The sequence below is a fragment of the Fistularia commersonii genome, chromosome 7 (genome assembly GCF_037954325.1).
Source record: "Fistularia commersonii isolate RoL2024-O1a breed Wild chromosome 7, RoL_Fcom_v1.0, whole genome shotgun sequence".
In the NCBI taxonomy this organism is placed as follows: Eukaryota; Metazoa; Chordata; class Actinopteri; order Syngnathiformes; family Fistulariidae; genus Fistularia; species Fistularia commersonii.
In genome coordinates, this window is record NC_141290.1 from 18,066,007 (window position 1) to 18,210,185 (window position 144,179).

A 144,179-nucleotide genomic window follows, 5' to 3' on the forward strand; every position below is an offset into this window, starting at 1 on the left:
AGAATGTAGTTGGGTGTTGAAACTCTTTCTGACAGGAAACTCTTTCAGACGTTCCCAACAGACCCTCAGGATACATTTGGGTCTGCCAGGTCTGGCCGACATCCTCCCCCACCATCAGAGACAGCTAACCACCAAGTGATGATCTGGTGACAACACACATACATACTCAAACGTCCTCTCTTGGCAAATCTTGTATTTTGCATCTTTTAATTTTAAACTTGTCTTTAAACATCATCGGGAAAATAACAGTTGAAGGTATAAGGCCCCATTCCTGTTTAAGAATTTGCTTCTCCCTTAAGTACTGCACAAAGAGGATTTGAGGTGTGTTTCTAAGGAGAAAAGAATAGGTGACTTAGAGCATTTAATGAATGAATAGCAGAGCAGGAACTCAGTTGAGCGGATAATGTCCTGTTAAGGAGACGCTGATTGGCCTGCCTGAACCCCCTCCACACACACCACTGCCCCCTACCACCATGCTGTTGATAATGCATGTTGCAGAGTAACAGTTGAAGAACAGCAGAAGGAGGAACAGAGCAGTTATATGATATTATCATCAAACATGTGATCTGATAGTAGACAGTTTTTGTTGAGGGGCACTTTGTACGATAAAAAGGCAGCCCAACACATCGTGTGACATCACATTTTTGCAGATAATTTTTATTCATGACATTTGTCCCCATGTAGCAACATCATATCATTTTGTACAGTTCAGTGCAGTGCAGTCACTTTCCTTGGGTTGCCAAGCCAAAACATTTTGCCCAGGATGACCCATATTTTTGTCACTGTAAGGATATAGATGTAGAAGCCACCAAGCTAATAGGTTATATTCTTTGATTACGCTGCTTGTGTTGAGAGCCTGGTCATATTCCCAACAGCTGCATGGCAAAAAAGACCAAAAAAAATGAGGCTTTTTGTTGTTGTTGTTTGGATCCACCTATAGAGAAGTATAATTCCTTGTGTTACATGTGTTATATGAGTTTTACCTGGACACATCACCTGTCAGTTAAGAGGAAACACATAGGGACAATCAACCTCCTGACTCTTTTTGGACTGTGGGAGGAAGATGTAGTATGAAGGTGTCAGGTGTGCATGCCACACCTGACAATAATCAGACCCTGACCAAGATACCTGGTTGCGGTTCTCCCATTATTACAGAAATTGTTCGAAAAGTGGCGTGAGATGAAACTCGAGATCAGCAGATCTGGTATTGTCTGGCTGCCAAGTTAACAGATTACTCAATTTATCCCATTCAGTTTAATGTCTGTCTGATTATCCATCTCTTTAAAAATGCTTTGTTGGCTTATATATCTTGCAGGCAATAGGATTGTTACTAACCCCTCAGTGCACACCAAGAAAATGAGAAGTGTTTCATGTGTGGACAAACTTGCGCTCTCAGAAGGACAAAGTCTCCCTCCCAAAATGCTCTGTGAAACATAGCCCTCTGCCATGGTAACACACTGACTTTCTGTCTCACCATCTGCAGCAGTGATTATTTCCATGGCAACGTTATGGAAAAGTTGCACAGTAACAATGGTAAGCAGGGGAGCCTGAAGTAAGCAGTAATACCTTTCCCTCCCTCTTATCATTTTTATTCAGTGAAAAGAGATTCTCACTGTTTGCATTGTGTTATTAAACCAAGATAAGTCACCTGTTAGTATCGATCCTTAATATAGTCACAAAACAAACAGTTGCAAATGAGGCGGAACAGAAAAGTGTTCATGAACATGACTTTTCTAGAGCTTTACCATCTTAAACGTGTCTCATTTGAGACACGCTGTAATCTACAATTGTGCAAGAATTTCAATTTTCTTATTCATAGATATCACAAGTATTTGAAAGGAACCTCCCCTAGAGTCTGTTCTGCAGTTTGAGCCAAACCACTGAGTGAAACTGATTGTTTACTCAGTTCATTTCTCCGAAATACCTGGCGTTTTGTCCCGTTTAGGAACCACTAAGTGCTTTATTTCTATGTAATTGAAAAAGAGACTGTGTGTTTTTGGAGATCTCAAATCAGTTGGGTAGTTGATGACATGAATAGTACAAAAAGAGATCCACCTCTGGAGGCTGTATGCTATTTTTCTCTTGACTTTTCTTTAGACTTGTTTCATTTTTTTAGATTCTATCTTTTTTTTTTTTTTTTTTATGGTGGTCTTCAGTTTGTACTTGCCAGTCATTTATTTACCTGGTTGAAAATCCAAAATAATAGTCATTGCGGGGTGCTTTTAATGAAGGCTGACGTAACCGCCTAGAGGAAACTGCTGTCTGACGGTTCAGTGCTGCATGAAAAGATGCATGAATGGAGAAACAGGCCAACTAATGAGCTCCTGTACCGAGTCGCAAGGAGAGGGCCTGGCTTTAAGCTCTGTGGGATCAGAACTACAGCCCTTTAACAATGTCAGGGGATTTTACAGCCACTGCGTCAATGTTACAGTCATCTGCATATGTGAAAATAAGAAACTTTTTTTTTTTTTTTTATCTGAGAGTCGAACCCGACCCCCATTGCCTATAATGCTGGTGTTTACAAGGAAGCGGTGCATTTATTTCAGTTTAATCCCCCTCCCTGGCCGGCTGTGGCAGTCAGATGACAGGCGCTAATCTGTTAGCCCGCCTGCCCGCCTCAGTGACTGCCCGCCCACTAATATGAGCTTAAAGCCGAAGCAGGCCTCTATCACGTAGCGGCCCCTCGACCCCGCCGGTGGGGTAGGTGGAGACGAGGCTACAGATAAACAGGAGACGGACACGAAAAAACGGAATCATGCCTTTTCTCTTTTTAAGCTATCTGGTTCCTCTTCCCTATTCTTGAGTTTGTTGACAAACTACCGTTTGTCTTTTTCAACTTTCTTTGCACATAACAATCTATAACACTGTGTTGTGACAGTTTTTGGAAGGCAGCCTTCAGAGAACTTTTTAACATGTTTTATGAAATAGCATATTTTAAATTGTTTTTGACTCGTTGAGTAAAAAAAAATTCTTTTTTTTTTTTTATAATTTTTCAATCTTTCTTTCTTTGAGGTTTGACAACATTACTGAACAGATAAAAGAGATAAAACTCAACATCTGCACCTGACTTTTACAGACGTGCAGGAAACTGCAACGTGTGGACCTGTAACACATGAGCTCACGAGGTGTTAGAGGGAGTCAAACCCTCCCACTGTCAGTTTTAAGCCCAACGGTATTTTGAAAGGAAATAGCTGTGGTTAAGAAAAACTGTTGAGGGGTAGTTGAAGATGAGTGCTACACTGAAGGTTCAAGTCCCCCTACTTCTTTTCTCTGTCTCTCTCTGCTGCTCAAGTCCCCTGTCACCTCTGTTCAAAACATGAATTTTCCTCTCAGTTCCACTGGAGCTTTTTTCAGCCTTATAAATTTATACAACAACGTCATTCACCAAGAAGAAAATAGATATCCTATACATTCAGTAGTTTCTCTGGAAATCACAGTGGCTATTGTTTTTGTTTATCACCGTTACGTGGTATGACCTGGAAAGAAAAAAAACAGTCTTCAAGATGGGCTGAATCTTGTGACTTTTTCATTCATACACCAAATGTATAAACTGCAGTGGAAAAAAACTGCACCTTATCTCAGCTTGAAAAGTTGTTTTTTGTTTCGTTTTTCTTTTTTACTATAGCTTATGTGGAAAGGTCAGTGAAATCAGCCTTATCTTCACTACGCACACTTCAGGTTCTTGATTGCACCACACGGTGGTTTCTGAGTTAACTTTGGTGACATGAGGACACTTGCTGGGAGTAGATAAAGCTCCCTTGTGGGCGGTATAGCACGGTTAAGTTGCTATAAACAATGGCGGCAAATACAAAACAAGAATATAAACCAGCACCTGTAGAGAAAAAATTAAATAATAACAACAGGATTAAGTAAGTAAGTCAAAATAAGCTTAATATCTCAAATTTAAAAACATGAGAAGAGTAATTAAACAAAACGTGTGCTGCAGACATTCATCGCATGGTGCTCAGTGACTACATTTTGAGGAAGTAAGAATGAACCATAAATAGTCTTTTTGTTTATTTTTTCGATTTCTCTTTAAATGCAAGACATCCTGGGAAAGAAAAGTTTCATTCCAAAAGTGCGTTTTTCGCCTTTTATTGATGAAAGCTACCAGCAGATAGGAAGGGGTGATAGGATAGAAAGGAATTTATTGCAGGAGGAAAATATCAGAAACGAAAGGCATCTGGTGTGTCTCCCACAGACTCCCGAAATGATAAAGAGATGAGTCAAAGTCATTTTGCAACTGTAGATCTCTCAATGACACACGTCATGTCATCACCCACTCTTAGGTTATTGAACCATTGCAATTCAGGTTAGTTTAATCACTGGTTCCATCAGTGGTATCTAACATCAACATCATCTGAAGGTTGCTTTTGGAGTCGCCCAATCGGGTTCACCAAAACTGCTGAATTTCTTACACTTCATGTCCTTTGAGTGGATGGACAATTCTGCACATTGACATTTATATTGCGATGCTTTATAGCTTGTCCCCTGTGGGAGGAAGAGCGTGGAGGGCCCAGTGATCTAAGAGCCCACTCATTACAATTTCACGCCAATGTGTCAACACCAGGCCATGCTTTTCATGTGAACAGCTTCTGTGTAATTAGCATTTTGAAACAGACTTAAATAAGTCAGTGAGCTGTCCTCAGCATGCCGAACATTACAATCGCAATCAAAACGAAACCACTCGGTCAGGTGGGGAAACTCTGAGCACATCATTGACGGCGTTGAAACATCCTGCGAGCCCATCTCTGCGGTGACGTATGTCACCGCTTTTCGGACTCAGTCAGAATAATGACTGAGTCCGAAAAGTAAATTTGATAACATGGACGGTCATGTCAGATTTAAATGGTGCAAATAAGCGAGAGGGGGATGTTCGGAAAAACATAGATTAACATCCATCTTCTATCTTCCCTGCCAGAACTGTTTTTTGTGTGTGTGTGTGTGTGTTTTATGTTCAGTTGCTAGTTTAGCTGCTGATTCTTTTCACCTGGCTTATCACACCAGCTTGTCATCCATTGTGTGCGTGTTGCGGGGGAGAGTCTGTAATGAAGATTAACGCCGCTGAGACTTAGCACATGTCTGCAGTTTCACATGCGATAACATAGTAAAAGACAAGACAAAAAAATTGGTGTTATATGACTTTTTGTGGGGAAAGACAATTTCGTTCGCGTGAAGTGTGAGGAAACGGGCGAGGAAGGAAGGATGGGAGGAATGGAAGAAGGAATAAAGGAAAAAAGAATAGCCCTGCCTGCCTCGTGCTGTGTTAATATGAGCTCATGTTTAAGAATCAAGGGGCATGTTGGGTGGGAGGGGGGATAGCGGCGGTAGTTTTCCATTATTGGTTCATGAACTCATGAATTTGTCACACTTTCATGTTAATTTTATAACTCATTATTATAACAATTCATGAATTCATTATCTACCCCGGTTTTTCTGCAGGGGACTTGTTAGCTGTAAATCACAGGTCTGCATGTAGAGACATCCTACCTTAGTCGGTCGTTTATATTGACAATTTCGAGATTTTGTTGAACCTAGTGACTGTTTATGAACTGTGGGAGAAAGATGGGGAACCTGGAGAACGTAGACACAGAAAGAACCCAGAAAGCTAATTGGAAAACTGTGGACTGTGTGTCTCCATAAATAAGATACTGAAGCCTCTTACAGTTAGGTGGAAAAATACTTTGTGCATGTGCAGTGTGGTTGTGTGTGTGTGTGTGTGTGTGTGTGTGTGAGAATGAGGGATGTTATTTACACACCAACCGACGACAGTTGTGAGCTATGTTGCAGTTACAAGTTACAGGGCCGCAGAAAGAATGGCCTGAAATACACAAAGCAATACATTAGTGAAATATTTAACGAGAAAAGCAAAAAGACAATCATTATTATCTCCCATCACTATTTTATGCAAAGAAAAATGAAAACATCATCAGCATCATTTAACATCTTTAGTTTGGATGCCGCTCCACGTGCTCGTGGGCATGCGTACAGGTAGAGGTGCAGGGTAGCGTGTGTCTACGTGTGTGTTCGTGCGTGTGCGTGAAGGGGGTGACGCGCCTGATCATCGAGACGGTGAAATGGTTGGATGAGAGCGGTGGAGGAGCTGAGGGAGGGGGAGTGGCAGTCGGCGAGCATGGGACTGCCACTTTAATGCTCCTTAATGATGCGTTCAAATGTAGTTGGTGACTATCACAATCTATGGTATCGATGGAAATTACGTTTAAAGAGTTATTGATAAGACAGAGCAGGGTTGTCAAGGTGGAATGTAGTCTTTTTTTTATGTTGTCATTATTATGTGTAAAAAAATTATTCATCCATTTTGTTTTATTTCTCACACCCAGCCCTGAAATGCAATGCTGAAAAATAGAAATAACTTTAAACAAAATATAAACAATAAGAAAACCACCCTGTCTCATTTATGTGATGACCATTTTAAAAAGGTATTTTATATGAAACCTTTAAGTCACTACAATATTAATCAAGTTGAATTTACCGTCTAATTAAATTAATACAACATTATTGATAGTGTAGCAAGTGACGAATGTTGGAGTTTATGTGAATGCTTATTTTCTTTGTGATTTTGGGGTTGCTGGTAATTTTGTTGGTGTGGTTTGGGGTGCAATGAATTCTGTTGCTTTTGTTTGTTTGTTTTTTTTTTTACTTGGAATTGAGCGGGATCAGTTAGTTGTTTGGCAGGCCTGTGTGACGTGGCTGCGGCCAACAACAGTTATTGCTCATTAAACAGACGTTTTACCGTCTCACGGGTGTTTCCCTGACTAAAACGCTAAAATAGTAGTAATCATGCAAATAGTACTAAAACTTTATTGGAACATGGGTAAAAAGGGTAAAATGTCCAGATAATGGCCAGATAAAAATACAGTTTTAGATTAATAGTTTAATGAAAGCTCGGTTATAAAACAAAACAAAACAAAACATAAAACGTTGAAAGTGAAATAAAATATCAAATATTTAAATATTAACCACATTTTCAATAAATCCGAATTCTGTATGTCCTGGGGAATTATTAGTACATGTACAGTGGGATATTAAATTTATTTCTACATGTAATTCTTGTAGCTGTTAAAATAGCTGTGGTCTATCTCGATTTTGTATTGTTTTTAACACATTCTAACATTACTGTATTTATTGTTCCACATCAGATCAGATGGGTATTTTATTGATCCCCAAGAGGAAAATTGCTTTTTGTTGAAAGCATATCTGTGCAATTACATCATATATTTTAAAGTAAATGAGAATTTCACCGATGCATTATTTAAAACACGTGTTCCAACTTTTTATTTCTTTCTTTTTCGATATAGACCGTGCACAAACAAAAAAGGAAACGTTGCTCCATCACACCACCGTTCGAGCGATTAATGCACAACGTTTAGATAAAACCGAGTTTTCCACAGGACCCTGAAGGCGCCAAGCTCACTGCTCTCCTGTTGCTTTGCGAGGAGGCAGGCCGGTGATTTTCCACTGCCGCCGATTTCTCCCGGTCCCCGTTTTAAGAGACAAAGGTCAGAAAGAGAGGCTTATAAATAGGGTAAAATATAGGCGAGCGCCGTGTGCAACCCTCATTCTCTCCCACGGACACGCCGCGACGCGGACAAGACGACACGGACAGGGGACCACGCGCAAAGGACATTAAAAGGACAAAATTAAATAGAGAATAAAGAGTCAACACGGCAGGTAAAGATGAGACGTGCACACCTTGGCAAAGCGCACCCGGATGGATGAATGCGATGCTTTTGCGTTGATATTTACTCGCATCGTTCTGAAATGTTGTTTTTTTTGAATGAATTTGTGGAAAAAAAAACAAAGATTGATTCTTTTTTTTTTTTTCTCTTTTTGGTAAAAACATCCCCTTTTGCCCGGTCGCTAGTTTATATGGTTTCATTTTATTTATTTATATATTGTATGAAAACGTGTGCGCGCTTATGTGCGTTTGTGTGTTTGGCGGCCCTGCTGATGGAGTTGGTCGGAGTCGTGCGCTCAGGAAGGATCACCGCCGGATTTTTCAGGCTGTTGAAATGCAACGAGAGCGTGGGTAGTGTGCGTGGATTCGGGCGTGCACGGGGGTTTGTTGGTGATGTTTTTTTTTTTTTTTGTGTGTGTGTGTGTGTGTGTGTGTGTGTGTAGGGGGGGGGGTGTTGTTAATGGTGGTGGAAATACAAATATCCATGGGTGCGCGCGTCAGGTGCAGCTCAGCGAATTTCTAATTTTCGTTGAATGCAGTTTGTTTGAAGGCCACGGAGCGTTTCAGAGTCCCCGGGTTGGGGAAAAGGAGAAGTGGGGCGCACAAAGGCGGAGATGCGCATCAGACGCACGTTGCCTGCCGAGCGGCGCTTCCTCCCTCCCGCTCCCCCCCCCCCCCCCCCCCCCCCCCGCCTCCTCCTCCCTCCTCACATCCGCTCTTCTCCTTTTCTCCTCTCCTGCACCCTCCATTCTCTTATACTTCCCCTTCTCTCATTTCTTTCCCTTATCCCCACTCTCCTCCTGCTCCCTCCTTTCTCCTCACTCGTCTTATTCCCTTCTCGCTCCACCTCTCCTCTCCTTCTTTTCTCCTGGCCCTCTCCTCCACGTCTCACTCCCTCTTTCTCTTTCTCCCCTCTTCTTCTCCCTCCCTTATTTCTTTATCATATCCTCTCCCTCTGTTATCAATCATGGGGTTTCTTTTCCCCCCCGGTTATACTTAGTGTTTGGTGTGAAGGCAAAGCGTTTTCATGCTGATTTTAATTCCATACACGTACAATAAGATGATGAGGATGTCACAAGCATAGGTGAACACGTCCTCTCTGTGTTTAATGCCATTTTATTACTACTAATATTTATGGTTTAAACACATCGTTTGATGTGTGCTACATTCAGTTCAGTTGAATGGCTCAAAGAAAAGGCAAAGAAATAAATCATGTTGGCCAGTATTTTCCTCTTGGCATGTGTTTCATTGCTACATCTGTAAAGATAGATAACTGGACTAGTCGTGCACCTTAAAACACAAGTTCTTATGTCTGCACTTTTTCGTTGTCAACATTTGTACAGAAAATGTTACACATAGATCCGAGTCTGATGTTTTACTTCCTTGAATCTCAACTTTAAAATGGATTAAAGCACATCAGCTAAAATGTTAAATTTGCGAGCTCCGTGGCTTCAGCTCCTAAGTTTAGCAGAGGCAGAATCAGAGCTGATTGCTGACAAACATTGGATCAACATTCATGTTTTTGAGATATTTTTTTCCACATCTCACTGCTAAATTTTGATCCAAAAAGTGGAGGGTGTCAAGAAATTAGCTGATATGGTCTGTGCTGATGAGAGTGATTATTCTGAGACCTCTTTTTTCCAAAGGGAAGTCTCTTGTTTCGCAGCCTCTTGTTTGTGAGACGCTAAAATAGTTTAAAGTATGAAATGCCACCGTCTCCTGACCCTGAGCTTAATCTAATCTCACCGCCGTCCAATGTAGATTGTGGAGCTGGTGTGTGACACTTTGTTGGTGCTGCGTGTTCGGCTGCGACTTGAACAAAAAGAGTATGTGGGTGTGTGTGTTTTTGTGCTTGACATGTCTGAACTTGGTAGGCTAAGGAAAGTGTCGTTCATCACCAAGCGACATGTCCATTATCTCAAATCACCATGCTGCACTTTAATATCAGCAACCCTCATCACGCCCTCATGACTACAGCACATGATGTTTTTTCCCTCAGATGTTAGTCCTTTTTTTTTTGCCTGCTATGTTTAAGATTTATCTAAATAAGTTTCAGCTACCACTTGTCGCCATCCAGCCTCTCTGGTATTAACAGATCCATTGTCAGCAAAACTCTACCCAAGCCAGACAAAATTCATGGATGTTGTACATTAATTTATAATTAAAAAATCAAACTCTTGCAGCTTTTTGCCCTTCAAAATCTAGAAATTGATACCTGTAAGATGGCAGCAGGTGTTTGGATTGATCACGGTTCACTGGGTGTGCTGTTACAGCTCACGGTTGATGCCTTGGTAGGGAATTTAACTTGTGAGCAGCTGCTGCTTCAAGTGCCAAGTCAAGTTAGTCTGTGAGAATCCTTACCAGAGATGACACACACTGCCTCAAATATCATCAAAACCACTCTGGAGGTGTGTTCACAGATAGATATATTTCCGACAAACAAACCAAACCAGGTGCGACATTTGTTAAAAGGACAAGTGGGATTCGCACACTTATATATATCATGTGTATACATATATATATAAAGTCCTACAGTGATAAACTGTATGTAATGACACCAGTCGTTTATGGCGCAAGCACTTCCGCCAAAACTTTTATAGAGGAGTCGACTTCAGTCCCCCATAGGATCTCGGGTGCTTACCTACACATTAACCAGCTTGGACGACTGACCTGGAAAAAATAGAAATAAAAATGACTAGATTTCACTGTCCTATAACCCGTTTATCTCCGAAGGTCTCCTTTAAAAGGGGTCAATGTCTTTCATTGAGGATGAAAGCAGCAAAGATGACGATCAGTTGCCAGTTCTCATGAAAGTTGCGGGTTTAATCCTATTAAAAGGAGTATGCAGCTTCATGCATTGTCAACTTGGTGGAGGTTAATCTTTCAGATGGGAGGACTAATAGCTTACCTGGCCGACGGGTAGCCTTGGACAGTCTGTTGAGCTTTGGTGGTGTGTCATAAATGTTTGGTTTTAATCAGTAATCCTTGGCAGATTCTTGGGACAATAGTGTGTGCAGAATTGGGAGTCTGACATCACCGATGAGAAAATCAGTCTTTGTTTGATCTGTTCTGTTTCATCTTGTCAGTCCCTGAGCGTACTGGACTAGGGTTTGTTCGAAATACTCTTAGGCAGACGCGGCAATATCACAAGTACATTCTGCTGCCACCTGCTGGTATAGGTGCGTTGATATTCTCCCCAGTGTATTTTTTTGGAGCTGACTGATAGCTGAAGTCCACACAAACGTGTTGAAGTACAACTTTTACAGCTGGGATGATCTGCCTTGGTTCATGCATTTATCCTTGCCTGGTCAGCCACTGGTCTTTACATAGACTGACAGCTACTGCTTTTCTGTTTTTAAATATCAGATAGATTATCAGTGAAGTAAAAACAGAGTTATACAGAAAGTTGAAAATCAAAAAAAAAAAAAACAGTTTTCTCCATGAAGCTTATGGTGCAATAAAGGTATGGCTACCTGAGACCCTCAGTTCGTGCTTGGAAAATCCACCTCGGAAAATTGTGTCACTTAATAGTCACCAATTTGACAGAGTTCCAGATTAGAAGCTCGGTTTTGTCCTTGTGCAGTTTAATGCCAACACTTGACGCTCCATTCGGGTTCGCAACACCTCTGGATTTCCTAGCTTTAGAGGTCAAAGTTCCTCCTGAAGCCAAGAGAAACCAAAGTATGTCAACTTGAGTATGGAAAGGAGAAGAAGACCTTCGGAGCAGAGGAACGATAAAGCCAGAAGTCACCAAGAAGGAACCCTAAGCATTACTGAATATAAGGAACCGCATAGTTTCATCACCTCACCATGTATGATGGCGTTACTCCACTACAGTTGGTTTCAGCAGTGAACTATAACGGTCAGACTTTCACAGAAGATGTTTGACTTTGTTACTGAGATATAGATCCAGTCAAGAGTTCCCAAAGATGGCTTTGCAGCCCTGTCAACAAGTGTAAAGCATTCTTAGTTTCAAAGACAACAAGACTCGAGAAATTACTCTGAAAAGAATGAGGATGATGGCGAATGGGGTTTCAGGATGACATAGAATGGGCAACGGAGAATGAGGAGGAGGGAAAAATGATAAACATCTTTGACTGAGTGACCTCACGATCACATTGTGATATGAAGATTGACATCTGGATCTGAAGAAAAAGGGTTGTAACACACCCCACTGGATGCCAAACATTGTAAACCCACTCCAAGAACAGAGAGATAAGGAAAAGCTGACCACTTGTGTTATAAGTCAATGGAATGTTAAAAACAAACTGAATAATCAAAACAAATGAGAAGCGACGCCAGAGAACCGTATGCTTGACAATGAAGAAGATTTTGAAGGGAAGCCCCCAGATGGATAGAGACACTGTTCTACCCTTGAGCATCCCAAAAGGGGGTGTGTCGTGAGTAAAACGCCCAAATTATCGTAACAGCATTGTTTCAAAATGGTTGAGTAAATAAAAAAATAAAATAAAAATCCTCTGTGTTCATTAATTGTTGCAGATCATTTGGCTACACTGATACATTCTTTGTCTCTGTGCCAAGGTTAACTCGCAAAAAAATGTTGGCAAATACGGCGGCTGATACTGAGTGGTCTTGAGCCGGAAAGTCCTGAACTAGGTGCATGAACAACACTAATCTACTAAGATCATTTCTTGTATTTCATAATAGATTTTATTGTGAAAAAAATACAAAAATATACATCATAATCGTTTCCACCAACACTAATCACTGCTTCATAAATACACTGATTTTGTTGTGCTAGCCGTCTGTGCTAACATTACGGTGTGATGCAGCATAGCTAAGGACAAGGTGAGGATTATATTAAGCGTTGAACTAATAAGGGATCTTCAATAGTGTCGTTTATGTTTTCAAAATTGCCAGTAAATTACCAAAAAACCCTTTGCTTCACTGAAACTGCACCGAATTAGCTGGTAGGCAATTAAAAGGAATATATCTACATATATATATATATATATATATATATATATATATATACATACATACATACATATGAATAATTTATTTACTAAAATAACCTATCAAGTGCTATTGACATTAACTGAGTATTTGGATTAAAAAAAAGGCATTCTGCAGTTTGCTGATGCTTCCTGTTGAGATATTGTAGCATCCAGGATGTGTTACTGTAAAATGCTAATTTCATTTTACAAGTAACAGATTGTGCAGTTTTTTTTCTCAGTTTTTGCTTGTGTTTGTCCCATACATTTGAAAATTATTGTCATTTCTGTCCCAGTATATGTTCTGTTTGCTCCTTGATTTTTTTTTTTTTTTTTTGTCAGCCTTGCCTCCAGGCTTCACTTACATTAGTTTCCGGTGGGTGTAACTGCTAATGTAGCACCCACCGGATCTTCGAACGGTAATACTTAATTGAATTATTCAAGATTGTCTCAACCCTGATATAAAAACAGACAGTAGAAAAGGTTAGATTAGATTCAACTTTATTGTCATTACACATGTAAGGATACAGAGTAACAAAATGCAGTTAGCATCTAATCAGAAGTGCAAAAAACTGAAGTGCATATGCACAAAATGTACAGTATAAAAACATTGTTTTTACAGCTAGTGCTAGTAGAAGTGGATAAGATATGAGCAGAATATGTACAGCTGGTGCAATTGTGATGGATAATTGTTATGTGGAGATTATGGACAAATATGTAGTCATTAGTGTGATTAACAGATGGCAGTATACGGATGGAGCTATAAATATACAGATGTCTTATGCAGTAACTCTACAGAAGGGATAATATAGAGATGTTATATGAACAATTATACAGATTATACAGAATTTACTTGATACTAATAGTGCACATGTACTGGGACTAAATGAAAGATGATAGAAAATGATTTTTATGGAATCATCAAGCTTCTAGAAAATGGCATCTAATGATAGTTGCGCTGATTAAAATCATTTCTGTCCTCGGACCATTCAACATCCGTCTAAGAAGAAAAAGAAACCGTTTCACTTATCTTGCACAATAGGAAACATTCTAGATTATGTAACACTTTCAAAATATTTTCCCCCACAAATGTAGATTTTTTTTGGCAGGAGTTGTTACATTATGATTAATAATGAAATCGAGGCTGCTGCGTTATCGGTTTATCATTCGTATCATATGATGTCGTCTTGCTGTGATTTATTTCTTGGTTGACTTGAAGCCTGGTGGGACTTCAGAAAATGACAGTCATAAAGACTCTCTCCTTGTGAAAGAAAAATTCTCAAAATCACCTGGATTATTACACAAGAAACCCCCCCTCAAAGTCATGGTCATGACCTCCTTCGGCCAGGTGGATTCTTTAGAACACATCAACCCTAATTTGCATGTATGCCTGTTTTTTTTTTTCTTTCTCTAGTTAGTAGCTTGAATTTGTTTGCGCTTGCAGAGATTAATCTAAAATGCAGGGACATGTGATTATGCATCTCGCTGTCATTTCAAGAAGTAAAAAAAAAAAGTTCTCATGCTGCCTTGGGAGATGTGGAGGAGAGTGTGCTGTCGCAGCCAAAATATTTACATATCTCACTTTCGCATCCTCCCCACATCTTTCAAAATTTGATAACAGGAAGTAGAAAGGGAGTGTGATGAGGAGTGAAAGTTAAGTGGAGCAGGGGAGAAGGAGGGGGGCTGGCAGAGGAGGGGAGGGGAGTTAATAGACAATGAGCCCAGTGGAAATGTACATGCTCTTAAAATAGTAAAGTGAGTTATGCAAGTGGTTAGGGAGTGAAGTAAATGTGTTGTTCGGCACTGCCTCTCTTCTGAAGTCACTGAAAGTCCAGTCTAAGCCTGCAGATTATTCTTCTATCCACACACACACACACACACACACACATATACAAACCTATCTCTTGACAATGAGTCCATGTGTCTTACAACGAGCTTTACATCATCCCGTGGTTAATTACAGTTCCCACCAACGTTCTGGCCCTCCAGAGATCGATTGGCCGGCAGCTGTGCAGTAACAACATTTCCTGCCAATACTCAACATTCTCTTCTATTGTCTTGATGATTTATAGCCCCTGACTCCTCCTGGGGACACATGAGACCTCGAAAAAGTTAACTGAAAAATTGAATGATTGGACGTCGCTTCATGGGACCTTGTGATTTACAGGCAACCGGTCCAGGCTAAACTCCACCTGTTAGAGCAATGTCAGCAGGGATTGGTGTCATCCCCTGCAACCCTGAATGGAGGATAAGCAATAGAGACAAAGAATGCATGAAGAAATTGCGCACCAACTTGCAGGGACGACATAAACCAAGATTTTTGAGTGTCACTGCCCAAATGAACAAAACAACAACAACAATAATCCTCTTCTTCTTTTATCTTCTTTCGGCTTTTCCCTTCAGGGGTCGCCACAGCTAATCAACTTTCTCCATCTAACCCTATTCTCTGTACCCTCCTCTCTCACGCCAACTACCTTCATATCCTCTCTCACTACGGCCATAAATCTTCTCCTTGGTCTTCCTCGAGACCTCTTGCCTGGTAGCTCCATTTCCATCATCCGTCTACCCATATATTCTCTATCTCTCCTCTGTACACGACCGAACCATCTCAGTCTGGCTCCTCTGACCTTCTCTCTGAAACGTCTGACATGTGCTGCTCCTCTGATAGACTCATTCCTGATACTATCCATCCTGGTCACTCTCAGAGAACCTCAACATCTTCATCTGTGAACAACAATTACAACAATCATAATAACAATTATAGTAATGATAATGATCATGATCATAATAAGACACTTATTTAAAGAATTAAGACCTTGGCGCCACACCAGTTGCAGTCAGGTAAGAGCTGGATATATAACAATAAAATCCATTGTAGGAGCAGGAAACCCGTGTATGCATGTGCAAACACAAAAGGGGAGAGTTTTCAGTTTCCTCATAATGTTATAAATTAACAGGGTGTGTGTTTGTGTGTGTCTGTGGGATTATTAACTCATCTGAGGGAACTATAGACAAATTGAGAGGTGGATGGTTGACACATATGCCTGGAGAGGCATGCAGATAAGTGTGTGTTTTAGAATAGATAGGTGCCAGTATAATATATTTTTTGCATATAATTGCATGTCTTCCCCCTTTTTTTATGTTCCACGATTCTTATGTTGTTTCCTGGTTTGGGTAGATATGTTAAAGAAAAAAGGGAAGAGTCGCATCCTTCCAATTACACACATTCCCTTTGGTTATGACGATAGATTCTAGTTCTGTGGTGTTTTTTTTACAGCACAGTTCTCATTTGGACGACAATGAATTGGTGAAAAAAAAGCTTTTCGGAGATTCATCTAATTTTTAGCTGCATGTTGGGCGCTTCGGTGAATTGATGGTAGAGGCAGAGGGAGAGAGGTGAAGGATGAAGCAGCCCAACAGATTGAAAAAACAAAACCAAACAAAGTTTTCCACAGTGACAGTTGCCTGCTGACTATGACTGTCCTTCTGAATGCTTTTATTCCAGGCGGGTGGAAATTCACAGCCTGGGTCCATGACATTAGATGCCAGGTCTATCAAAGCGTCACAGGAAAGAAAGAAAAGGGGGGGAAAAGTTGACAGGTTGACGATAGAATTCTTTATTTAATCTTCTTTTTCAATTTTAATCTGGGCTTGAAAGCCAAGCAGCCTACATCTTTTTCCCCCTTGTTTATATTTAAAAAAGGGGCATTTTTAATCAATGTGTCATGTGCTAAATGAAGCATTTACTTTCTGGGTTTTCTGTCAGATTGGATTTTTTTGTTTTGTTTATTTCCAAAATTTTCCGCACTTAACTGACACTTTTTGCCGCTGATCATCTTTATTCTACTAATGTTTGCAGCTATTTCATTCATTTATCTGGTCAGGCCTCCGTCATTAAGGTTTTCAGTCTGTAAAAAAAGTACATATTCCTGCAATTAACCAATTTTTAATGAGGGTATAAAGAAGGGGCTGTATTAAATATTCTCATAAAAGGATTTTCATGTAATTTTAATTCTGTGTTCAAGAGGAAGAACCTGTTACCTCCTCAGAATCATCATTTGGCATTACTTGGTTACACTTGCTGCATCACTTGCACCAGATGGTTACAGGCCAGGTTCAAACCACTAGGAGGTATTTCGTTCAGGACCTTGAACAAAAACAAAATGTTTGAATAGCTTGATTATATCCCTGGGTCAAGTTTAGCATCCTGATCCTCTGATATCACCTTAGGCAGTGACTGGGTACTTTCCATGTAATCGAAGACCAGATTGGGTGTCACTTGCGAACATGCCCGTTTGATTTGTGGCGAGGCTCTGACGTGATACTCTGGAGGCGATGAACCCAAACTCTACATGTGATTAACAGGAGGCTCGTTCCTGTCCCAATACTGTCCAACTTTGATGCTCAGACTGATGAAGATGCCAGATTCAATCTTGGAAGTAGTTCATGTAATGACGTAATGCTCAGCTTAAGGGATACTTTGGAGTTTTTTGTAAGTTAGTCCCATGTGTCCGAGTTTTAACATTTTATCTGAAAATGCTTGTCTTTACGGTATTTCGGCAGTACTTTGTTTATTTTAAGTCATTGTTGCATAAGACAAATCAACTATTTATTTTCACTTAGTTGGATGTTAAATAGCAAGCCACTATAATTGCAAAGTTGACATCAGTTCTGTTACTTAAATACTATTGCTACAGTTCAAGCTTACATTGTCTATTTTGTCAGATGTAGGAGATGGGGTAAAATTTGACATTATTTGATTTTTACAAATGGTCTCACCTTGTAGTTCTTATCAGCAGACGTGGTGGTGGGATTCACCATCCCAGTGCTGAAATTCTGAATCTTCAATCTGTGATTTGGCTGGTGGGTTTTATTAGCTTAGCAGAGCTCCAGGCTGGCTTTGCATACCTGTTCCAAGCCATCGTTCAAAGTAGGTTCGCATCCCCCTCGCCTCACAGAAACGAGAGCAGCATCAACTCTCCACAGTCAACTGCTGCCAGCAGAACAAATAAGGGAGATTTTTTCTTTTTCTGCTTCCAGCTTCTTCATCTAGTAGTATCCCAAATCTAAGGAAGCGTCCACTCTGAGTCTACAGCCTTTATATTCTCGTCCAAATTCAGGCTTACGGCTGCGTGAACTGGAAGCCTTTCAAGTTTTTGTATCAAAGTAGTTGTTAGGTTTTGTTTTTTCTTTGAAAGAACAATTTAATAGTTTGGCATCCCCTTTGTGTTTATGTGTTGAATAAACACATTGAATAATATCCAAAGGGATTCCGCTCGTCGGTTGCCGAACGCTCGTAAATCTCAGTTTTCCGTGTCCTCTCGGTCGGTCCACTAGCTCCTCTGGCGGCTGGCCAGTCCTCATCTCCTGATTCTATTCCCATCTGAAAACGGCAATTAATTATATCAAGGGGTTTGTGTGCCGCTGTACAAACTAAATGTCTTTGTTTTTTTTTTTGTTTCAGAATGGCTCAAAAAGAGAAACTTCAGTGCCTGAAGGACTTCCACAAGGACACGCTGAAGCCGTCTCCTGGTAAGAGTCCCGGCACCCGGCCTGAAGACGAGGCGGAGGGCAAACACCCCCAGCGGGAGAAGTGGGCCAGCAAGCTGGACTTTGTTCTGTCCGTGGCCGGCGGTTTTGTTGGTTTAGGGAACGTCTGGCGTTTCCCGTACCTCTGCTACAAGAACGGTGGAGGTAAGGCAAATATTTAACGATTTTTTTTTTTCATCCACTTACCAACCGTTCTTAAAACGTCACCCCTCTTTCTTAGGTGCATTTCTCATCCCCTACTTCATTTTCCTGTTTGGCGGGGGTCTGCCGGTCTTCTTCCTGGAGGTCGCCCTTGGCCAGTTCACCTCTGAGGGTGGCATCACCTGCTGGGGGAAATTGTGCCCCATATTTACTGGTACGAATCCACTTGCAGCAACGGGAGTACATACACTTAATAGAATTTGATAACAATAAAGTAGAAAAATGATAAAGTAGACAAGGTTTTACAAAATAGGACATGGAAACCGCTACAGTCAGCATGTCTCAGGCAGAGAAGATCCTCTTACAAGTATTAAGCTTGACTTATTCTAGTCCTTTTAAGCCAGGTAGAGACACATTATAATAACAAATAAAAAAAATCGTACATTCAGTTCCAAAGGTTTCCCTTTAAAGCCCCAAAAAAACATACGTATATACATTCAATAAAAACTTCTCTCCGTGAGCAGGTACATCGTGTGCTTCTGGTGGTTCCTTCCTTCCTTGTGAGTTTTGTTGTTGGTCATTTCAATTTCATTCGTATTTTTAACCGGGAACTCAAAACCAGACCATAATTCAAGGGTTAACTTTGTACAGGCTCTCCCTTTGCCCCCTCAAAGCGACAAGCTCAGTCCTCAACGCTCCTTCCTGCCCCCCCCCCCAAAAAAAAAGCCTCTGCTGTTTCTTCACAGAGGAACGGCTGTGCAACACGCAGGCTGAGTCACAGCAGATTCGACTCTCCTCCAATTGCACCGCCCGAGACTTCACCCTGCAACTGTTACCAGGCAACCCAGCATGCTCTGCTACACGAACACACTGAGGCCTCTATTCGCCTTCAAATCTCCTCACAGATGAGACGGCCTTCCCTTAAGAGGAGCGCATTTTGGAAAAATACTCCCGATTTCATAGTTACATCCTCACACCCATTTTTATTCCAGACTCACTTATTTTTCCTCACTTCTCTTAACCCCTCCTCCTCATCTCACCTCCCCCTTCTCCACTCCCTCGCCACTAGCTGAATAAGGTTAATGTATTCATAGTCTACGTCTCCCCTGACTTGGTATTTTTCCATCTCTTTTTTTTTTTCCCTCCCTCCCTGTTATATATTTCACTCGCAGTTAAACCCTTTAGAAAACATTGTTCACCCTGACGTCGTTTCTAATGATGGCAACTGTTGTTTTCGTCAGCACGATTTAATTATTTACCTTAGCTCCCTTTTTTTTTTTTTTTTTTTTACACACACACACTCGAACGAGACGATGCACAGAGTGCCCCGAATCACACGTTGTCATGGCAACAAGGCGGCAACACAGCACAGAGAGAAAGAGGGAGGGGGGGGAGGAAGTCAGAAAGAGGAAGAAAAGGAGCAGGGATCTGATAAATGAAGAGATGGGCTGATAAAGATGTGATGACGGGGGGTGGGGGGGGGAATTGAGACGGAGGAGAAGGTGTTGTGGCGTCGGGGGTGTTATAGGAGAGCGAAGGGAGGGGAAGTGACGAGGAAGGGAAGGAGAGTGAGAAGGAAAAGGACTGAGAATCTTAAAAAGGGCAGGGCATTGAAGTTTTAATGAAAGAAAGGGAAGAATCTGGATTTCAGAGGCTGCTACATAAAAATGAAGTGTGTTGTTTGTATGTTTAATGAAATTTAAGGGTCAATTATTTAATGTGACTTCATATTACATCGATATCACAATTGTAATTGAAATTATGATTTAATGTATAAGATTTTCTGGCCGTGGCCAGAGGAAGGGAAATTCTTAACCACCTACTTTGACAACCGGGAGAAAACGATCTACATCCTATGTTTTGTCTAGGAAATAGTGGCTGGATTGAAGTTCTTATTTCTTCCGTATCTCCAAACATCCCCTGCCTCAAGCACAAGAAAACTAAAACAACATGAGCATGATGTACCGAGAAGGGAAAACAAGACAGAAATGAGATCTGATGTCTGGCTTCAAGCCATCCAAGTTCTTTAAAAACAACTCTTGTCATTAAAAACAAATCCACATCCTTATAACTTGATGATTAACGCATGGCCCCTTTTTTATGTTGATTCATACAAAGTATGACACATAATGCCTCATTTATGTTAAATATTAATGTGACTTCCATGGTTTTAGTAGAATGCTTAACTAGTGGTTCCGCTCTGCATATAGATTACTTACTTTACACAGATAGTGTGTGAAATTTTTATTATGATTTTTTATGTTCTTCCCTGAAAAGATACTATAACAGGACAGTTTGACCCAAACATCTGCCAAGAGTTGAAAACTCACCTTAGATAACTTTGCGTTAAGTATAACGAGGCTTCTCAGCGGTCATGTGACAGGTCATTCAATTGATTATATAACAACGTTATTTTTTTTAAATTTCAGAGGTTGTCAACACTTCCGGCCCTCTTTGCATTTCATAAGGAATTTATTTCCTTTGACATCCACCTCTGACTAAGATTGTCCCATGTGAAGTTATTTAGAAAAAAAAACATATTTTTAATTTTCTCTTTTACTTTCAAGCCATTTGATGGGATCAATGGTAAACATACAGAAAATGTAAACAGGGCAAGGTCATCCAAGTTCAGCACTAGCGGTGACATCATGGAGGACGACGTGGCTGTTTGTTTGACCAGTACTGTCCCCATCTGATCAGAGAGAGAGAGTGAGAGAGAAAAAGAGAGAAAGAGAGAGAGAGAGAGAGAGAGTTTATGACCAAGGTTTAAATAAATAAGACTGATCAGCAGTTGCTAATTAGTGGCTTAACATAGAAGGATATGAAGTTGAAGTACAAAAACACGTTGGTGTATGGACACACACATAAATAAGGGCGTGAACAAATCTTGAATGCATAAGTGTGCTTTAAGAACACAAGCACACACATACACCTCATACACCTACACACACACACACACACACACACAGATGGCAAATGACGTTGAAGGGCATTAATTTGGATGAGTGGCCTCAGTGTGTGCTCACTGATAACACACATTTCTAGTCAATGTCTATACTTAATAGGACCTTCACTGGACTCAAGGATTACATAACCGCTAACCTTCAAATCTAATCTCTACCCAAATTCCAACTGACTACACTTGTTCTCATTTTGGCGGATTTTCTTTTTGAGTCTCGTTTTGGGCAAATACAAAAGACACAAATGCATACACACACCCCCATAATCTAGTGTTTACCTCCAGCTCTGGAACGAGACCAACACACATTTAGCCCGTTGCTCTCCTAAACACATCAAAGAGCAGGGAAGTGCAAGCAAAGGTTGAAAAAGTGAATATAATCTTGATGGACCCTGTTCCCTCTTGTAGCTCACTTATATTAACTATAATTTAACATATTTATTTATGAAGTTTAATGAAACGCTATGACATCCTTCAAGAAATTTATGACAATATGATGTAAAAATACCAAAAAACCATATAAATCAAAGTTGAATAAATTTACATTAAAGTGGTCTTGATACAGGGAAGGGTTGGTTTTAATATTTGGATTCCATGCATCCCAAGAAAAAGAAAAGTAAAGAAAAGTAATCATCTTGATCCCAGACCAAACAGGAACAGGTTACCAAAAAGTCATAGGGTGTTTCCTCTAAAAGAGAAGATTGCTGTCACTAAACTTTGCCTGAATATATAAAGATTAAACGAAGAAAAAGAGTCCCTTCAAGTGAACAAGCCTTCTAGTCAGAGCATCAGAGCATTTAAAAGTGTTTCCAATCCACCACCTCTGGTATTATGGCGCTGTGTCTTGTGCACTGCCATTAGAATACGAAAATGAACTATTATAAGTTCAATATTTACTCTCAAGGGATTTCTTTTTAAATAATTCTACGGCTGTTCCTATATACTGTATCCTACAGTGACCATGCATAAATTAACTCCATTTGCGTCTTAAGATTTTCTTTTTGAGCATAGTCTTCCATCTGTCTTCCCAGGTATTGGTTACGCTTCGATTGTGATCGTGTCCCTGCTGAATATCTACTACATTGTCATCCTGGCCTGGGGTCTCTACTATCTGTTCCAGGTGGGTTCAGAGAACAATAACAAAATATGCAATTTTCTGTTAGGTTTCCTACATTTTTGGGGGTCTAAATCATGGATTGCATTGATTTCGGATTCAATATTTAAAGTCGTAGGTCCTTGGCCACAGGATCCGAGGTGGAAACATTTATGACAGATGGCTTTAGCAGTTAAAACACCGACTTGAAAGGCATAATGACCACAAATAGAAGAAAAAATAGATATAGATTTAGAGTATCTAGTTTTTTGGAGTCTGAAAGAATCAGTATGTTAGGAAAAAAAATAGATGAGTAAGTTTATTTCCACCTTTTCATTTTTACATTATGGGTGCTGTTTGAATATTGTCAGACAAAATAGATATTTATAGAGCTGCGCATTGTGATACTCTGTACTGTAAAAATGTATTCTTTTTTTATGAAACACCTACTGGGAAGGACTTTTTTTTGTACAAATCAATTTGCTATTTAATGAAAATGCATCAACATACCTTTACATTATTTTTTTTTCCCTTTTGATCGATTTTAATGGTCAGATTTTAAGAATCATATCAATTTCTATCAATTCCTACATATGTGCTGTTTCATATGAAAATACTTGCACCAAGGAAAACAATTTTAAATTGATATAATTAGATTGCATAATATTCTACTTGCTTTGCATCAAGCAGCATCAAACACACATTCAGTTTATACATCTCTCTCTTACACATCCCGCTTGAACAATTTTGTCATCTGTTGCTGTGAAGACATGAGACATGTCACAATGCTTTGCTTATTCCAGACAAGTTTATCATGTTTTCTGTAAGGGAACCTGTGCAAATACACCCCTGCGTGGGTTTTATGGGCTTGGCTTCCTGGGCTGTATAAATCCATGTACTATGCATACCAGACAGTTATTTTTATTGGCTGGTGTCTGCTTTGTTGGACATTTTCAAAAAAATAATAGAAAATAAAAAAAACTAAAGCAAAACATTTAAAAGGGAATGTTCTAACAAAAATCCCTGTGAACTTAAATAAAGGTCATTCATGCAAACAAAGCTAAACAAAAAATAAATGAAGAAATGAAATAAAATATTGTATGAATAAAACATTAAAAAGCACGTTAGGAGACTTTAACTGTACAGTATATTTAAAGGTAATTATATTTATGATTATATATAACTATAATTATATTTCATTGTTCAAAAATTTCAGTCGGAACTGAGATCAAAATCAACCATTAATGTTTTCATATCTAAGTGCTGTCAGGTGGTTGCTCTGTGTTGCTCCTATTTGAGAAGAGTTCAAGTGGAACCCATTCAGTTTCTCTCAGGCTCCCCTAGAATAAGTGACTTTGGAGCCTCGCTAGTTGGAAATTAACATTTAAACTTCAGCCACCAAAGAAAATGAAGGAATTAAATCCACTTAAAGCTCCCAGAGTTCAATGATATCCTAATCCTGGTTTTAGGAAGAGACCAAGGAAGAAAATGCATTCTAATTGTGCATTAGAAATCAAATCGACTTGTTGCCTTGCAGTGTTTTCAGCCGGAGCTGCCTTGGGCAAAGTGCAATCAGCCCTGGAACACGAATCGTTGCATCGAGGACACCTACCGCAAGAACAAATCCCTTTGGCTCGCTGCCAACGCCTCCAACTTCACCTCCCCCGTCACTGAGTTCTGGGAGTGAGTTCACACACACACACACACACACACACACACGCACACACACGCACATTTTCAAAAATCAAACAATCCTGACACACACACAAACAATGCTGTGTCAGGAGGGTTTGATTTTTGAAAATGTCACTTTGGGTGGTGTGTCTGTATTTTTGCCCTGTGGATATTCTGAATATAAAAGATAATCTTGTTGTATTTTAGTATTTTGGAAGCGTTTCAAACCAGTAAATGCTCTAGACCACAACATTTTTAGGGATAATTTAGTTTGTTTTGGTTCAGGAGGCTTGAAGATCAGAAGGAAAAAAAAAATCACCAAAATGGAGAAATGTTTTTAATAATATAAATATGACCTTTTTAGACATAATTAAAAAAATACAACTATAATAGCTAGAAAGTATCTAAAAACACCAATATTCAACAAGGTTCAGAAATTTCAAAGATAGCATTTTCAAATATATTCTACCTGAAAATAAGTACAAAATTACTTTTCAAATTTTAAGAAATAAGATGATTTTTTTTTTAATTAAATAAAAAAAAAACACTTTTATACATTATTATTGAAGGCGACCTTTTATCCACAAAATTAAAATGAAACTTGAAAGTTTAGATTGCATTTTGCCTCATGCCTGTAGCCACTCCACCTATTATAACCTGAACCTTCAAATATTGAAATTTGACGCTGCTGGAAATTTGCCAGAGAAAAATTAAAAGTGCTTCCCTTCTTATCCTCGCAGACGCAACGTGCTGGGAATAACCGGCGGCATTGAGGACATGGGGCCCGTCAAATGGGACCTGGCCCTGTGTTTGCTGCTGGTCTGGGTCATCTGCTTCTTCTGCATCTGGAAGGGAGTCAAGTCCACTGGCAAGGTAAACGCACACACTTACAGATGCAGAACATGTCAAATGAGATTTTATTAAAATAGTGCATGATAAACACAATGGTTTCGTGACCCTTTACGCATAGAGCAGGGCTAGAGTGCATTCTTTAAAATGGTTTCTACAGGACAGAGATAGAAAACAAAGGTGCAAAAAAAATTGAGAAAGTCTTGACTTTTCAGTGCAGTGTTATGTTGCAAACATCCAGCCAAGAGATTCCTGGAAAGATAGTGTTCAAGGAATGAGTCCTCTCCAGATGTGCCTAAAACAACCAGAATTCCTCGTTTTTTTTTAATTTTTTTTTATGACAGTTATATTGATTCTGGCTTTTTTAGACTGTTGATACAATCTGTGGATTAACTCAACAAATTTTAACTGTCCAGGATCACGCTGCTTGTAGACTGGAGGAGCACCATGAAAGAGGCTCATATGATATGTTTCTGAATATATTTTTAATTTCTTTGTCTGAAAGGCTTCAGTATAATAAAGTAGCAGCACCTTTACTTTTTATTTGATCGAGATAAACGCCCTGGAACAAACATCAAATGACACCTGAACCATCCTGGTTCCGTTTTAAGAGCTGCTTTATGTTTCGGTGCCATGGAGTTCATAAAGCATCCCCAGGAAGATGAAAATGGAGTCGAGATAAAATATCAATCAATATCCGGCACTTTGGAGAAACAATTTGTTGTATAAATATGTTAATCTCATGAATAAACAAAGAGTATAATGCAGTGAGGCTGAAGTAATTCTTGTTTCATAGTTTGAATGCAGTTAGGAAACATGGGAAAAGAAAAAAATAAGGGGGAGGACAAATTCAACATTTAATCAAAATCACATTCTTTGTGTTCTTTTTTAATACTTAAATACTCCTTAAAATACATTTTCCATCGAAATATTTGGCTTCCGGACATAATATGTGACATTTTTGTTTTCAATTGAATATATTCGGTGTTAGTGATAGTAATAGTAAGTAAGTAATAGATAATGAAAAACAATTTTTAAGTCACAAAACACACTTGTTTCTGACATTGTACCTTGAGTTTAATTTCTGCTTGCATTTATTTCTATAGATATCAGCATGTATGTCATTCAATTGCAGCTACAAGGAGAAAAAAAACACTGAAAACATACTTATATGTAATTGTTTAACCCCTTTTAAGACAATTGAACAGCAACATGGGATCTTGTAGGAATATTTATCAGCCAAAGTCTAATTTGAGTCATTGATTTATTTTAATTCCCAACCAGAACTCAAGCAGCCAACAGATCTAATTAGACCCATTTTACAGTTTTTCCTGTCCGTGCTCTTCCTCAGGTTGTCTACATCACTGCCACATTCCCCTTTGTCATGCTCATCATCCTGTTGATTCGCGGCGTAACACTGCCGGGTGCGTCCGCGGGCATCAAGTTTTACCTGTACCCTGACCTGGCTCGCCTGAAGGATCCAGAGGTGGGTACTGCGGAAAACCGCAGAGATAACATCTATTACAAAAACTATGTTTTGGGAGATCAGTTTGGGCCGCTTCTATTTCCTGTTCTTGCATGTGTTCATGCAGTTTATAGTCAGGGAATGGTGTAAACGAATTTGGGCAAAAAGCAATTTGTACAAATCTTATTGAAATGCCTGAAAACTGAGCAGATGGATTGAGTGTGACATTACTTTTAACCGGCCAGGCAAAGTCATAGCCAGTCACTGAGGTGAATCGTTCTATTGGTGTCTCCTTCATTTGATTCCGGGTTTCATTTGCTTTTGGCGAGTTAGTCGCCATCATTTCTTGACACTTCCCCGGAAGTAAGTGGAGGTGCAGGCAATGCTACATGTATTGTTGGGATTTAAAAAAAAACCTGATGGTTTTGAAATCACTAGAATAACGATTCAAGGAATTAAAAGTAGTGGAATTTAAGTTTCCAAAACTCAAACAATCATCCACCACTTAGAGCTTCACTTAACATATCCCGGTATGTCGCACTCACCGGCAGGCCTCAGCTTTTCTGTCCCTCATTCTTGACTCACCAGGTTTGGATAGACGCCGGCACCCAGATCTTCTTTTCCTACGCCATCTGTTTGGGCGCCATGACTTCCTTGGGAAGCTACAACAAGTACAAATACAACTGCTACAGGTGAGCTTACAGTTAAGCGGGGAGCGGGTTGGACGGGTGGAGCGGGGAGGGTGGCGGTTTTGGGGAAAAAAGGGTGAAAGGGGGGATCCTTGTTTGTTCATTAACAAATCCTCCTCATGACATATGTGTGATATAGGGACTGTTTGCTGCTGGGAGCCCTCAACAGTGGTACCAGTTTTGTGTCTGGCTTCGCAATATTTTCCGTCCTGGGCTTCATGGCACAAGAGCAAGGGGTGGACATTGCTGATGTGGCAGAGTCAGGTACGAGGGTTCTAAAAAAACAAAGGTGGCAGTGATGGTGGGCGCTGCTTCCTGGTTAATAACAATAAAAGAATAAAAAAATTAAACAGCAGTAAATTTAACGAATTAAAAAAAAAAACAGCAATGAGACCATTTTTTTTTTTTTTATAATGTTTGAAATCGATTCACCTTTTTTCTTTAAATCTAAAAATGACGGCATCAGAATTTGGAAGTTTCCGCAATCAAACACTCCTTGACGAAAGCAGAAAGTGAATTCTGGGACTTTTCGTTTTGGTTTTTTTTTGGCGGTTTTGAAGCTTCAGGGTTTGAGGATGCTGAAAAGCTGATTTTGGGAGTCAGAGTTTGCTTGTGCCAGCGTGCTGGCTCCAACATGCCAACAGCGTTGGCTCTGAGCTGTTCTTTACTGACTGGTGTTGCTCTTTGTCGTGGTTCCTGACCATTGGGGTGATTCAATCGTCACAGCTGACCTTGATCGCAGTGCATGAACGATGTTTTCATGGTAACCACTCTGTGACCTGCAAGTTCACCATTTGTTCATTGTCAAGCAATGTTAGCTTGGTTTAATGTGATCCCACTGAGTGCTTCTCTCATATAACTGAGCACGGAGTGCTGGTTGTGTTTCATTTGGCAGAGAAGTTAAAATCTGGCTTTTTGAAAATGTCTTACCATATGAAGAAAAGAAAAAAAAAAGAGTCCTTTACACAGAGCTTTGAGGGATATTTGCTGGAATGGGATTTCAAATTTGTTTCCCAATTCGAAAATAAACTTCCCTGTGTTTGTGAAATGCCACCAATCATGTGATACAAAATGAGAACAGCAACTTGAATGTTATCATCTTTGCTGATGATACCTGGAAATCCCTAAGCCCAATTTATTTTTTCTTCAACGTGGCAACAAAGTACAGCGCAGGTGTTGTAACTGTTTCCTGAGTGTGAAACTTATCATATTTCACGTTTTTGTTTGAAACGTTAAGCATAATCTCCCAAATGCAATGTCTTTCCTTAAGTGGTGTCGATTTTGGGGAATTTTAACCATGCCTTTCGAATGGCACAATATTCAAAGAGTATCCTGCACTGACACCAGTTGGTGTGCAATTCGACACACATGCACACACAAGCACATAAATACATGCCTACATACACAGGGACCCACAGCAGCTAAAATAAACAAAATAATCAGTCAAGACATTCATGTGTTAAATACTGGCTTTACTGGCTTCAGTGGATTCCTCCAGCTTTTTTTTCTTTTTTCTTTTTTAGGTCTTCTTGAAGGCATAGCTTTGATTATTATCCAAATAACAATCACAACCCATCATGTCTGAAGCCTTTCTGTCATTTTTCGTTTTCCTTTATTTCTTAGTGAAAATGGTTTTACTGTTTTAACGGAGAAGCTGCTGTCAGTGATAAGTAATTGCCAGGCGTGCAGTGACAGCATAGTATTCAGACGCATGGAAGTGAAGCCATGCAGCACAGCTTAGAAAAAATGAAAAAAAAAAAACAAAAAAAACAAAACTGCATTGAACTCAAGCAGGAAAAGAAATGAGTTTTAGGTGTCAGAAGTATTTTGACACACTGGCAAGAAACAACAGAATCTTTGGGGCAGGGCATTAACGTCCCTTGGCTTGCCGCCCAGCTCATTCTTCTTCCACGTTTTTCAAAGGCACCTGCGCTGTGCATTTTCAATGCTAGGTAATTTATTGCTAGCTGAAAATATTCAAACCATGCTAATATCACTCAAAATGTATTTCAAGAACTCGGTGTCCCAGGCCACAAGTCAACCATGCCACAGCCCACGGATTGTTAGCAAAAGCTAACTCTGACCTGGCATGTTTGTTGGACAGTGCGTCCCCCGCCCGCTTCCTTTTTTTTTTTTTGTGCCTGTAAAAGCGTTTTGGCACACGTGGAGAGGTCCGTGCACGACAAATTGAGTGTTTAGAACCTCTTCCAGATACAACTTGTCATTGCACCCTGCTTAATGAAGAAATTAACCATAGAGTTTTAGCAGACATCCTGTGCATCTGGTTTCTGTCAGTGCTGATAATGTGCTGAATTCAACTATTTGAAAGGTTTGTACAGAAGAAAGAAAAAAAATAAAACACGGCACTGTGGATTAGAGTTAGATAACCGTTTTTTCTCCAATGCCCCTTGAAGAAATGGACCTATGTGCTGTTTCATTGAGTCAACGCTGTGTTTGGTTGGATGCCTCGTCATAATTTGCAACAACTGAGCGTATTTTCGTACCTCACCATCAACCGCAATGCTGGTTTGCTGTTTAAAGCTGCTTCCTTGTTTCTTTACCTCTGCAATTTTTAACCCTTCCAGAGAGGAAAAAAAGGCTGTTCCATATGCGTTTTTATACACTTCACTTGGCATCTGCTGCTGTTTTTTTACAACATTGGTGACCGATGTTTGCATCTCTGATTGACTCGTTCTGTCAGCGATGCAAAACCATTTGAGTGAATTTGATGTTTACTATTATTTTAATATCTTTTTTTTTGTTAACTTCAACTTCTGAGACTATTTTGTATCGCTCGTTCTCAGCCGATATGATATTTAACCTGAACACACCTTTACCAGTTCAACATTCCGTTTTGTGTGTTTTTATTGAAGTATTTGTTGCAGTGCTTGGATTTTTTGGCTAATCTATTGCTATAAAACTCAGTTGTGAGTGCATCACGATGCAGGATTTTCCTCACAGCGTCACGACTTCACCATAGCTGCAGTTTTATACGCACACTGTTTATTATATGTCTTCATCACCTGTAAATTTCTTGTTTATTTCATATTGTTGTTTATAAGAAAATTAGGTTTTCTTGTCGTGCCTCATTGAAGTATAGTGTCATGTATTAACTTTATACCCATTAACCAATACTTCGACTAAAGTTACAGGTAAGTAAAACATATATGTTAAATATTTTTACTTTAAAGTTTTAAGTTAAAAAATCCTCTTCAACTACATAGTAGGTACTGAAAGTAATTTGGCTTCTTATAACCAAGAGTAGCTTAACTTGGTGGTTTAAGACAGTTTGATGTTGAGGTCGGCATCTCAGATACCTATCTTTTCGTGGGGATGCAGTTCAAATTAGCTCACCGTGAGATACTAATGTTTTTCACCCCCTCCCCCGCCTCTCTGTTTGCTCTCGTCCCCATCCCCTCCCCTCCTGCTCTATCCCCTTGCCTACAGGTCCCGGCCTGGCCTTCATCGCCTACCCCAAAGCTGTAACCATGATGCCTTTCCCTACACTCTGGGCGATTCTCTTCTTCATTATGCTGCTGCTGCTTGGCCTCGACAGTCAGGTGAGCACTACGTCCAGGAAGCGATATGAAATGGTCTGAGGCCGTTGTGAAGAAAAAAAAAAACCAAAACGTCAGGTTTGTCGGGTAAAAAAATAAAAGCATCGGGATCAGAATTTGCCAGAATTACACCATTTGCACTTGAGTTTCATCTCCAAAAATTGAACGGTCAAGATCTACGATTACTTTTTTGTTGCCGTATTGTGAAAATGGGTGGCGTGTGAGAGTCAGAGCCCCCTGGAAATGCAGGTATAACAAAATAGTTTTTCATCCTTCGTCAAGTGTAAGGGTAATATGACCTGAAGTGCCTTGTTTGTTAAAGCAGCATCGGCTGACCCTTTCCGCAATCACAGCACGAAATCTCAAAAAAACATTTTCCAGCTCGAGGCTTCCCAGGGATTCAAATTAGACACACTGTGAAATGAAATCACATGTTTCCTGGAAGAAAGAGGGTTTTCTCCAAATAACTGCGAGAAAATAGCCGCATCCTGTCGCTTCTGGCCCTGTTTGGTTTCACTCTGTAAAACCCTGGGTGCGACGGGACCCAAAATCATGAGCTAATCTGTTTGTTACTTTGAATAACGTCCCTGTGTTTTTTGTGTGTCCGTCCCCAGTTTGTGGAGGTGGAAGGGCAGATCACATCACTGGTGGATCTGTATCCGTCCTTCCTAAGGAAGGGTTACCGCAGAGAGGTCTTCATCGCTATCATCTGCTGCATCAGCTACTTGCTTGGACTCACCATGGTTACCAAGGTAACCAGCTTAACATTTTTTTAAATGTTGATGTTGAATTATTGTATATTTGCTTTAGCTGCTGGCCCATTGACAGGCTGCGGTTAACATGGCAGGACTCCATTTAAAAAAAAAAAAAAAAAAAGTTCAGTTCGTAGCATGGCTCCCCAGAGAGACAAAGGGAGCCTATTTATACCGTTGAGTCATGAGAACTCGCCTCATCTTATTAATAGACGTTCTTTGTTTTTTCAAAATCTAAATTCCCCTTTATATCCTATTTTTAACTGATTCTGATGCATCCATTTCCCGTCTCTTCAGACTCTGTTCCTTAAATTTTTTTTCCCACTGTGGAGCCTAAGTTCATCTCTGGAAACATGAATTTAATGGTCAAATATCCACCCAGACACGTGACTATCCTTTCTCTGCGCAGAAAATAAGAAAACTGCTTCATTAAACTGCTTTGAGTCTACAATCTTGAACATGGATCTCAGAAGTCACTTTCTCATTTTTTGGTTTACCCCCGCCCCCTTTTTTTATTTTTGTTTTTTTTTTTTACCCCAGAGTTTTATAGCCCTCCCTCGTAAACTTTACCTCTGGCTGATTTTAGTTCAAAACATTGAGGAAAAACAATTTTCAAGTGTGAAATGCAGTTTATTTCATGTCAGTCTGGGGAAAACAGCCTTTATCCACCAGAACGCTATGTCAGATTGCCTTATAAATACATGTTTTGTCAGAGTCGGACTAATGGCATCACATTTTACGCCAGTTTCACACTCTGTCCTCTGAAGAGTCCAAGATAGAATGAGATAAAGCCCTTTTTAATCTCGGGGAGAAGTCAAGCTTCAACAGTAGCAGCAGTTGTTTACAGGATAGGACAAATTAAAGAAAAAAGAGGCTATGCTACTCAGAAAAGACCAGGAGTTATAGAGTAAAGGTCAATAGAAAGAAAACAGTTGATGTCACTGATGACTGAATAAGAGATAACTGCAGTTTAAATCAATTTTTTGGGGTTAAAATCACAAATGTGTTGAAGTAATTCTTGAAGATTTTAAGCATTGAAAACACCCCGTAATGTAATTGTTTGAATTTTGAAACCATGAAACCAGTGTAAATAGCATTTTCATTTATTTATTAGATTTTGTTTTAAAGCAGCAAAAGTGCGATAAATGTCATGCCGCTACATGTCATGAAACAGTTTCTCATGAAAGTCTTACTTCCCGTGTTAACATCAAACTGTCAAATGTCCGTTGAGCAAACAAATACAGTCATTTCGGAGCTTCAGTGCGTGACAGCTCTATCTTCTATGATTCAAAATAAAGTGTTATCAGTTCGCAAAGATCCTTGTGATGGTGCGCAAATTAGGACATGGTGACCTTCTGAGCGGTTTAAAGTCTTATGCTTCCACAACCTTTAAAAATGCTGGTGTTTCTATTTGGTTATTTTAAGTCTAAAAGAAGCATTGCTTTCATTCCCTCACTATCTTGTTACCATGTTATTATTATTTATCTCCCTCCGCCCCAACAGTCCCAGTCCGTTTCTGTTATTCCCCCACCACCACCTTCATTCTGCCGTTCCCATGACGACATCTTTTTATGTCTTTCAATGTCCTTGTACAAGTTTAGGATTCCCATGATGATAAGGGTTTTTTTTTTGTTTGTTTGTTTTTCCCGTCATAGATTGAACACATGATTGCACGGAGTCATGGACACACACACGCACTCACATAAAAAAACGCACACATACGCAAACACACACGTACTGACGTGTTATCTGCTCAAGTTTAATTCAATAGTATTGTCTCTTTTTTTTGGTGTAATTCATTACAGGGTGTGGTATCGAGAAACACACACACACACACACGCATCCATGCGCGTACACACTACTAGAGGCACTCGATTCCTTTATAACGTTCATGGAGGTCCGACAGTTGGTGCGCTGTGAAGGGAGCAGGTGTTGTGTGTTTGACTGATACACAAAGATGTGCCACGATAAGATATCAGGAGAAACCATCCCTGAGAGTGTAAAACAAAAAAACAACAAAAAAAAAGAAGGTGGACATTTAACATTTACTATGTGGAATACCACTCCAGTGGCAGTATTTCACACACACACACACACACACACCCATGGCTGCTCACACTTCAATAAAGTCTGGGTGGAGGGGTTCCCATATTTTGTATAGCAATGTGTATAACCGTCTGTGCCCAGCAGTGATTCTTACCGTCAATGTGTGTGTTTCTGTCTCTGCAGGGTGGCATGTATGTTTTCCAACTGTTTGATTACTATGCAGCAAGCGGTGTGTGCCTTCTGTGGGTGGCATTCTTTGAATGTATAGCTGTTGCCTGGGTTTATGGTGAGTTCCAGTCAAAAACACTTGTTAATTTAACAATGTCTAGAATTTTTTTTTTTCAATCCCAGGAAGGTTTTCAATATTATTTTACATCAATGAATTTCTCTATGACGTTCAAGATTCTTTGGATCGTTTCCTGGTGATTTTTGGGTCAGTCTCTGCTGAGTTTTCTGTAATTTTTTTATTGACGTGTCACCGTGCCTCGGCTGGTCGTGAAAAAAAAAATTGGAGAATACAAATATCCGCTCCTAAAACCAGGAAGCACGGTTTGACATTAATAGACGGAGCAGCACCCCTGTGTCTCATGGAGGCGACAAGGGGAGCCGAGGGAGTGACAGAAAAAGTTCAATCCTATAGAGACAATCTAGATTTGGATACATTTCTCTCAGGAGCCGAGGGACAGGTGGTAGTGAAGTGTTCAGCTGTAGGACAGAAATGTTATTAATTGCCCTTAGGTCAAATGTGACATGGAAATGTATTTTTTTTCCTGTTTTGGCAGGCGTTGATAATTTTTACGATGCAGTTGAGGACATGATTGGCTACAGACCAAATCCTTGGATGAAATGGAGCTGGACGATCATCACTCCTTTGCTGTGCATGGTAACAAACTGGTTACAGCTAACACGCCCCTTGATGTCAATTATCGAACATACACTCCATACAACATGCATCATTTTTTTTTCCACGCTGTTTTGCTGAGAATACTTCAACAAGCATGTCACAGCTTTAATATTGCGTCATAACTTTTTGCAAAAGTGGCCTCCTTTCAATTACAAAAATGTTTCTTTTCTTAATTATTTTTCATTTCTAATTCAATCTCCTTTTTCAATATTTATTTTATTTTCTCATATTTTTTTCTTCCAGTTTTTTTTCTGCTTACAGTGGTCTTACCAAACTTACATACTTTGCCTGTATGGTTACCACATAAATGATTAGTACATTTGGAATTGAATTTAGCAACATGTTTAGACGACCGGTGTAAATAGATTATAAAAATCTGTATTTCAAAATAACAGCTTATTCCTGTTTATCCTTCCAGGGCTGCTTTTTTTTCTCCCTGGTCAAATACAAGCCATTGACGTACAACAAGGTCTACGAGTATCCGGACTGGGCCATTGGCATTGGGTGGACTCTAGCTCTGGCTTCCATGATCTGCATCCCCATGGTGGTTGTCATCAAGATCATCCGCTCCGACGGGCCGCTTATTGAGGTGCGACCGCTGAGCATTAATCATTCACAAGCAGCTTCCAATAACCATTATATACATTTGTCAGAAATATGTATGATGTTTGCAATCAATTAGTTATCCCTTTTTTTATTATAATCAGGAATACTTTATTGATCCCGAGTGAGTGTTTTCACTTGATCTATAAAATCAAGAAATTGAAATAAATAAAACAAAAATAAAACAAGATAAACATAAAGAAAAGAAAAGAAAAATGTTTTTCATATAACCCATTGTAGATGACGCCGTAAGTGATTTAGTAAAATAAAAAAAGAAATACATTGATGAATAAATAACTGAACAAAAAAATTCTGATATGCAACACAAGAGCATAGGAAAGGAACACTTACCAATTATCATCTACTAATGATGCTAGAATAAAATGATATTTGGAATGTTAAAGTAATTTATTAAATTACAGATAAATACATTACATTACATTACATTTGGCTGACGCTTTTATCCAAAGCGACTTACAATAGAGGACATAGGGACTGCAAAAAACACTTGCAAATACAAGATGCACAGGAAATATACAGAACAGTAAGCTTGGGTTAGTGAGTTTTTTTTTTGTTTTTTTTTTTGACAAAGACATACACAAATGTACACACACACACATAAAAATAGGAAGTCATTTTTCGAACCGATTATTACTATTTCAAGTAGTTAACAAAGTCAAAATACAGAGGGTTAAAACAGTTATCATTTCGCAGAGGATCAAGGCAGTGGCAGCTCCGGTCCGTGGCGGCGCCAGCTCCCGTCCAGCCGACCATCGCGGCCCCAAGGATCTGGCCTACCCTCTGGACCCCAACGGGAACAAGGGCCTGCTGATGAAGGCGCCGACTCACACCATCGTAGAAACCATGATGTAACAGGAAGAGGCGGGACAACTCTCCATGAGATAGCTCTCCCCTCTCCTCCGCTCTTTCTCTCTTTACTCTTTAACATGCTAAAGCTAGCTAGCTTCCTGTCTGTCTGTCTAGTGGACTGATAAGGGTTTTAAGGAAGAAGAAAAAAAAAAACAAACTTCAAATCTTTCAGGAACTATGCAGGTTGAGTGGATCCCAAGAGGTTAGCGATCACATTATTTTGATCTTGACATCACAAGTCTTTTGGTTTGAATAATAATGGCGTCTGTTTGCTCCACTTGCTAATTTTCCAGACAAGCAGTCGTTGTTCTAAAAAAAGAAGGCTGCTCGATTGAGTCTCAGAATCAAACAGGCTTTTGTGGCCGATATGAAAAAAAGGATTCTATGATTTTTTTTTTTCTTTTCCGCCTGTTCTCGAGAAACCCAACAGGTCTTCGCCTGTTCTACGAAAAACAGGGGGCGGGTATGCGAAGGCATGTGTCGTCGGGTTCAGCGCCAGTTCATCCGTGTCGGGGGCGCCATGTTCAGATCAGGCGAAGCAATCAAAACTGTTAATTTTTATTTGATCTTATTCTTGTATTGTTACCCAAGTCCAGTATTAAGCTTTTCACCAAGTGAAAGCAAAAGATGGCTCAAAACAAAACCAACGTTTTTGTTGAACAATCCTGTAAATTTCGATTTCTTGAAACCAGATTACGGCACGGGATATGACAAAATTCAGTTTCCAGAATTCGATGACCTAAAATGAAATGTTAAAAATGTGTTTGAAACTTCCTTCCTTTGGACAGCTTTCCATTCAGGGGAAGCTGTGAATGCGATCAGATATCGACCAACAAAATCATTTTATTTCAGAATATAAAACTAAACACTATTCTAATCATCCCCGTGCAACTTTTTAATCAAAGAGAAGAAAATAAATATTGGAATGTGAAACTTGTGCCCATTTATTGAAACCAGTGTTCTGGTTCTTAATTGCACCTTAATAACCACCAAAAAATCAAAAATAAGAAACGGATGACCCCCCCCCCCCCCCCCTCATCTCCTAGGGTGAAACTGATTGACCTTGCATCGGTTCCCTGAAAGGATTTGAATGAGCGTATAAGGTACGAACCCTTGAGCGTGTTTTTATTTTTTTGTTGTGTGGCGTCGTGTTCAGTAGTAGCTAACAGTCAATATCTATCTTATCTGTCCTTGACCAGTTTACAGTACGTTAGTGGTCGCACTAGCTACTCTCTGCTTACACCTTTATTCTGGACTTTTCAGACTCATTTAATTTCCTGCAGAGGAGCTCATCATTACTATTATTATTATTACTATTATTATTATTAGTCTTTCCTCTGTCGATGTTTAGATTGTTTTTAATAAGACTAATGTTATTCACTGTTAATGATAATCGCTGTAGTTTTTATGTAGAGGGAGAACTTTCGTCCGGGCGTAAAAAAAAAAAAAAAAGCCGAGTATAAAATCACGTATTAACAGCCGCAGCCATTGTAGTTCCAGTCTTCAAGCTTCAGGCGATTTTTTTTTTTTTTTTTTTTTTTTTTTTTTTTTTTTTCATTTTTTTTTTTTTTTTTCATTTTAATATCGTGTCTCATGGGGAAGGGTTAGGGGGTGAATGTTGTTCACTAAAAAGTTTATTGTGTATAGTTAAAAAAAAAAAAAAAAATACAATGACTCAGATCTGTAAGTTCGTAGGTGTTTGTTGTTTTTCAGAGGGTTTTATAGCTTTTCCTTGTCTATATATACCAGGAGACAGTATTTCATTTGGCTAAAATCACCTGGATCGGGGACCAGCTGGTCCAATCCTTGAATTTCGCGCAAAAGTTTTGTCCATTTCATCCTGGCGTTGCCCTTTTTTCACCTTTTCATGAAGTCTCACGCTTTTTATTTTTGTATCCAAAAGTCAGCAAATAGGCTAGGTTTTCTGACAAAAACTGCAGCAAGGCCTTCAGAATAAAAGCATGAATTAGCAGCTTAGGTCACAAACAAATTAAGAAGGCGCAATTCGGAAATCGGGCATTTGGACTATTATACTTACAAAATGTCAAGAGTCAAAGCCTAATGACGTCACGCTCTGCCAATGCCTGACAACATTGCCTGACATTTGCGGGTGCTCGGGTTTTTACTCAGAAACATCATATCAGCCTTAGCAATCCAGACAGAAACCTTCATTTGACTAATTATCAATTATTTCTCAGCGGCTATTTACTTCCCTTGTGGCAGAACTTTGTGATATATACTTTTTCATCAATATTACAACCTATTTCTGTCAAATACTTAATATATTCACCTCCCAGTGATTTTACTGTTCCGAGTAAGGAGGAATCCAGCAGGAGAAAAATCTAGACCCCTGAGGGTTTGTTTCAGAACCATGGACAGCTCTTTCTCCACCATCAAAGGTTGTTTTTTTCTTCTTTTTGATCAGATTTTAACCTCATGGTATGCCACACGCCATGTGATTTTTATTTTTTATGATTAAAAATGCCTTAAAGGGTTTTGTGTGAGAACATCAGGATTTATTGCAACCATAAACAACAGTCAGTATTTTTCTTTCATTATTTATTCATTTTATTTATACTATTTGGAACACTAATATTGTTTTTGAGTTAATTTGGTCTTAAAAATCTTAAGGGAGATGAAAATGTGGGTATTTGACTGAAATAAATCTTGCTTTACAGCCCAAAATATTGCGCTCATAATAAATCAACACGGGTAAAAAAAAAAGAAATATTCAACATAATCGTTCAAATGACCAAAAATATAACTGTGGTGAAATAATGCAATTGGTTAACTCGACTGAGGTTTAATTTCACTGTATTTGCTTTTATATGGCAGAAGCCTTTGCTTTCAAGTTCATTATTCACAAATTCTTACTCATTTTAAAACAATAAAATTTACACGTACTTCTTTTTTTTCTTATATTTATAGTGGGAGATTTTATGTTTAATTGAAATCCAAATAAACTGAAACCGTAAAAAAAATGCATTATTTAGTCCACTATTGACAATTGTACCTGCTTTCAGCAGAAACCCATAAATAACTAAAAAATCTTGTGATTCTGACTTTTTTTAACAAAATAAAATTCAAAAAGCCAAGTAAAATCATAAAATGGCAGTCATTCCATCCAATAAATATGTATATATATTCTTTTTTATGTGACCCAAATGAAAGCAACAGATATTTCATTCTCATTTTTGGTGTAATTGAAAAGAAAAATTATGTCACCAGCGACTGTCCACTCAGGACCTGCTCTTTCAGTGGTGCTTTATAATTAGTAGTCCAAAAAAGGAAGGTCAGTAAAAACCCTACTTTTTAACCATCAAAATCATATATTTCATAACCAAAAATGTTGTCGGTATAAACTAACGCAGGTTTATCTCATGATGCACTTTATTTGTAGGATCTAGACTTCACTTAAAGAAAAATAATAAATGACTGAAAAAGTGAGGCGAATAAAACAAACACTGCCATTTATCAGTCCATAGTCTTTATTGAAATTTGTTAGAAACCTCTGAGTTAAAAAGAAAAAAATAGAGCCTTTGTTAATTGAATTGTAATAAACGCCACATCAGAAGAAGCAACCAGAGACCAGAGAGCCTGACTTTTATTTTTTCTTACTGTGTCAATTCAGGAGATCTTATCATGAAAAGGGATTTGCAGAAACCAAATCCACAGCGTTTTCCTACAGAACTTTTTTTTTTTTTAAATGTTCAAAATAAGCTTTTCGACATGCGTTTGACTTAAAATATATGAATCAGAGCTTCACACATAAGGAGTCACCTTTTTTTCATACGGATCATGGCCCCTCCCCTCTAGGGGGTCTTTGCAGCAGCATACGGATTCAGAAGTAACCCGTTCATCTTGTTTTGTCGCTTTTCAAGACAAAATGTCAAAATTATCTTCAAAACACAAATGGAGGAATATATTTTAAGATTGAAAACAACTCAGACACCAAAAATTGTCTTCAAATGATGCAATAGATTAATTTTTGCTGAATTTCTTAGACTGTTTTGAAGTTAGAAATGAAGGAATTATCATTATTGTTATGAATACTATTATTTTTATTGCCCAGTCTTGCTAAATGAGACCGGACGTTTATAATGAGAATTTTAGAAATGTTGTTGCTGCAAAGATTCCTTTCATTTCATGCGGGTGGATCCCGTATCCCCCCCACCATGTCCTGACACTCCCACCACTCATCAGCCGAGTCCTGTCAGAGATTGTGACATAGAAGGAGGACCGGAGCATTAATGATGCACAAGTTTTTATCGCCGAATGTTGAAATGTAGAAATGTGAAAGTCACCTGCACAGAGGTGCATGTGTGCGTATTTTTTTAAGACTGAATAAGATTTCCTTTTTTTTTTTTATTGTTCTCGTTTCATTTGTCATGGTTTGTCACGTTTGCCTTTTGTATTCCAAATTTAGTTTGTTGAAACCGGTTGACGATGGTATTATGAGTCCATCCGTCAATCAAAGACAAAAAAAAAATGCAAAAAAAGAAAGAAAAAAGCTGCGATTTGTTATGTGCAATACTTTGTAGAATATCTTTTACATGCTGTCTCTTTTTTTAAGTAATTTGTTCATAAGGTTAAAGCGGAGGATTTCAGCCAAAGTAAGCTCACAAATTTGCTCACTTGCTCACAAATGGTGGGCCTTATTTACTAATATCACGAATCTTCTCACGCGCCATTAGACTTCTTTGTTAAATGACTTTTTTTCCTCTGTATCATCACTTTATTCTCTTAATTGCAGGACTATATCTCCTAAAATCATGTCATTAATCTCACCATAGTATGATTTTATTTTTGTAATATTGCAATATTGACCTGATAGCATTGTGACTCTACTCTGGTAGTTTTATTTAATTAATTTATTTTTTTTTCTCCTTCTCTGGCCATTATTCTCTGTCGTGGTGCCGATATTTGAAGTCGTCTGTGAATTCTCAAAGAATATTTTGGATATTCAGGGTCCAGTTAAATTTAAAACAAAGAAAAGAGATCCTACCGCAAGCGTGTGCAAAGAGTAAACTAAACATGAACCACTAATCCATCAAATATCCCGTGGTTTAAACTGCACTGATGATATAAAATTACTACAAAACTTTTTTTAAATAAAACTAAATTTCTTTGTTTTTGTTTTCTTCAATGAGGTGGTGAAGGGGATGAAACACTAAGATTGTCTCAGTGCTGTTGTGCACAACTTCAACAACAACAAAATGGAATCCAAAAAAAATCCAAAATAGAAGCCATTACAACCAAAGTTATGAGATGTTTATTGAAAATTTGAGCAAAATAAGATTGAAGCTAACATTAGCTATTCTTTGATGGAACAACTTGTTTTTCGGGTTGAGGGATTGACTCCTGCAGCAAAAGCGGAGGCAAATCCACTGAATACCTGCGACGCCAAATCCAATGTGCAATTATATTATCTGCATCCTAAAATCCGACATGTTTAGAGCAAAAACCTGTGTTGCTCCAATCTTTTTCTGTTGTGCTTTAATTTTTGCGATGTAGCTACAATCTTAGATGATGCAGATGTGGGTTATAGATGACAAACACATGTTTAACTACTGAAGTCGCCGTTAAAACAGCTCGACATGTAGAAAAAGAGGATCTTTGGGTGTGGGTCACTTGACAGTGTGGTTTTATTTTGAAAAAAAAACAAAAAAATAGAAAAGGCTCTTGAACGAAAAACAACAAAGCATTGAGGCTTCTGGGATATAGTCTTCTTTCATTCCCTTTTTTTCCCATTTCTGTCTTCACACTCATTTTCATGGTTTTCATGACAACGCTTCTGTCTCTTCTGTATTAATCGATATACCATCCTCTCCTCTCCATCCTTTTACGTTCCTCCCATGTTTTATGCAATGTTCAAAGCAAAATGTTTTTCAATTCTTTGTGAAAAAAAAAACATTTTTAGAAAAATTTGAAAGGTTATATATTTTCTTTCTATGGTCAACCTGTACGCTCAAAAAAAAAAAAAACAAAATAAAAAAAAACAGAAAACGTGTTTGATCGGGTTTTACAGAGGTGTGAAACTTTTTTTTTATTTCCTAATAAAAGATGTGTCTTCAGTAATAGTATTTCTGAGTCTTTTTTTGTGTCAGTCATTTCATCTGTACATGAGAAAAAAAAAGGGCAAAAAATTAAACATCTAGAAAATATATACCATTGCATTGTTTATTCATACGAAGATGAGTATCCGGCATGGTCCCTTTATGTTTTTTCAAATTCTGGATATTTAATCCGATTATCACGACTATCATTATTATTATGCTTATTATATTGTATTATATTTTTAGCTTGCCGCCTTTACGTTGGGGTTCGACCCGGTGGATGAGAGGGTAGCGTCCCTCTGGCTTCAGATGGCAGGTCGGGTACTGACTGCTTGTTGTTATGCACCCAACAGCAGTTCAGGTTGCCCACCCTTCTTGGGGTCCCTAGAGCGGCTGCTAGAGCGCTCCTACCGGGGACTCTACTGGGAGACATCAACGCTCACATGGGCAACAACAGTGCGATATGGAAGGACATGATTTGGAAAAACGGGCCCCCCGATCTGAACCCGAGCAGTGTTTTGTTATTGGACTTTTGTGCTCATTATGGATTGTCCATAACAAACACCATGTTCAGGCATAAAGGTATCCATACGTGCACATGGTACCAACGCACCTTAGGCCACAGTTCTGCCATCTCATCACCACCTGGTGGTAAGTTGGCTCCGAAGGTGGCTGGGAACATCTGGCAGAGTCCCCTGTCAACTCTCACCTCTAGCAGAACTACAACCACGTGCCGAGGGAGGCGGGAGACACTGAGTCTGAATGGGACATGTTCTGTGCTTCCATTGCTGAAGCAGCAGACTGGAGCTGCGGCTGAAAGGTGATTGGTGCCTGTCGGGGCAAACTCTCAGTCCAATCGGGCCTATATGGCCTGTGGGGCTTCGGTGGTCGCCGAGGCAAGAACTTGGGTGCAGCACAGTTTGAGGAGACCATGGAGAACAACATCCAGCAGACGTTGAGGAGATTCTGGTTCACCATACGGTGGCTTGGTGCTCTGTCAACACTGTACAGTGAGAGTTGGGCACTGCTGACCTCAACTTGAGACGTTGTAGATCAGTGGCAGGAATACTTCCAAGACCTCCTCAATCCTGTCAAAATGCCTTCATTGAGGAAGCAGAACCAGGGGGCTGTGGAGCGGAAACACCTAAATCCGGGGCTGAAGTTTTTGAAGCAGTCAAAAAGCTCTTCAGTAGCAGGAACCCGGGGGTGGAAGAGGTCCGCCTTGGGTTCCTCAAGGCTCTGGATGTTGTAGTGCTGTCCTGGCTGACATGCCTCTGCAGCATTGTGTGGATGTTGGGGACAGTATCACTGCACTTGCAGACTGGGGTTGTGATCCAGGTGGGATCGGAGGGTGTGCTCCTACTACAGGGAGATCACACTCCTCAGCCACCCTGGTAATGTCTATTCAGTGGTGCTCTACCCTCGACAGGGTCCTCTAGCGGGCATGGTAGTTTGCCCATGCCCCCTCGAGGGGGCAACATGTGTTTTGTGGATGTGGAGAAGGCATTCGACAGTGTCCCACGGGCAATCCTGTGTGGGGATGCTCTGGGAATATGGGGTACCGAACCCTGTTATATGGGCTGTTCAGTCCCTGTATGATCATGCCAGAGCTGGGTCCGCATTGCAGAGTTGGGCTTTGTCAGGGCTTCCCTGGAAGTGTCGCCGATTCTGTTCACAACTTTTATGGACAGAATTTCTAGGCGCAGCCAGGGCGTCAATGGGATCCGGTTTTGTCGCCACAGGATTGAGGTCTCTTTATGCAGATGATCTGGTTCTGTTGGCTTCATCAGGCCATAATCTCCAGGTCTCACTGGAGAGGTTCACAGCCGAATGTGAAGCAGCCGGAATGAGGATCAGCATCTCCGAATCCAAGACAATGGAGCTCAACGGGAGACAGGTGGAGTGCCCACTCAGGGTTGGGGAAGAGGCCCTGCCCCAAGTGGAGGAGTTTAAGTATCTCTGGATCTTGTTCACAAGTGAGGGACGGATGGAGCAGGGGATCGACAGGCAGTTTGGTGCAGCATCCGCAGTGATGCTGACTCTGTACCGGTCTGTCATGGTGAAGATGGGGATGAGCCAGAAGGGTAAGGTCTCAATTTACCTGCCGGTCTACGTTCCCACCCTCGAATATGGTCAAGAACTGCGTGTAGTGACCAAAAGCATGTGATTGCAGATGCAAACGCCTGAAATGAGGAAGCTGCCTCCTGGACACCTCCCGGGGGAGATATTCTGGGCATGTCCATCTGGGAGAGGGCTGCTGGGAAGACCCAGGACACACTGAAGAAACCATGTCCCTGGGCTGGCCGGGGATGCCTTGTGGGGGAGTGGGAGGTCTGGGCCACACTGCGCCAGCTGCTGCCCCCACGACCCGACCATGGGTAAGCAGTGGAGGATGGCTTGATGTATGGTTTTTGTATCTGAAGGAGGATTTCATGGAGACCGGTGGTTATGTGTGAACGAGAAGGACCCAAGTGGAACAATGAGGCTACAAATAACAAGTGGAGGTAAACAAAGTGGAGGATTTTAAGCACCTGTGATTGACAGTCAACAGTTCCCATGAAGAAAAAGAAGCAGACTAAAGCACAAATACAAATTCAAAACTAAAATGTAAGTATTAAAGGGATTAAAGACAGAGACCTTCTTTAATCACCCTCTCTAAGCAACATCTTCTTTGAAAGCGTTTCCTTAAGGACTTTTTTAAATGATGCCCTTGCCAAAGGGTGCTTTCATGAATCAACATCCCCGTAAAGGTAAATTTCTGTCTGTGGTTCAGCAAAACTGAAGGGAAAAACTGCCCAATAAAACATTTATGGAGAAAAACTAAATGGAAAATCAGAGGGATCTGTATTTCAGCAGACACATTACATACCAAACATATATGACAAACATCTGAAATTAATTCTTTGTTCAAGATGGATCTGTGTTGAGCAACTGTAAACCCAAGGGCCCGAGTTACGAGACCTCCTTGTTACGATGGATACATAGCTTAGAGGCATTTAGGGAAACAAACAGGTTAAGTGTCTGAGATACAGTTTGCAGATGTAGAAAGAATTTTTATTTCATCATCAGTATTGATCTCATATTCCAGTCCAGGCATCTAAACCCTCGCCAGCAATGTAGTGTGGAGAAGTCATAACACAGAACACATCATTTGTCTTTGTGGAGGAGTAAAAAGGAGGGAGGCGGACTAAGCTAGGACCTAGAAGTTTTAATCAGATATAATGTTTGATGTTCATCTAAAAATCCTCCAGATAAGATATAACTACATTTATGCATTTTTGAAAAAGTTTCCTCATAAGAAAAAAGAAAATCTATTATCTCTTTCCATACCAAAACCAGAGTCTGGGTAAGTGCTTGGTGGCGAGGAGCTTGATCTCTTCAGCATGTTTTTTTGCAAATTGGGTGTGACATTTTTTACGTAATCAACCAATGGGGAATTCTCATTAATGGAGAAAATAAGCAAACATCTACTGCTCTACACATCCCCGCTCGCTCGCTGGCTGGAAAAAAAAAAAAAAAAAAAAAAAAAAAAAAAATCAAGCCAGTGACTGTGTGAAGCTGCTGAAAAACAGCCTCAGTTTATGGAATAATTTGACCCAAACAGATGTTTCATGACAGGAAAGTAAAGCTGCGGCCATGGAGGTGATTAATGCATGTCGGTTACTGGACGCCGCTTCGTTTCCCAGGCTGTGATTTACTCTCAGCACTTGTACCAACATGTTTTTCTCCCCCAAATTCAAATCGACTGATTCCCAGGGAAGTATTCATCCAAGAGCTTCTTAAGATACTCTGTTTGTATTCTCACATTACTCAGTGTGAAACACAGAGTTGCTTTCCCATGTCTGAATTTATCGTTTCTTTTATTTTTCCCATTAAACAGTGGTCAACAGGTACCGCAATTACTGTGACGGCCGGAAAAGTCGATGGCAAAGACCAGAACCTTCAGTTTTTCTGTTGCTGCCTGCTGATAGAGTGGCATTCTAACATTACCCTCTCTGCCTGCCGGCTGTTTAGGATCCATTTTTCTGAGAATTCCTTTTTTTCAAATCAATTTTGTTTAGACTGGCGTGTCACTTTTCTTCAACAGTCAAATATAGCAATAGGAAGGACAAAACCAGAGGACTGATGTCAGAGCGAAGTGATCACTTGTGATCTGCGGATGTTGCTGGTCCACAGGGACGCCGTTTGTCCCTGGTGACCTTTTTTCTTCATTTATTTTTCTAAAAATGGGTCTATTAGTGTAAACACAGTAGTTTCAGATCTAATATTATTCCATGGCCTCACATCGGCCTCATTTTTCTCTCAACAGCAAGTACCATCTGTGGGACATTTGTATTATGGCCTCAGCGCTAAAGCTTAGCATCTACGGTGATTAAACATCACAAAACAACCATTGAGTAAACTATAGCTAACTCGAAATTATTCAATCAAACAGAACAACCTACTAAAGATTTAACATTCCAATCAGTGTCTCTGAGCTGGTCCCAAGGTGTATTATGGTACTGACAGAAGAAATCAAGTAGGAGTTAAGTTATATTGGAGGAGATTGTTGGGAATGTTCTGGAGGTGAAAATTGTCAGACTTATGAATCTGACGCTGGAAATTGAAGATGGAAGTTCAATGTTGTTAGTGGTCATGCCCCGCAGAAGGGATGTGATTTGGAGCAGGAGAAGTTCTGGAATGAGTTCGATAAAGTGTTACAGAATATCCACTGAGATGAGTGGTAATTGGTGCAAAATTCAAAAAACATGTTGGTACAGGCAATAGGTGAAGTGATGGGCAGGCTTGGTATCCAGGATAGGAACGGACAGTGGTAGACTTGTGGTTCACAAAAAGGACGGAAATTGATGTAGTGAATACTACCTGAAAAGACGGGAACATAGGGTAACTTAGAGCATAGGAGCATGCAGGTAGACTGCATCTTGTGTAGACAAGGTAACCTGAAGGAGATCGGTGATTGCAAAGTTGTGGTAGGTGAGAGTGTAGCCAAACAGCATCGGCTGGTGGTTTGTAGGATGACTCTGGTGATAAGGAAGATCAAGAGGACAAAGGCAGAGCAGAGGACAAAGTGGTCAAAGCTGAAGGTGTTGTATGGTTTTCAGGGCAGAGTTGAGAAAGACTGGGTGGTCAGGGAGAGATTCCAGGTGACTGGACAACTACAGCAAATGTTATTGGGGAGACAGATGGGGAAGTAGATTTGACTTGGTGGTGGAATGAAGAAGTGCAGGTGTGTATACAGAAAGTGGTTAGAAAAGATGAGGGGACTGAAGAGAACAGAAAGGAGCACAGGGGAGCACAGAGCTTCAGGAAAGACAGAGGTAGCAAAGGCAAAACAAAGGGTGTACGATTACTTGTACGCTCAGTTGGATAGTAAGGAGGGAGAGAAGGAGTTATACAGGTTGGCAAAACAGATAAAGGATGTACAGGTGTCATGATTTTGGAGGGTGCGTCTGACCCAAGGCAAGGACACTCAAGAGGTGAGGTGTTTTAAGGGTTTTTAAGTGCTCTTAAGCTCAGCCTGACAATCTAAAGGTGTGCATTGCACCCCCGCTGAATTTATTCTCCTGCTCAATCAGGCTAACTGGTGAAGAACTGAGGTGAAAGGAGCTGCACACAGACACATAACCCTCGATCCCCACACCGGGTGATTAAGAATAGAGAGGGAAATGTATTGACAGATGCCAGATGAGTGATGGGAAGATGGAAAGAGTACTTTGAAGAGCTGATGCATGTGGAAAATGAAAGAGAGGCAAGAGTAGAAGACCACAAAGAAGCACAGATTAGTAAAAGTGAAGTCAGAAAAGTACTGAAGAGGATAAAGAGTGAAAAGGCAGTTGGTCTCGAAAGAAGAGGAATAAAGGTTGGTTGCAGTGAGACAGAATATATGTGTGTGAATGAGAGGAGCCCGGTCGGAAGTGGTGAAAGGGAGTGGAGATCAAGATGTTGTAGGATTTCAAGTACTCAGAATCAACAGTCCAAAGCAACGGAGAGTGCGGAAAAGAGGTAAGAATTCAAAACAGGCTGGAATCCGTGGTGAAAAGTTTAAGGGGTACTCTGCGATAGAAGACAATCAGCCAGAATGAATGGAAAGGTGTACAAGATAGTGGTGAAACCAGCAATGATGTATGGTCTAAAAGCAGTGACATTGACGAAAAGACAGGAGGCAGAGCTAGAGGTTGCAGAGATGAAGATGTTGAGGTTCTCTTTGGGAGTGACCAGGATGGATTGGATCAGGAATGAGTCTATCAGAAGAACAGCACATGTTAGATGTTTTGGAGAGAAGGTCAGAGAAGCCAGACTGAGATGGTTCGGTCGTGTACAGAGGAGAGATAGTGAATATATTGGTAGGGTGATGTAAGTGGAGCTGCCAGGCAGGAGGTCTCGAGGAAGACCAAAGCACTTTTATGGATGTAGTGAGATATGATATGAAGGTAGTTGGTGTGAGAGAGGAGAATACAGAGGATGGGGTTAGATGGAGAAGTATGATTCGCTGTGGCGATCCCTGAAGGGAAAGGCCGAAAGGAACAGAAGAATTTGCAAGTGATTTGCAATTTTGTCAGTTGATCTCCCATCAACTGACAACCAACTATAAAATGATGAAACAAAAATTGAAAATTTCAAAATTGCTGGGGTAAGAAAAATACAAGTTTGATATTTATCAGTAGTATTTCCATTTCTGTTATTGTTACAAGAGAACATATTCTTATGTTTTTTTGCAAAATGCAATCATTCCTATACAAATTGGTGTTGCCTCACTCTTACTTTGTATATGCAAGACAGATAAATAAAGAAAGAAAGACAATATAGACTTCTAGTAGAGGTATGGGTTTTTTCCATCCCGTTAGCAGAAGGTGGGTGGTAAATCTCATCCGAGCATGAAGTATTGATATCATTAATGCTTGAAATACAATGAAATGCATCAATGCAATAAAATACGGTAAGGTCATCGGGTTCGAACCCAGGGCTTATGTTAAGACTGAGTAAATAGCCAGGAGATGAATTGAAGTCAAAGTCATTTGAAAACACAGAAAAGAACAATGTGTGTGTGTGTGCATGTGAGTACTTGTTTGACTTAGTGCAAACATGTGCATATAGGATGACATTAAACTACTTTCCCACATGTTGCAGTTGCATGAACTAAAGGTGTGTCGTGTGTGCGCGCTGGTCCTGTTATGTAACACTGAAAGTCTTGGGATAATGAAGGCAGCAGAAGCAGAATGTACAGTAAATACACAAAATAGTGCACAGTGCACAGGGAGAGGTGCGCAAATACTTTCTTCATTCTAATCATTTCATGCATTAATATTATGTCAGAGGGAAATGCAGTATTTCCTGTGTAGATGAGAGTATTACATAACCTTCCCTGTCCAGTGAAAAAGCTTCTTGAGCTGCATTAACAAATGAACACCCCTGTAGCGAGAGATGTCAGTGAAGTGCATTCAAAGTGATGTACTAATACTTTTACCTCACTTACTGTACATTTGAAAGCTTTTTTTTCTCACTTACTGTACATTTGAAAGCTTTTTTCCACTTTCCTGGGTAGACCCATGGACGTTTTTTGAAAATAGAATCCACAAACAGAACAGTCTGAGTGTGTTCTCATTCAGGAAGTTATAAAATACTGGAATTCAATGAAACGCCTAATTATATTTCAGAAACAGCAACATGCTAAAAAGACTGTGTGAGTAGGAATAATGAAAATTCTGTTTTTCAAAGTACCATGATTTATGAGGCCCTGCAATGGTTGTCTGTTGTCTGATTTATTCCACATGTTTTGTTTCTTTTTCCTAGTGATATTACATTTTTCCACATATCAATTCTTATTCGATTCATGGGGCTTTGGACAAAAAAAGCATTTGTTATGCAAGTAATCCAAACAATAAATTCAATTTAGGTCATGGAAAGAAAAAGAAATTCCAAAGAATAGTCCAAAGAAATGAATTTAATAAATGCTTATTAAACTAATATTTTATATATGATGATCGGTACTGTAAAACAGGGGTCTGATTTGCTAAAAAACAGCACATTGGTTCCAAGACATTGCACAATTATGACAGAAAACCATCATAAAATTAGATGTTTTATTTTCTTTTCTTTCATGTCCTTCTCAAAAAGAGAAGTATAGCAGTACACCTTGTTTCATAGAAAACAAAGAAAACAAAACAACAACAACGACAAAGTTATACATTTGATTTAACCATTGTATAATTGTTTTGTGTTTTCCTCCCACATTTAGTAAGAGTAATATTGTCATAGAAAAATAGTATATTACATTGAATAGAACTTTACACAGTTTTGAGGGAGGGAAAAACAAACAAACAAACAAACAGAAAAAAAAGCACAATACCAACACAGTTTTAACAGCCCAATCCAGAATCCCAGGATGCTACAGAGCTACAAAATACTTCTAAAATTAAATAAGGGCTTTATTACATCTACATTAGCCACTGTAATGCCAATGAAATGAGGAACTTCATGTACACAATATAAACAAATGTGAAAAAGGACAAAAAAATACAACATGGTTAAAAAAAGAAAAAAAAATACTTTCTGGTATTTCATCATTCATTTCACCATTAAGACTGTGCTTAAATTACCTGGCGCTTTGCACAGAATACTGCAGTACTTGGGTAGTACTGTACCACAACTACTATTCTGTTTGTCCAATAACATTTGAAAGACATTTCTTGCAAATGCTTTCATACTTATTCATTGGGCAAATAAACCTGTCTGGTAAGATCAGCTTTCCATCAAAATATGGTTAGATGAAGCAAATGAACAAAAAGAAGCAGGATGAAAACTTTTTTTTTTGTTTGTTTCTTACGGGGCTACTGTTTCAAAACTGCATTGATCAGATAGGAAGTTATATTTTGTTAAAAAGATTTTGAAATACAGAGGAGGTAAAATTTATAACATTATCTTATATTCTTATTTTTTCCAGGAGAACTAGAAAAAAAGGGATTTTGTTAAGATTATTTCTGCCATTATTTTATTCCATTAATTTTAACAATACATTATAATACATAAGAGTACATTAATTTTAATGTATTCTATTTTGAAACTTGTTTAAGAATGATAGAACAATAAAAAAAAATAAAAACTAATGTTGATTGACATCTTAAAATCTCACTTTGTGTGTTTGGTTATATAGAGACATTATTTTTTGTGCATTATTGATTTTTTTATCTATGCAGAGGAGAAACACTTTAAACACAATAAAGTTATTAGGCATCTTTGAGTAAACTTTGATTATAATTTAAGTACCTCGGGCAGAGCCATGTGACCTATTTTTGGAAATAAAAAAATTGTAACTAATATTGTAACCAGGCTGAGTTAAGCTAATGGTTGGGTGCAGACTAACTACCACAACTTTTTGCGAGGCTAACTGCTAACAGTATAGAATAACAGACATAAATTTATGTGGAGATTTCCGGTTATAAATGGTCGAGTTAACAAAAATGTGAAATGGGGAAAAGTTTTGACTGTTTTAGCATGAAAATGAAGATATAATCCAACTTTGTAACAATGGGAAGGGGTTGGCGTTTGCTCATCTATAATCAGCGTAAACATTTCAATTCCTAATATGAGGTCAGATAATCTCAATATGTGTTTGAAGTTTCTTAACAGATTTATTACAAACCTTTGATAGTGCAAATGGCGTTAAATGTCTCCAGTGTTCAAAAAAACCTTTTAGCCAGTAACAGGTTTGTCTTAAAGACGAAGATGACACTCAACAGGTTTCAGATCATTTGGTGTGAAGGGCATGTAAAAGAATTGATTAAAGAAATGGTAAACTATTTTTATTGGCAATTTTAATTTTTAGGTAAACATGCCAAACCAAGGATCCAAGTGGAAATTTGTATAGATAAATGTTGACCAGTTCTAAAAAAAGAGACAAGAAAAACACCAGAAAATAGGCAAATAATGACAACATTTTATCTGCAATACTGCTGAGATATATTATTATATAATTAGGGATTCCAGATTGGGCTTGAAACTCCCATTTAACCCAGAAGTGCATAGGGATATTGGATGACAATACATACCTACATAAAAACCAACAGAACAACTGCTTTTATCAGTATCATTTTCTTTTTCCTTTGCATTGTTGCCTTTCTAAAAACATTAAAAAAAGGAACAAAAAGTGATTCTTTTTTGGGCCATTTCATACTATCCTGCATAAAAAACACCCAGACAACTTTTTTTTTTTTTTCCCACTGTACATGAAACATACTTACAGTGCATGGTGTTCAACAGTGTGCTTTTTTCAGTAAGTGCTTGTAGAGCAGAAGCAAAATATGCCTTTTTTTAATTCATGTAAACAGTTGTCATTCTCCAGCTCACTTCACCAAAGCTGAATATATAGTTTTCAGCCTCGTTAAGGTCTTAAATGGAGCGTAAAAAGGGCCCGAAGACATGAAAAATAATCAGCGCTGTACAATGAAATGTACACTTTCCAGCTCTCACATGAAACTGGAGGCTTTTGTGCTGATTTACACGTGAATAGATGTTTAAAGACTTTCTTTTCCTCACGCACACACACACACACACACTTTGTTATCCATACGTCTCAACAGACATGCAGTTTTTCTCAAATTGGTGCAGCTGGATTCGAACTGTTATGCAACAGAGGAGTGTGAAAAAGAGAGGAAACAGAGGTTGTGATTGTTCTTGTCAAAACCCTCCGAGGACAAAGGCTACTTTACTCACATATGCACGTGCGTGCACAGACACATGCACGCACGCACACGAGCAAGGTCAGACAATCGCACGCACTCCTTGATGTATTATGTCTGAACATGGTGTTTAATGTTTCTTCCATGCATTTTATAAAACCCAAACAATCTAGTATTTACTACATATGTACAAACCTACACGTTGTATATTATATACACAAGAGCAAGTGCACGCACACACAAACACACATACCCACACCTTTTAGATACAGACATGGACACACACACATATTCCTAGATGTATAAATCCCAAAAGTCTAGTTATTTCTACCTATTTACTGTACATCTGCAAACACACTACATCAAACACACACGTGCACATCCATACCTATTTTTTTAGTTCTTGCCTGCATGCACGGTTTTGCAAACAGTGTTTCTTTCTGTCGTTCTGTATGCCTACAAAACAAATATGTCACAAACATACACAAAAACATACACACACACACATACAGACAGACACACACACACACAGTTTGTGTGGTTTAGTCTGTGTTTTTCACAGGCTCACTTTTATGAAGCTCAAATATATTGTCTTTCTATTTTTCTGTCGGAACACGGACACACGTGCACACACACACACACACACACACACACAAGAGTGTGCAGACCATTTGCCAAGTGCAGTAGGAGGACGGAGACAGTCTAGTCTGTAATCCACAGATAATTGTGCAGAGTTTTGGCCCGAATAAGAGAAAGCTGAGGGGCAGTGGGAGGAGGAAACGTCTGCTGTCACGAGACAAAAGAAGGAGAGGTTCGATTTGAAAAGTCATTAAAAGCCACTTTCCATTTCACGTTTGTCTCAATTCTCAAATGTAATCATATTAAACACACCTCGAGGCTACAAAGTAGTAGGAGTTAAAGTCCTTCATTACGAAACCAATGAAAAAACTTGTTTTCCAGTAATTACACTCATTAACACCAACTCTGCATTGAGACGTCTAAGCAGTGGGCGCCTACCCTTTTTATTTAATGTTGTTTTGTGAAAAGAACATTTTCAGGAAAAAAAGAAAAAAAAATTTAAATACCCTTAATTCACTCCTGAGACATTTTAGAACACGCTACATATAAACTATCCAGTTTGTGAATTATCAAACATACCAGAGTGTCCAAGTGTCCTTAACATTAAACATATCAACTGATTCCTCCTTAACCTCCTTAATTCTTTTGTCTTTGACGGATTCGGAGTCAGAGAGGACATGTTGAGTAGCTAAACCTGACACATACTATTTCATGGTTCAGTTTCTACCTAGAATCAAAGGTGCCACCAATTCTCTGGTTGTGGCCGTTTGCATGAAATTTCCCATCATACTACAGTGTATCCATGCCATCATGTCCCCATAAACACAAGGTTTTGAAAGACCACTCATTTTGGTCCCCCCAAAAAAAAAAAAAAAAAACCCAAAAATGAAACGGACAGCGAACTTTATTACAAACCTTCAAATAAAAAAAAACAGTGTTAGGCTGAAAGTGACTCATGATTAAGGTGAAGACTTTGGGATAAAAATATTGGCGATAGTCTTTCCTTCCGAAAAGCAGTCACTTGATCTGAGGTATTTATTTTTATGTATTTAGCTGAAGGTCGGCGATCAGCTGAGGTGAGTAGAGCTGAGAGTTCAGACAACTGTGTGACATATCGGGTTGACAAAGGACTAGTGGGGTTTGACTGTCCTGGCATTTGGTTCAAAACAGCCAGGTGTGGAAGATTTCTTTAAAAAAATATTTATTTTGGGGAGCATGTTCACTCTCTTCTTTGACATGCCCTTGATGAGTTGTTTTTTTATTCATCATATATGTAATGATATGTATTAATCATTTCATGAATGTTACTTAAGTGCAGGTATACACAAGAAACCAGAATATCGGTATTATCGATAGCGATCACTCATTGTCCGGCCAACGTCATATGTCAAAGTTCTTCCCTGACAAAAATGTGTTTTGATTCCTCAGCCAGCCATCATGCACTACCTTAAAACATAAGCCTCAATACACTTACAAGAGAATATCTAAAAGAAAACAAACAAACAAACAAAAAAAAAAAAACAGCTCGTCGTATGTAGTCAACACTTTCTATAAGCAATAAAACATTCGCCATTAACTAGTAGCTTTTTAGCATCTGGATAGTAGCATGTCAGCAATTTATTATTCTAGATTATGATAAAGCAGAATAAGGCATCAATAAGTGCTTTATAACGACAAACAGAAAGGTAATATGTCGCTAATATTCAGGCATTCAAGCCACTAATTGATGGTGAATCAAGGTGTGCTAATAAAAAGTGTTAAGTTTTTTTTAGCCTTTTAGAATCTGCAAATTAAGCAAAGCAATTTCACCCTAGTTGCTTCTAATTTGATATCTAATAAATGGATTCAGGTAAGGTCCAGTGTGACCCTTGCCAAACATGTGCAAATATATGCATATTTTTTTCATACTCAATAACTTCCTGCAGTTTGGCAGGAAGTTAAGTTTCAAGTTGTTGTTACATAAAAAGCAAACTTGCAGGTAAATGACAAACAAGTCAGCTAGAAAGACCGGAAGAGGGCAAACATAAATCAGTTACAAATGCAATCAAGAATTATTAAAATTTGACCCAAAATTATCTGCTAATCAGCTGAACATACTCGGGAAAGAAAATACCTTGAATATAAGACAGAAATTATCAAAAAAAAAAAAAATATACATATATATATATATATATATATATATATATATATATATATATATGTACTATGTTACGAATAATGTTAAAATCAGTAAGAAAATGGCTCTAGAATAAGTCGGAAGCTTGGAAAAGATTTTAAAAAAGTAGCTAAGATCAATCAAAATGAACCGTCAATTATTCCAAAAGTATTTGTCCTTGTAACCCTTCCTTACATTATAGATACATTTACTCCTCAATCTTAAATTGAATGAAAACTGTACTCTACGAACAGTTGAAATGTCAAACGGTGGATGTTCTGTAATTTAAGAATTGTGGATGGTTAAACAAGTGGAAATGATTTTCTCAAATTGCAGATTTATGTATTCTTTTTTGTTGAGATGTTCTTGTTTCAGGCCCCGTTTTTGTTGATCTTCATGTTTTCGGCCCGATTAGAATGACTGGATAAAGAATCCATGAGGGAGCTGCAGAAAAGTCTGTGTGTTTCCTAATGCATCCAACTCAAGACATTTACTGTATGACAGCAGTGTCACTGATGCTAATGTGTGTGTTTGTGTGTGTGTATGTGTGTCTATGTGTGTGTGTGAGAGAGAGAGAGAGGGAGGGAGAGAGAGAGAGAGAGCGTTAGAGCATGCAAGTGTGTGTTTTTTTTTATTGCAATTGTAATGTGTGTTTGAGCAAGAGGTTTACAATTTATCAAAGTACTATTACTTTATGTGTGTGTGTGTGCTTTGAGCGTGTATGTGTGTGTGTGTGTGTGTGTGTTTGTTACAGGTCAAGCGCATGATCTAAAGTGTTGTTATTGTCCTCATTGTCTTCGATGGCTAGCGGGTTACGACTGATGACCAGCTCCAGCCGGTCTCCGGCCTCGGTGATAAGAGGGACGGCCAGGCAGCAGTCAAAGTCCCTTGTCCTCACATGGTTCACCTGCACACACAGGAACATCAACATTGGCAAACATCAATCACATCATTAAAAATTTGAGCAATTGAACAATAAAAATGTCTATATACAGTCATATATATATATAGAGAGAGAGAGAGTGGGGAGAACAAGTATTTGATACACTGCTGATTTTTCAGCTTTTCCCACTTGATCTGTAGGTCTGTACATTACACTACAGTCATTTAGCAGACGCTTTTATCGAAAGCGACTTACAAAAAAATTGCAATTTTTGTAAGTTGACCTCTAAGACCTCTTAGAAGGCCAGGAATATTGCAACAGGTCTCAGCGACCTGGGCGACAGTTTGTTTGTGCCGGTTCTATCAGGCAAGCGGTACAGGACAATCAAAACCCACACATCTCGGCTGAAAAACAGGTTCTATTCAAGAGCTGTAAAAGCAATCTGTCTCCCAAACCTTCCCAGAGAACTCACTCACACCTTACCTTACCTGCAGACACACACTAACACAATGCCCTCCTTCTGGCAACCAGTCTATCCTCCACCCCCACAGAGACAATCTCACAACCACCCCCCAACACCTCTTTGCACTAAGCTGCACTTTAAACTATAGTCATATTCGTATCACTCTTCACGCCATCCTGCTGCTATATGTATATACCATGACAATTTGTATATACTATTCATGCCGTACTGTATATGTCATATCTATGCACTATATATGTAACCTTTCTATTTATAATCCTATACATACGCTGAGCTGGGAGCTCTCACTGCAAAATTTCACAATGACAATTGAAAATCTTGAATCTTGAATCACTATATGTGTGTGTGCGTGTGTGTGTGTGTGTGTGTGTGGGGGGGGGTCTATGAGTGTTTGTCTGGATTTGGCAGAACTTTTACAATAAATTGATAATTCTATACTAATAAATAGATAAATAAATCTCACTATATAATTCAGGGTCATCCTCAAAATCCAATTTTTTCACATTTAAAGCCCACTCTGTAAAGCTATTTTTTGGAACATTGTTTTGATCTGCTTTTATTTGTAATATGTTATGATTTTAATGTTCAATGTTCTTGGATGGTCTAAAAGGAGCTTTCGATTAAATGTGTAATTGTCATTATCATAAACAATATTATTGGTTGGCTATGCATCACATCAGTGTATATAAGAACTAGTTAAAGCTATATATCAATCAAACTTGGGTCACCTGCAGGATCCTGTCGTAAGGTTTGAGTCCAGCCCGGTCAGCTGGTCCCTCTGGTCGGATCATGTTCACGTAAACGCCCTTTTCTAAGAAGCCATCTGACACGCTGAAGCCGAAGTCATCACTCTCTGGATCTTTTATCACCGTGACCTGCATCAGGAATTGAAATCAAATCTAGTTATTTAGAGCCAGGAGTCTGAATAAAAATGTGGGTGTATGTTTGTGTATAAATACATGTTGTAAAAATCAAATAAAACAATGAATATTCCAAAGTTATACATTATTGGAAAACATGATTGAGGTATTCATTACATTATAATTATACTTTGAATCAAGATAACAAACATATCAAAAGACTTTGATCAAAAATGTTTTGAAAATTGAGGATTTTTAAAGAAAATAAAAGTAAATAATGCTGAAGAATTTTCTTGGGAGACAAGATGAAAGTGAGGTGTTCTTTAAAACAAATGAATAAATTAACCACCATTGTCTAGTAATATTAATAGAGGCTGATCAGAAATGCATACCACAGCTTGTTAAGATCAAGTTCTAATAAATTAGTTATAATGACACTATTCTGGATGATTCTGCAGGCTCACCAGTGGAGAGCATTAATCTTTGTGCATTTCGTTTCAAGAAAAACTAAGGTATTTCTGGTTTTGGCAGCGTTGAGCTAAATGACGTCGTGTTTTCAGATCCACGTGAGACTTGAATGTATGTTCTCAACTGGATTACATAAGAACCATGACTAACTCCTCCCTGTAATCTAATGTTTGTGTAAATGCTAACAAGAGGGAATGGATTAGGGTGCTGGGATTATACTGTTGGTACTTATTTAAACAAACAGAATACTGTGACACACCATGTTTGCTTGAACCACTCTCTCTGTGGGCTGGTTGACGACTAGATATCTGACATGAAGCAGCAGGGCTCAATCCGGTTATACTTTCAGCCTTCAGATTTTCAAAGGCTATGTAGAGGAATGTCTGAGAAAGTAGGAACATTACTGGAGGGCAAAATAATATCTAAATACATAAATTGTTTCAAAAAAAATCTACCTCAGGTCCTTCCCCTACTAATGCTATTCATATAATTTGTCTTTATCCAAGGATGCCAGTATAAATATTTTCCCGGACCACTTCCTGTTAGATGTCACGTGATCTCACTTTGTGCAGCTCCAGGGGAGTCGGCGACAAGATGCCCTGCATCTCCTCCTTGATGCGCCGAGACTCCCACGTCCTCTCCGAAACGCGAAGAGACGCCTTGGCCTTGGGCTCGTGATGCAAAAGGGGGGACATGTTGTCCTGGTGGATGTGCATCCCCTGGTGCAGGTGGGGGTCCTGATTAAAATGGGCCTCCAGATGGGCGTCTATAGAAAACAGCATGTAATTTAACAAGCTTGTTCTATCAGTTTGTTTTTTTGCATTCAGATAACACGTCACCTTGGTGGAGTTGGGCCTCCTCGTGCAGGTGGATGTCCTCGTGCAGGTGGGCACCCTGGTGAAGGTGGGTCCCCTGGTGGAGCAGGTTCCCCTGATGGAGGATGGAGTTTCTCCTTAACGGACTCATCCTGCTGTGGCTCATTATGGGCTCAACTGTGGGCTTGTTGACTCCTTCCACACCTAGACTGATGGCCGTCCCCGTCATGATAGACGCCTTCACAAAGACAACACTAGCATTTGTGTGTCTGTAAAATGTAATGTAAAATGTAAAACTATCCCATTGAACCTGCTGATATGGAACTAGAGTGACACGCTAACTGACCTCAATTTCTCGGAGGAGTTCTGATTGGCCGCAGGTCTCCAGGTCTTCCAGCGCCTGGCACCAGAAACTGTCGTCGGGATCCAACAGAATCCCGTCAGGTTGTTGGCTGATGAATCTGTCACAGACATTAAGAACATCAACGGTTCAGCTGGGAATCTGTGTAAAGACATTTTCGGGAACTTATAAAGCTTGTTAAAGGTGCCTGAATGGAGAGGTTTTGATATTTTGAGATTTTTGGGGGTTTTGAGGGGCCAAAAGTTTGTAAAGTTTGTAAATTGATGTGCTTCAAATAATTCTTTCTTCCTGATTTTCAGGTACAATATGTCCAATTTTTGGCAAGTCATTATTATTTTTTGTTCCCATCTGTTTATTTCAAGTCTACTGTTGTTGTTTTTCTATTTTCCTGAAATTAGTTTTCCTTTTTCCCTTCATTTTCAGGTATGTTGTACAGGTATTTCAGACATTCAAACTAATCAACATTTTATTTTGAGACGGGTTATATTTCTTTCCCTGATTTTTTTGGTTTTCCAGTATATTTTGTGATTTTCTATTATTTTAGCCAACTGATCAGGCCACGGTACTTGTTTGCATTGGGTGCAGTCAATGTCTTTTGGAAAAGTGACAAATCCTTTAAAAGTCCAGTCCTGCGGTGGATGGTTTCTCTAAACTCGAACAAAAAGCCATATATGGAGAAATCAACTCAGTGCTTTGGGAGCAAGCTCCTAATCTATGACAGAAATTGCATCTTGCATATAAACCCCCCCCCACACACACACACACACACATGTCAGGGAAACAACTCATATGTGTGTAAAGATCAAACATTCTGAATTATTTCCCACTGTCTCAAGGTTTTTCTCTGTAAACAAGGAACATTCCTGTATCTTAAGCAGTTTCCTAGCCAAACAAAAATGGGCGCAATGAATAACTGATAGTGTGTGAGTGATCAAATGTGCCTGAACAAGACAGTCATTGTGCTGTTCGATAAGTCCTGGATCCACATGATAAAAAGCAGCCGGGTCATTTACGGGTCGCTTTCTGCTTCAATCCCAAATGACTAATCTCTTCACAGTAAATGCCCTGGAACGTCCAGATTAATTCACTTTCGCTGTGCAGCTGAATATTTTTTTCCCTCCTCTCTGTGTTTCCACCCCCAGTGTTATGTAATACCAGTGTTTCTACACTCTTGTCTCGTTGCAGACACACAACACACAGACGTGCCAGATATGCTGTCAGACTTCAGAAAGGTTCTGCTGCTCTGGGCTTGTGATTGAACATTAATCAAGTACTTTACTGTTTTGGCTGGATACAATTAAAGGGAAAATACTGTAATAGAAAGGCAGAATGTTGCCAGGACCTGGTCACAACATTTCCTGACATGTATTCAAGTTTAATTATCAAGCGCATTTAGCGTTTTCATTGGGAAGAACAATGTTATGGATAGTCAAATGCTGAGATTTCTTACTTTAAGCTGACACTTATTTTAACTTGCATGCAAATCTCAGACATAAGTTATGATGGGGTAGCCTGGCAACTAAATCTGCAGAGGTCAAATTTCATCTCATTTGCCAGATCTATCTGTCCTGCATAGAATCAATTCATCATTCTGTTTCCATTTGACAACTGCCATGTCAATCACTGCACAATGTATTCCGCTACACCTTTTCAGAGGGCACCTGTGATTGGTTGTTGTTTGACCTTTTACCTGACTATTATTGGTTATAGACTGAGCCATTTCGGTCCATAGCAGTGTAAACCCTATGAATAAAGGCTGCAGAGGGAGAGAAAAACATATATTTTTTTGAATGATGTCTGATGTCAAACTAATGTTTGAATCAGTTTTATAAATATTTAAACGTATGCATTTATGGGGATAACCCCTCTCACTTTTAAACAGAATATATGTGTGTGAATGAGAGGGACCAAGGTAGAACGGTGAGGCTACAAAGAGTGGAGATATCAAGAAGTTGGAGGATTTCAACTGCTTAGGGTCAGTGGTGAGGCCAGTGAGGCTGTAAGATTTGGAGAAAGTGAATATATTGGTAAATGGATGCTGGAATTGGAGCTGCCAGACAGGAGGTCTAGAGGGAGACCAAAGAGAAGATTTATGAATATAGTGAGAGGATATGTAGTTAGTTGGTGTGAGAAGGGAGGATACAGAGAATAGGGTTATATGGAAAAGGCTGATTCGCCGTGGCGACCCCTGAAGGGAAAAGCCAAAAGGATAAGAAAAAAAACCCTCTCGCTTTTAAGAGTAAAAGCCATTTATTGCTTTTTAATCTATTTGGGGAAATGGCAAAGTTATAGTAATTGTTCTCAGGTATGGTAATTGTCTTCAAGGCGAAGGCCGACCCTACAGTGATAAGTGAAGAACAAATATAGAGCAAATATTAGTAGCTTTTACTAGCTAACATTAGCTGTTTTTGCAGAAGTTTATTAATAAGCTACATCTGTCTTTGTAACAACCTAGCTATAAGCTAGGAGTTATCAATGATGATTTTTTTGCACAACCCATTGAGGCATCTGGATTGCAATGGAAGACATGGATGATTTCTGGGTTTCAATTTTGCTCATGTTGATAAGGGAAAACACAGTCACACACGCAACTAAACAACAGGAACTCAAGTTTACGTGAGTTTAACAGAAAATGTTAGGGTATGTACATTGGTATATAGGCTAAAGTCATAATGACCTTGAGGTATGAATAAAATGATAAAGTTCCAATTGTCAATCTTGTCATCCGGTGGGATGATTTTTGATAAATCAGTCATGCTTGCCGAATTAAGAGTTTACTTATAAGCAGGAAAACAAGGTACTCTTGGATGGACTTAGATGGAGTCTCACCCTGGTGGTTTGTCCCACTCGTCCTCACTGAAGCCCCCGTCGCTGAAGGGGTAGTTCTTTCTGCATCCAGGAGGTGGCGTTGCGCTTCGTTGCTGCTTGGTGCTCCGCCACTCGTGAGGGTGAAGGGCGATACCGGCGGCCTGGTGGCTGTATGTTCCTGCAGAAAGAATAAAAATGGAACTTATATATGGTTTGCTGCTATTTTCAAAACCGGGGGTTCCAAACAATGTAGAATCTCTATGAAAGAGATGTCATAACTTGGGACTTATTTCTAGCTAACCATTGTATCAATTGATACTTTATTAATACCTCAATCTCTGCAATGAACCCATCATGGATAAACCATGATCAGTGTCTTGCTCAAAAACACTTCGAGGAGCCGAGTATCAAACCAGGAATGATCTGTTCCAAAAATGATTGGTCTATCTCCTGCGCCATGCAGGAATCTATCTGTCTTGTTTACTGTTTACTTCAATAATGTCTGATGAAATCCAAATTTCATCATTATTTTTAGGGCAAATCTTTAGGGGCAATGTTATATAACTTAAAGCACTTTCACGAAACATCTGAGTTAGTTCCTTTGGGATTGTGTTTTACAAATTCAATGGAATATCTTTATTCTATATTCTTTAACTTTATGTTTTAGAAAATATACTTATGAATCTGACCTAACATCTTGGTCATTTTCATAGTGTTACTTGGTTACCTTTAAATGACCTCTTGCTGATTTTGAAAGGACTTTATTGATCTCATGATTATAATATGGTAAATGGCAGAAAAGTCACTTCACTTTCTGGTGAAATGTTCGGCAGCTATTTCCATTCTCTGGGAACCTGATGCAGTCATGATTTATACAACATTTGAATTAATATCATTAATTAGTTTTCATTTATTGACTTGAGATATTTCTCAGGCAGTTACCAATCATGTGTTGACATCTCTCACAAGATTTGCTTGTCTTGCTGTATTTCGCAGATGGTGACCTTTAACCCTCCACCCACTCTAATCCCAGGCTTACCCTGGCTACCATAACCAGCGTCTAGACCCGATCCGTCCCATGACTCCATGGCCGAGTCCACGCTGGGGATTGTTGTGGAGTAAAGCTCCGACAGCTTATTGGTCTGTTGGCTGTCGGTCAGGTCGTCCTCCTCGGGGTCACTGAGCTCGTTCTCTGTTGTATCCTCTGCTTCTGCCACTTTCCTCTCCTCAACATCTGACAGATGAGGAGGTGTAATAAGCTTATTTAGAATGAGACGAAGTTAAGAAGAGGCTCTTGGGAATAAATTGAGGTGATGGGTTAGTTTGAAGTTCTTCACGAACGTTTGCATCCCACCCTTTAAATTTGGGGTTAGATTCTGTAGGGTTACACTATAAGGTTAAGGCTGGGAAAAGACCCTCTACTACATAAAACTGATACCGTGACCACCAAGGGCACTTTCTTACTTGCCTCAGTTAGACCATTATCCCAGTTAAAGAAAACAAATCGAGAGTGAATAAAACAAACACACAAACAGACTTTTGGATCTATCTTGAAATATCAACAGATTTTTATACAGAGAATCAAAACTGATAAAGTTATGACTCTCCCTACTGGACACATTAAACATTGCAAATATCCCAGTTCAAAAACAGGGGTTGTTGAGGTTTTGCGCTTCATTTTCAGAATTCTGGTACTAACTGTCAAGCTGCTTCTTGATCTTCAGCGTGACCGTCTCTCCGGCCATCTGCAGTAGGTGGATGGCTTCACTTAGTGGCTTCCCCTTCAGGCTTACGCTGTTAATGGCCAGGATCCTGTCACCCACGTGAATGGCCCCTGTCCTGAATAAGCAGGGTGAAATGATTCTTTACACAGACACACAGTCTCTCTCTCTCTCTCTCTCACACACACACACACACACACACACACACACACACACACACACACACACAAATACACACACACACACCCCTTCCACACACAAACTGTAAGCTCATAGTTGGCCAAAGTTCACACAAGGATTTGAGTCTGTATTAAATTGTTATTTTTTTTTTTGTGTGACAAATTATCATTATTATTATTGTTGTTGTTTTAGGTTTTTACCTAGAAATAAAAAATTAAGCTCAGTTTGTTTAAGCCAATATCAAAAAAAGTACTACGATTTAAAACACATTTTTCATGTGATGAAATGTTCAGGATCTCAAATGATGAGGCTAAAAAGTGATTTCTATCTGACATTAAGGTGATTTTTTATTGCTATTTTTAGGCTAGAGAGATAATTTTATCACACTGCTGTATGCTAATAAAGGACTAATTATTAACGTACTGTTTGATCATCATGATCGAAAAAGGGGTTGTACTTCTGCCAACCAGAAAGATAGTCAATTTCCAAGATCTTGCAATCTCAGAACAACTATTAAACTTTGACCTATGAAACTTTGAACTATTAAACACAAACCGCATCGACCGAGGAGACGATGAAGCAGTTGATACTGAATTTGCCCCCCATTGTGAGCTGATACCGATTTATTTATAGAGCTTTTAAAGAGCGCCTCTCTGGCCTGAGCAATCTATTGGCAGCAACTGAGTGGAAACAGAACAATTATGCCACAAAATCCAGTTAAATGGGCTTTGGGTAGGAGGAGGAGGGATGCGCCGAGGATCATTAGGTTGATGACCTAATTAATCGGAGATCAGGCAGACCATGATGTCATCAAGCCCCCCCAACCTTCCCAGTTGATGTGTGCCATCATCGTCATTGCATCACAGAAAATGTCACTTGCTGCACCCTCTGGTTCCCACTCAATTTAAGCTGCTATCCTAATATAGATATTAAGAGACAGGTGATGCATTCACATGTCATGAGAGCAGGTGAGAGTGACTGACTGAGGTTCGGTCTCCTCAGCTGCACGGCCCGTGAGCCGGTGGCTGCTGCGAGGTGACACAAAGATGAAAACGTTGATGTGCAAGTTAAACCCTGGTTCTGGAGTGATATTGAGTATTCCAATCACCCAACACACACACACAGATGCCTTTTAAAAATCCAATTATTGACTGTTATAACATTCCAATATTATGCTACATCATCATCATTATCTTGATCCCCATGATCATCATCATCTCTTTTGCTGGTAGACTTTAGTTTTAACTTTGATTTTCACTGTGGGGAAACACTGCATGGAAATTCTCAACAAATATTTCAATCTGATAGAAAGTTAACCTATAAATTACTTTTAATGAAATTCTCCCCTTGTTCGTGATGACTCATATGTGCCATTTGAGTCACCACGAACAAGGGTGGGGATTTCAATCTTTATTTCTAATTTCATCTAATTTCTTTTTAATGCTGACTTTCTGTAAAACTCAGTTCTATCCACCTCTGCAAAGCCGGGTCTAATAAAGAATTTAATTAGAAGTCAGTGATCATAACAGGTCTTGTAATGAGCGTTATATACTCACATAAATATACCTTTTTTTCGCAATTAATTATTTCAAGGTTAATTAAAGGCTCACACAATTTATTTGACAGGAAATTCGCCAGTTTTCTAGATGAGAAGATAGAGGTCCTCCCTCTGCGATGTGTCATGTTGCTAAGAAGCCTCCCTCTGCTAGTTAGCTTAGCATGACGTATTGTGGTCTATGGTTCATTTCATTATTCATTTTGTTAACTGGAAATCACTGTGTGACCATTGTGACCATTTTGAGACTTCACTAAGCTGGAAAGCTTCCCCAGTGAGGTGATCTCACAAGGGCCTCTGAGAGACACTGACATGATCTCTTGAAAGATCTCGATTAAACGTCAAAATACGGCACGTATTCTTAGTGTCTGATTTGTTGCAACAGGGAGATTTTTCCTGAAGTAAATCAGCAAAATTTGCTCCTCCATGACAGAAACCTTCTGCCTGCACGACAATACAGCTTCACCTGCAAAGCAGCAGTGGAACAGCAAACAAATCCAAATTTAAAATTCAAAGCAATTCGCCCCACTCAGCTTGTCATCCTCCACCTGGAACAACCTAGAAACACGAGACAGCCAAAATCCACGTGCTGCATGGTCTGTGTGTGTGTGTGTGTGTGTGTGTGTGTGTGTGTGTCTGTCTGTCTGTTTTGCATTGTGTATTTGTTTGTCCTAAAAGTAGCAAACAAAACAAAACAAAATTAAAAAGCATAAAAATACAAAAAGTGTGTTTTGCCGACTGATACATTCATGAACAGGGTTGTGATATCTAAAATTGTTTGAAAAATAAATAAATACAAAGGTAAAAGTAGAAGCTATCAAAGTAAGGCAGGATTTTTTCACTCTTTGCTGTGTTTCATTGCAACAACAAGCAGAGGAGTGGTTGCCTACTGTCGTCATATAATTATTTGAGTTTATTCTAATAAGCACTGACGACATTAGGCAACTGCTGAAATTACACTGGTACTGTCAAAACATGCAAATGAACTGACAAAACACCTTTAGTAAGATTCAAAACAGCTTGAATTCAACAGCCAATCAAAACTGTCAGGCAATGACATCACTCCACTCTATAACCTTTTGTCTTCGGTCTTCATTGATTCAGTTTCTCTGTAAACTCTGTTATTAGAAATTAGTGAAACCATCCGGCAACTGAGGCTGGTATGTTACAATTTGATGACCCACATTTTGAAGTCAAATGTGTGAGTTTGTGCATCTGCGTAGATGTCGTTTCATGGTTTGGGCTTAAAATCAATTATATTGTCCTTCCCCACTCAGATAACGTGTTTCCTGCAATGTACATCACCACATGTAGGACAAAGTTTTAATGTCCTCATGTTTTATTTTTATGGAAGGTAGGATTGCTGACTCATGTCAGAAACATGTTGATTTATTATTAATTATCATTCATTTAAAATGTACAAAGACAGAATTAACACTGCACTTCATCATCAGATGGTAGATATTATGTTTCTTATGTATGTGCATGTCTTTGTGTACGTGTGTTCATGTACCTCTCTGCCAAGCCTCTCTTTGTAAGGCCTGATATAGTGATGGGGTCAAAGGGCTCTTCAGTGCCTGAGATGGTGATACCTAGAGGGCCTCCATATCGCTTCAGCTCCACCGTGTAAATGATGCTGCCTGAAGTCTCCTGTTCATCTGTTACACAATGCAAACACACACACACACACACGCTTATCTCTTTCTTCCAAGTAGGTTTGTTGACGTGCATTGGGCATCAAACACATTCACTTGAGGAGACAAATCATTAATTGTTAATTTCACAGGAAGGATCACACACACTAACACGGACATAGACGCTGGAAGTAGGTCATCAGTTTGTCTGAGACCTACGCAGATGAGAAAGGCAGTTTCCATGGTAACAAGAGAGAAGACTGTCTTGTCATCCTTCAGCATTAAACACACTCTTTCAACATATTGCTATTTTTGTGTGTACGTGGGTGGGTCGTTGTTTTTGTCTAATAACTAATTTGATGACTTTGTGTTACATTAAAGTACTTAGTCTATGCTTTCAGCATTGCTAATATAGCCATGATTACATGCATTAGTGTTTGAAAATTAATCATAATAATGAGTCAAATTTAAATAAAGATGTCATATTGCCATAAAAACCATATCATTATTATTATTATTATTATTATTATTATTATTATTATTATTGAGCCATCTATCCATCCATTGTCTGCAGCTTATCCTGCACTCAGGGTTGCAGGGGAAGTGGGAGCCTATCCTTTCTGTTATCAAGTGAGAGGAAGGGTGCACTCCGGACTGATCGACAATCAATCACAGGGCCACATACAAAGACAAACAACCTTCACTCACTCACTCACTCACTCACTCAATTTTTCCAATTAAGCTCCTGCATGTTTTTGGACTGCGGGAGGAAACAGGAGAACCCTGAGGAAACTCAAGGCAGACAAGGGGTGAACATGCAGACTCCACACAAAAAAAGGTCCCCTTGTCAGAATCAAACCAGAGTCCTTCTTGCTGTGAGGCTGCTAACCACTGTGTCACAGTGCCACTTTTCATTATTATTATTATTATTGTTATTATTGTTGTTGTTGTTGTTGTTATTGTTATTATTATTATTATTATTATTATTATTGTTATTACATCTATAATATAATATTAATAGGTGCAGTGGTAGCAGCGGTGGCAGTAGTAGTAGTAGTATCAGATTTGAAATAGAAATTTTATTTGGTGCTCAACAAGCCATTGACGGTTGTATTAATTGTGGTCAACACTGCCACCCAGCTGGCAGCTTACGTCACTACAAGTCTTCTAATGGACCTTCCCCTGATGTATGCTGATCAAATACAAACTGAATTTGACCAGTTTTGAAAATATATTTCCAATATCAAGGCTTTAATTATATGGGATAGGATATAGATTAAATTATTGGCATTTTCCATATCGTCGCCAAGCTCCATAAGTTTGAACATAATTACAATAGTGGGAACAATAATTCAGTGCCCATCACCTGTGTCAGTCACTTTCTCGAATACAATTACAAACCTGAATTGTCTTCATCTTTGCGTATCTTCAGTTTGACCAACTCCTCACATTGCTGCAGGATCTGCTCGGCGTCGTCACGGGAACAGTTCTCAAGGCGGATGTTGTCGATAGCAAGGAGCTTGTCTCCAGGCTCCAGAGTTCCTGTTCTGGGGAAGGGAGACAAAAGGTCAGAGTTCAGTCTGTTTCTCTCACGGCAAAAAGCAGGATCAGAATGTCAGAATGTCAGAGTATTTGGGATAAACTGTGGATTTTCATGATACATATTGCCATGGGAAGAATTTTCTCATGGTAGCAGGGCCAGTGTTCAGGATATAATCAAAACATGAATACAGAATTACTGAAAGCGTGCTGTTCGCTGTTGCATTGAAACTCTCAAAAAAACTAAAAAAGACATAAAAAACAAATCTGACATTTACTATGTTGCAATATATATAATTTTGTTCAATAATAAGTACAATAAAGTAAATGACAGGTACCTGTGAGCCATGCTGCCCTTCTTAATGTCGGAGATGATGAGAGGCTCTCCTGACTTTTTACTGGCTGTGGAGGGAATAACATCGATAGGCTTGAAATAGAATAACAATTTATGTAACAGAATGTATTAATTCATATGTTTATGTGAATTTAACAAGGTACACACATTCGAGTGACTGGCATGGAAATATAAAGACACAACAAATACATTTTAACTCTTATTTGACCTGCTCTGTATGAAATGGTCACGTATATAATACAAATAAAAGATTAATAACTAATGTAATGTAATGCAAATGTTGAAATGCATATTATCTTACAAAAGACAATGTAACACTAATACTTAAGTCATAAAAATTGTTATTAGAAGCATCTAATCTTACACATTTCTGATATCTCAGGATTCAAATGTAGCTTATTTTCATAATTTTTCATTTTTGTTACAATCTTATTCTATGATATGTAATAGTCTCTATTCTTCACCAACATCAACAGATGGCACCATTGCTCCCTCAACAAAACTCTAGGGGAAATAACCCTTTGGTGAGGTTATTACCTTTTTACTATTTTGTTGCAAAATGTTTATTCTGGAATTTAAAAGAGATGCAAATATAAGCAGTCATGGTTTTTTGTGCCTATACTGAGAAGGAGCCATAAAATCAGACAGATGTAAATCACAAGTAATGATAATTTATAAAATCAAGATTCAATTCAATAAAAAGATATGGATCCATTTATACATGACCTCAATCTTTAAAAATAAATGTGCATATATATGCATATATATGTATGGTATGTATATATAGGAAATATAGGAGGTGAAGTTCTATTTTGATTGTCAAGCACTAGCCATGGTTCTATAATCCGTTCATTGTCAGTCCACAGTAAGAGCCATTGGTATGGCATGGAAACAACAATGTAATTTTATTAGGATCTGTTTTTTTTTTTTTTTTTTGACTTGAAAAAATAGGATTTAAAATATTTGCCCAATTAACTCTATTCTTCTTCCCTTCCTTTTGGCTGTCCCCTTCAGGGGTCCCCTGAGCAAATCATCTGCCACCATCTAACCCTCTCCTCCTCATCCTCTTCACTCATGCCCTATTAACTGACATTGTGTGTTAAATTTAAAGTATTCCCCTTGTTATTAATCCTTAAATCAAAGACATTTAGCATATCTCAGTTTAAATTAAAAAAATATATAATTACAACAATTTATTGTTGATATTAAAATCATCAATTTATTAATTCCTTTGTATCATTTATAAATTTGTACCTCATGTTATTCATTTTAAACAGTAGAAATAATTGCCATCATTGTCCCCCCCCCCCGCTGTGTGTTGCTACCACTGATGGTGAGTCCCAGTTCCACGCCTCTTTTCTTCGGCAGTTTGACGTGGAATGTCCCGCTGCTTGGCACAACCGACTCTGCAATGCAAACAGGAAATATGCTTTAAAAAAAAAAAAAAACACTATTGTAGTAACAAGGTGAAATCAGCCTGTGCTTTCGCCTCTTCAGGACCAGCAGTAATAGATTTCAAAAACCTTAAATGTGACCCAACCAAAAACTACACAGTAAAATCCATCCTGCATATATGGATTACCTAAAAATCACAATTCACAACAGGAGTTCCCCTAGACTCATCGTCAGCAGTATAAATTCTACCACCTACGTCTCCAACACTTGGCTCCTTTAGGTATACAACACATCAAGAAGTGAAAGGATTTTGCCAGCAGTGTTAAACAAATCAAACTGGACCCTTATGACACCAGGGTGCCCTTTGAAATTATTCCTGATGTTTATTCCTTAAATCAGATGTAGTCACAGCAATAAAGAACCAACTGCTAAAGGACAAAACGCTGGCCAATATGACTAAACTTACAACAGCTCACAGCTGTGCCCTGCTGGACCTTTGCTTACAAACCACTTATTTCCATTACAACGGCTGTTTCTGCAGGCAGAAACATGAAAGTGTTATGTGCTCACTTGTATCTCCCACAGTAGTGAACCCATACACAAAGCAGTCGAGAGGAGGGAGCTTTCCATTTTCGGGGGCACAACATCAAACTTGGTTCAAGAATGTGGATAGCATTTGGGTTAAAATCAGGAAATAAGAGGTGGAAGTTTTTGTGGCACACCTCAACATGGTTGACAACCACTTTAAATTCACTGATGATGATGTCACTGATGACACTGATGACGTCTTGTACTGCTCAGAACATATTCAGGACAGAAGTCTGGAGATAACGATCTACCAAAAAACATCTCACACTGATCATTGCTGTAATACAAGCAATGTATGTTATTACAATATCCTATTTCTATATGTCTATCTTATGTCATGTTTTTTTTTTTGTGGTTTCTGTTTACCCAAATAAGGTAGCCTCATGATTTTATGATTTGTTTTACATGTTGAATCTCTGCCTTCTGTGGTTGCAGGGATTTTTTTCAACCATTGAGTTGAGAGCTCTTATGACCCCTGGTTTGTGTTCAAGTGGGTGGTGACAGTGGAATAACAAGTACAAGTATGTTTAAAAAAACAATTATAAGAGTTTTCAACAAGCATCAAATACCAGTACATTTCAAACCCTACAGCCCCCTAAGGCAAAGATTTGTAAACCCCAAGGACAGAACAACCAGACGCGAGGTCAAGACTGTGGAATACCTCTAAATAAGTGAGGCAAAATATCTGCAGAAGCTGATGGTGGAAAGGAGTGTTGCTGCATCAGGTCAGAAATACACAGTCTACTTACAATTTTTAAAAGGACAATGGCCACTCCTTTGAAGATGACAAATGGATGTAGAGGAGTTAGTTAATAATCTTTGCCAAACTGGAGAGACTTTCACTGAATAGATCTTCAACAGAACCTCTAACCCATACAGCACTTTGCTGACATCCATTCCAAGACAGATCAATACACACATCCAGACAGCGTACCCCGCCAACTCCTGCCAGAGCAACAGCCAAAGAAACTCATTAACTTTTTTTGAACAATTTATGCAATAGCCTCACAATTACCTATTCATTTTCCAACTAAGATGAGTCTCCTGAATTCCTGGCTTTGTCTCCCAAACAACATCCTATAACATGTACCATAACTGCACGCATGAAGCCCAATGAACAAATTGTAACACAAATTGCTACTCAACTCACTCATTCAGAATAATAAGCACATTCAATTTAGATCCCAGCGCAACCCAAATGTTAGTAGTTATATCCAGGAAAATAAGGGATACCGTCAGCATACAATCATTATGATGACAAACGTCTAACAGGGTAGTGGGTGGGGCTTAATATTGGCACAAACCTGCGACATCAAACTCAATCTCCAGGGAAACTTTATTGGTCAATGCTGCGTCTCGGAGTAGTTGATTGGCTTCCTCCAGAGTCCCGTCTTCTGTCGGAATCCCATTGATCGACAGAAGTCTGTCTCCAACCTGCAGCAGACCACACCTGCGGAAAAAGGTGTTTCCATAGGGATGTATGACACAATAGTTCAACCTGCTCATTAATCCATGATGTAAGTGGTGTGCAGGAAAAAAGAAATTCAAGAGAAAGGAAAAACAAAAGTAGCTGCAACTCTGATTCTATTTTCATGGATTCATATATTTGTATCCTGATTCTTGATGACATGTGATGTTATGCAATCTCAGTGACACTGTCTGACAGAACTTTGAATGCCAAAATTGTGAGACTTCACAGGAAAGGACATTTATTTGGATGTTGGCTATAAAAACTAAAGAACCAGAACAGGTGAAGTCCCCTTTTAACATCTTTTTTTTTGGAAATCACATTTTGTTTTGTCCTCATTCACAGAGATTATCTAGAATCATTTGCAGCCACCACAAAGAGCATCTGTCCACTGTGATTCTCTCAAGCCTGCGGTTAATGATTGTCTATTTTTCTACTCTGATTTTATTCTGTGCTGCGGCCGCTTCTCCACAAGCTCACATAATTGCTGTTCAACCTTTGTTTTGTCCGAAAACTGCAACAAAACAACTGGTAAGAAGCTCATTATCTCAGCATGACAACGGAATTCCACTGTGATCATGGCCAGGGCTTTAGTGCATCGAAACACCTTAGACTCCACCTTTGCCTCCTGAGAGACTAGGTTTGTTGTTTTCTGCATTTTTTGTTGTTGTTGATTTCCCCTCAGTAACTGTAATCAGAGGAACCTTAATATTTTTAAAAAGCAAGCACAATCCTTTAGGAATGTCCCCACATGAGGACAATTGAGATTTCAAGACAAATTTCCTCAGACTCGTACCTTTGTGTACATAGTCATTCATGTTTATAAGGAAGTTTTGAAGTCAAGGAGGAAAAAATAAAAGGTGTTGATGACTTAGAGTCCAATTTCCTTGTATGAACCTACCTTTTAGACCAGATCATGTGGAGGGACGGATCTGGAAAGTAAGTGGTCAGTAGTGTCGAACATTGCTTAGCATGATTCTGGGTGTCCTGGGGATTTAATTTCTACAGATCTGTCAGTTTCATCGCAGCTCAGCATGCAGCCTTACGCAGCTCATATGACAGACGCATTGAATCGGAAGCCATTGTTCATGCACGGTACATGGCGCATATTGTGATAATTTCTATTCTATTCATACTGGTTCCAATTAGTACAAGGCTGTATTCACACTAACCCACAACGGCGATTGCTTTAATGAAATATGTAGTTGGGTTTTGATACTGCCTTCCAAAACAGATTCAGGGTCGATATGACAGTGATCCATTAAAAGAGGATCGTTTGAATAATGTTTGAAGTTACTAACAGTTTGTGTTTCAAGTCTTTGGTTAAATTGTTCTCCACAGAGTTCTGTCCAGATTTGGCTGAGTGAACGGATGAATAAATCAGTCTACATTTCAAAGGTGAAAAAGAACTGCAAACACTATCCCTATTCAAATAGCCTTAGGGCTAAAGTGAATGTAACCAGGGGGAATGCTGATGGTCACACAATCTAGAAGACTGCATCACGTGAGCATGCATTATGTAAGCCCTGCCCCTGACTCAGTATTCAAATAATATTCTTTGTCGATGGTCACGGATCACATCTATTTATTTTCTGCACCTGGCCTACAGTTTAAGACTGAAACAAATAAAACAAAGAAACTCTGTCACCGAAAAAGTCTTCAGTCTCTGCAGGACTGTTCTGCTTGGACATGCTGGGATGTGATTCAGGCTGCGGCTACTGTTGAGGAAAACCACTGTGGAAGAAAGCTACCGTGGAATCCTCATCAGCATACAGGACTGTGCTGAGAATGTGACTGGGTGTATTAGCCCTTGTGTCAACAACATCATACAAGTCAGGAAGTTCCCCAACCGGGGATAAACAGTGAAGTATGCCACATACTGTGTGCTTGCTCACATGCTTTTAGGTCTGGCAATGAGACAGTGTACACATCCGAGAAGTACGGTGTGAGAAAAACCGTTGTAGCAGCCAAGAGCCAGCACAGAGAGTAGCTGGACGTGGCAAGACCTGTAGTGCATCACAGACTACAAGACCCTCACTTGCACGATCAGCTCCACTTGCCAGCCAGACTCAACAACTTCTATGCCTAGTTTAAGACCTCTAGCTGCATCACAGAGAGGAGGCACACACACAACCGGACCACCTTCCCTCCCTCCCATCCCTCAACATTCTCAGTAGGCCAGATACACAAAACGCTGATGAATATCAACCCCCCTCAAGGTAGCAGGACCAGAAAACAGAGCCTTTAGTGAATCTGTTGATCATCGGGCTGATGCTCTCGCCTCCATCTTTAACCTTTCCCTCAACCAGAGTGAGAGGGCACAGAGTCATCCCGGTCGAACACTTGCCTGACTGATTACAGACCCCGAGCACTCGCTTTTGAGAGTGGTTCTGGTCCACATTCCGAGCAGCATAATCTACACACCGGATTCCCTGCAGATTGCCTACCGACCCAACAGATTCACTTCAAACGCCATTTCTGTTGTCCTCCATTTTTCCCTCTCCCACTTGGACAAAGACAAAGACTTCTACCTCAAGATTATCTTTGTTGACTACAGCGCTACCCTCAGCATGGTCTTCCCCTACAAATTCATCCACAAAATGTCCACGCTTGGACTGCACTAGATTTTCTGGCACACCCGAGTCTGTTAGGATATTCCTCAGGACCTGTGTCACCTCCTGGAAAGACAAATCATCCAGAAGGTTGTTGACATCACCGCAGTGATAGGATACATGGCTGGCGGGGATGAAATGGCCTACAAAATAGAGGTGGCCAAGTTGGTGTCATGGTGAGACGTAAACAACTCTTAAAAAAAGACAAGACAAAGGATATGATAGTGGGCATGAGGAAGGACAGAAGACTTTGCCAACCACTGTTCATTGGAAGCGTCAGGAGGAGAGGCTGCATGGCTTTAAATATGTTGGTGTCAACATCAGTGAGGACCTTCCCCCTGTCACTCAACAACGCAGCTGGATAAGAAGGTGCCTCAGCAGTTGGGCTTTCTGAGGAGGCTCAGGAAATTTGGTACCGTCAGCAACATCTACAGCTGCATCAACAAGTGATATGGCAGCACCACTCCATTGGACCCTGAATACCTGCTGGGTTTGGGGAAGATTGCATAGAAGATCATCAGGACTATTCTAGACTCTCTGTAGGGCATCTCTGACTGAAGAAGTCAAATGAGAACTGCATGTGTTATTAAGGACCAAGACTTCTGTCCTCACCTTGGAGGTACAGAATGATTAAATGCAGAACTTCAACATTGAAGAACTCATTCTTTGCCACTGCCATCAGACTGCTAAACAGCTGACAGCAGTTTACAATCATGAACTACCCCTGAAAAATCAACTGTACTTGACTCTGCGTTTCATTTTGCACTGTTTCAATTTCTTATGCAACTTATATTGCACAACAAACAGTTCTATCTCTGCACTCTGCATACATTATTTACTATAGTATCTTTCTGCTGCCTTTTTTAATCGCTTATATTGTGTATTAACACAATAACAAACACATTAACACTTTAATTTTTAGGTAGCCTTGTGGTCATGTGACATGACATAACACCAGTAACTCACAGTACAGGTTTCCTCTTTGCTCTTTTAAACCGCATTCATGAGCCAAACGCCGATTACTTAGCGTAACCACTGCTTTTTTCCACCATTATTTTGAGGTAATAGCACTTAAAACCCTCAACCTAGCGATTTTTAGTATTTGTAAATTTGTAGGCCACCTCTCATGTGTGCTGTGGAGTATAGGAGTGTGGCTCCTGCTTACTGTGTTGTGAATAGCCTTTGTGAGTTGGGTCCTGTTGCTGTGCAGTGAATAACACTTGCTATCGTTATCAGGCTACATGCTGTGTGGAGTGAAAAAGGATGCTTAGTTATTGTTGGGGCACAGGTGTAACAGGTGTCCGTGTCAACGCCATTGTTTTTATCAGAAATCAACATATGAACTCAACAGTTTTACTTGAATTAAAGTGTAATAAAACTAACTTATTTTTACACATGAGTCCTCCCTTTCTTCATTCATTCGATTGAATAACTCAACCTGTGTAATCCTCCCAGTGGCCTTTAGGGGAGTTATATTAATATGTTTATACTTATACTGTTTAGCATTAACTGCAAAACAGCAAAAAAAAATGAATGTCATTGTACAGGAAAACATGTTCCTTAAAGTGCAAATAACAATAAAAATCTTAAATGTTGACAGCCATGTGGTAGCAAAACCTAAAACTGCCCCAAAATTAACACTGAACTCATTGTTCATCTGCAGATAAACTCAAGATTAAACACCAAATTGTTAGCCTCTGCAAGTGACTTTGACTACAGCCTTTGCAAGTGACTCTGCAAGCCAGTCTTTAAATAGAATTAAAAAAAAAGAGGGGAAAGTTTTTAATCAGTGAGCACAAATGAGTATCTGTAACTATTAAGACACAGTGAAAGGTGTTGTTAATGAAGCCACACACACACACACACATACAGGGTTGATGTATCCTCCATTAAGCTCTGAGTGGGTGACCAGGATTAATATACACTCAGGCATCTTCATCACAATCCACTGAGAATTCAATGGCTGCAAAAATCATTAAATCATTACAACCAAAAAAATCCCCACCCCTTTCTCCCCATTTCACTTCTCACCATATTTCTGACTTTCTCTACTCTTTGTGCAGTTTGAACATGAAGCACAGCTCTAATCTGTCTCTTATTCTCCCTGTTGATATACTAGCATTTTATTCATTTTACTTTCGGTCCACTGGCTCATTTGTTTATAATATAACAGCTTGATCAATGACTGTGTGTTACAATCTTAGTGTCGTGTGAAATTTTACATCTGAAGAGCAACAAATCTCACAAAATGCAGATTGGATTAGGCGATGCCTACTAGTGCCTCCATTACTGTATTATTTTCCATCAAAGTACTTGTACAATAAGTATATATATACATACACATATATATCCTATCTCCAAAGCTGAGGTTAATTCATAATTAACCCTCATATTATGTTAAGGGTCAATTTGACCCATTTCACCCATTGACCCAATGGGTCAAATTGACCCTTAATATAATATGAGGGTTAAAGAACGATAGTATAAGAATTCCAATGCATTACCCTTTGAAATATAATTTTAATACTTGTATGTAATGATTACATGCAAAAGTATTTTTGCCTATATGTTTTCCGAGCTATTTGCTATTTCCTTGGTGACAACAGGGAAATGTTCGTGGATTTTGTTGAATATATTTTACTTATGTATTTTATTTTATTTTTCAATTGCCAAACATTATTGATCCTTGCCTCATTGTTCACCGTGGCATTACACATCAACTAAAGAAAGCTATACCGATAAGCAAAAGTAGACACAAATCTAGAGATAAAATAGACAGCAGAGATAAGTGAATCTTTCAGTCGCTTAGAATTACAAGTTCTAGCAACTTCAACGGTCAATATGGCAGAAGACTTATGGTTTGACCAAACTGTGATTGCGAATCGGTCTAATTTATGGGGGAGGGCAGGGCTTATCTGGATCAAGCCTGTCAGAGGAACAGGAAGGAAATCATTGATTATTCCTGCTTGGAGCAGAGGGAGCCACTAATTAGCATCAAGAGCCAGGGTGCTAATGGAGAAGGGAGTGTGGCCTCAGGCTGTAAACACACAACCTGCTCTTAGAGAGAAGCTTTGTACCACATCAATCAATCATCATTTGAGCAATTTCCCCCTTTGGGTTCAATAAAGTGTTTTGGTTCTGAATCACATTGACACATACATACAAACCCACAAACCCACGCACACGTACACATAAACAGAACTTTAGATGAGTTAAATGAGTTTGACTATTTTCTTTATTGATTCCTTTTTGATTGATTTCAAAAGAAAACGGGTGTGTGACCTTTGGATGCAGACAAAAATACTTACATACATACATACAAAATATTTAATGACACACAAAAACCAACACATATACACACTCGCACAGACCCAAACTCATACACCAAGGCACACCATGATAAATCACCAACATCAGTTAGACCCATATGTGTGCAGCAGCTTGAGATGCATTAACCCCGAACTTCTTTTGAGAAATATGATTTACAAAAAGTCTAATAGAGTGAAACTTCAGTCATTATTAATAAGTCAGGCCTCCACCAATACCGAGCTAATTTAGATGTGTTAAATAACGACTCAATGCGTACTGGGAAGTTTTAGTTACCTTGAGATGATTGTCATATTGGTTTCGTAGAATTTTAACTAAGTTCTCGTTCAATTTTAGATAATGTCATGGAGATTAAAAGACATTGAGACACCTTTGTGTTACATGTGCAAGTGTGTTTTGGGTTCACCTCTCGGCAGAACTGTCTGGCTCTATGAAGCGGATGAGGGGAGGAGCAGACAGCGTTTCTGTGGCGAATATCCCTCCCTGTAGCTGAACCCCAAAGCCATTCAGAGGATCTCCAGTCAGGACGACCTCGCTGGTCTCTACATGGACCACCTGTCCTCCTGGACCCACAGAGCTGGATGCCAATGACACTGACAAATATACACACACACACACACACACACACACACACACACACACACACACACACACACACACACACACACACACAAATACACACATATATATTTTCCTGTCTTTTACAAAAAAAAAAATCCTCTATTTTCTCCCTTTACTATACAGGACTGTCTCAGAAAATTAGAATATTTTGATAAAGTTCTTTTATCTGATTAAAATTTATCTTTAATTAAAAAAACAAAAAATATTTTTTCATGCTATTCTTATATTTTGAGATAGGATTTTTGAGTTTTCTTAAGATGTGAGCCATAATCAGCAATATTAAAATAATAAAAGGCTTGCAATATTTCAGTTGATTTGTAATGAATCCAGAATATATGATATTTTTGTTTTTGTAATTGCATTACAGAAGATAAAGAACTTAATCACAATATTCTAATTTTCTGAGACTGTCCTGTAATATTACACACATTTTCTTTGTGTATTTATTTTTTCAATCACGTCAGAAGACTTCTATATTAGACACTTACAGGAGCTTTTGTGCTCTTTCTTCCTTTGCCGTCTCTTAAGTAGTGAGTTCCGAGGACTCATGGGAACTGTAGGCCTGGGCAGGGTGTTGGAGCTCTGGCTGCTGGGGCCTGACGTGGTGGTGGAGCCTGGAGAGAAGCTGGCTGACACCAGAGCTGAAGCATGAAAACAGGTTAAAAGCTTTTTGGTGCTGTTAATAATTAATAAAACCTAATAATACAACCAAAATGATGAAAATTTTTATTTTTGCTAAAAAATAATCATCTAATAACATGATGTCTAATTCATTTATTCTAAGGTAGAGTTTAGATTGGCTCAGGAGGATTACTGCACCTCCCAGTGTCTGAAAGTAGAAATACGTTTCTTGACTCCTGCACCACAATCAATTATGGACTATGGTAAATGAAAGTTAGAGTGTGTGTGTGTGTGCGTGCGAGGGTGTGCTCTCTCACACTTGCAGTAGTCAAGGCTATTGATGGTGTTGTTGTTGGAGGCCGTCCATGTCTTGTTGAGGGTGTTGGTTGTGCTGCAGAGGGTGGAGTTGGGAGGGGGGATGAAGTTTACACAGGGGTCCCAGGAGTGGGGATGGTCAGACTTCTGGACCTTCACTGCAACACACACAAGCACATTCAGGCACGCACGCATGCATACACACGCACAGACACACACAGACACACACAGACACACAAGTACTGAAACCTCTTACACTCGCATGTTACTATTTTCGGGAAAGAAAAATGTAAGCTCGAAACGTGACAAAGCTGAATAGTGAAACTTCTTTTTTCGAGATCTTCAATCTCAGTCGGCTGTGAATTTGGTTTAAATGTTGATATTTGGTTAGAAGCAAGTTGTAATTTAGATGTCAGCATGCTAAATATTCACAATTTAATTTTTGTATTGACAACATTGATGAGTTAACAAATTGATCATTCAGTTTTTTTAAACATAATTTGATACAGTTCTAATTTGAGGCCAAACTTTTATTTAAACTGATTTATGTAATTCAGTTATAACAATTATCTGAGAAATTATGAGAATTTGATTTTTTGAAGGGTGGCACTGTGGTGCAGTGGTTAGTGCTTCAGCTACACAGCACGAAGGGCTCTGGTTTGATCCTGACAAAGGAACCTTTCTGTGAGGAGTTAACATGTTCTCCCGGTTTCTACGCGTGCTTCCTCCCACAGTCCAAAAACTTGCAAGTTAATTGGGAAAAAAAATGGGAAAATTGCCTCAAATGAGTGAGTGAGTGGTTGTTTATCTGTATATGAGGCTCCGTGATTGACAGGCGATCAGTCCAGTCCGCCTCTCGCCCGATGAAAGCTGGGATGGGCTCCGCAACCCTGAGCGCAGGATAAGTGGCAGACGATATTCTTCATCTCATTTTGGCTTTTCCTTTCAGGGGTCACCACAGCGAATAAACTTTCTCCATCTGACCCTATTCTCTGTATTCTCCTCTCTCACACCAACTACCTTCATATCCTCTCTCACTACTCTCCGTTGCTCTGGACTGTTGACCCCAAGTACCTGAAATCCTCCAGCTTCTCCACTCCCTGTAGCCTCACCGTTCCACCCGAGTTCTTCTCATTCACACACATATATTCTGTCTTGCTGAAACTAACTTTCATTACTCTCCTTTCCAGAGCATACCTCCGCCTCTCTAGATTTTTCTCTACCTGTTTTTTGCTCTCACTACAGATCACAATGTCATCTGCAAACATCATGGTCCATAGGGATTTCTGTCTAACATGATCTGTCAGCCTGTCCATCACCATTACGAACAAGAAGGGGCTCAGAGCTGATCCCTGATGGAGTCCAACCTCCACCTTGAACTTCTCTGTTACCCCTACAGCACACCGTACCACTGTCTCACAGCTAGCATACATGTCCTGCACCAGTCTTACTTCTCTGCCATTCCAGATTTCCTCATGCAATACCAGAGCTTCTATCTCTGCACCCTGTCAAATGCTTTTTCTAAGTCTACAAAAACACAATGCAGCTCCCTTTGGCCTTCTCTGTACTTCTCTATTAGCATTCTCCAAGCAAATACTGCATCTGTAGTACTCTTTCTGGGCATGAAGCCATACTGCTGTTCACAAATGCTGACTTCTGCTCTCAGTCTAGTTTCCATTACTCTATCACATAACTTTAATGTATGGCTCGCCAACTTTATCCCTCTATAGTTGCCGAAATCTTCTCACTCTAAGATCCTGTTGAATAATCTAGTCAGAAAGTCTACCGCTGCCTCTCCTACACAGTTCCACACCTCCACAGGTACATCATCAGGACTAACTGCCTTTCCACTCTTCATCCTCTTCGATGCCTTCCTCACTTCACTTTTACTAATCTCTGCTACTTTGTGGTCTATAAAGTCACCCCTTCTACACTTGCCTTGTTTTCATTTTCTATATTCATCAGCTCTTCAAAGTACACTTTTTTCATCTTCCCATTACTCTTCTAGCATCTGTCAATACATTTCCCTCTCTATCCTTAATCACCTGGACCTGTTGTACATCCTAGTACAATGGATGTTGTACATCCATTGTTATTTCTCTGTTTCGCCAACCTGTATACATCGTTCTCTCCCTCCTTAGTGTCCAACCAAGCATACAAGTTGAGATACTGTCAGGATCTCCTCTCGGCAGCCGAGAGGACACACCTGATCCCAATCAAAAATCAGCGGCAGCGGCCAGCTGCCGCTCATCAAGATCTCTTTAAAGAGCAGTGGCACGCTCCGCCTGGCGCCGGAGAATTGCGATTCTCCACCCGACCTTGTGAGACCACCATGTTGACCATTGGACCCCGACCCTGTGAGAGCCCCCCCCCCCCCCCGGACCTTCGGACCCCGACCCTGCAAAACCCTGATTACCGATCAAAAATAAAGAGACTCTATCTAACTCCAGTTCTGGTGGTGTGGTTCCCTGTCCGAGTCCTTCGGAGCCGTGCTACATACACCCTTTGTTTTGCCTTTGCTACCTCTATCTTTACCTTAAGTTGTATCTCCCTGTACTTCTGTCTGTTTTAAGTCCTCTCACTGTCCCACTTCTTTGCTAACCACTTTCTCTGAATATACTCCTGCACTTCCTCATTCCACCACCAAGTCTCCTTATCTACTTTCCTTCCAGATGACACACCAAGTACTCTCCTACCTGTCTCCCTGATAACACTAGCTCTAGTTGTCCAATCATCTGGAAGCTCACACTGACCACCCAGAGCCTTTTTCAACTCCTTCCTGAAAACCATACAAAACTCCTCCCTTTTCAGCTTTCACCACTTTGTCTTCTGCTCTGCCTTTGTCCTCTTCATCTTCCTTGTCACCAGTCATCCTACAAACCACCATCCTATGCTGTCTGGCTACACTCTCACCCACAACTACTTTGCAGTCACTGATCTCTTTCAGGTTACCTCGTCTATACAAGATGTAGTCTACCTGTGTGCTCCTACCTCATTTTACCCTTATGTTCCTGTCTTTTCTAGAAAAAAGTGTTCATTACAGCTTTTCCATCCTTTTAGCAAAATCAACCACTATCTGTCCCTCTGCATCCCTATCCTGTATACCAAATCTGCCCATCACTTCTTCATCCCCTCTATTACCTTCACCAACATGCCCATTGAAGTCTGCCCCAATTACTACTCTCTCTGGGGATGTTCTGTATCACTTCATCTAACTCATTTCATAACTTCTTCTCTAACACACATCCCACCTGCGGGGCATAGCCACTAACAACATTGAGCATCACACCTTCAATTTCCAATTTCAGAGTCATAAGTCTATCTGATATTCTTTTCACCTACAGAAGATTCCAAACAAACTTGTCCTTCAAGATAACTCATTCTCCATTTCTCTTCTTGTCAGTACCATGATAGCACAACTTAAAGCCTTCTCCTAAGCTTCTAGCCTTACTACCTTTCCACCTGGTCTCCTGGACACACAGTTTATCCACTTTCCTTCTCTGTATCATTTTGACGACCTCTCTGCCGTTTCCTGTCATAGTTCCAATATTCAAAGCACCTACTCTCAGTCCCAGACTCTTGCCTTTCCTTTTTTCTCTTTGCTTTTGAACAACCTTTCACCTCTTTGACCTGGTGGCAGACAATGGATGGATGTTTTTTTTTTTTTTCAATTTTACTCACACGTATCAGTATCTGGTATTGGTTGGGCTCTAACTTTTATGCATCTCTAGTTTCTACTATTCCAAAAACACCAACACAATAACAGAGCGACTCCAGCAGATATGATGAGACATATCTCAGAAAATAACCAAAAAGCAAATGACTGACAGGTGGTAGCTCCTGATCAGAGCCCACAATCCCCCACATGTTCGGTTGGATCTTATCTGGGGAAAATCTGAGGGTATCAGCAGACATTCCAGCCCAACAGGCTGTAGCGATGTGTGAAATTTCCTTGCCGTGCACAAACTCATCTCAACTGGGACTGATGCTAAGCTGCTATATCCAACCAGGGGGGGCTTTTGTTTCCTCCACGACCCTCTAAATCACTGTTGGTGGGCGGCCTGTGGAGCAGGGGTGCTGGCGACTTCTCAGAAATGTTCTTACCCTCTAATCCCAGCCAGTGGAAATCATAGTCATTATGTTAAAGCGACACACAGCGGGACGAGAAGACCCAAAGCAGGCGACAAGAAGACGCACAAAAAAAATGGGATTCATCCAACAAAATAACACTCCATCTTGTCGGTGATTAGAGGAAGTCTAAATACATGAAAAGTTGAAACAGAGTACGCACACACACACACACACACACACACACACACATACACACACAAACACATGCCTGTGCCTTGCAAAACCTTGAATCAGAGCGTCTATTAATAAAGGAGTGACAGGGCTGCTGAGAGCTTTGCTGCAAGGCCATCAGTATCCTAATGAGCTGTTCACTGCCTCAAACACAAACACAAACACAAACACAGGCATGCGCATACGCACATACCACTCACACACACACACACACACACACACACACACACACACACACACACACACAAATACACACAAAATCCTCTCTTATATCCCCTTCATTTGTCACCATGATATAAAATTAATTCTTTCCTTCTTCTAATCACTCCTGGTTGACAGTCTCTAACACAACCTCTATTTCTCAAATATATTTACTTTTTATTTTCATATTTTAAACTTTTAAACCTCCTTTATGGTTTAATATCATTAAGGAGGTAGTAATGAAAAGGAGAGAGGTAAAAATGGAAATAAAAACAGACAAATTACAAGAAACAAGGTATCAAATGACAATGTCGGGGTTGTAATTATGTACTATGAGGGTTTTGACATAATTGTGCGCGCTGTGCAAACCGTTTTTGCATGACTAACTTATCGCCTCCACAGTGAGGGTTAGGAAAAGGTTATGGTTTGGCTTGTTGTTGTTTAAAACAATGCTTGAATGCTGTTTGTATAGAAAATGCCTTTTGGTCACTTTCTATTATCTCCTTCAGTGAGAATCTTGTCATCGCAAACTGTTCTCCACTGAGACTGAAGTCAAATATGACACCAGGCTTCTTCAACCTGTGCGACTTCAGGGTGGGTGGAGACGAAATTACTGACAGGATGGTTGAGCCTGTCATCCAGCTATTGAAAGAGTCCACACTCAGCGCTTCACGTGATGTGTTTTCAAAAACATTAATTTCAGTGCATGGTCTACACTAACTCTCTACTTAGGGACTCTGTATTTACAGTTTATGAATGGCATATATTCATTTGAAAACTGTGTTCTGTCTGGCCTTGTCTAGCCTTGTAAATCAAATCTACTGTTACTTGACTATTTAGTATCCGACTCATACATGTCTCATTTGCAACCCTAGATGGCATTAAGAAATTCTGTTTTTAATTTGTTGAATTCATTTATTTTATGCCTGTTACATGTTGTCTGTTTAGCACCGTTAACCAAAGCAAATTCCTTGTGGTTGTAAAATGACTTGGTGATTAAACCAAATCTCGTTCTGATTTTGATTCTGTTTTAATAAGAATTGCTTCTCTTGTATTACTTAACATTGTATGCTATTGAATTCCAGCTCATTGAATTAAATCACCTCAAAACCCATGGGTTCGGAAAGCTAACACTTACCATAGACTTCTATTCATAATTCTAAGACTGCTCCGCCATTATGTAGGACAAAAGAAAAAACTACAAAAAAATCAAGGAAGTTGATGTGCCCATCCAACAGTAATAATCACAGAGTCAAATTGGAAAAGAAGCTCAGTTAGTCCTTTCAGAAAACCCACTTAAAGTTAGCCAATAGCCATGAAAAAAAACACGAAAAGCAAAAACAAACCCATCAGGTTGCAGGTCAAGCAACAGGATTCACTTTTCACTATTTCAGCAGTTTCAAATCTCTGTATTTAAAAGCATGTTCATCATGTAAATTAATGCTGTAAAATATTGATAAACATTAAAAAAAAGATGATGTGAGTTTAGGAAAATAATTGTAATGAAATGGGAGACAGAACTTTACATGAAATGGCATCAAAAATGCTGACTTCATTTTGAAGTTTTTGTAGAAAAATTAGAGACATATTTCGCCGTAATTATTTAGAGCCGAGCTGGAAGAAAACAAGCAAACACAATCCTTGCAGCTTTGTGACAACATGACTGTCTGTGGATTTAGAATCCTGGAGTTTTTTAATGCCTGTTTGGTTATTAGTGTGTTCACTTGTCAAATTTAAACCCCTCAGCTGTGAGTATTAACCTGGGATAATGAAGCTGCCGCCAGAATCGGCGTTTCCATGTAAATCCAATGGCACTAATTCTCCCACTGACCCAAAGCTGTTGCTCGGATACAAGTTTCGAAAGGCTCTCTCAGCTAATTAACCACAGCCCTGTTGTCACAGCAGCAGCCACCCCCCTCCCTACCCACCCAAATGAATAAATAAATAAATGAATACATAAATCTGCAGACTGCAGGTTTTGGTACAAAAAAAGAAGCAATGCGTGTGAAAATACACATTTATAACATGCAGAATTGGAATTTGAGACGCTTCAGCTGAACAATATTGTTGCAGTAATTATGGTTAGTTTCGGATCAGTTTTATCAATTTATTATCAGTAGCTTCTTGGACAGTTAGGTGAATATACTCACATGCACTCCCAAACCTATGCAAGAACCCACCAGTGTCATGCTGTTTCCCAGTTAGCCTGGTTTGATGCGAGGGGAGGATTTCCAGTTTGACCAGTTCTGTTGTGCTGGCCAGCAGCTGTGTGGCCTCCAGAATGGTGCAGTGTTCTGTGGATGTGCCATCTATGGACAGCAGGTGGTCGCCAGCATGCAGCGCTCCACATCTGATGATAGAAAGAGACTTGTCGGATTATAATTGTAACCAAAGTTGGGATTTTTGACAGGTGTTTTCTTGATGAACATGGATCCCAAAAAAATCGAGTTGATCTGCTGACTTGGATGATGGTGGTGGTGATGACGGCCTCAAAAGTATATACACTGCTCAAAAAATAAAGGGAACACTTGGATTTACATTGTGTTGTTTAAGAGTCCCTTTATTTTTTGCACACTGTATATATACATATATATATATATCTATATATGTATGTACATGACGCTCAAACAATATGAAAATCAAAATGATTGCGAGGAATAATTTGAATGAGCAAGAAAAAACATAAAAATTAAGATGAGAAAAAGAGATATCACATGATTCATGTGCTTTTTTAATTATACAATTTTACCATGTTTTGAGTTTTATTTAATTGCATTTTATACCTCATTTGTATTTATTATTTTTTTCTATTATTTCAATCTGACAAGAACACCCATGTTTCTGGAATCTTTTTGCAGGCTAGTGGGTGGCGTTTTAATGAATAAACTCACATAAAAGGGAACAAAATGACTGAAAATAAACTAGGCATTAACACAAATGTTCAAAAATCTGACTTAACAATCATCTGATGTCATTTGATTACAACAGAATCAATGCATCATAATTAAAAATAACAGCCCTGAACTAATAATTAGGTGTCCCTGTAATGAACTATTAAGCTGGCAGTGAATGCAGCCAAAGACCATTTCTTCAAAAATATATTTGTAATCTAACAGAAGCTGAACTGGTTTTATAGAGGATGCTGCATGCAACTCTTTCACATTGCAATCACCTGTCAGATGATTGGTGTGCCCTGAATTGTTTAATCACACATTGATTGTGATTAGTTAAAAACCTATTTTATTTTTCTGTTCTGCTAATCCCAAATGTCTTTTCACTTTACCCCAGGCAACGGAGCTTTGGAGCCTTCAGGCGTCTGACACCACTTTGTTGTATACAAACTGTGGTTGGGCTGAGGGCAAATAAACTTAATACCGGAAACCACGGGAACCAATGGTGGCTTGGAACAAAAGGGCCATGTAAACAACAAAGTCTGGGTTTGGTTGTCGTCACACCAATGTGCGTCTGTGTGTGTGTGTGTGTGTGAGAGGTGTGTGCAAACCTGTCCACCACGCTGCCGGGTTTGACACGGTCGATGATGATGACCTGCTTGTTTCGATGGCTGGTAGATGTCAATGTGATACCCAGCGTTGCTCCAGGTGACTTAGCAATTTCCACTAAGAGTGGACCAGAGGCGTTGGTCACCGTGTCTGAGGAGGGAAAACCAGATTCGAACCTGAAATGAGCCCCATGGCATTCGCGGGCTAGGTAAACAAATGAAACCGCAGCTCCCAGTGGCACAGGCTTGCAATGGGAGAGTTTTAAGCAGAGGCACTGCTGAGAGTAGAAAGTGGTATTTATGATGACCAGGGGATTCTTTGCAAAGGATTGTGGGGAACTTAGATGGAGCAGAAGGAAAAGGCAGCGCTCAGCCTGAGGCGGCAAGAAATGCCAGAACATCAAATAAATACACAATGCAGTTTTAAATCTGTTGGTATTTTAGGAAAAGATGAAACTCTTGCCCTTTTAAGCTCCTGTTCTTGCCAGAATCAAATTTGTGTGTGTCGGACTGCGGGTGTGTTTGTGTCTGAGGCTGTGTGTGTGTGTGTGTGAGGTCTCTCACCCATGATAGTGACATCATACTCGATCTGGAAAAGGGCTTCCTGTCCACACTGTGACAACACACTCAGGGCGTCACTGTGGTTGGCGCTGTGTAGCGGCACGCTGTCCACGCTGAGGAGGCGGTCACCGGGGCGCAGTGTGCCCTCCCTGGAAATATACACACACACACACATGCAAAAATTGTAACATGTCTGTCATAGATTAGTCTTGTGGAAGTGGAGAGCATGAGGTGGCAGGAAACAGATTTATTTCTCCTTTCTATCATTCTTACCTCTCCTCTCTTACCCTTTTCGTCGACCTATCAGCTATTGGCTTCTATGAAATGCTATTTCTCTGTCACCTTTTCACCTCTGAGATGCCGACAGAGGTGTCTGAACCGGCAGTCTGTTTTTTCCTCTTTCTCAGGCGTAACAACTAAATTGAAGTGCAGTGACCCTGGATTTTGACCACTTTGACCCTTTTTTCCAGTTCTTTCACATAACAATTAATCAATAATTATTGATGAAAAAAATAGCTACAGCAACAGCTTCACCAACATCTTGCTTCCACCTTCAACCAGAGGTTTCCTTTTGTCCTATTTGTTGTCATTCTCTTTCCAAATGTTTATTGCTGGTGTTATGCTATGTAACAAGCTTCATTCTGGAATTTCACATTGAAATAAAGAAAGTTTCACTGTCCAACGTAAGCCATATGGATATTTGGAAAACAAAATACCGACTGGTGTACAGGGGTCCTTTCAGAAGTAGTAGTTGTAGTAATAGTAGTAGTAGTGTTTTAACATCTGGGTTTTTATTGAATAAACAAGTGAAAGCAGCCAATTTACTTTGGTGTCATGTCACCCTCTACTCAGCCTGACGGGTCCTGGTTGTTTCGGCCTTGGTTTTCTTCTCTCAGACAAACTAGAGAGACTTTCTTTATGATCCCGAACACAATGGCTCTCCAACGCTCTCCGTTCAGAGCTTTAATTCTCAGCAGTCAAAGCCGAACTGTCGGGACTGCTGGGACTGGATGCTGCTGTGGATTAAGTTTCCCTCCAATTGGCAAATAAATGGGATATAAAGCAGCATGAAGATCTCATTCGTTTCCTCTGGACTGACCTACATTTTCTGAGGCGTTTTCTTTAAAATGGTCTTAAATGTGCTTCAGGGAGAAAAAAAAACCAACAGAGCTGGAGATAGAATTTAATCTCTGCCACTTGCCGGTCTGTCAGTTTGAAGGAAAATTTGCATTTGTCTTTCAATCTTTAATCTGCAAATTGTGTAATCCCAACACTTTTGGTAAATGAACATTCAAAAAAATAAAATCTAAACCTAGATTTCTATTTCAAGCTAAATTTTCGAACAAATATGCAAAACGATTTGCACAAAGGGAGATTAAGTATATCTTGGTTTGTATGTATCAACACCAGAATTGAAAGTCTGGCCTGATCATCCCTTTCTTTTATCATTCTGCTTATCGTTTGATAAATCAATTGATGCTTTTGCAATATTCCTATCAATGGTTTACAGCTTATTTAATCCCCCAAAAACTCATGTTGAAATTGGCAAAAGAAGAAAAGCATTTGTGGGACTTTTGACATCATTTCTTTGCAGTACCTCGTCTGTTCTCACAGGTATTTCGATTTTTCCTGTCTGTTTCTGAGGTACTATCTTTCCCTCTATTGGCCCTCTGACGTGACACAGAAACTCCTCTCTTCAGAAACTTCCAGATACTTCAGTGATTGTTGGGATTAATAAAGGTTCTTCCTGTCAAGATGCATAAATTCTTGAATAGTGAACCTAAGATGAAGGTTGCATCTTCATGAAACAACAAATGATCACTATTCGATAACAGTATTATTCGTAGTTTTCCAGAATTTGCCCCAAAATGATTTTCGCCTGCTGATTTTCTGGGGCCTTTTGTCTACTGATTGTGACTGCTGCAAAATGCTTGGAGGACAGGGTTTGACTCCGTCACTACAATAATTTCTCTCCCAGGCTGTGGTGAGGAAACGCTGAGGCGGACGTGCTCTTGGCAATCAGAAATCGTCAAGCCTCGATACTTGCGTGACACGCAGAACGCGCTCCGGGACGAAGCGCATTCTGCCAAATATGTTTCCCGTTCCTCTGCGACATCGCCAAGGGCTAACTTGTTCTGCAAATCATATTTTATAGTAAAAACTCGCTCGCAATACGAAGCACGCGAGTTTAGATAGAATACTCATGCTTTGACGTTCAGCTTGGGAAAAATCACCACGGTAACATAAGCTTCGAACTACAAAGTTACAAGAAACAGCCCCCTGTGTGACCTGCATTTGAGCAGATTACCAAATGATGTCACATTTTAGTGAGGCCTTATAATTCGAAAAGATGGGAACTACGGCTCCATGGTGGATCTCCATCCAGAATCCATTTGTCATTTTTACAACGGAGCTGTGCAAAGCAGCAGAGTTTGTGGTCCCTTTATGCAAATCTATAAAAACAGATTAAATAGATGGATGAATAAATGATGAATCACAAAGTGAATGTGCTTCTTTACAGGAGTGTGGAGGCTGAGCAGAGCAGCCGGAGGAGGGAAGCTGCTGATGCGGCAGATATGACTGTACTTCCTTTCAGGTGGCTGCAGTTCCAATATGTTTTTAAAAACTACCTGGGTTCTTTCTGGTAGTGATATTTTGATGTTCAGTAGAATTTAAATCAAAGTCTCCCCTTTTCCCTGGACTGACAAAACCCACAGGTTTCTTTGAATCTTTCACAGTTGCAATTATTAAAATTGTTTTTTTTTTTTTGTAATTTTTGAAAGCTGTCAGGAAGTTTCCTCAAAAGATCCAACAGTCCCAAAGAAAACTGATCTGTTAATTTTCTGATATATGGCAATGAAAAGCTTGATCATTTCTGCATTCTCCTCTAGGAAATTCTACCAGACTGCTGATGACTAACTCTGATGCTATAAAACTAGTAATTGGAAATGAACTACGCTAGTATCGTCATGGAAGCCAACTGCTCAATGATCTACATACATTTGCATGCAATATTATTCCGTTTCCATGCCATTGAAACGGCAGCACGCACAACTGTACTAAAGAAATATACCTGAAAATGAGCACATCTAATATTCAAAAAGAAAAGGTCTAAACAAATTAAAAGAAATAAAATATATAGACAAAGTATCATTATCATTTACTACATTGCTGAGAAATAAATATAAAATTATCATTAAAAAGTTTCTTCGTATCTTGTCCTACTCCCATCTGAAGTTTTTGCCACAAAGCTACAATTTTTCTGTCGTTTCCATGAATTATTGCTGGAAAATGGTGGCAAAAACACTGACAGTCTTATAGGTAGATAAAGTCATTCGTGCAGCTGCGCCCAGGACTCACACATAGCTCTCATCAACTGGAGCTTTATCCTTGGAGGCCAACACAAATCTTCCAAACTCCCGACTGGAATCGACTGGAGTCTTGCTGCCGTTACTTTAAAACTTGATAAGGAGCATTGATCACATGGATTTATTTTGCCCAGGCATTGCTTTTTTGTCAAACGTATCACTGTCTTTGACATTAAAAACCTCCAAAGGTGTTTCTTCTGACCTCTGACAGGACTGTATGGTGATCTGGTACCATTTCGTCCTGCCCACAAAATTTCTGCAGGATCCGCACCGGCGGTGCAACTGCACAAGTCAATTTTCAGAGCTATATTCCAAGTCAAAAAATAAAAATATTTTTGAGTATTTGGTTAATGAGTTGCTTATAATGGCTCTAGGTCATGTGACTTCATTCATTTTTCTCAAATAAATATGAACAGAAAACTTTATTATCATACTGATTCAATCAAATATATGCCTAATTTGAGTTAGATAATGTTGTTTGGCCAATCTTCAGATAACCATGCTAATCACCAACTCTTCTTAAAGCTATGGATGTGGTGTTGTCCCCTCACCTCCCTCTGCTTTTTCAATACAATCAGAATGATAGTAGATCTGTTGAAAGCTAAATTCAGTATATATCCGATATTGGTCTGATGTTAAACTCCAATATTGAACCATGTACAATGAGAACCTTGTGTGAAAATTGGCCAATTGGTGCCGAATTGGTCGTGATATATGTAGTTCTAGTAGCTACCTGTCTGCAGGACCTCCTGGTCTGACGTACGTGACCACAAGGGGGCGTGACTTGTGCCAGTCTTCATGTGTCCCACCTGCAAGGACAGCACTTGTCAAGTTAAATTTGGAAAGCAAAACAGAAATAACAAATGAAAACAACTGTGTGACACATCGAATGAAACGGCGCTTGAAAATGACATACCAGGATGTTTAAATACAAAGAATGATGCGGCGGTTGGAAGCTACTTGTTTGGTGACTACTTCTCCTGCCGGTCAATCAGTTGGATTATTTAATTTTTATACCATCCAACCATGAATCCATCCTCTACCGCTTTTGGAGCACTTGATGTGAGGGGCTGCTGACGCCGCCCCAGCTGTCAATGGGCTGGAAGCAGGGTACACCCTGAACCGGTAACCAGTCGATTGCAGGGTCACACATAGCGACACACAACCATTCACTCTCTTATTCTCATTTCTGGGAGATTTTTCCAACTGATTCCAATTATTCTCCTGCATGATTTTAGCTTGTGGGAAGACACCTCGGGAGAACCCAGAGGAACCCCTACACAGACACGGGGAGAACATGCACGCTCCGCCCAGAAAAGGTCCTTTGTGCAGTTAGGCAGAAGCGCTAACCACTTCACTGTTGCATTATCACCATTATATTTCTATTTTCTTTTTTGAAGAGCCAAACCATGCCCTTATGTCAGGAAAACTGAAAGATGAAGACAAAGATATTTTTGTCCATGTGTGATGACGGAGGAAAGGACAAACCTCTCATGACAAAACCGAAGCTGCTCCCCTCTTTGTGCAAACAGATGTCGATTGTCTTGGAAATAATTCCTGAGGTGCTGTCCGGTGCTTCAAGGTGGGGTTGGGAAGGGTGGGAGGGGCGGCAAAGTTATTTTTCATTGATGCTGCACTTTCAGGAAAAAACATGCATCAGTAACTTCAAGTAATCTCATTGTGAATTTGAGCTCTTTCAAATATAATTGCAGATAATTTCAAAAGGATTTTCATGCTTTTTATCAGAATTTCCACTTATTGCACTCCTGTGACTCCCGTGATCATAAGTTTGTCTTGTTACAAATGTAGCTAATGTCATTGTAATCTTAGCCCATATCTGCATAATGTGAGCCGATCTCACTGTTAATTTCAATTATCCTAATTGAACTTTAATGTATCAAACAGTACTTTGGGTTATTCCATTGTCACTTTTGGTCTTGACATTGAAATCTTAGCTCACCCCATTATAACTTTAGTTTTTTCTATAATAATCCATGCTCAGTTGGTCATAATTTTTAAATCTCAAACTTAAAAAACAAAATCGTAGCTCATTGTCATTTTGCCATTTCCCTTTTCAATCTCAGCTCATCCCATTGTATTTTTTACCCATTTAAACACAACCTCTGCCAATTTCCCTGCCAATCAGAATTTCTGCCAATCATAATCTCAGCTCATTTGGTTATTTTAGCTCTCAGTAAAAAAGAGACATCTAATAAGCCAGAATTTGGTCCTCTCTCTCAGTGAAAGAGCCATCGATACAGACCTCAGAGCAAAACAGAAAAAAAAAGGAAAAAATTGACTAAAAGTAGAGAGTATCAGAAATATGAAACACACCTGTAGGGGGAAGTTCATACTCCACCTCCAGGAGAACTCTCTCTCCCACGTTCTTCAGCAGGCTGATTATCTCTTCGTGCCGTAATTTGGTTAGATTGATTCCATTGACCGACTTGATATAATCACCCATGTTAAGCTGGTCACTCCTGCACCAAGAAGATGCAAAAAATGGAGGAAATATTGTTTGTACAAGTATAACTTCACTAAAGAGAGAACAGTTTGAGACACACACCGAGCCGCCAGTCCTCCGGGCCGCAGGTTGGACACGCGCGGTTTGCCGTCTTTGTCGGTTCCTCCCGAAATGGTGAGCCCCAGTGTACTGCCCTCCTTCTTTACCAGCTCCACCATGGTGACCCCCCTCAGTGCTTCTGAGCAGAAACACACACACGCACATAAAGACGAATACACACAGGTTCACAAACGAACACGCACATGCGGACAGAGTCAGACACACACAGGGTCCACCGGAGGGATAAATGGTTAGTGACTGACACAAGGTTCTGTTTGTTGTTTGATGCTGAGCCTGTTAATTCAGTATAAGAGCAGAACTGATCACAAAAAAGGACTCTTTTATTAAACTCTTTTCAATTTCACAATTTTCTGTATTTTCCTTTTAATAACCCCCTTGTTGACATGAGTTTTGACACATAGTTTTAGTGATTAAATTCATAATGTTTTGCTTATTCTACCCCTATGTTGTTCTATATTTCTTCATGCATCTACCTTGGAATTAATTTGGTTTTCCTCACATCACATTCATCAGTCTGTGTTTTATTTTACTCTTAACTTGACTTATGTTGTCTATTTCATATGTCTATTTCCAATCCATTCACTTCAGCTTCTGTCGCTGTCATTCACTTATTATTTATTCAATGTATTTTAACGTTTTATTTTGGAATCCTGTACCCTGAGTTTTTTTCTCATTGCAAATTCATGAGGCTCACGATTGTGATTCTTCACTTCTTATTGGAATCCTGCTGAAAATATTTGTTTTTGTTTGTGTGAATGTGTGTGTGTGCCTGCGTGTGGTTGCATGTGTGTGTGTGTGTGTATTTAGCAATTTGTATGTCACTGCTCTCTTGTTAAAATGGCCTTCAAAGAAAGTTTGTTGCAGAGGATATTAAAACGGAGGCAACACACCATGGATAAGGTGATAAGGAGAAATAGTACATCATGTTTGCAATGATAAAATAGCATATTATCTAGATATTCATAATCAAAGGAAAGGAAAATACAACAATAAAATATTTCATAATGCACATGACTAAGTCCAAAAGATGGACCAGCAAGAAAATAAAGGATAGAACTTTAAGTGAGACATTTGGGAGGCATTTACTTTGCAGTTTTAGAAAATCCACGAAAAAGATAAAAAAGAATGAAATAAACTTTTGCGACTCCGAGTGGGGCAGCTCCCCTCAGGCAGAAAACAAGTTAATGGGTTGAATTCGGACTTTTAACAAGTTCACCCCCCTTTTTTCTTTCCTAGCCTTGAATTTCATGGTAAAAACCGAGAGAAAGACGAGTCTGTGAACAAACTATGTGACTTTCTTTGACAAAACAAGGACAAATCTTCAGTAAAGTTGTGATTCTAAAGGATACTGTCATCCTCCTCAGAGACAAACTTTTAGTTGTTATATACTATTCATTTCTGTTTTTTTTGTCTTTTGTAGACTTATAATCAATAGGCCCCAAATAGCTATAAAATATAATAAATGCCTTTTTGAAGAATGTGAAATAAATATGCTAATTTTCTAATAAATGTGCAGATCATGATAAATGTGCTCTTAGAACAACATCACATTTATTTTAAGTTCCTCAAACTTAAGATTTCGTACGTCATGCATTTTTAAGCTCAACAAACAATTTGGGGTTAAAATGACTATTGCGTTTTTTTTTTTTTTCAGACATGAACTGAGTTTTGATTTACATACACAATTACATAACATAATTTACATACCTCTTCACCAAGCACTACCCCACTAATCGCATTGAGCCCCCCCTCCCGGAAAAAAAACAAACAAAAAACGATGAAATGAATGTACGTATGTATGTAAATGATTCTGAGATGCTATTCGGTAGAGAGGTCACTTCTGACTTCTGACTACTGGTACTTCGGATCTTCGGTGACTGAATTGTACTTTTTGTAAATCGCTTTCGATAAAAGCGTCTGCCAAATGACTGTAATGTAATGCAATGTTATGAAAAATGTTCTCAAATGAGGACCATGGGATTTGTGTGTAATAAAATGAACCGTAAAAGTATTGAGGGATGCAGGCTAAGATAAGGTTAAACTTAAACGCCCTCAAAAAGGCACAGCTTCTAATGAATCACTGTAACTTAACATTGTTGGTCGTTTTTCTCAGAGACAAGCCTTGAGAGTGGATTGTTCAGGAAAATTTACTAAAGTTTTCCATATTTGCTTTCCTTTACAGACAGCGTAGATTACCCAGAACTGTTTTTATTAGTCAAGAGAGTTGTAGCTGGTCCATAGTGAGTCATGAAAATAAGACAAGTATTTTTAGAATGCTTAAAACTAAGTTACCCTGCTCATGATTTTTTCTCCTTTTTCAGGCCACAACACAAGTGGTTTCTTATATTGTGACTGCCTCCTGCCAGGTAGACATGCCCCAACACCTCTGGCAGCAGGCAGCCCGGAGGCTCCCTTGCATATCTGTGCTCCTCCACATATCTCTGAGGCTAAGTTTAGTCAGCCAGAGGAGGCCTGTTTCAGCTCCTTATTTTGGTCATAACCAAAACATGAAAACCAGCAGAAATAGCTCTTGGGGTGTTTGAGCAAAACTGAGACTCAGAGGGGATTTGTTAATACTCGGATTTACATGGGTGTTATCCCTCAAAGACCCCAAAATTCACATTCCCCTTGACCACCTTGATGGAAACAGCATTTCTCCAGTGTCCTTCCATGGGCTCGGTGTGACATTCCTAAATGCAAATAGATTTGCCAGGAGTTGGAACAAAACCTCTGGTACCCTTCAGTGATACACTGTGGGGTGACAATAATTGAATGTGGACTCCACTGTGACCCAAGACTTCTCTTTGACAATTGGGACTCAAACGCTAGGGACACCACTAGACGCAGATTAGAGATATTGAACCCCAAGACTAGGTAACCCTTTAGATGGTCAGGGAAACACACAAGTTACCGTCCTTGTCCAGTTGTGTGTGTGTGGATGTGTGTGTGTGTGTGTTTGTGTGTGTGTGTGTGTCATTAGACTGAAATTTAGGAAGTTCCTGGTTTATAGATGAAGGTCACAGGCTTTAATCTGCAGCAAAAAACGATAAGTAACTTCTAACCTTTGAGGTGCTGATAAAAACCTGCCTCTCACCATGTGAGGCAACGATAAATGGCTGTCTCTCTGTCTCGCTCTATCTAACGTGCGCTCACACACACACACACACACACACACACACACACACACACACACACACACACACACACACAGATAGGTGAGATGAAGCTTTGGTTTGATAGATAGCTAGATTAATCCCTGAGGCGACACTAAGGATCAGTGAGGTGTTTCATGCCACATTTATCTCTGGTGGGTTTTACCACTCACACATCGGACACACACGCAGACACACAAGGTGCACACAGTAACACGCACACAATAAGACAGATGTTCACACATATACACAGGATCTACAGAGGCACTAATTCATTTATCAGTCCCTGCACTGTTCATATTTGCATAAAAGCATGAACGCTACACTGAATGTTTGACGGTGTGAACATTTCTGAATTTCTGTTGAATTAATCACTAAATGAGTCTATTTCTTTTTTTCTTTTTCCACCCTTTTTTCACTCCAGGGATCTATAACTGACCCTGCTGGGATCTGAAGACAATACATCCAGCCCTTCATCTTGAAACACACAACAAAATATAGTTATAAGCTTGTTTTATGATGCAGAAAAGGCCCGTTAAATTATTTCTACTGAGGACAGTTATCTCCGGTCTAGAAATAGAAAGTCGTATAGTCTGATCTATGTAAATTCATTTTCTCTATCACTTTGGGGTTCTTGTTACATTATAATGACAAAATTATGAGTTGAGTTGTGTTGCAGCAGTGGCGACTGACAACTGACATCAAGAAGATGAGATATGTCATAAGCCAAAGATGAAGTCAATGTCAGCGAGTCACTTTTGGGATTTGGAAAAAATGGGTTGCTTTAAGGGGTACTATAGTAGCATTGGGTCACAAGGTAACTATTAGAAGCCACCTGGAGAGATGTGGTTTAAAAATCAACATTTATATCCTGTGGGTTCTGAGATTCACCGGTCACCAATTCTGCTGTGGCCTTAATGGACAGGAACTACGTCAAATAAGAAGCTATGGGCCTGTTTGGAAACCGGCGGACTGTACCTACAGAGTAGAAGAGGAGCATTGGGCAGTCATGGTGAAGGTTAATGGTGATCAACATTCAAATTCCCTTTTTTAAGTTAAAAAAAGCAACAACACCTCTTTTTCACCGTAGACTTGATAAGAATAATTCTCAGCTGTACAACTGAAACAATTACAAAATTTTCTTCTGTCTGCAATGTGCTCCAGAATTTGATCAAAACACTGAGGGCTCCAACTGGTTGAATCCCCAACCTCAAATTATGTGCTTGGCTCAGCAGAAAGGGACACTCACCTGGTATACTGTGTCTTCTCGAAGCCATAGTGTGCTCTGGTCCGGAGATATCTTTTGTTTTCCCATAAGGCCCATCATCTGGATAGAACAGAGATAACATTAAGTTAGGATTATTTTCACCATTTGGATATATATAAATCACAGGTCGATCCTAGGAATAATAGAATAAATTTAAGATTGAGTCTGAAAGTCATTAGACAATAAGCCATGAGACTACAAATAAGATTAAGTAATAAACTTTCAAAAAATATAAAAGTAAGAAAAAACTTGAAATTAACCATGATATTACTAGAATTAAGGCAAGAAAAGTTGGAAGTATTGGTTTCCCTCCTGCCCCTTAATAATTTCAAGAAATAATTTAAACAATTGGACTGTAAATCGCAAACTCAATTACTTGACGGGAACCTTTGACAGAAAAGCGGAAAAGCCACAGTTTCAGGTATTTTTTCCACTTTCACACAGTTTGAGTTTTTTTGATGAAAGCCTCCCATCTCATTGTCATTGTCTCATTAACACTGCTGTTCAAGCAAGGACCCTTTTCTGGCTCTGTCTTCTGCACAGCAAACTCGAATTATTACCAAGATTCTCTGTAAAGGTTTTTCTTGCCAGCTCGTCTTTCTGTCTGTCCCTCGCTGGTCATAAATTATATCTAAAATCGCTCTCTTCCCATCCCTAAAAAAATTATCTCCTCATATCATAATTAACTGCATGTTTATTAGTCAGCGAATGAATGTCTGGCTCTGCAGGCAGTTCAGCAGCCCTCTGGAACTGATACTGAAAGAATAATCTAAATTATATCTCTAAAACTCAGTTAATTTTGCAGTTTGTATGAATTTTTTATAGCATCTGCTGTCATTTATTATCTTGCCGTTTTCCTCCATCAGCCACTGGAGCAGTGTGATGAGCCCAATGAGCCCACGCTAGGCAGCATTCCTCCAGTAACAATTCAGAAATAAAAAATAAAAGTTCTTCTGTATCATTCTTTTTTAAAGAAGAAGAAGAACATTTAGCCCAAACTTGGAGTGGTTAAAAAAAAAGCCTTTTTGGATTTTTGAAATCACAAAAAGTTACAAAAACCATAAAGGTCACAGATGAGTTAATCATTGGATGTATATAAAAATCCAATATGAGTTGAAGATATTATCTCTATTTGACCGAGTTAGATGTTTTTTTGTGTTTTTTTTTTTTTTTTTTTTTTTTTTTTTCGTTTTATTTTATTTTTTCGCTTGCTATTGAGGAAATAAGTGACCTATAAAGAATATTGTATAATGTGTATCTTGTTATGAGGTTTTGTAAGAATGTGTATGACTCTGTTAAGGAACCTGTTCTAATAAATGTTAAAAAAAAAAAAATCCAATATGACTGCCACAGAAAGTGATGTAAGTGATGATAAGGATGAAAAGATGCCTGGTTTCATGAGATACTACAATCTTTCGCTGTGAGGTGATCAAATAAACAAAGTTTCTCGTGACTGTCAGAACATAATGAGACCAAACTGTTTAATCAGAAAAGGTAAACACATGTTGACAATTAGTAATTAAAAGTGAGCTGTTTCTTTCTCAGCATTACTCTACTCTTCATTTGTGATTCCAGAGTTGGGCCACTAGGAGTATTGCATCAATGACAGCGCTTCATGTATCTGTGATTCTTCATACATCAATGCTGAATGGATTATTCTCTTCAATTGAAAGTGCAGCGTAAGAATGTGTTTCCAGGGCTTGAGGACCTGGATAATGTTCTATAAAAGCACTTTTTTAAATGTGTTTCCACTCCGGCAAGAGTAGTGCCGTTTGAATGAGCCGCACAATTTTTTATGTAAATACTTCGAAAAAACCCTCCCTCATATGTAATCTACTTAACACTATCGGGAGTAAAATTGCATCCAACGTGCATAAAGCACCTTGTAAGGAGATTACACAGCACACAGACATTTTTCAGCACCTACATCGTTGCTCAGTGTAACTACACCTCTGCAGGTTGATGAATCGGCACTTAAAGCCATTTATTCTCCTTCTCCTTCTCTGGTTGGGGGATGCAAAGCCAGCGCTGTCTGAAATGTTTCACCAGGAGGAAACAGATGTCCAGCTCTGCAGTGCGAAATCTGTGCCCGCCATGTGGAACGGTCTTAATAATTGATCATAAATATATATGTTCAATTCAGACCCAATTCAGGGGTGAAAGCTTCAGTTTGGCAACAAAGCCCAAGAAAGAAAACAAATAAGTGCTACATCAACTTTCCACAAAGATCAGGATGAACAATCAAAGCTGTGCTGCCATTTGCTATTTTTCCTGAATCTAGACTAGAACCCGCGAGGATCTGGGCTCAGAACCTCGGGTCAGTGGTTCAATTCATAATCAGATTGTCGCAAGCGCTTTAGTGGGGTGACGATTATTTTATTCTCAATCATACAGACGTGCATGTTGTGGTTCCGAAGGGGGATTTTGGGAGCGGGGGAATGTCCTACTTTACTTCCTCCACCGTATCGCAGGGGCGGCACACGTTTAACAATTCATAAATAGGACCTCCCACAACTTCCTGCAAATCACTCCGGAACAGTCATTAAGTTCCTTTATTACTGGCGATATTCACGACAAAGCTCAGACATAAATATTCCATTACAACATGAGGAATGAACATTTTTTTTTGCATTTTTTTTAATACTTTTACCACCATAAGTGCTGTTTTAAACTGGCTACCATCAATGCAGCCAGGAAACCATCCAGAGTCAACACTGTTTATCCCTTTTTAGTTTTTTAGTTTTTTTCTTTTCCAATTTAGTTTTGAATTATCCTTATGCTCTTTTCAATTGTGCTCTGCCTCCAGTGCCTAGGAAGATTTTGGTTTCATTAAGTGTTGTCTCGTGACATATTTCGTGATTTTCAAGTTTTATCTGCAGCCTCGAAAGTGTTTCAAAGAGTTACTCAATACTCCTGAGCTTTGCTGTGGTTTATTCATAGTTTACTTTTTGTGAGATTCTTCTAAAAAAATAAAGAAAAACCCATTAAGATCAATTTGTTGCCTTACAGTTCCATTTTTGTTATTTGAAAGTTTTAATAATCACAAATAATCACACACACACACACACACACACACACACACACACACACACAAACACAGTGTGTTTTCATATTTGTCTTTGTCACGCAGAGGTATGCTGTTTGTCACAACAAAACAACACAATTGGTTCCCGCTGAAAAAATCTTTTTGATGTGATACAAATAAGTCTTTATCCCACAGTCCTTCTTCCTTGACTCTTTTTGGCTGATCCTTCCTTTTATTTCCAGGAGATTTAAAAAGAAAAATCTATATCTTATTATGATATTCCAGCATTCCTGCAAATAGGATTTTGTTGCAGTTTGTGGCTGTTGATTTTGTTGTATTGTTTATTTTCGGGTGACTTTTTTTAATTTACTGTTATTATCTCTCAGCTAATTCCCACTTGATTTCAGTCGCTATTCATTTTCATATTCAGAATGTGATGCAGTTGTCATTATTTTCAAGTCATCACTTGTAACTTTTTGATAGTTTAATAACATTTTTCGGTGTCTCACATGTTTTTGTCTAATTACATTTTATATATTTTTCATTTGGTTATCTTATGTTAAATTGAGTTTTAGGGGGGTTTGAACATTCTACATACAGTATTTACTGATTTATTTTTTTCAGATCAATATTTCTCAAATATTCTAATTCTTACAACATACAAACACTGATACACATACAATCTCTATTTTCAGGATATAAATATGAGAACCTGGGTCTGGAGTGGTCACCTGTCTGTACTGCTAAATTTGAGGATGAGGGTCCACTGGAGATTGATTTGTAGGTTAATGAAGGTCATCTCTTTGAGCCTCTGGTCTCGGTAGACGCCGAGGGTATCTGACTCTGGAGTCGTGATTTTAAACAGGATGTTTACAGATACGCCGATCAGGCTGGATCAAATGCAAATGTGGAAGGCACTGATTTCCTTCTTTTGATCGCATCGTGATTATTTCTTGGATTATTTTCGTTGTTTTATCGATCAATTTTCCTTCTTTCAAGTCTCCCTCTGTTTGAGGTATTTGATCAAGATAAAAAAGCTCAGTATTTTTCACATTTTCAGGTCTGAGGTAATTTTTTCCTCTGATATAGGTCTCATTTATGTATATTTTCTGACTATTTCTTGAATACAGTATGTATATTGTTATAACTTGTTCTTTGTTTATATTATTTTTTCACAGAATTTTCAGGTGATTTTTTTTAATGCTTTCAATGTGATTATTTGCTAATTTTCACAATTATGTTCATATTTTCTAATTAGATCACAAGACAATTGGTCTGTTGATACACAGCTAATGATGACCTGTGATTGCACTTCCTTATAATGGGATGTTAATGGCTGTGGTAACTGCAGACTTTTTAAATAAAAAGATAAATGGAAAAAAGAACTGGAGGTAATTTGCATGCAGGTGGACAATACGTGTCTGCCTGCTGTTTCTTTAAACTACTTGTTTTTGATAACTTTCTATATTTCATTCAGAATTTACATTTTTGTTCATTCTACATTAAAAATGTCAGGTTAGTTATGACCCACCTGGTATATCATCCCATTGCACGACTCATAAGTGCAAACCTGCTTGTGAGTGTGCGAGCATGTGCAGCGAATGATAATCCTGCATCGATCCATAGTATGTTTAAGGATTCCTTTTCAAGCTTTCAATTGAAACCCAAAAACCAACAAGCACAAACAACATTGCACAAGGAGTGATAAAACACACACACACACTGGACACACAAAAACTGGAATCTGCACCTGGGATTGAAAGAGATATGATTGCTACAGCTGCTGCATGAAAACACATCTATAAATCTGCTCATTATTTGCAGAAGACTTCCTTCCTTCACCTTTTGTCTTGCCACATTTTTCAGAACCCGTATGCATAGGTTAATTTTAACAGCGTAAGGTCTGTGTCACATTAGAAGACTGGGGTTCACAAACACACTGAGGGAGTTTCGGATAAAATAACTCTGCAACAATATCCGATTATATGATGTAATCTCCTAAAACAAACCCTGAATATATTTTGGGGTGCGATCTTATCTGTTTTAAATAGGCTTGTCATTCAGAGAGCGAGCTGAGGCGCTCTGCTCGCTGCACACAACTGAAGAAACAACAGCATTAAAAAAGATCACCACTAAAATATTCCAGAGGGAAATGATTATCTCTGTGACTTCCCAATGGCGAAGCAACATCTTAGAATCAAATAAAGTTAAAATAAAGAAGGCCTTTTGCTACAAACTCAACCCTGGAGCCTTGGATCTGCCAGCGAAAAAGCTACAAAATTTAAGATGTGGTTTAGGGGCAGTGACAGCGGCCTCAGCAGCCATAAGTGAGAATTACGTGATGTTGAAAGATAACACAGTCTCCTTGTTCTGATTGTTCGTAACTGAACAAATGCGATTGTAATAACAAATCCTTTCTTTGTAAACTCCTTCGAAGGACGACCAGAATTACTTCCTAGGCGACATGCTACTTCCTGTGAGCCTTTCTCAATAAAAGCCGGAGGTCTTGGACTTGCCGGGCCAACCGTCATTTCTCCAACTTTACCAACCCTCATCAGAGCCGTTCACGTTATCACAAGATTTTAGACTAATTTGAATCATTTTGCGACAGCCTGAGCGTCTTCTCATGATGCTTTTATATCCAGGGATGTATCTTGCCATGAATTGTATTGGACAAGAAGACTGGCGGCAATGATTTCACCAAGTTTTTTTTCCCACTCGAACAAAAGCATGTGTGCACACACTCACAAAAACAGGAGAAACTGCCATGCATATGCATTGTGTTATTTCACATTTTGCCTCAAGGTCACAGGAAACCCATTAGACTGACAGAGAGAGACAGATGGAGTTTGTGTGCTCCATAACAATCCGCACATGAAACACACAATTTTATACAGAGGCGCAACACAAAAGCACCGACTCGGGATGTGTCACTTGGGGTGACACAGCAAATGTACACAATCACTTCTTAAATGCACAATGTTTGTCCCTTTGTCAGTCTGTTTGCAAAGCTAAACAACCAAACAAATAACAATATTGTACGGCAGTTACCAGGGGGCTCTTGTATTGTTAGAATCACATCGACTTTTATGTGTGCACATCAAAAGTACTCATTCAAGTCCTTTACAAACACACTCTTGCTGGAACACACAAAATATGTGCAAATGAGATACAGATAGGGCAACAGAGATGCGATTAAAGCATGGCGCTATCAATTACGCCTACGCAGACTTTTACTGTGTAGTAAAAGCACATCCGTACTTTAACGTGTGGACAGTCAAGAAAGTGCACGCAAATGTACAAACGTGTATCAAAGTTTTACCTGGCAAAGTTGGATGTGACACACACACAAACACAAAGATACATGCAAGCATAGCGTGAGCGTAATGGCAGCTACTTCAGAGACAGTGACATTCTAGATATTAAAGGTGCGTTTAAGTAAATTGCATGAAAGTAGATGTGTGATACATAACGTTGATGAGAGTTGCCACTGCTGAAATAGCATTTGAACCCATACTTTAACCGTTTACATCAACTGAATTGTCTAAGAAATAATCTGCAAAAGAAGCTGTAGAAGACAACATGTCTTAAAATACACAAAAATTGACCAAACTACAGCTAATAAATATTTGACACTCAAAGAAAGAATAAAAGACCAAGCAAGATACTCAGAAAAAGAGTGGCTAGGGACAAAAAAATAAGAAAAGTGAGGACATACATGGTGCAAGCATACATGAGTAGACACGCACACACACACACACACACACACAATGAGTGTCTGATTGTGGTCATTATGCTGCTGAAAGTGGTGAAGATGTGTAATTAGGCATTGCCAATGATACTGTCAGCACACAGCGCGAGAGCAGTTCACACACGAGCAAACACACTCTCAAATACAAACACACATGCAATCACACATACGCATACACACAAACACAGGTGCAAGCACTGTGATGAGGAGCTACATAAAAAATATGTCATCACCCAACAACCTCCTGATGAAGCAAAAATAGGGTATATATACAGAAAACACACATTGGGCACAGAATAAAAATCCCACTCAGCACATGGGCTAGTACAGATACGCACACACACACTCAGAGAACTCTCACCTACACATTTAGAACTGCGATGGAAAAAGCAAGCACTAATTAGGACACATAATGGCTTCTCTGTTTTGGTTAATTGCAGCCTGATGGGGCTGGCAGGCCGGACCAGGGGTGGGTGGAGGTGTTTGTCGTGGGGGTAGACCCTGCAGCTTTTGCACTCAAGTACTTTCAGGTTTTTTTATCGATTTATTTATATATTTATTCAAACTTTCATTTTGTCATCGTAGTACACGTAGCCTTCCTTAATTTTGAAACCATTTATGCTTGTATTGTACATGCAGTGCTCACTTGGCTGCAGAGGGAATAGAGCCAATACCAACTGAAAATGGATGATAGGTATCCAACCTGGAATGGTTACTTTTCAATCATAGGGCTAAATCTAAGAGCCATCAAACTATTCACTCGCTTTATCACACCAGAGGGCAATTTCCTCAATGACCCTACAGAATGTCAGAACCTGGAAAGAACCCAGGCAGACTCAAGTTTCAACATCTTGTTGTGACACCTATTATTGTCTTCGCAAGGAAATAAATCAGTTCTTGCTTCATCTGTCATTGTTACTTACTGGAGCACAAAAGGGATCAACACAGAAATGATCAATAAGATTTCATTTCACCGTCAGAGTGAGACCTGAGAAAAGACATATTTAGGTAGGAACGAAGCCTCTTTTTTTCTCATCCCCTCCTCTGCTTCTTCCCCTGCTGAGGTCTAAGCCTGGAAATCAGTTAATCTCAACACCACCAACTGGTTCTTCTCAGTCATTATTTCCATTAAAACACCAGAAATTGCCAGTTTTAACCACTGATGATTTTTCATATGTAAGGTGAAACGTCTTCAAGCGAAGAAATTCCAGTCTGACTGCCATGACAGATTTTGATAAAAACGGTAGCTAATATAAGAAATACCCTATTAATTTGATGGGTTTGTATTCAGACCAGTAAGTGACCTCAAACTAACCTGCCAATGTGTAATTGATTTCTCTCAGGAACTCTGAGAATACTGGAAAACTGAAAGAGGATAAAATAAAATGGAATGAGTGAAAGAAAACTGTAAAAATAAAATCCCTCTTATCCAATCCTGTCTTTTAGCATAGCAGTGTTTTCCGCTCAGATCATGACACAGTTCTTGCTGACGTATTGCATTACTAAACATTCTCTCTAGGGGGTGTTGTTTTCTACATTACATCGCCATGTTCTGTCCAATTGCCGGCTACTTCACATCTCACTGAATGTTTCAACATAATTGAGGCCAGACAAAAGGAATTTACACAATACCACAATCAAAATGAATGGATGGTTTTAGTGTGAAGCAGTGTGAAAGTGAAAACAGCTTTTAGACTTAAACAAAGTCCTACATCTGTCAGCAGGATGCCACCTTCATTTACCATAGATTTACACAGCCAGTGTCTACAGATGACAAAAATAGCTTCAGAGAGTAAAACTCCTTTGTCATCGAACCACCACTGATGGCAGAACAGGCAGGACAAATGCTTATGGACAGAGCGGATTTTAAACTGGGTTTAGCCCAAGAGAAAACATTTTCCTCCTTCCTTGAAACATAGACTTCACCCTGAATTCTGTTTCTACCTGAAAATTTAATTTATTATTTTAATGTCAATCCTCTGAGCCTCCTAATCAAGCGATAGTTAAATTATCAGCTGTTTTTTTTTTCCTATCTCAACTGGATTCCTTTGGTCTATAAGTTAAAATGAAGCACATCAGAACACATCAGGTACGGATGTAACAATACACTAATTTTCAAAACCCGTTCATATTCTAATCTGGATATCTACAGAGCATATAAATCATCCCACAAAAAAATAACACTTGGAGCTACTTCCCATTTTGGCATCAAACTAATTGTAGCCACTGAATTTTTAGTGCTCCTTCAAGTACAATTTAGGAGTAATAATATCTGTATTTCAATATAAATCTAACTAATAGTGCACAGTGTGCATTGTGATTTTCAATTTTGTTTTCTTGTTTTTTTTCTATTATAAACAGTTATCATTTAATTCACATATCAGAATCGAACAGAAGAGAATATGGATCCACCCATCCATTGTCCGCTGCTTATACTGCACTCAGTGAAGCCTGGGTCATCGGGCGAGAGGCGAGGTAAACCCTGGACCGCTCGCCAGTCCATCACAGGGCCACAAATATGGACAGACAACCATTCACTCATTCATTTGGGGCAATTTTTCCCAATTAACCTGTTGCATGTTTTTGGACTGTGGGAGGAAATTCACGGAGACACGGAAGGGGAACATGCAAACTGCACACAGAAAGGACCCCCCTTGTTGAAGGGTCTTCCATGCTGTGAGGCCAAAGCGCTAACTACTGCGCTACTGTGCAGCCCTAGAATGGGATATGAATGTAGATTTTATATATTAATAACGAAATATATTAAAAATATGGATGGATGGACACACATCAGGCAGGTGGAGGGACATATATGGACAGATGGATAGATAGATAGATAGATAGATAGATAGATAGATAGATAGATAGATAGATAGATAGATAGATAGATAGATAGATGGGGAAAATAGGATATATAAACAGATTGCCAATCGGTAGATAGAAGCAACTCTCTTATTCACACAATTTCTCCTTTTCAGCTTTCAGGCGCATCATCGCACTAAATCCACTTTGATAAGAGTCGAATGTCCTGAAAATGACTCGGCTAACAAAAGGATGCCTTTAACAAGACAGAAATGGATCACAGCTAAGAAGGAGAGGAAGATGGAGGAGAAAAAGAAGAGGAGAAATCTGGCAGGTGCAAAGAAGAACCGAGGAGAGAACATCAAAACCTGCTTTGAAGTTCGGCTTCACTTTTTCCTGCCAAAAAAAAAAAAAAAAAAACCCTCAACACTGAGGATCCGACAGCAGGCTCTGTTAACTGTGTTAACACGGTGCACAGGCTGGGGGTGGGGGTGGGGACACAGGGAGCAGAAAGATGAAAATGGGAGGTAAGTGGGCTTTGTGGTGAGGAAGACATCGGCTCATTAATAAGTCACATAGTCGAAACCTGAGCGTTGCATGAGATGCAGCTCTGCAGGATGTACGATAATTAGCCTGTTTTATGATCAATCTGACGCCTCTTTAATTCACGATCAATATCTGAATTAGTGAAGGGAGACCCAGGCCAAAGCTAGAGAGGACTGGACCACCCTGCGAGACACGAGATTTTCACTCTCACAAAGTGAACAAAGAGCTGTGAAAGTAAAGAACTGTGAAAATAATGAGTAGATGTAACATGGAATCCATTTTAGTTTATATATCGGGCTGGTAATCTGGAATAATCTGCAGTGGAGCTTCGGTGAGGGTTGGAAAAATCACATCAAATTGACTTTTTTTTTCCAAAACATTATTGAACGATTGTTTAAAGATATATTTATGGCGCATGTTTTTTACAAAAAAGATAGGAAAAAATGTTTTCATGAAATTTTATGCTTCACCTTTGTAAAATGAATCCCCCCTCAGCATATAATAATCTTAACACATCCATCCATTTATTATCTATACCACTTATCCTGCAAGCGTTGCAAGGGGCTGGAAACGATCCAGGACCCTGGACTGGTCACTAGTCGATCCAAAAGGCACATGTGGAGACAAACAACCATTCCCTCCTCATTTTCACACCTCTGCAATTTAGGGTTTCTCTTGTATGTGACAGGTGAGCGTGGGAAAAACATGCAAACATACAGGGAGAACATGAAACTCCACTCAGAATGGTCCCCCTGTGGGGATTGAACCAGGGGCCTCCTTGCTGGGAGGAAACATTTGAAAACATTTGCCTTCCAGTTCTTCAAAATACAAAATTTCATCAAACAGCTTCTTGTCATTCAGCTCTGTATTTCATGATGTAAACTCACAAATCTCCATTGTCACATGTAGCTTACAACCAGTTTACTCAATATGTTTGATAAAATAATTAAAATACTGTTGACACTGGGCAGAAGCGATGAGGCAGCAAATTAATAAACATGATAAAATAAATTACATGAATCCTGGGGCTTGACTAATTTAAGTTCCTGCTCATTTATGTTGTTGGAATAGTCATGTGATAAACCCGTCATGAAGGACATCCAACGACAACATGCATAATTCTGTGCACAAGCGCCGTGGTAACGCAGAGAGCGTTTTACTGTTGTTTTTCCCTCCGTTAGTTTGTTGTTCTTAAATTAATGATTTAATGAACTATTTATTTCTTCAAGCAGAGATGAGCTCCAAGATCAGATGAGCAATTGTTAGGGGTTGCTAAAAAAAGTTGGCAAAAAAGACAAATTGATTTATCACAATTCAAGTTCCACATAAAATGGCCAACATTCAGACACAAAACATGAACTTTAAACAATATGAATTCTGGCTTTCAGAGGGACATGTTAGCAGGAGCTGATTTTACTCTGGTGATTCATAGACCTTTTTTTATTCATTTGTTTATTTGTTTATTTACTTTTTATTTATGAATCTATTTTCTTAATTTGGTCAAATTCCTGAAAGCGTCTCATGTGGCAGGTGCAGTACACAAAACAAAAGAGGAACAACAAAGCAAACAAACCTCCCCTTGTTTTTGCCAATTAATTGCTTATAGAGGCGGCTAATCACAATCGTCATTACGGGGACTGACTGACAGTTTCCATAATCAAACAAACAAACAACCGGAGAAGTAACAAAATTCCTAGGAATAATTAAATGAACAATTTCCATTGGGGAGAGTTAAGCTTGGCTGTAATGATTTTGTTTTGTTTTTATTTTAATTGAGCTTTTTTTTAAATTATTTTTTACGAAGCTTTCCACGGTGCATCAGCTGGTTTCTTGATCTGAATGACCCAAATTCTACTCCCAAGATAAAAGCAATTTTATTTTAGCAGTTCAAATAATCTAATACAACCCAGAGTATAAGGATGAATAGCAATAATAATGCCTTATTTAGCATCTCTGTTCTCTATTTCTATACAACAACAAAGGCAAACTAGACCTGAACTACAGCTATATGAAGAAAATATATATATATATTGAATCAAATTTTTGTACACTATATATTTACCAAAAGGGTGTACAAGTATATATACATATATGTTTATGTATCATTTTTGTAGTAGAGTTTGACGCCAGGGTTGTTGAACATCAGGAAGTGGAGGCGGGGCAAATAGGACCGATTTAAGGGGTCGGATCATGTCGTACTTCAACGGTCAGTAAGTTAAAGTGCGAGGTATTTTTATCGGCAGGGATTAACACCACTTTTTAGCACGTGTTACTTGTAACTTGATCGGCTGGGTATTGGGTATAAAATACTTTGAGGGATGCCCGGAGGTGGTCACGGCTGATTGTTATTCTCAGCGCAATGAGAGAAATGTAAAGCATTAAAGTACTGGGGAAAGAAATGCTATTCGTGAAGGTTTTCAGTCATGCAGGCCACATCCAATCGTTGTCAAATCTCATTGCGTCCAATTGGAACGGTAAGATTTGAGAACTGCTGGAGACAAAAAATAAAACAGAACATAAGCAGCTTTTGATGTCATATACTAACAAAGAATGATGGAGAGCCAACAAATCAGTTTTGAACAAACACCAATATTTCTCCCCAAAGCCCTGTTTTTCTTCAACAACCTCAGTCTACTAATTCTCATTTGTTACCAAGTTAGTTTCATTGGAGAAAAACCTATTTTTCAAGGCAAAGAAAAATTGAGCATATCAATAAAAACCTGTGAAATTTTCTTGATCAAAAATTGTGGTGGTTGTTCTTTGGTTGTCACTCATGCAGAAACTGGAAGAGTTTCTGTCTGCTCCACATGCATCTTAGAAGAACCATCAACTAATATTCACCACTGCAACACTAAAGTCAATGCTGCCCCAAAAATTTATCCAACATATTAAGGTTTACGTTTGCCTTGAATAAAACATCTGCTGGGACATGTAGAAATTAAAGTCTACAGGAGAAAATGCAACAGGCTTTTAAAAAAAAACAACTAAAAACAAAACGCAATACAGGAAAAGCCCACACAAAGAAAAGAGCGCCACCTATAGCAGCCTGACTGCAGAACCACCAAAACAGTATCAAAGGTTGAGTGACAGGTGACTCCTGGGTAATGTAGTTCAAAATCGCACGGCAGCAAAAAGGAACCGGGACTATATTTTTATCTCCAGGAAAAAAAGAACACATACAATGAATGATATAATTAAAATAAAAGACAAAAACAAAGAAAAGGTGTCCCCAGTGATCCCACACTCACCAACACTGTTTGCCCCGACGTCCCTTCTCAAACCACAGAACATGACAGCAGACATCAAGTTTTTTTTTTTCCCCCCGATTCTCTAGGCGGCTAGAGAGACATGAGAAGATTGTGGAGATGAAGGAGAGAGAGAGAGAGAGAGAGAGAGAGAAGGAGAGATGTGGACCGCTGAGCGCTTAGGGTGCACAGTGGTGATGATAAGAGATGACTGGCGCTTACGTTTACGACTGCACAGTCCCCCCCTCCAGAGAGAGAGAGAGAGAGAGAGAGAGAGAGAGAGAGAGAGAGAGGGGGAACCAGGAGAGAAAGAACTAAATCGTGCATTGAGAGAGAAAGAGAGAGAAAGAGAGAGAGAAAGAGAGAGAGAGCTAATCATATGTTGTAAAGAGAAGCAGAGCGAGTGGTTTGCCATTTCCGAGCCTTTAATACCCCAGGGAAGTGGAAAATAGTTCTTTATAATCAATCAATAACACATTAATACTTATTTTGGATGATCAATATTACCGGTACCCGAGGACGGACGGGGTCGAGCTGATTCAAGGGTCACTACAATTCCAGTCAGACTGACTGAATTTCTGGAGCAGATGCTTGGCTATGAAATCAGGTGACATTCATTTTTTTATGTAAGTAAATTTTGTTTGGCAAATTTACGATTTTGCAAAATACCTTAACTGGTGACTGTATTGCTCTATTATATATTCATTAAATACATCGTACTATTGCATCAAAAATAAATTGTTGTGCTGGTGGAAAGAGAATCAGATTTTTCTGAACCTTTTTGAATATTGGCAGGATTTTATTTTGATAATTCAAATAGATCATTTGCCTCCAAATCTGGATATTTATAACAAACCATCATATTGGTAATTGTTTCCATTTTCATTGTAGTTTTTAACAATAGTTTTATCTGCCGGTTAGTAGCCACCTCAATTTTCCATTTTCTGTTGGTTTTCTTTCTCATTCAAAGTAATTTGTTGCCATTTGAGGTACTTATTTGACCTTTCTTACTCCCTTGAATGTATTGTTTTGGGTCTGTGCAGGTTTTTTCTAGTCAGGTTTTTATCAAAGCTCAAATAAAGTTTTGTTTTTGGTCATTTCAGAAGTTCTGTGTTAAAATCTACTTTAAGATAAATCATTTCTAAATTTAGACTTTTCGGCTGTATTTTTCTAGATGATTTCTTGGAACGTTTTTTAGGCAATTTCTCTTAATTTCAGGAATGTTCTCATTTTATTTCTGCTGATTTTAACATTGGTTTTCTCCATTATATAATAAGAGCATGTACTTTTTTTAATTTGCTTATTCATCTATGTATTTATTATTAGTTTTTACTATGTATTCCACATCTTTGAATGTACTTGCTAAATTTTTACTTTCTTCCTTATCTTTGAAAATCCATGACAGTTATTCTTGCTGATCTGACGGATCAGTGTACATTTCCAGCTACTTGTTGAATCAATTTTGACAAAATTAAAGCTATTTTTAGTTGCAGCATAAACATGACCATTTCAAAAGCAAATACAAAAATACAACATATCTCTATGTAACTCTCCCTCTCTCTAGCTGAGCAGAATTATCAAAATAATATCACACAGGTGATGCACGATGTACATTTACATGCAGTCACAAAATAGTGGACGCAAACATGTGCACGTGAATATGCACACATTTCTATCTCTCTCTTCGTCAGCTCAGGGTGGATGTCGCTCGCCCAGCATTGTCTGACCTAGATTCTCCACAAACAGCTCAAACCCACATCTTCACATCAGTGGAGGCTTTTCAGCCCCTCCAGGCTGCCAGGCGTCGAACGCTGGATGCCAGTGACTCATGAAACCCTTTTTCTGCTTTTTTTAATCCCCTCTCATTTCATGTGAATCTGAGGCTGATTAAAACTTTCCTCTTTCTGTGTAATAATGATGTAAGCAGTGAATGATGTCACAGATCAATATTATCAACAAATGGGTTGTTTCTCACTCACTGCTTTTGTAAACACATGAGATAAAGTGGCAGAACAAATAGAGAACAAAGAGTTGATGAAACATATATTTTTTTTTTAATCAAAAAGTGTTTCTTTCCCCATTGGCTATTTAGCACCACACTGTGCATTTCTTTTAAATGCAACATTTTGACTATGAATACAAAATGTGGTTATTGCCTTATCAATTACTGTATTATAAGATGCTTGATATATTTTTCTTTTAATAAAAATAAAATTTAGAAATCAAAAAAACAAAAACCAGTTGATGTCTGCTGTTGCGTTTTCACTAAGACACATCTAATATCCTCTGTCTGAATTACTTGATGTTTCTCAATTATTAATAATTTTACTTGTCATTAAAGTCACCAGATGTGAACAAAAAAGTAAAATAAAACAATTTACCTAAAAAGAATAAAGTTATAACTAATAAATAAGCTAATAAACTAATCACCTTGGAATGTTACGTTCATGACTCCATTGACATTTGCTAGTTATCAATAATATTGCCATGCAAATCAGCAGATACAACCAATGTCACTGAGTTCCTTTTCGAGTAAGAAAAGAAAAACATGAAAACAAAAGAACAGTCCATTTAAGAATTGAATTAAGGGGTGACGACATCAGCATTCATGTGGACACCCGTCTCCTTCTCTGGCTCCGCAGCTTCCACTGTGTAACTGATTCTGTCAAAATCTGATCAGCTTCCTGTCAGTTCCTTATAATCAGCCCTGTGTCACATTAGCAGCTTCATTTCAAAGCAGTCAAAGAGTTTAAAATGAATGAATCTGCTTGTTTGCATGCTTTAATCATGGAATCAAGCCTGTTTTCCCTCTAATTTCAGAAAAACAGATGCTTGTCAGTTTTTTATTTACTTTTTTATGTGGCAAAAACAGTTTGATCATATACATTCCCGAGCCATAAGAAACAAGAATGCTGTATTTTCTTTGACATTGTGGCTGTTTTCTATTAACTAGCCTGCTACATTGCTTAGATTTTTTTGACATTCACAGGAACATTCAGAAGTAAAGTGATATTTTTCCTCTCCACAATTTAGGTGACATTGAAATTTTGGTCAAGGAAAGTCAACTTTGATTTGTATTCCACTGAACACGGCCAAAACAAGTGCTTGTATAAACTACAGTACATATTAATCCATATGTCAGAAGTCAGTGACAGGTTTTCAAAATAAAATATCAATACACATACCAAGACACCAATACCCTGTGGGGATACATTAATGTAAACCAGTGCACATCCCACTTTACAAGCTAGTTAAGCATGTGTGTGCACAAGTGTGGATGTGTGATAAGTCCCTCTTGATGCAAAGTGTGAATGATCCCAGCAAGCCATACTGTTTACAATCATTTTGTGAGTATAAAATAAACTCACAGACAGCACCATTATATACCTATTTATACCATCCATTGATGATGATGTGTTTGTGCGTGCGTGTGTATGAGTGTGTGTTTGCTTTTTGATAGAGTTGGCGAAAGGGGGTAGCCTGAGCTCTTTCAGCACTAAGGACAGCTCCCATTTACTTCCACTGTCAGCAGAGCCACAGGTGTTGACAGTGGTACTGGAGTAGCCCACTAACTGGACACTAGAGGGCTCTTGGGGCAAACCTGAACTTGACGACTTGACTTGTGCACGTGCGCCTTTGTGTGTGTGTGTGTGTGCATGTTTGTGGTTGATAAAACATTCACAAAGGAACTAATTTTGTACATTCAAATAATGATTACATACCATATTGTACTTTCATGACATGACTCATTAAATATCTAATAATCTGCACTCTCAGGTATCACTCTCAGTAATCTTGCATATGTTTTGCTATTCAAATAAAACAGTATTTGACATCAATGCCCTATACACCATATCTACATCATTTACATTGCATCATTCCGTTTACGTCGTGGCATGGACAATCTGTGAATGTTCATAGTGCCAGTTTTAACCTTGAAGCAGGACAGTGCATTTGATAGGTAGTAATAGTAATGGCTGTAGTAGCACATTACCAATACAAATGGTACATAGCTAAACAAATATATTACAGATATGTATTTTGATAATGTGATGTATTTAAATGGACTTTGAAATTAATTTTTGAGTAATTTCTGGCAGAGTTTCTTCTTAAAATTCCTATATATAATTTGCGGTAGGTGAAGTCAAATTTACATTCATTCATTATATACCACTAGGTAAAAAGGAGAATTTATAGTGTGTACTGTGAAACACAGAAATATGATGGTAGACTTAAAAATGTGTGCGAACTTGCACCTTATCTGTTTGTGTTGAGGGGTAGGAGTTGTAAACATGTTGGCATAAGTGGGTCACACACGTTTGTGTGTATGCATGTGCGCTTGAATGGGTGCATGGTTGGCTGTGAGTTTCTGCACATGTGTGTTTTATTGCTCAGTCAAGGCTTCAACATTAAATGGGTCTCTTTCCACCTGCCACAGGGTTTGACGACACAAATATTGTGCAATTTTGCTTCTATAATGTGATGAGGTTTGTATCCAGCAGTAGGCATTGATGTGCCTCCTCTTTCTGACAGGGAAGAGGGAAAAAGGGAAACTCAAATAAGAAGCAATCAATTGTAAAAAATGATGACACATGCTCTGCTTCTCCTCATTTCAAAATACTATTCATTTTACAAGATTTTGAACAAAAACCAAAAATACATAAATATAGACCGACACAAAAACTACAATTACTAAATACTAATACTAATACTAATGCTATTAATAATAATGATGATAATAATAATAGTAATAATAAGACACATGATCATATCGGATTAGAATTAATTCATAAATTAAAATTAATGCAAAACATTCATCCATCTTCCTCCGCTTATCCTGCAATCAGGGTCACAGGGGATGTTGGAGCCTATCCCAGTTGTCATCTGTCTATATATGTGGGGTTCACCCTGAATTGGTCTCCAGTCAATCGCAGGGTCAATCCCACGTATATAGACAAACAATTATTCACTCAACCACTCGGGGCAATTTTCCCATTTTTTTTTCCAATTAACTTGCATGTGGGACGAAACCCATGCATATATATGTATGGCGGCATGGGGTATATATATGTAAATTCATTTATTTTCTTTGATGGTGACATTAAACTGAACATAAATCTTTAATGACATTGAAGTACAAATATATTCAGTGAAATCATGTTCTTTGAAATGTGTTTTGCTTATATATTGGTTTGTGTGTTTGTGTGTTGGTGTGTGGGTGTATGTTAGAGTCTTTTTTGTTAATGTGGACGTTTCCTTCTTTTTTTGCCAGTATGAGTGAATGTGTGCATGTTTCCTTTTGTAAATGTGCTCTCTCTCTCATTTTCTTTGTGTATGAGTGTGTGTGTGTGTGTGTGTGTGTGTGTGTGTGTGTGTGTGTGTGTGTGTGTGTGTGTGTGTGTGTGTTTGGAGAGGTATCCCTCCGAGAATTTGACTCTGGGCACTGAAAGGGGAGAAAACAGAAATACAGAGAGAGATGGAGCAGAGGTGGAAGCAGGCAAAACAGGCAGTCAGGAAAAATGAGTCCTGGCAGCCTGCTCCTACGAACACACACACACACTAACACACACACACACACACGGCCACGGACACAAACATAGACATATACACACAGAAGATAATCAAGATCACATATTATCTTGTACGCGGTCAGTGTCTCTCATCTTGTTTTAGTGTCTTCTTTTGCACCCCCTGCGCGCTGTCTCGCTTTCACTGGTTTCAAGTGCAAATGAATCTGCACTCTGAGGATTATGGGTAAGTACTTTGAAGTGACAAATGACAGAGCTGTGTGGTTTTTCAGTACAGGGACACAAACACACACATAAAGATGAGAGAGACACTCGGGGATGTAATATACAGAATAAAAGTGACCTCATAATGAAAACACACACACACACAAACACCCACGCTCCACATCTAGCTGTCTAGACAAAGATGGTGCATTCAAATGTCAGCAGGTGCAGTGCCACATGTGACTGATAGTGGAGAAGAGGAGTGGATTCAAACACTGATAGCTGTGAAATCTAGAAAAACATGCTTGACATACCATGATAACAAAAATTAACATAACATTAAAGGAATGTATACATAGTTTATCTATATTTGTATGTATAGAATAAAAAAAATATTACAAAGGATTTTTTTTTCTTCCTTTTCCCCTTTTTTTTTACTTCTCATGTTGGCATTCAATTTATTTTAGGAGTTCTTTCTTCTGCCAAAAGACAAAAAAAAAAAACAACAACAATGAGATTTGAATGATATTAATGATAATGATGTCAATAATAACAATAACAGGAATAATATTAATAGTACTACTCATAAGGTACTAATTGAATGTATTTTGTTTTTTTCATCACTTCTAGAATATACAATATTTGAGAAGTAAGGAGACAAATAGTGTCCCCTTCCTCCTGTATCCTACCAGTCTTTCTACTGCCCCCTGCTGAGCATTTGTTTTCACTCTGGTGTGGCTCTGCACCCACAGAGCAAGCAGAGGAAAAAGATGGATACAACATAGAGGTGAGGAATAGAAACAATAAGATGTAAAAAAAAAAAAAAAAAGGTCGGTCAGAAGTGAAGACCAAGGTGATTCTGCAATAATCTAAACAGAGAGTAAAACAAAGGATCATCAAATGGGTGCGTTGTTTGTAATTTTCTGACCATGGGATCAGTACTGACCATAGTAAACAAATGTGAGCGGCTTGAAGAACCAAGACGCGATCCCCCTGACAAACTGCAGCAGAGGAACCAAGCAGCCGTGACAGACGCTCTAGAAAAAAAAAAAACGCTTGAGCTCAGGATGACACAGATGCTGCTCCAGATGAGAGGGATTTCATTCTTAGAGATGGAATCAGACAGGTGATGTTCTAGACCTGATATGCAGTACATCATTATAAACACAGATGTGACATGACACAGACTCTGCACACATATCAAAATATTTGCTATTTCAAAGTAGGGCTCTGCTTTCGATGAGATAGACGTTGATTCTATTGAGATGCATGACTCTGATATGTCAGTGATATTGCTCTATGTCAAGCTAGTAAGATTATAGCTATTCTAGAAGACAGACAGGCATTGAGAATCAAGTTAGATGTGGGTTTAGGTGAGTAAGAGTAATGCTGCTCTGGAGAACTTCCTCTCCTTTACGGACTCATCTATAATTTCAGAAGTCACATCACCCAAGATAGTTGTCCCTCTATATAAGATAGATGCTGCTCTCGAACAACCACTCCAGATGAGACAAATGTCACTTTTTATATGAGAAATATCTAGCTCTGCAGGATCTCTACACTACTAGTATTTAGAAATGGAGTATTTCTCCTTCCATGCAGCTGTATATATGACAGACGTCTTTCTAGATGAGATGACTGATGAAGCTACACAGGGGAAACTTATCCACAATCCACAATCCACTGTACATTTTTAACAAATCAGAGTGCTTTTTCTCTTTTTTGTTGCAGTGAAACCATTTTTCTGGCACAAACTTACAGTCCTTACTCCACCAGGCAGGATCCAGTGTAACAACATGTTACATACATTCATTTTATCCTTTAATTTACATTATGCAAGCAAAGGAATGGCAATGAAGAATACAACATCCTCACATGAGGACTTTGAAAAAATTGAAGAGGAACAATCAAACGCCCACATTGTACACTGGACAGTGGAATAAAGATTTGATTTTCTCTTCACTTTAGAACACAATAGAATTAACTGTTAAAGTCAATTTTAACATAAAATCTGTTTTTTCCACGGAACCAACTAGTCTGGCAAGTCCATCTGTGCTCCTTTTGTGTAATTTTGAGATAGAACGACTGAAAGAAAAAGTGGTAAAACCCAAAGCTGAATCAGATTAGGAAAAAAAAAGATAGAAGGCAAGGCAAGGTAAGGAAAGCGAAGAAAAGGAGAACAGAGGAAAGGAGAGGAGCGGAAAGGAAAGGAACAGAATTCTGGCATCGCAGGCAAAAAGACAACTTGCAGGTTTGAAATGTAAATCAGGCCCAAATCTGGTTCTCCTCTTTTCCAGGTGGAACACTGGCTCAGTGTTGGAGCCTCCACATGTCACTCTCTCCTCCCTGACTCGCCCCTCGGCCCTCCCCCATCAACCCCCCCCCACCCCCCATTCCCCCACCCTCGGGCTCCTTTGGGGTTTCCTTTGTCCCCAAATCAGGAGTCTGGTAAGAGAGGTATTTGAACTTGTTCTCTGCACAGAAGGCGATGAGTGATGACTGGAGGAGGAAAGTTTGGCCCGAATAGAAGATGATGAAAGCGGAACCTGAGATTTGAGGAAACCAAGATGTCAAGAACCCAGATTCTTTCCTCAGTGATGAGATTTAATCTCAATCCCTGTTTCTACTGTAGATTACATAAACAGAATAGCATTAGCATTACTGGACTGATTCCAGTTCAGTATGCCACTAATCAATAGCTTTCTTCTTCTTTTTTTAAACCAAGTTCACTGAAATAAGTACCATCATGAAGCAATGTCAACTTGATGCCAGAATGAATTTTCAAACACGAGTATATATGATCACAACACCATGAAATCTGGATAGCATGATCAATAAATCAGAATGTGATAATCAAAGGATCATCAAAAGTTATCTCAAGAAATAAGATGGTTTGTCATTTACCTATCTGAGAATGGATATCAGAGAATGTTTTACTTGTACTATCATTACTATCATTATGACTGTCTTTATAATTATTATTATCATTGATCATCATCATTTGTGCTGCATCCACTCCACACAGATCATTTATTTATTTATATCTGCATTAGATTGTGACTTGAATAAGTTATGCACTTTGTAACAAGTTTTTTTTTTTTTTTTTTAGTTTTTGCATTCCCGCATCATTTTTTTCCCCCCTTCTTTCTCCCCAATAATTAATTCTTGTTCTGCCCAGAAGCCTTTTAACAGAATGTTCTCAAAGACGAAGAACAAACACAGCGTTCCTTTCAACTTTTTTTCTTTGGAGGTAAAAGATGATGATATTGCATAAAGAAATGCAAAAAAAAAAAAAAAAAAAAAATAGAAAGAATAAAAGAAGTGTGTCAGCTTCTAGCAGCACATTAGCCCAAAATGTCGATAACACCTTCAATCAACTCACTCAAGATGGAGAGCCATCATTTCAAGATCTGGTCAACAAGGAAAGAAAAAGGACAATAGTTTAAATGATAGAATTTTGGAATTGGAGCTGCCAGGCAGGAGGTCTCGAGGAAGACCAAAGAGAAGATTTATGGACGTAGTGAGAGAAAATATGGAGGTAGTTGGTGTGAGAGAGGAGGATACAGAGAATAGGGTTAGATAGCGGTTGATTCGCTGTGGCGACTCCTGAAGGGAAAAGCCGAAAGGAGAGGAAAAATGTTAGAATTATAGAATTGTCAATATAAAGCAGATTTTTGCTCTCTTTTTCTTTTTCTGCATAATCCATTAAGTCTCCTGGTTTAATGAATTAAAACATACATATAAATAAGTAAATAAATAAACACATCTGTTTCAGCTAAGGCTTTTGTCCTTTGTTATGAAATCAGGAATCCTTTGTACCCCTCAAATTTTCCCATATTGATTATCCTTTTACTTTTTTTTATTCCTTACATCTTTTCACACACACGGTAATACAGACATTAAAAAAAAAAGGAGAAGTATCGAAATTGTAGAATTGTCCTCTTACTCCTGTCAGTGTGATACACAGAAAATGAAATGATTTTTAAGCAGCTAATGAACAGGAAACAGGAAGTGCTGACTTTCATTTAATATAATGGCTCTGGACCAGAGGGAGCCCCCCTTTCCAGTATGGACCCAATAGTGCTGATCCTCCTCGATCCTGTCTTCCATTCCAAAACTCAACTGTTTGTCAGTTTGTGTACTAAAGGCTGACGCTTCGTTGGTGAAATATTAATGAAACCAAACCAGAAGGCAGTCGAGGTGTAAAACTGGCTGATACCATTATATAACAGCTATAAATAGTTAATAAGCACACATTTCCGTTGGTAAAGCACAATATTCATGATCAGCTTAGACTATAAGACATCACTGGGTGCTTTTAAGAGCATCCAGTGATGTTTTATAGTCAAAACTCAATAATACCCGTTGGTGTATAAAACCTTTATTAATTTTAATAAAAACACAACTGAAGCTTGACAACAAAACAGAAGGCACAATAGCGGGGAAACTCTGACTCCTTTGAAAAGAATTTTAAAACCAATGTTGAGTTTTAGTGGTTTAGTAGGTGATAATAAGCTGTCAATTACTCTTAATTGCTATGTTAAAAATATGATGATCAAAATATTCATCAAAAAATCAACAGATGGTGATATAAATAAACAAATCCATAACATGTTTATCAGGCCTTATGACATACTCACTATCACACACTGTTACTTGATGCTCAGAAAGGAAAAAAAAAATGAATGGATTGTTACATAAAAAGAGGATGTGTTATTCCTAATTCTTCCTCTTCATCATTGTGCAATCTTCTCTTTGTTGTTTTTTTTCCTCTCCGACGATATTTTCACAGGATCAGTCTCTTGGCTTCTTTCTCGCTTCCTGTTATTTCTCTTTTTCTTTCTTTCTCTCTTGGCCAAGTATTTTTTTTTTCTCTTACTGTCTTTTCCAACATTTCATAACCTTCGCAGTCTTTAACTTCTCGTTCCCCCCCCTCTCTCTGTCTCTCTCTCTCTGTTGACTAGCAGTATAAATAGGACTCCTTAAAGTGCTAATTAATCTCTGGTGACAAAATCAAAGAAAGTGCATCTGCATCGCTGAGAGGAAGGAGAGATGGAAGGAAGGAAGGAGGGCAGACGGGAAGGACAGAGGGAGAGAGAAAAAGAGAGAGGAAAACGGTTGGAGAAGGAGAGACGTTAAAGTGAGGTTAAATATTTCAGCTGGTGAGATGAAATGTATAGAATAAAAGAATAAAAAAAGGTGCACAAGAAGTATATCAATTTGCAGAAAATTAAAAAAGGCATTGAATGTAAAATTTCTGTTTAAAATATTCGGATTGGAAATAAACTGACTTAAACGGTCACTAAATTCAGCTTAATTTAACTTAATAAAGAGTGGACTATCTAAATGGAGCAAAACTCAAACATATTAAAGATATATATTATATCTTTAATATATTCACTGTAAATAGAGACAATTTTTACAGTCATTTGTCATGTATTTATTTCTTATACAAATTTAGAAGTGGTCTTAAAAATAAAGTGGACTTTAGCATTTTTCTAAATTTTTTTCTTCATTTCTAAACCTTTTTGGGTGAAAAAATAAACCAAAATTGTTTTCCTTTAGATTATTTATACTCCACACTCTTTAAAATTCAATTTCATTAAGTTTAATTTTAGGCTTTAAATGGACAGTGACTTTCCTTAACTTTGTTTCTTTAATTTATTGTCAGATTGATCTTTTCATAGTTTTTTGATAATTCTAAACCAGTCTTTTTGTCACTGATTTGTCATGAAATGTCTTTCGATATAAATCTTAGAGTCGATAAAAGATTGATTTGAGATTGATTAAAGTTGAAACAATTGTCTAATTGGCTTACCAAGATGAAAATAAGACATGCAAAAAAACTACAACTATTAATATTAATATTAATTATTGTACTTTTTTTTTTATATTCTAAGCCTTTTTTTTTCTTTTCATTTCTTTAAAAAAAATCCCTCTAAAATTGATTTTTAGAGATTGCAGTATAAGATTGGTGTTTATTTGTTCTTCACATCACTGCTGGGTTTTCAGTCAGGGAGCATTGGATCGGGAATCAGAGGAAAAGAAAGGATGCTGTTGGGAATGTAAGACAGAAAGAGGTCAGATGGAGTCTGAGGGAGGAAGTGTGTCAGGAGTGAGGGGGAAGTTTCAGACACTTCAGAGGGTTTTAGAAGAAAAAAAGCGATGAATAATTTTGAGTCTAATTACACTGAAAGTCTGAGCTGGTTTCCAGCAGGTCGAACCACCAGTCACTTCCCTTTGTCTTGCTGGAGGACTTTTTTACCGACTGGCCTGAACTGTGTCAGAAACAGAATCATCACTATAAACCCTGCCGCAAAACTTTAAACTTTAATGATGTTGCGAATCAGCCCGCTGTGATTTTTTTAACTGGCGGGATGTTTCCTGAAGGGTGAATTGTGTCGAAACCCTAGTGAGAATAAAAGACGGTACAGCTCAGGCATGATCAGGAAGACTGTTCCAGTTTCTCAGTAAATCTGACAATGGAGCTGCAGAAATCCGATTTATCGTTGTGCGGCAACAATGAAACTGCACATTAAAAATCCGAAAAGCAATTTGGAGTAGAAATTCAAAATCACGCTTCTATACTTTGAAAACCTGCTTGCATTAAAAATACCTTTAGAAAATAGTAACGACATCTCATTAGGTTTTGGGGGAGTTTGTCGTATTCAATGAACCAACTGAATGTTTATGGACGGAGGAGGATGGAGAACACGGAGAGAGCCCAACGTCACAAGCCAAGTCAGAAATGATGCAAACAACCATTCACCTTCTCAGTAATATGTCTGCGCAACTTGGGCTATTTCGCTGACCTGCATGTGTTCGGACTATGCGAGGACATGGAAATACATGTAAACTCCACAGAGAAAGATCTTTCGTTGCAATCGAACCAGGAACCTCTTGTTGTGCAGTGGACATGCTAACCACTGCGCAACCTTTCTGTTTATATGTGCAAGTACAAAATAATAAAGGTAAATGAAAAATTAGGTAAATGCAGGCTTTTAATACATAGCATACTATGCAATATGTCATTTTCTAAGTGTCATATCAACCATTAGCAACCAAATGCGAAGGAGAACAGAAGCCTCCAAATACATACGGTATCCTCATCCTGATATAACGCCACCGATGCAGCCCTACTGCAGCCTGGATCCTATACAGAAGTGGATTCTCTTAAATTTACCAGAAAATAACATCCTGAATCCTGTGGACACCCCAACATTGCAGACATTGATATTATATTTTTCAACAAAAAAGTATCATTTTCTCCGAACAATAGCTTTCTGTTCTTAAAGATATGTTTAATGTTACCTATGAACCACACAAAGGACATGTCGCTGCCATTGCACTTTAGAGTTACTGCAACAATGTTATTACGGTAACTGATATTTTCACTCAATTATTCAAAATTATCAGAGTTCACATTTACTTTTTAATACCCTTCTCCACTAACTTTTTCTGTCCGGAGGTGTTTATTAATTTCCTGACTCAGTAAAATTTGGGGAATCAGTAAAAGTACCAAAAAATTTAATTAACGACATTTCACAGAAAGCCTGTCAAATAAGCCGCAAGCACTTTAAAATGGAATTTCTAAGAAATACTCAATATATTCAATGAGTATTTCTTTTTTCTTTGTTTAATCATGGCACCACATTCAGAAATGGTGTCAGGTTGAATTAGCTGCATCAGCGTCAGTTTCTTTATGTTCAACAATGATGTTGGGTGATATTCTAGGATTGAAATCTCATGCAGAGGTGAAAATAAATAAATGAATCAATAAAAATAAAACTAACAAAAAAACTCCAGTAATTACTAATTAAGTGAGTTTGACACTGATTTATTTCATATCCTTCAAGCACAAATGTTGCCGTAATTTAATTTGTACCTCCTGCGGGCACTCAGATTGTTATTATTGTGCCGGTAATCCCGGCGCGGGCTACGTGACGCCTTGACAGGCCGATAGGCGGCGTTTTGTCCCCATTCGCTGCCTTGGCGCCACGTCTCCAGGCTTCACTTCAAAGCAACGGATCCCCAAATTCATCAATAAATCATCAGAGGGGACAGAAGGAGAAAGCAAGCGTCTCTGCCCGACAAACAGGAGCAGAGGCAGCCAGAGGAGGAGGCATGCTATGAATGAGGGGAAATGCGGGGAATGAACAAGGAAATTGGAAAAATGAATCCCGATGAGAGATGCGACTGCTTTATTTTATTTAGCACCATGTCTAGGCTTGGAAAACCAAGTAATCTGTGCATAAACAAATAAAAAATAAATAAAATTTAGTCGATTTTACTTTCGATTGAATTTGATCATCTAGATCCCCTTGTTCACTTAAAAATGCTTTTTTACAAAAAACAAATAACGTCTACGCGGGGGTGGCATCATCTCATTGGAACTTGATAGTAACACATAGAGATGCCAAGTAGCATGAAAACCAATGGGCTCATTTCAACTCACTGCTTTTCTCACAATTAAGCGCTATGATTCTGCAGACAAGCAAAGAATAAGGCTAAAAACATCATTGATGATGGTTACTGCCAATCCCTCACATTACCCGCATGCATCTACAAATATCAAACAATTTATGAAATTATCAGACAGTAGCAATTAGCTGCTCACAAAGACAAAGGTTCCTAAAGACGCCAACATCACGTCATCAACAGGATCAAGAAGCATAAAGACCTGGCTACTAATCAGAAAAATATCACCATACTGTGCTTGAAATCCCAAAGTTTGGCCACACTTTTAATAGGGTCAAAAGTTTATTCTGCACCAAAATATCACTCAAACGAGAGATTTGAATGTCAGATCCTCAAAGGTCACATTTAGTCATTAAGTCATGATAGTGAGTGCAGTGAAACATCAAGCCCAGTCACCCTTGCGGCTGTCATTCAGAACAATCTCATTAGAAAAAGAAGTAAAACTCAAAGTACTACATCGCGAAACTTCCAAATTTATAGGGAATATTTAATATAATCCGCAAAAAAAAACAAAACAATCAGCTTTTCGGACAACAAATGACCATGTGGACGAGTGGTGACCGAGAAAGCATCAGGTCCCCCTAGCAAAGTGAGGGAATGGAGGCCGAGCGCAACTGACCTCCTGTCCTCCTGACCGGACCAGGAACCTGGCAAAGTCAGGCTTACTGACGTAGCGACCGCGGAGCGTGGAGAAAAAGTGCATCAAGTAGAAGCGACAGAGAGAAAAAAAGAAGAGGGAAAAATAGGAAGGAGAAGAAAAGGTCATTTTTTTTGTTTGTTGTTTACCTTTAAGCAGCAGCCTTTTCTTCAATATAGCCTGAAGAAAAAGCATGATCGTCTCCTCGCCGCCACCGCCGCTTCTAACCAGGATGGGAGACTTTCTCTTCATTGAAGAGCAGAGGAGGAGAAGGAGGAGGGAAGCTCTCTCTCTGTCAGTCTCTCTCTCTCTCTCTTTCTCTCTCCCCTCTTCTCAGTCTTGGTTTACCCACAGGGACCCCCAATGTGTTTTTTCATTTGAATTTCTGTGCTCCGACTGAAAAAACAGAATTGAAATCAAATCTCTTTGATCGTCTTTAATAATTCGATTCACATCCGAAAGAGTAATTTTTTTTCAAACTCTTCCTCCACCTTTTTTCTGTGCGCATTAATTTAATTGCAGCATTCTTTTCCCCACTCTCTAGCTATTTCTTTTGCCTGATTATGCCCCCCCCCAAAAAAAAATATATATATATATTGAAAAATAATATATTTTTCTACGCCTTTGGGACTTTTGATGCCCTATTTTTTTTTTCTTTTTTCTCTTTTCTAGTGAGTCTGTGTCAATGTGGTTTTGTAAGTGTGTGTGTGTGCGTGTGTGTGTGTGTGTGTGTGTGTGTGCAAAAGATGAAAGTGTCAGACACTGGAAAAACCCACCCGATCTCAGCTCCCCTGTCAGTTAGTGATCATAAGGTGACCAATGTCGTTTGAAGTAGCATGAGAAGTCTCTCCCCCCCTCCTCACTCACTCTCTTTCTCTCTTACTCTCTCTCTCTCTTGCTTTCTCTGTCCCCGGGGACAGCTGTGAATGAGGGAGGCATGATGGGATTTTGTAAAATAGTAAAAAACGCGCTGAGATTTTTAGTTGGGGGAGACGGCTATTTATTTATTTATTTATTTATTTATTTATTTATTTTAAACTTTCAACACAGGATATGCGAGCTATCTGTGACAGAGAGCAGTATGGAATGTAAATCTGACATCAGACAGACATCAGCATTAAGGAAGTGCCAGTTTAATGTCATAGTAATGTTTGTGGAACGTTAGGGAATGTCTACTGAGCAAACAATAGATATGAATAATAAGAATATTCAGCTGTTGCGTGTTTCATCATCACTGAAAAATTCTGTCCGGAGAAACTTTTGCCCGCTCACACAAAAACCAAACTTTCCTTTTAATCTCCCCATCCTTGCAGCATTGTGACATATGTATATATACTTATATTTATTCTAAGTAGAACAACATACACTTGTGGTTGGCTTTAAAATAGACAAACACCATGTCTTTCTCTGAGCTGTCAGACAGCAGAATGTAGCAGCAAGTACAGATGTTCTCAACAAGCATTCAAACTTCAGCAAGCGGGTTTGAAAGAAGACTTGGGTCTGTTGGTTGTTTGCGTGAGAGTGTGTGTGTGTGTGTTCGTTGTGATGTCCAAATTTAGAACATCGACAGGACCGGGATTTTTAGAATATGTCTAATCTAAGTACCTGTTTTATTGCTGGGTCAAACTATTATCCATATAGGAAGGGGGGATATTAGGTCAGCCCTGCTTCCACAAACACACACACGGACACACACACACACACTGGGATGCTTGTGTTTTTACAGACACACACACACACACACACACACACACTGGGATGCTCGTGTTTTTACCCCTCAAACATACAGACATTGCACTGAATTATTGAGACCTTCTCCCGGCAGCACACCGGGAGTTCTATTTAGTTCAGCAATTCATCCCCAAAAAAATACATAGTTGAATGAATAAACTGATGAATAAATAAGCTAACATAAATTAAAAGGGATCTCTTTGAGATGTTATTGCCATTACAAGCAAGCCCTTATCATTGCAAGGCTGCAGAAACAGCAACAAATAAAAAAACAAATAAATAAAAAACTAATTCATAAAAAAAAAATAATAAATAAATGAATGGGGCAGCACAGCGCAGGGGGTCAGAACGGCTGTCCTTGGAACTGAACATTCCTGACTCGATTCCTGGTTCCTCCTTGTCCGTTGAAGTGTCGTTGAGCAAGACTTTTTGTCAAAATCTTCTTGTCTTGGTCACTAGACTTGAATTTCTTCAAGACACAGAACTGCTAACTGCTCCCTTGGCGCTGTTCGTTAGCTGCCTTCTGCTAACGGTTCATCAATGGTCTGTTAAATGCAGTAATCCAATTTAGCCTATGTTGTGCTCTATGTATAACTAATGCAGCCTCAGGGCAGCACTGGCCTGTGTCTCCCCAAGCCTGCCTTGGGGGGGCAAGGACCAGTGGCTCCCTGTGCCGGTCCCAAGCCCGGATAAATGCAGAGGGTTGCGTCAGGAGGGGCATCCGGTGTAAAACTTCTGCCAGAACCAAACATGCGAGTCAACCATAACCAAATCATACCGGATCAGTCGTGGACCAGGTTAACAATGACCGCCATTGTTACTGATGACCTACAGGGTACTAATGGAAATTGGGCTACTGTGGGTCGAAGAACAAGAACAAGAAGAGGAGGGGGACGTGTTCGAAAGCAGAGAGAGAGGAGGAAAGGAAAGAGTCTGGGACTGAGAGTAGGGACTTTGAATATCAGGACTATGACAGGAAAAGGTAGAGAGTTGGTTAACATGATGCAGAGAAGGACGGTGGATATACTGTGTGTCCAGGAGACCAGGTGGAAAGGTAATAAGGCCAGAGGGTTAGGAGCAGGCTTTAAGTTGTACTATTATGGTACAGACAAGAAGAGAAATGGAGTAGGAGTTATCTTGAAGGAGGAGTTTGTTAGGAACGTCCTAGAGGTGAAAAGAATGTCGGACAGACTTATGAGTCTGAAACTGGAAGTTGAAGGTGTGTTGCTCAATGTTGTTAGTGGCTATGCCCCGCAGGTGGGATGTGAATTTGAAGAGAAGGAGAAGTTCTGGAATGAGTTTGATGAAGTGATGCAGAATATCCCCAGTGATGAGAGAGTAGTGATCGGTGCAGACTTCAGTGGACATGTTGGTGAAGGCAATAGAGGGGATGAAGAAGTGATGGGCAGATTCGGTATACAGGATAGGAACGCAGAGGGACAGATGGTGGTTGATTTTGCAAAAAAAGATGGAAATGGCTGTAGTGAACACCTTTTTACAGAAAAGACAGGAACATAGGGCAACTTATAAGAGCAGAGGTAGGAGCACGTAGGTAGACTACATCTTGTATAGACGAGGTAACCTGAAAGAGATCAGTGACTGCAAAGTAGTTGTAGGTGAGAGTGTAGCCAGACAGCATAGGATGGTGGTTTGTAGGATGACTGGTGACAAGGAAGATCAAGAGGACAAAGGCAGAGCAGAAGACAAAGTGGTGGAAGCTTAAAAGGCAGGAGTCTTGCATGGTTTTCAAGGAGGAGTTGAGAAAGGGTCTGGGTGGTCAGGGTGAGCTTCCAGATGATTGAACAACAACAGCTAGTGTTATCAGGGAGACAGGTAGAAGAGTACTTGGTGTGTCATCTGGAAGGAAAGTAGAAAAGGAGACTTGGTGGTGGAATGAGGAAGTGCAGGAGTATATACAGAGAAAGCGGTTAGCAAAGAAGAAGTGGGACACTGAGAGGGCTGAAGAACAGACAGGAGTACAGGGAGATACAAGTTAAGGTAAAGATAGAGGTAGCAAAGGCAAAACAAAGGGCGTACGATGACTTGTATACTGGTTGGATAGTAAGGAGGGTGACAATGATCTATACAGGTTGGCGAAACAGAGAGATAAAGATGGAAAGGATGTACAACAGGTCCGGGTGATTAACGACAGAGAGGGAAATGTATTGACAGATACTAGAAGAGTGATGGGAAGATGGAAAGAGTACTTTGAAGAGCTGATGAATGTGGACAATGAAAGAGAGGCAAGGGTAGAAGAGGGGACTATTGTAGACCACAAAGTAGCACAAATTAGTAAAAGTGAAGTGAGAAAGGCATTGAAGAGGATGAAGAGTGGGAAAGCAGTTGGTCCTGATGATATACCTGTGGAGGTATAGAAGTGTCTAGGAGAGGCAGCGGTAGAGTTTGTGACTAGATTATTCAACAGGATCTTAGAGAGTGAAAAGATGCCTAAAGAATGGAGACGAAGTGTGATGGTGCCTATTTTTAAGAATAAAGGGAATATGCAGAATTGCAGCGCCTATTGAGGAATAAAGTTGATGAGCCATACAATGGTCGCAGCAAGACAGAATATATGTGTATGAATGAGAAGAACTCAGGTGAAGCTACAGGGAGTGGAGATCAAGAAGCTGGAGGATTTCAGGTACTTGGGGTCAACAGTCCAGAGCAACGGAAAGTGTGGAAAAGAGGTAAAGAGACGGGTCCAAGCAGGTTAGAACGGTTGGAGAAAAGTGTCAGGTGTACTATGTGATAGATGACTATTGGCCAGAATAAAAGGAAAGGTGTAAAAGACAGTGGTGAGACCAGTGGTATGGACTAGAAACAGTTACAATGACGAAACGACAGGAGGCAGAAGTAGAGGTTGCAGAGATGAAGATGTTGAGGTTCTCTTCGGGAGTGACCAGGATGGATAGGATCAGGAATGAGTCTATGCGAGGAACAGCACATGTTAGATGTTTTGGAGAGAAGGTCAGAGAAGCCAGACTGAGATGGTTCGGTCATGTAGAGAGGAGGGATAGAGAATATATTGGTAGACGGATGCTGGAATTGGAGCTGCCAGGCAAGAGGTCTCGAGGAAGACAAAAGAGAAGATTTATGGACATAGTGAGAGATTATATGAAGGTAGCTGGTGTAAGAGAGGAGGATACAGAGAATAGGGTTAGATGGAGAAAGTTGATTCGCTGTGGCGACCCCTGAAGGGAAAAGCCGAAAGAAGAAGTGCTCTAAGTATAACTCAATGTGCATTATATGAATAATAGATAAATAATGTTTAATTAAGGTAGCGACTACACATCCGACAGGAACAACTTCTACTACTACTACCACTAGAACTACTGCAACCACTATTACTACAATTACTACTACTACTACTAGTAGAAATAGTAAAAAGAATAAGAATAATTATAATAAGAGTAACGGTAACGACAACAACAACAACAACAGCAACAATATCTCCAGACTAGCTTATCAGCTTTACTGTAAAAAATGTTGAGTAATGGGGATTTCAAGCAGGAGGTGCTCAGAACAACTCTGCACTTTTGTATCGCATACACCATAAAATAAATGATGTTTTGATGTATTTATTTCTGTATTTTACAATAAAGACAAAAAAAGAGGAAAATATAGAAAAAAAGAAAAGAAAAGAATGAAAAGAGGAAAAGAAAGTAAAACAGAAAGAAAAGAAAGGAAGGAGAGGAAAATAAGAGAAAAGAAAAGAAAAGAAAAGAAAAGAAAACAAAACAAAAGAAAACAAAACAAAAGAAAAAAAGGACAAGCAACAAAAACAAAATTAAAAAAGAAAAGAAAAGAGGAAAAAAAGGTACAAAATGACACCACAAATTCAACCCTCTAACATTACTTAATAAACAGAAATATTTCAGCAGGAATCAAAATGTAGACATGCATAAGAGAATTAATAAAGGAAAAGCTCTTCCAGATGCCCCCTTACTAAGAGACGTGTGGAAAGAAGCTTCAAGCATCTCTTGAAATGTGAATACCTGAGAGAGAGACATCAGTTGGTTCTGATTCCAGCTTCAAGTTTGCATCTCATCACGCCTCCGACGGACAAAAAAATAAAAATTAGAAATAAGCGCATAAAACTACAACCTAGGCTGCGAAGGGTTTTGGCACCAGTCCCTCCCTGAGAAGAGCAAATGAATTTTAGGTTCCATCCAATAACTTTTCAAAGTAACTATTTACGTTTGCAAGGTGAAATTACAGTGTTATACTAATACCCTTAGGACCACAAAGTCAGTTTTAACTGCACAAAATTGAAGAGAAATCATCAAGGGGAACAATTTTGGATTTGTATTAAAAATAAACAAACAAAAAATAAATTGAAAAAAAAATCGGTAGCTAAGTTTAAGGTTGCCCTGACAATGGACTGGATGGATGATTGGACAAACCTCATCAGAGAATACTTATTCCCACTATTGACCATTATTCATTCACTGTCCCTACTGCTTACTTTTCACACAGTGTCAATGGAGTTGGAGCCAATTCAATCTGACATTCCAGCTGGGGTTAAACCCCAACCGATCACCTGTCAATAACAGGGTGACACATACAGACATCCAACTATTCACTCTAAATAATGTGTACTTTAGCTCAGTGTGCTCCAGCTGCTGTTTCATCGAAAACATTCTTTTTTCCCTTTCTCACCCTGCTCAAATCCTCTTTTGTCTTTTTATTTTATTTGTGTTTCTATTATGTTAGAGATGATTTGAAATCCCAGAAACACAGGAATAAACACCTGTTTGGAAACTTTCCACCTTCCACAAACCAGAAAAGGTTACCTAAATTAAAACAATGTTGACCCTGCTCTTCAGCTGTAATTCACTTGTTACGCACTGTGTTAAGAGAAATGTTTTGGTTTAAAGGCTTCTGCCAGCAGTGGAGGAGTAAAACATGAGCCATATTATCCGGCTTTGACAAGCTCTGAGGTGGGTTGAAACTTTTTTTTTTTTTATTTACTCCTCTGATAGAGGACATAAACACACATACACACACACACACACACACACACACACACACACACATACATACATACACTCGCCCCGCATCTCCTCATTCCACTCAGCTCTCATTACTCCGTGAACTTTACTGCACATAACTAGCAACTTGAAGGTCTAAGTCCTCTGACGCTGCCGTCTCGGACTATGCATGATCACATGATCATAATCCTCCAAGTCTCTTGTGTATAAGTACTACAAAACTATGCCTGCTTTCTTTCAAAAGAGTAAAGACATTCTGTAAACAATGGAAAAAATCACCTCAAATCACATTTTGTTTCCTTTATATTAGTGAAATAAATATTTTGGAATTTACAACAAATTATTTTCAACTTTAATGAAGTCAGATGTTATCAAAAGTTGGAACTCTCAGAACAGCAAAAAATCCTTGAGAATATATTTCCTCTTTCGCAAATTATTTTCTTTATCCTATAGTGCTTTTCTGTCTATCCACCCATCCAACCATCCATCCTTGGACAAAAAACCTTTCTCATGGTATGTTTTGGAAGCCAAATATTGAATATTTTGAAAATAATAAATTTTCCATAATCACATTTGAAGCCGGGTTGTGGTCAGACTTGAGCTTCCATTATCATCCTTGATGTGAATGAATACATGAAAGAATAAATGAAATAATCCTTCCTGTGAGTCAGTGGGGCCTGGAGGCCCTCAGTGAGCCACAATGTGTTTTGAGACTTGAGTTGAACAGCTGGCGAAGGGAGCTGACTGGTGTGGGTGGTGAGCTAAATTGTTGTTGCAGGTGACCGAAATGAACGAACACACACACACATACACACATACACAAGCATACACACACACACATGGTCAGATACAATTTTCTCCTCTGCCTGTCTGGACGATCAGTGATCTAACTGGTCAGGTGGAGGATGAAGTCAGAATGAAATCAGACAACCATTAGTTTACAATAACACACACACAGACACACACACACACACACACACATGCACCCTGTCACATTGCTTGTACCAGAGTTAAGCAGAATGAACTCTCCAGTTTAGAGAGCCTAAAACACAGTGTCTTCAAATGAGGACTCGCTGTTTGGGTAGGTTTAATCTGGCCCCTGAAGCTTTAATTCATTGCAGACACAAGACAGAATGAATAACGTCAAATCATTATATGTATGAATAAAAAGGATCTAGTCTTTCTATGATCAACAAATCAAAACTTATTCTATGGTTATGGTATTATGGTTTGTTCTTCCATTCCTGTGTCTTCATTTCCCATAATTTCTCTTATGTAGAACAGTGTGTGTCGTGTCCACATATTGGAAAGACACACATGTTCCTGCAAACCAGCGGAGTCCTGCCACATTAAATAAGGATCCTGCAAATGCATGCACAGCCACACACACACACATAAACACACACACATGCAAACAAAACGAAAGCATTGCCAGTCAGTTCTGCTTGACTTAATTAGGATTGTGGACACACAGACACACACACACACACACACACACACACACACACACGCACACACACACACATGCACACACACACACGCACACACACACACACTGGATATATGCACCCACAAACAAACACACACACAATAACACACACACAAACACACAGACAGAGCAATGCCACAGCTAATGAAGCATTGCTGGTGATGTACGGGGGCTCATTATTTTGGGTTTTAACAAAAAAAAGAGAAATAAGATGTTGCATATCAGAGGAAAAACCAGGTCACATAAAAACAGCAATCAACAGCCCGTTAGTTTTGATCCTTGTCTCGTCTTCTCTTGTCTTGTTAATTTTGTTATTTTCGTTATTATTATTATTATCATTAGCTGGCGAGTATTTTCATCTCTAGTCAGTGTCGGTGATATGTTATGCAAATCAAATCTGACATTTAATATCACATTCAGAAATATATTGGTCCTTACTTATAAAAATATTTATTTTTCTTCTTATTTATTTTTTCCTCGTTTTTAATCATTACAACTATCACAGAGTGAAGTCCTATGTGTCTTATGGTTCATATAGACTGAAGAGACTGGCGGAAAATGCTGCTGTTCCTGTTTTTTAATATTCATCTTTATTTTATTGTGAAGTTCTCACAGGAAGTGTATGGAGTCTCTGTTAAAAACCCGGATGACAGAAACATCTTCTTCTGTTTACCTGCAATTGCTCTCTTGGAAATAACGCAATAAGTCAGAACGGTCAGAAGATGTTTATCAACTCGTCCCCTGCTAAGCACCTGCGGAGTCACTTGATGGGTCTCCCCTTCTCACCAAAATAAAATAGGATGAAAAACTCTCTCTGTGCTGACTTTAAGACCGCGACAAAAATGCGTCATGGAGGGATGGGCATTTTTAACCGCCCCCCTCTTTGTCTAAAATTTAGCAGATTTAACAACTAAATTATATTGCTTAACTTGACTTGTTGCAAAAAGTAAACTTAAAATTGTGATTCAAATGAACCTGATTAAAATGTAAAGGAAATGTAATTGTGATGATAGCAAGGCGGGGCAGAATGAGTGTGAATGTGTGAATGAGTGAGGAAATGGTTATATGTCTCCACATGTGACCCAGAGATCTCAGTACCCTGCCTCTCATCCAATGACTGCTAGGATTTTCTACAGCACCTTCACGGCCCTGAATGCAGGATATGCAATATTAATATGTTTTTGATCAATGGATTTGTAAATAGACAACTCTCACCATTTTTAATCATCACCTCCTCCATTCTTACTAGTGGTGTGAAATTATGAACAGAAGAACAAAACAAAGGCATGTTTTGCTTACTCTCATAGATTTACAGACATAAACATAAAGCCACTTGAGGTTGGATCCCAGTTGTGTTCAGGTGAGGGAATTTCTTTTTTTTTTTTCGTAAAGACGGTAAAGCGGCTTTGGGAAGCAAATTAAAACTTCTGCAATATCAAACAAGCAATTCAAAGGTTCTTAGCACTAAATAAAGAAAATGTATGTGGTTTAGAAACTGGATATGTTGGAGTTTGTTTGAAGTTTTGAATTTGAGACATACAAAGACAAATCCTCTGTGATCTTTCACTGCTGATAAAAGGTGGTTTACTGTTTCATTCAGCAAACTCATAAGTGTATCCCCTCCCAGATAATCTTTAAAGGGGGAAGGAGTCACACTCTTTAAGGAGATTTGAGATATCTAAAGTGATAGAGATTGTAGACTTGTCACAATTAATATACTTTTAGACCAGTGAAATTTCAGACAATTCAAATAGCAATTGAGACCTGATTGTCTTTCCTCATTCTACATACCTGCAAGTTTTATGACATTCAACAAAAATTTCCACAAGTTTCATTGATCAACAAATAGGATTCACCATTAGAAAATCCATTCTACATGGCCGAAAAGGTGAACGGTTATTCAAACACGTGGTGAACTGTCATATACATAATTTATTTCCTTTGTCATAAGCTTTAACATTATATCTACTTGCTACAGTAACAGCATCCATCCATCTTTCAAACCAACCATCTATCCATCCATCCATCCATCAGTGTCTGCCCTCCCCCTAGTTCCTCTTACCTTCCTCTAATGAGCCAAACATCTTTAGTCTGTGCTCCAAATATGTCATGAATCTCCCTTGACATAATCAAACATTCATCACACACACACACACACACACACACACACACACACACACACACACACACACACACACACACACAGTCAGTTGAGGCCTCAGTTTGATCAGCACTTATAAACAACAGAGAATGTATCTTACATTCCTTTCCTTCTTTTTAGTAGTATAGTCATTATGTAGTGAACCAATTATAGTACTTGAACTACATGTTTTAACTGGCATTGAAGCCAGATCACAGTTGCCAACACGCTGTTAGACACAGCAATTTGTGTCACCTTGGATTGCCGGGATGACAATCTGAGAGATGGGCAGCAGCTGCTGAGCGACAGCAGACAGATGTGCAGGGTCTATGGACATAAAGACCAGCAGACTGAGCCTCTTTGATGGATAGTCATGGCAGGAAAACCATGACTGAGTTTCTAACACTTTTCTTATTCTTATAAACTTTTATCATATGAAAAAGTTGTGCAATAACACAACAGCAGATACTATGTCACTGACAGGAAAACGTATGCACCCACACACATACATACATACTATGACTACTTCTGGGACACTACATGGAACCATTCATAAGAAAGTTTTTTTTTGATGGGTTGATTTATTATTTAATATATTAGTTCTATTATAGCGTGGACATGTTATTTGGGGAAAATAAAAAAAAAAAACCAAACTAAATAGATACATAACTTCATTTCTGTAAATTAAAAATAGCATATGTAGTGAATGTCCATTGCCCGGTTGAAATGAGGTGATTCTGCTATTTGCCAGCAGAGGGCGCTGAAGTTACAAGTTGCAGGGAAACCGCAGGAATGGAAATTCAACAAAATGCATTCAATTTAAATCCAGTTTATCGAACTAAGAGGTTGATGAGTATAAGGATCTTTCTTAGAAGCTATATGACAAAAAGAAAAAAAAAATAGAAATACAAGGAGTAATAGAGTGGTTCTTTAAATGTTCAGGTCCTAAATGTCAAAATGATCTTGACTTACTAACTGCTTTCATCAAACTCTTTATCACCGGGCTGCAAACTGGATTACATTCACCCATTCACACACACACACACCCACACACCAATTGCGGCAGAGCTGCCATTGCGAGACAATGACTAGACCATCAGGAGTAACTGGGGCTTTCGGTGTCTTGCCCAAGGACACTTTGCACACGCTCTACCAACCCACCTGCAGCTGCCTGCCCAACAGAAGGTGCCTGACACTTATTACTCTCCAAGTGTACAATGACACATTATGGATCTTAAAATATAATTTAATAAGCTCAAAATCCAATGCAAGAAGAGATGAAGTTGTTAATAAAGTTAAATTACAATTAACGAAAATTAAGCCTATTAATTGGCTTAACCAAGATCCTCGAATACGATGATGTGCTACTTTCAAGTAATTCCTTTGGATTAACAATGACAACGGCAACAACAACAACAATACCAATGATAACAATAATAATAATGTGTAAAATAATCCTGGAATTCCATTTGATTTCTAATCTCTTGCTTCAGAATGTTTGAGAGAGCAGGGCTTGGTTGCCATGATAATGGCAATAACAAACTTGAACTGTATTCTGCACACATTTATAAGCTATCTTTCTAAAAATAGCTAAATGTATATATCTAAAAATTACATACCAATTTATACACACATTCACATATATGCATCTATATATACACATACATACATACATACATAAATGGCAGGTCTTTACTGGTCTGACTTATAAAAACCAACCATTAAAAAAAGTCTTGAAGTTTAACAAGATTGGGTTTCACAAGATGGAGCTGCTGCCACTGAAAAGCGCAGACAGACTTTACAGAAATCTGGGAAACACACAAGTTTCATTCAAGATTTGAAGTCTCTCTCCGCAGCTGCTGTCAATGAACTGCTTAGAACTTGAGGAGGAGTGTGAAAAAAGCATTATTCTAAGTGGCGTTTTCATTCATTTGTGCGTTTGCAGAATCGAAGTTGAGTCCAATGGGGGGGGGGGGGGGGGGGGGGGGGGACGCCCGGTCTACCAACTGAGCCACTGAACCAGGGGGGTTTGAGCATATCCCAGCTGACATTTTGTGGAACAGATAGTGACATGCACCCACTCACCCTCACATTTACACAGCGGTTTTCTTGAAACTTGTGCCGTTGTAAAACCGAACTGAAGCAAAGAGGAAGAGAACCATCTGCAGATGTGTGAACAACCCCGATGATCCTTGAGCGGAATCAGTGTTGATGTGTGTGTGAGGTGACTGTAAGGTCTCTCACTCATCACAGATTTAAACGACAACCTTGACAGGGCGTGGCTTAAAGGTTAGGTTAGAGGGTCCCTCATGGCTTACTTTACCTCTCTTTAACGTCATCCGTCCTCCCATGCTGAGATGAAAGCGTCTCTGTCTTTGAATTGTTCCGACCTGCCAAGTTCTGAGCTGAGCTGCAAATTTCTTTAGTACCAGCCCGCTGTTGGTGGATTAGATACCTCAAAACTGAACTGAACTGAAGACATTACAAGGTATTAGTCTGGCCTAGTTGCCCAGCTTCAACTGATCCACAATCTCTGAACCTCAAAACTGACAGTTAAATCAGAAGATAAAAGAATGAAAGAACTGAATGCAAAAAAATACCATCCAAAAACTGAGGCCAGTTTTGGTTTTCAGACAGGAACATTCAAATATTTCCAGGTGAAATATGAAAAACTGAAGGAAATGTAGTACTTGTAGTAATGTACTTTATTTTATCATCTAGCTTCTTTTTCAGCTTGTCATGAGTTATGAAGTAATTTGCAGAGAGATGCCGTGGCTTAGAGAAAAGAGGGTCTGTTTATGCAAGCTGTCCGCCAAGCTTAGTTTCATGTCGGTGGCATGACCTCCACTAAATTAACCTAAACCTGCTGGGGTGCTGTTTTTTCCGAAAAACAATCGGCCATGTTATGCTAAACATTTGGTCTCATGATCTACAGTCATGATGTCAGTACCATGATGTTTTGCAGAAAAAAAAAAAAAAAAAGAAGAGTATAAAACAAGACAGGATGACGTTTGAATGTGGGAGAGATTCTGATCTTTTTGGCAAGATCACTTGACTTAATTGAGCTTTGACCAGGTTATGTAACATGAATCCTCATGAACACATTGATACATGAACGAAATTAAATAACTGCAACTAGTCATATGAGAAAGAACTTCATAGCCCTGGTTATGTAAAGTAATCACTGCCAAAAAATATATATAATAGTATTGATTAAGTCAGACCCACCCTTACCCAAATTGGATACAGATCACAAATACCCACCTTAACCACTTGAAAAAAATGAGTGGATGAATGATTGAAATTTTGACAAAAAATGTAATATTATGTGTATTTGTGTATCTGTTATTGGCTTTTTTCACTCATAAAATTGAATGTAAAATGAAACACATTAGCATTAGAACCAGTCCCTTGTTTCAGCAGTTTTTCCGATTTTGGACTATGGCCACTTAAAGAACTGCGATGCAAAATCCTGATCATAAAACAAGCAACAAAATAGGAGCATTGGTTTCTTTCTAGATATGATAGATCACAGGTGTCATAGCTTTAAATTTTAAGGTCACCTGACATCATGACCTTAATATACAGCTGATGATAATGAACATCTACAGTAGCTGAACTGTTTACTTTGCAGATACACACAACTGATCTGAAAAACAGTAACACAATTCTAAAAAAAAAAAAAACTTGACAAAAAGCCAGGAAAAAATAGACCAAAAATAAAAAGGTCTTAACCCTTACAAGTACAAAACATACCTCCATTAAGATCAGTTAAAAAACATAATTGTCTTAGAGTAACAATTGGGTAACAATGTTGGGGATCTATTTGATGCTTATGATGTTATGTACTGTAAGTCAGTACATGCTCCGTACTGCATGCAGGCTCCGTAAACTCCTGACAGCATTTTGTGTAAACCCCAGAAGATATTAGAGAGACAAAAAATAGAGAAGGGTTAAAATAAATAGATACATAGATTAATAGAATAAAATAGAATAAACAAATCAAAACACGGTAATAAAAAGCCCATTATCCTTTGGGCAACTGAGAGCAGCTATGATGGTTAAAGGGCAGTAATAAGCTAATATGTTTGTACTGATTGGAGCTGATTACTTCTTTCACTGTAAAAATTTACTGTGGCGAAGCTGCAATGGGTGTATAATTATTGCGTCCCTCAGAACTTGAACCAGTTCTGATGCCGAATATCAATGATGGACACTGTTAAAATAAATAAATGAATAAAAATAAATAAATAAATAAAAATAAAAGTCAAGTTGACAGAAAAGCCCTGCTATTTTCCTTTTGAGGTTTTTCACCTGAGGCAGGATATCTTCATCCATCCGCACCTGGAGTCTCACACACAGAAGATTACAATACATTTCCATGAGGATGAGCCACTGCGCAACGCTGGACAATTAAGTTTAATGAGTTGAGAGTAGAGCTGCCGCAGAGCCTCCATCTGATCCAACCATAGACCCAAATTTAATGGGCTCGATGAGAAAACAAATATCATTTCACAGATTGGATGGAGCCACTACAAACAGAGAGGAAATTAAAATGATGTTGTCTTAACACTTAAAGAGGTTTCACAGACTTTTACTTATAGTGGATAATTTGTCAGTTTGAGCTCTTTAAGAGGATTTCATTTTCCCTGATGAGTGACAGTAGCTCTGACGCATGCTTGCTGCAGGAACGAACCCGTTTCAATGTCAACCAGGCATGTTCCTCATGTTCAAAGTTGGGTTTGTGAAGAAAAACAGCTTTTTCTTCTTGACAATAAATTAAGTTTGGGACACACATAAGCAAAAATAAAATTGGGTGTCAGTTTCAGGACTCCAATCCTTGGACCACTTTAGTCAACTACTTGTGGAATTTCACAGGAGGTTAATTCACAAATCTATATTGGATCATTTTATAATCAAGTCCAATGTTAGCAACCGCCATGTTCCTTTTGACAGCTATCAGTAAGGTTAACTCATCATGACTTGGAAGAAAGATCTTGTAAATAAAAAAAAAGGAGGGTTGAAAAAAGTTGCTGCTTGACAACATTTTTTTTTCCATTCTGAAAAATACTATTGTCAACAATTGTAGTTGAGACCACTTACAAGCAAAATATGCCCCTGGATTCACCCTGATTAGCATATTAACGGAAGGTTAGCCATGCCATCACTATGGCATGCTGCAGCCAAAGTGGCACAATTCCAAAAAGAGGAAGCCAGTTGCAGCTGTCCAAGCCCTGCAGGATGTTGATGATATTCCAAACTTTGGGTTTGCAGCCGCACTGGATTCACACTCTGTTCCTGAACCTGCTTGCCTCTCAGCTGACCAGAGCGGTTTCTTGACAGGTATGCTCAATCAGCTGCCAGCATGACAAAAGTCAATGTAAAGGGATGGGAGTCCAGCCTGACTAGTAGGGGTGACACAACACAATAAAGTCCAGAAAAAGAAAAAAAAAAGCTACTGGCTTTGCCTTGGGAAAAGCTTCTTAATTAGTTATGTCCTGTTCCTGCTGTTTTTATTTTTTTTTTAACAAAGTCTTGGTCCACATTTCACAAAACATCAACAACAAGAGTCCTAGAGTTGATACAAGCTTCAGGTTCTGATAGTATCCTAACTTTTGATTATCAGCGAACCAAGAATCTGTTAGTCGAACTCAATTTGTCTCGAAGATGGCAGACATATTTTGAAACTTCACTCAAGGTCCTATTTTTCCATTAATATTTAAAGTTATAAATGTATTTTTATGCAAATTAACAAAGTTTTTAGTGCCTCTTGGAACAACTCAATTGTTAGACTGCAAACATCAACAACAACAAACAACTGCAAGAGGCAACAAGGGTAACAAATGAAATACGCAGCTGTGGCTATTAGCTGTTATCCCGACCTTGTTATCTGCACTGAGACACCAATGGAGGAAGCAGAAGTTCAGCAGAAAAGCTTCTAGAGGCTTCAAACTGTGACAAAGACATGTCATCTGAAAAGTCCCGAGGAGGGAATTAAACCTTGCTGTGACGAATGAAATGAGCCTGCGACTGGGAGGTGGTAGTATTTCCTTCAGGGAAACACTTGTGGCATCAAACCAACAATTATAATCCAAGGCTGTCAATGACGAACGGCATAAAATTATGGAGGGCGATTTGCATATGAATCCTGAATTCAACAAAGCATGTAAATGTTAAAAATGTTTCCCCCTGGGTTATTGTGCGCACAAACACAGATTCTCTGTTTCCCATTTGTACATCAAATATGTAATATAGTGTTTAAACGATATTAACTATTAATGTGATTTTCTGATGTTTGGGAACAACAGCGTCACACTTTGAGTAATTCTTGAAAGACTGTTTGTGTAGTTTTAGCTGATTGGCTTCTATTGTGTCGCACAACACAATCGGGCCAGTCATAGGTTTCATTCTAAGGCGCAACCAGTTATCCCCCTAAATTCTCTTGATGTGGGACATAATTTAATGTTCCAGACAGTTTCCCAAGTTACTAAAGCATTAGCAAGTAACCTGGTAAAGGACATGTCACCTCAAAAATATGTTTTTTGATCAATCAGAATACAACACAACATTCATCCCCTAACTTATTAAATCAATAATACAACAATTGTAAACAATAACTTCCTGTCACAACACCTGATGCTTAAAATGCCGTAAGTCAAGATCTTGGTAACACCAGATGGACCGAAAACTCCCAGAGGTTAAAAGAAATGAACAAATGATGGAATAATCAGAGTCTGCTGCCAGTTGTGTGTTGAAGACCTCATGTTGCAAATATGAATATAAAACAGTCTGACTG

General features: G+C 39.0%; 2 protein-coding genes across 2 annotated transcripts; one reads left to right on the top strand and one right to left on the bottom strand.

Moving 5' to 3' along the window:
- The first annotated feature begins 7,446 nt into the window (after positions 1-7,446).
- LOC147232973 (sodium- and chloride-dependent taurine transporter-like) lies at positions 7,447-36,817 on the top strand. Its single transcript, XM_086150156.1, has 15 exons — positions 7,447-7,692; positions 18,119-18,348; positions 18,425-18,559; positions 22,336-22,424; positions 23,935-24,080; positions 24,812-24,944; positions 26,272-26,406; positions 26,974-27,077; positions 27,214-27,338; positions 30,522-30,634; positions 31,246-31,383; positions 33,613-33,715; positions 34,212-34,312; positions 34,752-34,922; positions 35,651-36,817. Exons 2-15 carry the CDS (start codon positions 18,120-18,122, stop codon positions 35,807-35,809), a joined length of 1,881 nt encoding a protein of 626 aa, XP_086006282.1. The 5' UTR covers positions 7,447-7,692; position 18,119; the 3' UTR covers positions 35,810-36,817.
- A 15,132-nt stretch (positions 36,818-51,949) lies between these two features.
- Positions 51,950-104,372, bottom strand: grip2b (glutamate receptor interacting protein 2b). Its single transcript, XM_086149069.1, has 26 exons — positions 104,294-104,372; positions 102,583-102,684; positions 98,799-98,876; positions 94,380-94,515; positions 94,148-94,293; positions 93,302-93,388; positions 92,547-92,622; positions 88,449-88,594; positions 87,888-88,035; positions 86,566-86,735; positions 79,885-80,040; positions 79,435-79,587; positions 78,732-78,918; positions 72,223-72,368; positions 70,261-70,341; positions 68,919-68,982; positions 68,443-68,588; positions 66,921-67,065; positions 63,651-63,790; positions 62,991-63,185; positions 61,973-62,129; positions 59,129-59,243; positions 58,807-59,020; positions 58,531-58,733; positions 57,368-57,514; positions 51,950-56,179 (listed from the first exon to the last, which is right to left on the bottom strand). The coding sequence occupies exons 1-26, from the start codon at positions 104,370-104,372 to the stop codon at positions 56,021-56,023; spliced, it is 3,576 nt and encodes a 1,191-aa protein (XP_086005195.1). The 3' UTR covers positions 51,950-56,020.
- Between the last annotated feature and the right edge of the window lie 39,807 nt (positions 104,373-144,179).

Excerpts from the sequence above, each read along its gene's own strand:
- LOC147232973 (XM_086150156.1), top strand. The coding sequence starts at position 18,120 with ATGGCTCAAAAAGAGAAACTTCAGTGCCTGAAGGACTTCCACAAGGAC. Across the intron at positions 24,945-26,271 it reads GAGTCAAGTCCACTGGCAAG|GTTGTCTACATCACTGCCAC; the intron begins GTAAACGCACAC and ends GCTCTTCCTCAG. Across the intron at positions 33,716-34,211 it reads AGCTGTTGCCTGGGTTTATG|GCGTTGATAATTTTTACGAT; the intron begins GTGAGTTCCAGT and ends CTGTTTTGGCAG.
- grip2b (XM_086149069.1), bottom strand. The coding sequence starts at position 104,372 with ATGACGGTTGGCCCGGCAAGTCCAAGACCTCCGGCTTTTATTGAGAAA. Across the intron at positions 102,685-104,293 it reads AGTAGCATGTCGCCTAGGAA|AGTCAGATACCCTCGGCGTC; the intron begins GTAATTCTGGTC and ends TCACGACTCCAG. Across the intron at positions 79,588-79,884 it reads TAGCCTTGACTACTGCAAGT|CTCTGGTGTCAGCCAGCTTC; the intron begins GTGAGAGAGCAC and ends TTCATGCTTCAG.